This window comes from Camellia sinensis, chromosome 12, assembly GCF_055761805.1.
Source record: "Camellia sinensis isolate YWXY chromosome 12, ASM5576180v1, whole genome shotgun sequence".
Lineage (NCBI taxonomy): Eukaryota > Viridiplantae > Streptophyta > Magnoliopsida > Ericales > Theaceae > Camellia > Camellia sinensis.
Genome location: NC_138972.1, coordinates 68,942,670 through 69,086,848, shown reverse-complemented (window position 1 = coordinate 69,086,848; position 144,179 = coordinate 68,942,670). Strand labels below are relative to the sequence as shown.

Sequence of the window (144,179 nt, the reverse complement as noted above, 5' to 3'; positions counted from 1 at the left end):
TTCGGCCTTGATGATGAACACCTCGGCCTAGATAATGACATCTCGGCCAATATGTCAGGGCGAAGGTAGAGGTCAAACAAAGTGGTTCCAAGATAATTCTAGACTGAAGATGACCTCGGCTAAACTCACACCAAGCAAGGTACAAAACATGCAGGAAACACTTAAGCAAAACAAATCAAGGTTTGCAAAATGCAACATATCAAGACAAGATCATGTAATATATGCAAGCATGACTAGAGTAGAGTGAGGGTTGTTACATAAGTAGTGCTGATAGTCTGGTCTGGTCCTCTACAGCCACAGGTTCTAGTGATTTCTCAATGTTTCCTTTATACTCTCTTTGCAATTCTCTTCTTGGGCCTCATCTCAGACTTAGCAAGTTTGTGTGGAGCAATATCTTACCCCCCAAAGTCTATTTTTTGGGATGGTTAGCCTGAAAAAACAGAATTAAAACAACTGTTTTTTGCTCAAGATTGGCATTCTTGGCAACAATGTTTCACCCTTATGCATTTTCTGCAAAATGGCTCCTGAATCTGTTTCTCATGTTCTGCTTCATTGTCATTTCTCTTGGATCATTTGGTCTTTAGTGTTACATTATTGAGGACTTCAATGGTGTATTCCAAAATCTGTGGCAGGCCTGCTTAATTGGTGGATGGGTGATAAATTTAAGTGTCCACTCAGAAAATTTTGAAGAGTAATTCCACTAGTAGTTCTCTGGTCTCTTTGGAAGCATAGGAATGAGTGTGTTTTTAGTGATACCTATCCTAATTCTGCTGACTTGTGGGAACTAATCAAGATCGGATTAGCTCTTTGGCTCAAAGCTTCCCTTAAGGACTTCGTCTTCTTAGTTAATGATGTTGTTCTCACGTGGAGGCAAATTAGGCTTTGCTATTGAGGTTAGAAGGTGCCTGGGTTAGTTGGAGCATCAGTAGCAGCTTTCAGTGTTGTGGTTCATAATTTGTAGGGGCGAGCAGTAGCTGTTAATCTCTGTCATTGGGTCGGCCTGGTGTTTTGTTGTTTATATTTGTTGTGTTGTTTGGTTTGCTACTGCTATTTTGTTGTTTTTTTCTGTTCTGTTTGGTTGCTCTTGATTGGTTTCTCTCCAATCCTGCTTTGTTGATGTAAGTTTTCATGTTTCTTGCTCTTTCCATTAATAAAGCTTTATTTAGCCAATCAAAATAAATAAATAAATAAATAAAATTACACTGAGTTATAATTAAACACCACTAGAGGCATAATCAAATTTTTTTTTTTGGTCATAACCAAAATAATAACCACAATAGATAATAACCAATATCACAATAAGTCGTAACCAATACCAAAATGGGTCATAACTCAATAGCACTTGAGACATAACCAAAGACATATTCAATCGTAATCAAAGCAACAATCAAATTTCTTACTCCATGATGTGCATTTTCTTCAGATATTTAATAATGGGTTAATTATTTTTAGTCCCTAAAGTATGAATCTTATATCATTTTTGTCCAAAATTTTTAAATTATGTCAATATAGTATTTAATGTATAAAAAGTATTTCAATTTAATCCCACAATTCAGATTGACACATTGTCTCACAATCTAACTTTCTTAATAGAGACATTGGGAGGGACCAAATTGGAACACTTGACACAATTTAAATATTGGAGATGAAATTAAAATAATTTTATACATTAGAAAGTAATTGACACAATTTAAATATTGAAGATTAAAATGATACAAAACTCATATCTCAAAGACCAAACTTTCAAAAAAAAAAATTATAAATAGATCATATAAGTCGCACTAATTAGTCTCAATTATAGTAAGGAAGATCAGATGAATTTGGAGTGGCAATTGGGCGTAGTGCACAACAGTCATTGTTACACTGCCTATTCGACCCATTCTAGGACTCATTTCGATGATCCAAACAGTTTACTTTTTAGAGTATGTCAAATATAACATATTTACAAAAAATCAAATTAATTGAACATTGGTAGGTCTTTCATCAAATTACATTTGCATTTAAAATTTTGAATAATAAGTATAATTTGAAATAAGAAATTGAATACAAATGTGATTTGATTAAAAAGTTATCGATGCCCGATCAACTTGTCTTTTTCAGATATATTCTCCTAGCTCTATCTTAAAAAGTAAAAAGATTAAGCCTTGGCATAGACTTAAATGAGGGTGGGGGCTAAAATAGTTATAAAAAGACAAAAAAGCTAAAAAATCAATAAGAGAAAATATCACATCCAAATCATAATCATTTTATTTTTTCTCTCACAAAAGTCAAAAAATTTAATACGAACAAGATTTTTAATCCCAATTTAAAGATTAAATTATCAAAATTAATGGTAAAATAAACTCAATAGAGTGCACAACAATGACTATTGTGTAATATACGTAGTCACATTGTATCCCGGTATTTTTATTACGAAATTGAGTCGCAAATGCGGACTTGTGGGATTTGAAGCTTTCCTTATTCTAGTCCTTGTTTTTAACTTGCAAGCCTGTTTCCAGTGAAGCATCCCTCCCTTCCTGTACAATCTATCTATATATACTAGCGGTAACCCGTGCTATGCACGGGCAAGTAACAAAAAATGGTAAATAATGTTGAACATGCTAAAAATTAACAATTAAATACTATGATATTAATTTAGATGGGTATTGAAATAATATATTTAGTGATCTTACTATATTTAATTAAATAAATTTTAGAAGAAAAAAATGTTCAATTGAAAATTAAGAGTAAGAGTGGATTCTGTAAATATAAGATATAGATAAAAACAAATTAAGTTTAAATTTGAAGATGAACTATAAATATATATATATATATATATATAAGAAAATTAGACAAATCCTAGAAAAATGAGGTAGAGAGAAATTCAATAATTGAAAAAAAAAAAGTTGAAATTTAAAATTAAAAAATAAGATAAGACAAACTTGAAAAGAAAAATAAAATCTAATATAACTCTAATAACAGAAGAAATGGAGAGGGTAATAAGTAAAAAATTAGATAAGAGTGAAATGCCACTTATAATTTTTTAAAATTTGTAAAAAAAAAAACTAAAATAAAATCAAGGTAGTATGTTAAAAATCAGATAAGATTTAAGTGCCACTTATAATTTTTTAAAATTTAAATTTTGTGTAGTTAAAAAATAAGCAATTATGTTATCTTATTATACAAATTTTAGCTCTATTTTGTGTCTACTACCTATAATTTAATCAAATTTTGTCTTCTAAAGCTACTTAATTGAAATAAGAAAGAATAAAAAATTATAAGAATATAAAAAGTGAAAATCAGATAAAAATAGAATAAACTTAATTGAAAATCAAAAGCAAGAATCGATCCTGTAAATATAAGATAAAGATTAAAAAAAAAATCAAATGCAAATTTGAAGATAAATTATACGAATATAGAAAGAGAAACTTAGATAAATTGTAAAAGTAAAAGAGAGCAAAAAACATAATATGAGATTTAAAACATGTGCTTCTTTTCACATAAGATGCTAAAAATCTTGCATAATTGGTTAAATCACCCGTTTAATTTCTTTAGAACGTTATTTTTGTTCTCCAATCTTTTTGCCTAATTTCATATTGTCATAGAAGTTAGGTTTTGAGATTTATAAATTTATTTATTTATTTATTTCAAATATCCTTGGGTAAGACATAAATTGATGAAGAAATTTGAATTAGAGTCAAACTCATCTTTTATTTTTAAATATTTTGAAAATCTTTTATCTTTAAATATTTTGAAAATCTTTTATATCCATGCCATGAGTAATTAAAAAGTGAAATAAAAAATATAAAAAAAGATAAGAAAAAATAGGAAAATAGAATGAGAGAAGAATGGATGTGCCACGTAGGAAAGAGGTTCATGAGATGTTAGGATTGAGAGTTTTGATGAAGAAATTTGAATTAGAGTCAAACTCATCTTCTATTTTTAAATATTTTGAAAATCTTTTATATCCATGCCATAAGTAATTAAAAAGTGAAATAAAAAATATAAAAAAAAGATAAGAAAAAAGAGGAAATTAGAATGAGAGAAGAATGGATGTGCCACGTAAGAAAGATGTTCATAAGATGTTAGGATTGAGAGTTTTGAATTTTTTAAGAGATCACTACATGATGTTAGGATTGAGAGTTTTGATGAAGAAATTTGAATTAGAGTCAAACTCATCTTCTATTTTTAAATATTTTGAAAATCTTTTATATCCATGCCATAAGTAATTAAAAAGTGAAATAAAAAATATAAAAAAAGATAAGAAAAAAGAGGGAAATAGAATGAGAGAAGAATGGATGTGCCACGTAGGAAAGAGGTTCATAAGATGTTAGGATTGAGAGTTTTGAATTTTTTAAGAGATCACTACATTTGCTTATATATATAGTATAGATTATATAAAGAAAATGAGGTTTTTAACCCACAAACTTTGTGAGAGTTTCAATATTTTAATTCTAATTTTTTAATTTTTTGATTTAAAAAAATAACTAACCTCAGCATTTATTGACTTCTCCTAAATCACAAATCTTTTTAACTTCTCTCATAGTTACTGCAACACCCTTTTTAACTTCTCCCATACACTATGGTTTGTGATGGGATTGTTAAATTATTTTTATAAAAAAATCTAAAAAAATAATTTGTATATTAAAAAAATTATCTAAAACAAATGTAAATATTTATATCTATATATTATATAAGAAAAATGGGGTTTCTAATGAGAAGCCTCCTAAGACTTCCAAACTTTCATTCTAAAATTATTGAATTTTCAATTTATAAAATAGATTAAAAAAACCTATTGGTTGATTTATTTATTTAATTATTTTAAAAATTATAATGGGAAGATAACAAAAATATTTCATAATCTCTCCATCATAATCTCTGTCACCAATTTTCAAAATAAAAAAAATTAAAACTTGCATTCCTTTTCTCTCCTCAATTAGATAATAGTTTTCATGAAAGTTGTGGGTATCTGTCTATATCTTATATATTATAACATAAGAAAAAAAAATCAGATATATAAACAAATAAAATTAATAAATTAGATTTTTATTTACTCAGTTAAAATATTTCTTTTGTCTTTCAATATCTAATTTTAAATTTTAAAAATCTATAAAGTTTATCTAAACAAATTTGATTTGAAAATATCTCCAACTATTATATTTTAAATCAATAAAACTCACATATCTATCACATATTTAACTCACATCATAACTTACCTAAATAATAATAATTAAAAACAAATAGAAACCACAAATAAATTAAATTTTAAAAAAATAAATAAAAACCCACAACTCCATCTAAAATAAATTGAAAAAAATAAAAATAAAAACCACACAAAAATAAAGAAGATTAGAATTTAGATATGAATCTCAAAAAGATATAACGATATCTAAATTTGACTAATGATTTAATAATATAATTATTTATTTTTTTGATGTATGTCTATTAAAATTTTAAATCACTTAATATGACAAATTAATTAATTTTCTAAAATTATTGATTTTTCAATTTATAAAATAGATTTAAAAAAACTATTGACTGATTTATTTATTTCATTATTTTAGAAATAATAATTATCCTTTAATTTATGAATTTCAAATGGAAATATATCAAAAATATTTCATAATCTCTCCATCCTAATCTCTCTCACCGATTTCCAAAAAAATATATTAAAGCTTGCTTGCCTTCTCCCTTTCCCAAAAAATCAGATAATACTTTTCGTGAAAGTTGTGAATATCTATCTATATCTTATATATTATATTATATTATAACAAAAAAAAAAACAAAAAAAAAACAAAACAAAACAAAAATCAAATATACAAACAGATAAAATTAATAAATTTGATTTTTATTTATTTTGTTAAAATATTTTTTTTTGCATCTCAATATTCAATTTTAAATTTTAAAAATCTTTAAAGTTTATCTAAACAAATCAAATTTAAAAATATCTCCAACCACCATACTTTAAATTAATAAAACCCACATGTCTATCACATATCTAACTTACGTCATAACTTACCTAAATAATAATAATTAAAAACAAATAGAAACCATAGATAAATTAAATTGGAATATATATATATATATATATATATAGAAACCCACAACTCTATCTTAAATAAATTGGAAAAAAAAAAAACCAAATAGAAACCACACAAAAATAAAAAGGGTAAATTATGCAAATGGTCCCTGTAGTTTACTCATTTTCTCATTTTGATCCATGTTATTCAATTAGATCAATTTTGCCCCTTAATTTTATGGATTGTGTCATATTAGTCAAATAAATAACGGCGGTTAAGTTTGATGGATGGAAAATCAAATGATGTTTCAATTTGGTCCCTGTAGTTTACAGGATGTGTCAATTTAGTCACTGTAGTTTATAGGAAACTCAAAATAACAGGACAAAATTGACACATCCTGTAAACTACATGGACCAAGTTAAAACATAATTTGATTTTCTGTCCATCAAACTTAACCGTCGTTATTTATTGGACTAATATGACACAATCTATAAAATTAAGGGGCAAAATTGATTAAATTGAAACAACAGGGACCACAATGAAGAAAAGATAAATTACAGGGACTACCACTATAATTTTCCCAATAAAAAATAAAAAGATAAGAATTTAAACATTGATCTCAAAAAAAATATGACAATTTCTAAATTTGAATTATGATTTACTAATAGAATTATCTATTTTTGTTATGTATATCTATCAAAATTTTAAATCACTTAATAGGATAAATTAATCAATTTTTAAGTCTTATTTAAAGAATAATCTTATTAGTCATTCAAACTCCTAGATTTCGCGTGCATTGGCGGATGAGCTAATGGATTGGGTTGGGTGAGGTATAAGTTATTGGAGGTAACATTTTCTCATTCCATAAATTTATTTGTTTTTTAATTTTATTTTTTTCATGTGTGATTCTCTCTCTCTGCTATTGGTTTGGTTTTGGTTTTGGTTTTGCTTTGGTTTCGGTTTCGGCTTTAGTGAGGTTTATGTGTTTGTTTACAGGTTTGCATGGCAGAGAAGAATTATTAGTGGTTATGGTTCCAATTCAAGTATCTATGTTCGTTCTGTACCAAGGATTTTGATCGGATTTTATTTTCTTCAATGAAGACCATAAAATTGAAGTAAAAAGATGGGTATCAAAATTTTTTATTTTTTATTATCATTTTATTTTATAGAAAATGTGAAAATTTATTCAGGATTCAAAATTTCACTATAACATTAGGTAAATTTAAAACTTTTAAATATCATTATGTTTTTTTATTTTTATCCTCTTTCTATCCCATTATACAATTACAACTATTTGTTAGTTTGTTAATTATAATTCAATTAATTGAAAATTAAAGCTTAAAATAACTTTTCATATACATTGTAGTTAATTTGTTACAGCTATAGTTGTATCTAATAGCATAATATATAGGGATAATCTCTACATATAATTTCTATTTTTTATGTGATTAAATAGTCCGTCTTAAATAGTATATAGAAAAGTTAGATGACTTCTTTTATCTCTAAAAACTCAATCTAATTTTTTTTTAACTTTTTAATTTTTAAATTGAAACATCAATTGTTTATGTTCATAAAACAGAACTGATAAACACATATCCAAAAGTTACACATTTTTTCTAATTTTTTTTTTTAATATGTAGGATATTTACAAATGGAAAATATTTGGCACCTCAAAATTTTTTTCATAGTCTGACTTATAATGATGTAATCATAAGTGTCAATTTTTATACAAATATGGGAAGTAATTAAATTATACATTTCAACGAACCATATAGTCAAGCTTTGACTATATCAAGATGTTATTTCACTATAATTCCAATTAAGATAATCTTCAACCCTTAATATTTTTTTTATCAAATTATAATTTGATAAAAATTTAAAACGATGAAATGTTGAAAATTATTATTTTTTCCATCAAAATTGGTGAAAAGAAAAAAAAAATGGGATAAGAATGAAATTCTTTTAAAAATTGATAAAAATTTAATGAAAAAGTTAAAGTAATTCATATAAAATCAAAAATTTTATTCAAATTTAAAATTAAATTAGATAAAAAAAATTAAAAGAAAATAATGAAAGTTTGAAAATATTTTGAAACCTTCTTATTATTAAAGACTAGAAATCCATGTGTGTATTATATTCATATTGTATTTTTAATTATGAAATTGAAATCAAAATAAATGTAACTTAAATTATTGGATTAATAATAGAAATATCATATTAATTATTGTTAAATATCATTTTACTTCACATTTAATAATAAAATTGTATATTTGTCTTGATTATAACTTTTAAATTTGTATATTCTTATAACAAGAAAAAATATGTCATAACTCATTTAATGTCATTTAATTAGATAATAAAAATTATCAAAATTACACTTTAGACTTACATATATACTAGGGATAACCCGTGCCTAAAGGCACTGCCAACCATTAATTTGGTATCACGTGCTACGAAACTCAATGGTAATAAATCAATTTCAAATAGTAATATCACTCCGATTTAAAACTTAACATATAAGAAACTGAAATTATTTCTTCATATTGAATTAGCGAAAGTATTTATGAATTTCAAATAGCAAATTTCAAAATTGAAGTCCAAAAAATGAATTATATATTTGAATGTAGCATAAGCAAGGAATCTAGAAATATTTGCTAAACTTAAAGTCCTAATAGGAAATTTTAAATTTTTATCCACATCAAAATGACACATCTATACACTATAGCAAGCTAAAATGGGATAACCTTCAATAAAAAGAATGTTATTGAATTAGTGTCATAACTGGTAACCCTTTCGCTTTATCAGGTTTCAATGCCTTAAAATAAAGATAAGTTTTCAAAAATCAATATATGAAAATTGATTTTAGAAACCCATTCAGAAACCCATTTTAATAATTGTGCTAGTTCATTTATCATTTTAATCTTTTTGGAATCAAAACCATTTAGAAACACATTTAAATCTAACCCTTGGCTTGAAGTTACATGTAATACATCAAAAGTTAAGCAACAAAAGTATGCCCGCCTCCAGCCTCCCAGCTATGTCCTTGGAGGTGGCATGCTACCTGCACCTGAAAATGATATTCCCATATAGGGTGAGCCACAGCCCAGTAGAAATACACTAAACCAACTATGAACAATGACTAAAATATTAGCAATTGATAGATGGCCAACACTGATACAATCACATAAATCACATATTTATGTCATATGACTTATGAGTCCAAGTTTCCTTTCATTTTCCCTTTTTCAACGGATAGGCATATAAGCACTAACCACATTCTCAACAGATATGTATAACAACATTATCCACATTCTCAGATAAGCAAATAAGCTATATCCACATTCTACAACAGATATGTATAACCACAATATCCACAGATAAGCATATGAGCTATATCCACACATCACAAAGATAAGCATATAAGCTCTATCTTCACTTCTAGACAAGCATATGAGCTGTATCTACGGAGTCATCCCCTATCTTCTCCCAACACTAACCGGTTTAGAGGTACATCCCCTATCTTCCCCTAAACCGCGGAGTACATCCCCTATCTCCTCCTCTACACATAACGTATACAAACACATTGGTTCTATACACAATCACCCAATACATACAATTAATGTATTCTATCAACCGTCAAGTTCCATGACACATTTCATTGATTAGTTTCAGTTTGCCTAATCATCATGCATTGTCTACAACAATCACGACTATCCTCCACCGATAGCCCAAAGCAGTTATTTCTAAACAGAAAATAAATGCACAATGGATATTCAATCAACATTTCATTTCTTGATTCTTCCCAATTAATTATCCCAATTAATTAAACAATGTAATTAGGTCAATTCCCATAATTAACATTTCAACCCTTAGGTCCCATTTTCATCAATGATTCAACAATCATTCCATTTTTCTATGCCAAACATGCATCTAGGTTTATTATGAATAAAACCCCAACTTTTATAAAATTACACAAAAGCCCCAAACTTTCACAAAATTACCAAACCAAGCCCAACATCTCAAAATACCAAAATTTAAAGACAAAACCCATAGAGAGGAGTAGGATATCCCTACCTTGAAGTTTTAGCCAAAAAGGAGATGAAGACTCGAAGATCAACGTGCTCCAAATCCAAACTTTTTCAGATTAAATCGAAGCTCTCAACACCCTCTATCTTTTTAACAAAGGCCCTAGGCTAGATTCACACTCTAGGGAGATCAAATCTTAGAGAGAGTGCAAGTGTAGAGAGAGAGAGGCTCAGATTTAGGGTTTAATCAAAGAAAGGAAGTGAAAAAGTGATGTTTAAGACGCTGCTGTCCGCTGATATGAAACACGCTCGCTCGAGCGAAGCCTTTGTCGCTCGAGCGACCAGACACAGAAAACTCTCGCTCGAGCCAAGAAGTTCTCGATCGAGCGAAGAAAAACCCAGACCGCTCGAGCGAAGGAAGCTCACTCGAGCCAAGAAAGGCAACTCTCAGGTCCAGAACCAGGTGCAACCGCTCGCTCGAGCGAGCCACTCTGGCTCGACCCACCAGACACGAACCCCACTCTCGCTCGAGCGACCAACTCCTCGCTCGAGCGAAGGTCCAAAATTCTGGGCAGCAACACTAGGCTCCCGAACACAACCAACCTGTAACAAACCTGCCTAACACATCCTATAACTCAAATATGAAGAAAAAGGAATGTAAACACGATAATAACCAACTACCAACATCCACGGACACATGTCCGGATCACTGTACAACAAGGGAAAACTCGGGATCGCTATAACCTCCCCCCCTTAAAGAATTTCGCCCCCGAAATTAAGCACAAGTTTTCAAAAACAGGTTTTCCTCCATTTTAGACAATGTTACATTTTAACATTCAACAATTCGACCCATTACCGGTCAACCCATCCTTTTAACAAGAGACATTTCACAATATGTAAATAACATATGTACTTTTAACATGCATCAACATTATGCACTAACTTTCCAATGTCAACAATATACTTAACACATATAATGTTACATTCAACTTCCATATGAGGCAAGTTCCAAAACATACTTCCAATAATCAAAACATTTTCAATGTTTCACAACTTAAGACATATATAATAACTCTTAAGTTCAACAAAATGTAAAATTTAAATACAAGATCACACATCAACAAACAAGTCCGGATATTTTTCACGGACTTCCAACTCACGTTCCCAAGTGGCTTCCTTCACTCCGTGATGTTTCCATAAGACTTTCACCAAAGGAATGGTCTTGCCACGCAGGACCTGATCCCGCCTATCCAAGACCCGAACCGGTCTCTCCTCATACGAGGCATCCTCATCTACCTCTAAATCGGTCCAATCCAATACATGTGATGGATCTGGCTCATACTTCCGAAGCATACTCACATGAAACACGTCATGCACTCCGGACAACTGCGGTGGTAAGGCTAACCGATAAGCAACTTCGCCAATCCTCTCAAGGATCTCAAAAGGACCAATAAACCGAGGGGATAACTTCCCACTCTTCCCAAACCTCATCAGGCCTCGTCTAGGTGATATCTTCAGAAAGACATGATCACCTACCTCAAACGCCAAAGGCCTCCTCCTACGGTCGGCATAACTCTTTTGTCGACTCTGGGCTGTAACAAGCCTCCTACGGATAAGCTCAACTTTCTCTGTCGTCTCCCTAACCAACTCCGGACCCAACAAAGGTGCATCACCCACCCCGGCCCAACACACTAGAGACCTACACGGTCGGCCATACAAGGCCTCAAACGGTGCCATACCGATGCTAGACTGAAAACTATTGTTGTAGGCAAACTCTACCAATGGCAAGTGCCTCTCCCACATCCCACTGAAGTCCAGGACACAACCCCGAAGCATATCCTCGAGGATCTGAATAGTACGCTCGGACTGCCCGTCAGTCTGACGATGATAAACTGTACTAAAGGTCAACTTAGTGCCCAAGGCACTCTGCAAACTCTGCCACAACCTAGCAGTAAAACGAGGATCTCTATCTGAGACGATCGTCACTGGGACCCCGTGCAATCTCACTACATCCCGAATATACAAATCGGCAAGATGATCTACCGAATCTCTCACGCGCATAGGAATAAAGTGCGCCGACTTAGTCAACCGGTATACAACCACCCAAATAGCATCACTACCCCGCTGAGTCCTCGGAAGACCTACAACGAAGTCCATAGTGACATGCTCCCACTTCCACTCGGCAATAGGCAAGGGTTGCAACAAACCTGCTGGCCTCTGATGCTCGGCCTTCACTTGCTGGCAAGTAAGGCATTTCGATACGAAAACAGCCACATCTCTCTTCATACCCCACCACCAAAATTGGCGACCCAAATCCTGACACATCTTAGTACCTCCCGGATGCACCGCAAGGCGCGAATGGTGAAACTCTCGGAGTACTTCCTCTCGGCAAGACTCCGGTACAAACAAACGGTTTCGGTATCTCACACTCAGGTCGGGATACACCGTCAAACCCTTCTCAACATTCCCACTGGAGATCTTCCCTCGGAGGGATTCTACCTCAAGGTCACCTCTCTGTGCCTCTAACACTCTAATCACAAGTGTAGGCTGCGCAATAACAGAAAACAAGGCCGCAGCCTCAACAGATTCGCCCAGTAGCAAATCAAACTCGCCAAGTGCTCCCAACATCTCCCATTCCCGGATGGCTATACAAGCTACATCACTAATGGTTTTCCTACTAAGGGCATCGGCCACAACATTGGCCTTTCCCGGATGATAGTGCAATTCAAAATCATAATCCTCGATGAACTTCATCCACCTCCTCTGCCTCAAATTCAAGTCTCTCTGTGTAAACAGATACTTCAAACTCTTATAATCCGAGAATACCTCGAACCTCTCACCATAAAGGTAGTGCCTCCAGATTTTCAAGGCAAAGATCACTGCTGCTAACTCTAGGTCGTGCGTGGGGTAATTCTTCTCGTGTATTTTGAACTGACGTGAGCCATAAGCTACCACTTTCCCCTCTTGCATCAACACACAACCCAAACCCTCTCGTGAGGCATCACAATAAACCGCATAACCCAACCCTCTCTCCGGAATAATCAACACCGGAGCGGTGGTCAATCTAACTTTCAACTCTTGGAACGACTTTTCACAAGTCTCACTCCACACAAACTTGACTCCCTTCCGAGTCAGTCTAGTCAACGGTGACGCTAACCTGGAGAAATCTTTCACAAACCGACGGTAATACCCAGCTAATCCCAGAAAACTGCGGATCTCAAACACACTCTTAGGCTGTGCCCAATCTTGCACTACCTCAACCTTGGATGTATCAACAGACACCCCTTCCCCGGATACCACGTGGCCTAAGAATTTGACTTCTTTCAGCCAGAACTCACACTTCCCAAACTTGGCATACAGCCTATGGGCTCTAAGTAACTCAAGCACCACTCTCAAGTGTGCCTCGTGCTCCTCCTCAGAAGACGAATAGATAAGGATATCGTCCACGAAAACAACCACAAATCGGTCTAAGAACTCCCGGAAAATCCGGTTCATCAAGTCCATAAAGACTGCCGGTGCATTGGTAAGTCCGAATGGCATCACCAGAAACTCATAATGGCCATACCGCGTACGGAATGCCGTCTTAGGAATATCTTCCTCCCTGACCCTCAATTGATGGTAACCCGATCTCAAGTCTATCTTAGAGAAACAACGGGAACCCTTTAACTGGTCAAACAAATCATCTATACGGGGCATAGGGTACTTATTCTTAACCGTAGCCCGATTCAACTTTCGGTAATCTATACACAATCTCAAGGCACCATCTTTCTTTTTAACAAAGAGGGCCGGCGCTCCCCACGGTGAAACACTAGGGCGAACAAAGCCCTTATCGAGCAATTCCTGGAGCTGAACTTTCAACTCAACCAACTCTGCTGGAGCAAAACGGTAAGGTGCCATAGAAATCGGCGCCGTGCCGGGCACTAAATCAATAGAGAACTCTATCTCTCGGTGAGATGACAAACTAACAAGATCTTCGGGAAAGACATCCGAATACTCACAAACCACCCTCGGCAACACAAGCTGGGTCTCACCACTCTCACCACTCTCAAAGCTGGCAAGTAGACTACTAAGCTCACTTCGCCCTCGCGAATCATACCCCGGTGGCAAAACACTACCAACCCGGTCTTCCAAGAAATGGAACCACTCCCCGCTCAAGGTACATAACGTGACCCTCTGGCGGTAGCAATCAATAACAGTCCGGTATGACGATAGCCAGTCCATACCCAAAATAACATCAAAGCCCTTCATGGGCATGACAACAAACGGAAAAGGAAGCCTATAGTTGGTGACCACTATATCACATCCTCTAACACCCTGTTTCAGAATCAACTCACCACCCAAAGGCGATACCACACAAATAGGAGATGCTAACCGTGCTAACTCCAATTCCAAAACAGATGCAAATGCAGCAGATACAAAAGAATGAGATGCACCCGTGTCTATCAACACATTAGCAACTGAGTTGCAAAACAGAAAAGTACCTCTCACTACTGATGGAGCCGGTACTAAATCCTGCGCGGTAACAGCATACACGCGCCCCGTAGGCCCCTGGTCTACCTGCTCACCTCTCAGAGCAAAAGACTGCTGCACAGACTGGGATGACGAAGCTCCCGGATTGGCCCTCGAGGCCTGCACAGACTGAGCTGGCTGAAAACCCTGCGTCTGCCTAGAACCAGACGCTCCCGAAGTGGCACTCAACTGTGGGCAAAACCTCTTCAGGTGCCCAGGCTGTCCACACTGATAACAAGTCAAGGGCTGCCCCCTGCCCAAACTCTGACTCTGCGGTCTAGCTGATGAAGAAGCAGCTTTCTGACCCCACCCTTCTGCGGGCAAACTGAAACCTTGTGACCCAGCTGGCCACACTTGTAACAAGTGAATTCCCCCTGACTGCCTCTCCCCGAGCCTACACTCGGCACTGGAAAGGTCGATTTAGAGACTGCACCCTGAGACTGCTGAGGGTTATAACCCTTCTGTCTCCTGCCATCACTCTGACTATCCTGGCTCCTCTTGGAGGCCCTCTGTTCTTCCTCCTCCTCCTGCATCATAATCTCCATATGAGCAGCAGCATCAACTAGGTGTCTATACTCTCGGATGTAAGACCCACCAACTCTTAACTTGAGGCCCCGCCTCAATTTCCGCTCAAACTCATAGCAACGGCATTCCTCAGACGCCACCAGTTCCGGTGCAAACCTGGACAGACTGGTAAAAGTAGCCTCAAACTCGGCCACTGACAAGCCCTGCTGTTTAAGCCGGCTAAACTGATCCCTCAGCTTCTCCCTAGCTGCTGCAGACAAAAACCTCTCCTGAAAAGCATTTATAAACACCTCCCAAGTACCGCCCACACGAGCCTTCTCGTACTTCCACCATTGACCCGCATCTCCCTTCAGCTGGAAGGATGCCAAGGTCACTTTCAGTGCTCCGTCCTCAATGCCAAGCATCTCGAACGTCTTACTCATTTGTTCTAACCACTCATCAGCCTTCAGTGGCTCCTTCGGATCCCCGACAAACTCATCCGGATTAGACCGGAAAAACTCCCTCTTCAATAAAGAAGGCCCTGTCTCAGCTGCCTGATTAACAGGACAAAATTGACACATCCTGTAAACTACATGGACCAAGTTAAAACATAATTTGATTTTCTGTCCATCAAACTTAACTGTCGTTATTTATTGGACTAATATGACACAATCTATAAAATTAAGGGGCAAAATTGATTAAATTGAAACAACAGGGACCACAATGAAGAAAAGATAAATTACAGGGACTACCACTATAATTTTCCCAATAAAAAATAAAAAGATAAGAATTTAAACATTGATCTCAAAAAAAATATGACAATTTCTAAATTTGAATTATGATTTACTAATAGAATTATCTATTTTTGTTATGTATATCTATCAAAATTTTAAATCACTTAATAGGATAAATTAATCAATTTTTAAGTCTTATTTAAAGAATAATCTTATTAGTCATTCAAACTCCTAGATTTCGCGTGCATTGGCGGATGAGCTAATGGATTGGGTTGGGTGAGGTATAAGTTATTGGAGGTAACATTTTCTCATTCCATAAATTTATTTGTTTTTTAATTTTATTTTTTTCATGTGTGATTCTCTCTCTCTGCTATTGGTTTGATTTTGGTTTTGGTTTTGCTTTGGTTTCGGTTTCGGTTTTAGTGAGGTTTATGTGTTTGTTTACAGGTTTGCATGGCAGAGAAGAATTATTAGTGGTTATGGTTCCAATTCAAGTATCTATGTTCGTTCTGTACCAAGGATTTTGATCGGATTTTATTTTCTTCAATGAAGACCATAAAATTGAAGTAAAAAGATGGGTATCAAAATTTTTTATTTTTTATTATCATTTTATTTTATAGAAAATGTGAAAATTTATTCAGGATTCAAAATTTCACTATAACATTAGGTAAATTTAAAACTTTTAAATATCATTATGTTTTTTTATTTTTATCCTCTTTCTATCCCATTATACAATTACAACTATTTGTTAGTTTGTTAATTATAATTCAATTAATTGAAAATTAAAGCTTAAAATAACTTTTCATATACATTGTAGTTAATTTGTTACAGCTATAGTTGTATCTAATAGCATAATATATAGGGATAATCTCTACATATAATTTCTATTTTTTATGTGATTAAATAGTCCGTCTTAAATAGTATATAGAAAAGTTAGATGACTTCTTTTATCTCTAAAAACTCAATCTAATTTTTTTTTAACTTTTTAATTTTTAAATTGAAACATCAATTGTTTATGTTCATAAAACAGAACTGATAAACACATATCCAAAAGTTACACATTTTTTCTAATTTTTTTTTTAATATGTAGGATATTTACAAATGGAAAATATTTGGCACCTCAAAATTTTTTTCATAGTCTGACTTATAATGATGTAATCATAAGTGTCAATTTTTATACAAATATGGGAAGTAATTAAATTATACATTTCAACGAACCATATAGTCAAGCTTTGACTATATCAAGATGTTATTTCACTATAATTCCAATTAAGATAATCTTCAACCCTTAATATTTTTTTTATCAAATTATAATTTGATAAAAATTTAAAACGATGAAATGTTGAAAATTATTATTTTTTCCATCAAAATTGGTGAAAAGAAAAAAAAATGGGATAAGAATGAAATTCTTTTAAAAATTGATAAAAATTTAATGAAAAAGTTAAAGTAATTCATATAAAATCAAAAATTTTATTCAAATTTAAAATTAAATTAGATAAAAAAAATTAAAAGAAAATAATGAAAGTTTGAAAATATTTTGAAATCTTCTTATTATTAAAGACTAGAAATCCATGTGTGTATTATATTCATATTGTATTTTTAATTATGAAATTGAAATCAAAATAAATGTAACTTAAATTATTGGATTAATAATAGAAATATCATATTAATTATTGTTAAATATCATTTTACTTCACATTTAATAATAAAATTGTATATTTGTCTTGATTATAACTTTTAAATTTGTATATTCTTATAACAAGAAAAAATATGTCATAACTCATTTAATGTCATTTAATTAGATAATAAAAATTATCAAAATTACACTTTAGACTTACATATATACTAGGGATAACCCGTGCCTAAAGGCACTGCCAACCATTAATTTGGTATCACGTGCTACGAAACTCAATGGTAATAAATCAATTTCAAATAGTAATATCACTCCGATTTAAAACTTAACATATAAGAAACTGAAATTATTTCTTCATATTGAATTAGCGAAAGTATTTATGAATTTCAAATAGCAAATTTCAAAATTGAAGTCCAAAAAATGAATTATATATTTGAATGTAGCATAAGCAAGGAATCTAGAAATATTTGCTAAACTTAAAGTCCTAATAGCAAATTTTAAAATTTTATCCACATCAAAATGACACATCTATACACTATAGCAAGCTAAAATGGGATAACCTTCAATAAAAAGAATGTTATTGAATTAGTGTCATAACTGGTAACCCTTTCGCTTTATCAGGTTTCAATGCCTTAAAATAAAGATAAGTTTTCGAAAATCAATATATGAAAATTGATTTTAGAAACCCATTCAGAAACCCATTTTAATAATTGTGCTAGTTCATTTATCATTTTAATCTTTTTGGAATCAAAACCATTCAGAAACACATTTAAATCTAACCTTCCATACTGAGCGAGAATTTTGGAATAGGAAAACAAATAGAAGTCACCCATTCATAGAATCTCATTTCATTGAAAAGGACTTGTGTCATCTCATAGTAACCTATTTCATATTCATATAAATGAAATCAAAACCATAAAGAAACACAAACAATTATGCCCAACTTCTCTACACTCTTTCAATTTTCCATAAAGAAATTGAAGGAAAAAAAAATTCAATCAACACTACATAAACAAACCTGTTATAAGAAATGAGTATAGTAACTTAGAAATAACAATATTAAATTAGGATACCATTAATGGGTTAACATGGTGCACCGAAATGCTAAGAACAGCAGCTGCAAAAAAAAAAAAATTAAATAAATAAATAAATAAATCAAATAACTCAAACTATTCAAATCCACCCATAAGCAAAACATGAAACCAACCTTTTGAATCCATTTAATTTGCTCATGGGAAGCAGCCAACCTATTCATAGAAATGAAATCAAAATCATAAAGAAATACAAACAATTATGCCCAACTTCTTTGCACTCCTCTTTCAGTTATCCATAAAGAAATTGAAGGAAAAAATAAATCGATCAACACTACATAAACAAACCTGCTTAACTTTGAAATGTATCTATTAGATTGCAGCAAAGCCATTTCAACCCTTGTTCATACCTATAGTCTTAAGGCTAATGAATTACCAATAAAAATAAAAAGGCATTTTAGAAGTTCCTTTAGTTTTATCATAATTTTATACATGTATTGCTTCCCCTCCCAAATTCCAAGTCCCTTTCACACAATTCCATCCAAGCTTCCACCATTGGTAAAACAACATTAAGGTTTCTAGAACAGGCATTATTGTTAGGAAAAAAATCGTGGAATATTTCAACAACAACAAAGGTCAATGCAACAAAAAGGCTATCTGCTAAATTTAGATGCACAAAGACCCTTACCAGCAGAAGCATTTTTTTTTGAAAGAAACTGTTCTACCACATCTTCATTCTGGTCAACTGTTAAACTATTCCACCAGAAGGTAAAAGCAAGTCAAAACAAACATTAGTTGTTTTAACCAGGGGGGAAGAGGCAGAAGAAAAGAATAGAAAAGAAAAAGAAATTAGTTCAGAAAATAATTTTGATTTCCATTAAAAGAATAAAAATAGAAAAAATAAAAGGGAATAATAAGTATGATAAAAGCGGTCTCTTACAATTCCACCGAGTATTAGAGAGTTAACCCTCATCCATGGCTCCTGCATTTCAGTTTGGCAGTAAGCATAGCAAGAGTTAATTGCTTTTTTTTCTTGGCAGCAGTAGAATACAAAAATATTTCCAAAGACAGTATTTTGAAATACAACAGAGATTTATTATGGAAAATTGACTTGCTCAATACTCCCAAATTTACAGCAATAGAATTGAATGCTTTTTTTCTTGGCAGCAGTAGAATACAAAAATATTTCCAAAGATAGTATTTCAAAACCATTAAGAAATCATTCTGGGAACCCTTAACATAGAGAAAGCAGTTGAAGCAAGCAAATACAACAGAGATCTCTACTGTTTAACTATCCACGTTTTGTACCCTCACCTTTTATTGCTCCACACCTACAACTTCTCTCATTTAACGGCCCAATTATATATATATATTTTTTTAAAAAAATACTTCATCCCTACACCTACATACATATTCTATTCCCTTACTTTCATTTTATTGTTCCACAGTTCCACAAAGTTGTCAAAAATTTTCTTCCCATAGACAGGTTTGCACATTTCTGTTGTCTTTTTCTTACTAAAGTTGCTCACTATAATTTTCTTAATCAAACTATTGTTGTTTTTATGTTTAATCAAACTAATTTTGAAAGCGACTGTTGCTCAAGTAAAAATATAAAAATAAGCATTATTAGATATGTTTTTTCATACAATTTATTTTTATGTTATTGGTATGTAAAATACCGATTGAGTATTGTAAAGCTTTTTTCTTCTTCCAATTCTTTCTAAATTTCTTTTTTTTTTAAATGTTTTCAACCATATAAAAGTTCAATCTAAATTAAAAAAATAAAAAAATAAACATATATACATTATGACAAATTTATTTATAAAAACCACCATATGAAAGTTCAATCTAAATTACGAATTAAAAAAAAAAAAAAACATGCCCAACAGGTGAGGCCTTAACCTTGACACACCATGACAATTTTTGGTTTTCTCTAGGCTAATGAATCTAGTGAGGCAGAACCTTGATACAAATCTAGCAAGATAAAATTATGGAAAGAAAGCTTCTTATCTTAGCAAAATCAACAACCTGCCACCAAGCTAAGATATTATAGCGACCCTGGTCTTTTCTCTTTAAATTATTGTATCCGGACTTAGGTTCTGTGGATCCTGTCATTACTTATTGGTTGTTGTTGTCCTTTAATCTCTTCGTATTTGAAGTATAGGTTGTGTTGGGCGGGTCTGTTACAGGTTGGTTGATTTTAGATGCCAATAGGTGATGCCCAGATTTTGGCCTTTACGCTCGAGCGGAAGTTTTAACGCTCGAGCGGTCCCTTCGTTGTTGCTTCTACGCTCGTGCGTGATTTTCCATCTCCCAGTATTTTGCTCTGCAGTTCTTCCGCTCGAGCGGTAGTTTTTATGCTCGAGCGTGATCCCTTGTTTTTGCTCCTCCGCTCGAGCGGGGAGTTTGACGCTCGAGCGGGTGTCAGCACCTGCAAAACTTCTGGAAGGGTGCAATTGACGCTCGAGCGGCTTTCTTCACGCTCGAGCATGATTCTGTGTCTTACGCTCGAGCGGGGCTTTCTACGCTCGAGCGTAGAGTCGATTATATCAGTCCGTGATTTCACTTTTTGGATCACTTTTTGACCTACCTTTTCTTTCTTAACCTTTAAAAACCGCCATTTGAGAGTTTCTCTCTCTACTCTCACCTTCTCTCTAAGATTTGATCTATTCCTTGTGGTCTTCTACCCTAGTTCCTTTGGAAGAAAGGTAGAGCTTCACGAGATCTTTCTTTTAATCTGAAAAAGAGAGGATTTGGAGCACTTTGGATTTTGGGTCATCATCTCCATCTTCTCTATTTTAGTTGTGATCTTCAAGGTAGGGATTTCCTACTCTATTCTATAAGCTTTGTTCTAAGTTTTGGTATTTTAAGATGTTGGGGTTACTTAGATAATTTTGGGAAAAACCCTAGTTGTATTAATTAATTAATTTGTAAAATTAATTTAAGGGAATTGGGGAATTTGGTTAAATTCATGAAATTGATGAATTCATTGATTAAATGGTGTAGTTGGATGATTTAAATCACTCACCTATTAAATTGTTGATATATTTATTTCCAGTCTAGAAATAACTGTTTTGGGCTATCGGTGGAGGATAGTCGTGATTGTTGTAGACATTGCATGTGGATTAGGAATAACTGAAACTAATCACATTGGTTAAGTCATTAATTTTGACTATTGAATTAATACTGAAAATACGTGTATTGGTTGAGCATTGCATTTGCATATTGTGTGGGAGGAGATAGGGGATGTACTCCACGGTTTAGGGGAAGATAGGGGATGGACCTCTAAACTGGATTTTTGTTTGGGAGGAGATAGGGGATGGACTCCATTAGCACCATTTTTATGTGTGCTTATTATATTGAAGTGTTTTTACATGATTATTGATACAGCACTAAAATGTGTATCAAATGGGAAGTATGAAGTGTTTTGATATGAGCATGAGTCTCATTTGTTTTGTTGATATTGGAAGTAATGTGAATATGATATATAATTCACTGTTGTGAGTTTGGCCAGGTTCTGAGCCATGTTGATAATAATGGAAAGTGAAATGTGTCTTAGACATGTTTAATGATAAAATTGATTATCTTGGTTAACCATCTATTGAATGCTATGGCTTTATTCAATGCTTATATTTGGTTTAGTATTTTTCTACTGGGCTGTGGCTCACCCTTTATGGGAACATCATTTTTAGGTTCAGGTGATAAGCTACCTCCACGGACTTAGCCTGGAAGGATTTGATGTTTGGGATTTTGAAGACTTGTCTTTAGTTATATGTTTTATTTTGTTATTTTTGAGATTTCATGTAAACATTCAAGCCTAGGGCTTAACTTGTAAATGAGTTAGTACTCATCCTTTTTGTGTCCAAGTGTTAGCTTGGAAAGATGTAAGCCCTTAGGGCATTTATTTTGATGTTGCAGGATGTTACATGTGATGTCTTTCAATAAGAATACTCTGATGAATAACTCAAATGATTCGTTTTCTTTTATAAATGCATGTTAATGTTATGGTTATTATGGGTTTATTTTGAGGGCGTTACAACTTGGTATCAGAGCGTACCGGGTTCGAATACTTTGGGTACGTGGGAAGTGATTAGTATCACAATGGGTTCGTCTCGCTTGATAGAGACTTAGATGTACTGTTATGTGCTTATATGATGGCATGTTTATGTGATTATGTGGGTATGGAATGTAGTTTCTAGGATGTTGATTGGACCCTTGAGTTTCTAGTAGTCTTGTTGGAAAGGCACTTGATCACTGCTGCTTCCAACTGGAACTATAGTAACGCTTCGGGACTATTATTATCCAGGAATGAAATTCGTAGGTGCTTATGTGATTATGTGCTTACGTGGGATGAATTATTTTTGTCCAACGCATTAGGACGCGAGTGTTTAGTTTCGGCACATTTATTAATGTGCTAACGTCTTTGTTTGTTTCCTTTATTAGGATGTCAGGACGAGGACGAGGACGCGGTAGGCGTGGTAGGCCGGGTAGGCAGGAGGTACTGGTGCCAGAGGAGATTCCGGCAGTTCATGAGGGAATTGGCCAGGCCAATGTGGCCGAGCCAGTAGGCCAGCAGGCTATGGGCGCTTTAGCCCGAGAGATAGCAGGGGCATTCAGGGAGTCAGTAGGCATTCTTAGGGCTGAGAATCAAGCTCAGGTTGTTGTTGCGGATGCAGGACCTTCCTTTCTGAAGAGGGAGTTCTTCCGGTCTAATCCGGATGAATTTGTGGGTGATCCTAAAGAGCCGCTTAAGGCAGATGAATGGCTCGAACAGACAACGAAGACGTTTGAGATGCTTGGCATCGAAGACGAGGGGTTGAAGGTGACCTTGGCATCATTCCAGTTGAAGGGGGATGCGGGTCAGTGGTGGAAGTTCACTAAGGGACGTATAGGAAGTACATGGGAGGCTTTTGTGAATGCTTTCCAGGAGAAGTTCTTATCTCCAGCAGTTAGGGAGAAGCTGAGAGACCAGTTCTGCCAGCTTAAGCAGTCGAGTTCTTCAGTGGCCGAGTTTGAGGCTGCATTTACTAGTTTGTCTAGGTTTGCACCTGAATTGGTGGCGTCTGAGGAACGCCGTTGTATTGAGTTTGAGAGGAAGTTGAGGCGTGGCCTCAAGCTGAGAGTTGGGGGAACTATGATTCGGGATTATGGGCGTTTGGTTGATGCTGCAGCCCACATGGAAATCATGATGCAGGAGGAGGAGGAAGGACAGAAGGGCTCCAAGAGGAGTCAGGATAGTCAGAGTGATGGTAGGAGACAGAAGGGTTTTAATCCCCAACAGTCTCAGAGTAGCTTTTCTAGATCGACTTTTCCTGTGCCGAGTGCTAGTTCGGGGAAAGGCAGTCAAGGAGACATTACCTGCTTCAAGTGTGGCCAGCTGGGCCACAAGTCTCCAGTTTGTCCTCAGAGGGGAGGAGTGCAGAGAGCAGCATCATCTGCGGCTCGATCTCAGAGCCAGAGTCAGGGTAGAGGCCAGCCACTCTCGTGTTATCAGTGTGGTCAGCCAGGGCATATGAAGAGGTATTGCCCACAGTTGGGTGGCACACCCGGTGCATCTGGTTTGAGGCAGATTCAGGGTCAACAGCCAGCTCAGTCGGGTCAGGCCTCGAGGGCCAATCAGGGGGCTTCATCGTCTCAGTCGGTGCAGCAATCTTATGCTCCTAGGGGTGAGCAGGTTGATCAGAGGTCATCTGGGCGCGTGTATGCTGTTACCGCGCAGGATCTTGTACCGGCTCCATCTGTTGTGAGAGGTACTTTCTTGTTTTGCAACTCGGTTGCTAATGTTTTGATTGATACGGGTGCATCTCATTCCTTTGTGTCTGCTGCATTTGCATCTGTTTTGGAGTTGGAGTTAGCACAGTTGGCATCTCCTATTTGTGTAGTGTCGCCTCTTGGGGGTGAATTGATTTTGAAACACGGTGTTAGGGGTTGTGATATAGAGGTTGATTACCATAGAATCCCATTTTCTTTTGTAGTTATGCCTATGAGAGGTTTCGATGTTATTTTGGGTATGGACTGGTTATTGTCATACCGGGCAGTTATTGATTGCTACCGCCAGAGAGTCACTTGTTGTACCGTGAATGGTGAGTGTTTTCATTTTCTGGGGGACCGTGTTGGTAATGTTTTGCCACCGGGGTATGTTCCACGAGGACGGAGTGAGCTTAGTGGTCTACTTGCTAACCTCTCGATTAGTGAGGACGGTGAGACTCAGATTGTGTTGCCAAGGGTGGTGTGTGAGTACTCGGACGTTTTTCCCGAGGATCTTGTTGGTTTGCCACCGCATCGAGAGATTGAATTCTCTATTGACTTAGTGCCCGGCACGGCACCGATTTCTATGGCACCTTATCGTTTTGCCCCAGCTGAGTTAGTTGAGTTGAAGATCCAACTCCAGGAGTTGCTAGATAAAGGCTTTATACGTCCTAGTGTTTCGCCTTGGGGAGCACCGGCCCTCTTTGTTAAAAAGAAAGGTGGTGCTTTGAGACTTTGTATAGATTACCGGAAATTGAATCGGGCTACGGTTAAGAATAAGTACCCTATGCCCCGTATAGATGATCTGTTCGATCAGTTGAAAGGTTCCCGTTGTTTCTCGAAGATAGACTTGAGATCAGGTTATCATCAGTTGAGAGTCAGGGAGGAGGATATTCCAAAGACAGCATTCCGTACGCGGTATGGCCACTATGAGTTTTTGGTGATGCCATTTGGGCTCACCAATGCACCGGCAGTATTTATGGATATGATGAACCGGATATTCCGGGAATTTCTAGATCGTTTTGTAGTCGTATTCGTGGACGACATCCTTATCTATTCACCTTCAGAGGAAGAGCACGAGGAACACTTGAGGGTGGTGCTTGATTTACTTAGAGCCCATCAGCTTTATGCTAAGTTTGGGAAGTGTGAGTTCTGGCTAGAGGAGGTAAAGTTCTTAGGCCATGTAGTTTCTAGGGAAGGGGTGTCTGTTGATACATCCAAGACAGAGACAGTGCAAGATTGGGTACAGCCTAAGAGTGTGTTTGAGATCCGCAGTTTTCTGGGATTAGCTGGGTATTATCGCCGGTTTGTAAGAGATTTCTCCAGATTAGCTTCGCCTTTGACTAGTTTGACTCGGAAGGGAGTCAAATTTGTTTGGAGTGAGACTTGTGAAAAGTCGTTCCAGGAGTTGAAAGTTAGACTGACCACTGCTCCAGTCTTGATTATTCCGGAGAGAGGGTTGGGTTATGCAGTCTATTGTGACGCCTCACGAGAGGGTCTTGGTTGTGTGTTGATGTAAGAGGGGAAAGTGGTTGCCTATGGCTCACGTCAGTTAAAAGTTCACGAGAAGAATTACCCTAAGCATGATTTAGAGTTAGCAGCTGTGATATTTGCCTTGAAGATTTGGAGACATTATCTTTACGGTGAGAGGTTCGAGGTATTCTCGGATCATAAGAGTCTGAAATATCTGTTCACACAGAAAGACTTGAACTTGAGGCAGAGGAGGTGGATGGAATTTATTGAGGATTATGACTTTGAATTGCATTATCATCCGGGAAAGGCCAATGTGGTGGCCGACGCCCTTAGCAGGAAACCTGTTGGTGACATAGCTAGTATAGCCATCCGAGAGTGGGAGATGTTAGGTGCACTTGGAGAGTTTGATTTGCTTCTGGGCGAATCCGTCGAGGCTGCGGCCTTGTTTTCTGTTGTTGCGCAACCTACACTTGTGACTCGAGTGTTAGAGGCTCAGAGGGGCGACCTTGAGGTAGAATCCCTCCGTGAGAAGATTTCTGGTGGGAAGGTTGAGAAAGGTTTGACGGTGTATCCCGACCTGAGTGTGAGATACCGAGACCGTCTGTTTGTGCCGGAGTCTCATCGAGAGGAGGTACTCCGAGAGTTTCATCATTCACGCCTTGCGGTGCATCCGGGAGGTACTAAGATGTATCGGGATTTGGGTCGCCAGTTTTGGTGGCGGGGTATGAAGAGAGATGTGGCAGCTTTTGTGTCTAAGTGCCTTACTTGTCAGCAAGTGAAGGCCGAACATCAGAGGCCAGCGGGTTTGTTGCAACCCTTGCCTATTGCCGAGTGGAAGTGGGAGCATGTCACTATGGACGTCGTTGTAGGTCTTCCGAGGACTCAGCGGGGCAGTGATGCTATTTGGGTGGTTGTAGACCGGTTGACTAAGTCGGCGCACTTCATTCCTATGCGCGTTAGAGATTCAGTAGATCATCTTGCCGACTTGTATATTCGGGACATAGTGAGGTTGCACGGGGTTCCAGTGACGATCGTCTCCGATAGGGACCCTCGTTTTACTGCCAGATTATGGCAGAGCTTGCAGAGCGCCTTAGGTACTAAGTTGACCTTTAGCACAGCATATCATCCTCAGACTGATGGGCAGTCCGAGCGTACTATTCAGATCCTTGAAGATATGCTTCGGGGTTGTGTTCTTGACTTTAGCGGGTCATGGGAGAGGCACTTGCCATTAGTGGAGTTTGCCTACAACAACAGCTTCCAGTCTAGTATCGGTATGGCACCGTTTGAGGCCTTATACGGCCGACCGTGTAGGTCTCCTGTTTGTTGGGCCGAGGTGGGTGATGCACCTCTGTTGGGTCCAGAGTTAGTGAGGGAAACGACGGAGAAGGTTGAGCTTATCCGTAAGAGGCTTGTTACAGCCCAGAGTCGTCAGAAATCTTATGCCGACCGTAGGAGGAGACCTTTGGTGTTTGAGGTGAGTGATCATGTCTTTTTGAAGATATCACCAAGACGGGGATTGATGAGGTTTGGGAAGAGCGGGAAGTTGTCCCCTCGATTCATTGGTCCTTTTGAGATCCTTGAGAGGATTGGCGAGACTGCTTATCGTTTAGCTTTGCCGCCGCAGTTGTCCGGAGTACATGACGTGTTTCATGTGAGTATGCTTCGGAAGTATGAGCCGGATCCATCACATGTATTGGATTGGACCGATTTAGTAGTTGATGAGGATGTTTCGTATGAGGAGAGACCGGTTAGGGTCTTGGATAAGCGGGATCAAGTCTTGCGAGGCAAGACCATTCCTTTAGTGAAAGTTTTGTGGAAACATCACGGGGTGGAGGAAGCCACATGGGAACGTGAGTTGGAAGTCCGCGAGAAATATCCGGACATGTTTATTGATTTGTAATCTTGTAGTTAGATTTTGTAATATTGTCGAACTTTAAAGCTTTTTATATATGTCTTAAGCTGTAAAACATTTAGAATGTTTTGGTTAACGGAAATATTTTGGAACTTGCCTCGAAATGGAAGTTTAATGGAACATTGTATATATTGAATATATTGAAAATTGTTGAAATTGAAAGAAAATTGCATAGTGTTAATGCAGGTTGAAATATATGGTTGTTTTGCATATTGTGGCATGCCTCTTTGTTAAGAGATGGACTGGCCGGTGTTGGGTCAAGTTGTTTATTAGTGAGTTATCATCTGGTTGGAATTTGAGAAAAAAAACTTGTTTTCGAAACCTTGTGCTTAATTTCGGGGACGAAATTCTTTTAAGGAGGGGAGGTTATAGCGACCCTGGTCTTTTCTCTTTAAATTATTGTATCCGGACTTAGGTTCTGTGGATCCTGTCATTACTTATTGGTTGTTGTTGTCCTTTAATCTCTTCGTATTTGAAGTATAGGTTGTGTTGGGCGGGTCTGTTACAGGTTGGTTGATTTTAGATGCCAATAGGTGATGCCCAGATTTTGGCCTTTACGCTCGAGCGGAAGTTTTAACGCTCGAGCGGTCCCTTCGTTGTTGCTTCTACGCTCGTGCGTGATTTTCCATCTCCCAGTATTTTGCTCTGCAGTTCTTCCGCTCGAGCGGTAGTTTTTATGCTCGAGCGTGATCCCTTGTTTTTGCTCCTCCGCTCGAGCGGGGAGTTTGACGCTCGAGCGGGTGTCAGCACCTGCAAAACTTCTGGAAGGGTGCAATTGACGCTCGAGCGGCTTTCTTCACGCTCGAGCATGATTCTGTGTCTTACGCTCGAGCGGGGCTTTCTACGCTCGAGCGTAGAGTCGATTATATCAGTCCGTGATTTCACTTTTTGGATCACTTTTTGACCTACCTTTTCTTTCTTAACCTTTAAAAACCGCCATTTGAGAGTTTCTCTCTCTACTCTCACCTTCTCTCTAAGATTTGATCTATTCCTTGTGGTCTTCTACCCTAGTTCCTTTGGAAGAAAGGTAGAGCTTCACGAGATCTTTCTTTTAATCTGAAAAAGAGAGGATTTGGAGCACTTTGGATTTTGGGTCATCATCTCCATCTTCTCTATTTTAGTTGTGATCTTCAAGGTAGGGATTTCCTACTCTATTCTATAAGCTTTGTTCTAAGTTTTGGTATTTTAAGATGTTGGGGTTACTTAGATAATTTTGGGAAAAACCCTAGTTGTATTAATTAATTAATTTGTAAAATTAATTTAAGGGAATTGGGGAATTTGGTTAAATTCATGAAATTGATGAATTCATTGATTAAATGGTGTAGTTGGATGATTTAAATCACTCACCTATTAAATTGTTGATATATTTATTTCCAGTCTAGAAATAACTGTTTTGGGCTATCGGTGGAGGATAGTCGTGATTGTTGTAGACATTGCATGTGGATTAGGAATAACTGAAACTAATCACATTGGTTAAGTCATTAATTTTGACTATTGAATTAATACTGAAAATACGTGTATTGGTTGAGCATTGCATTTGCATATTGTGTGGGAGGAGATAGGGGATGTACTCCACGGTTTAGGGGAAGATAGGGGATGGACCTCTAAACCGGATTTTTGTTTGGGAGGAGATAGGGGATGGACTCCATTAGCACCATTTTTATGTGTGCTTATTATATTGAAGTGTTTTTACATGATTATTGATACAGCACTAAAATGTGTATCAAATGGGAAGTATGAAGTGTTTTGATATGAGCATGAGTCTCATTTGTTTTGTTGATATTGGAAGTAATGTGAATATGATATATAATTCACTGTTGTGAGTTTGGCCAGGTTCTGAGCCATGTTGATAATAATGGAAAGTGAAATGTGTCTTAGACATGTTTAATGATAAAATTGATTATCTTGGTTAACCATCTATTGAATGCTATGGCTTTATTCAATGCTTATATTTGGTTTAGTATTTTTCTACTGGGCTGTGGCTCACCCTTTATGGGAACATCATTTTTAGGTTCAGGTGATAAGCTACCTCCACGGACTTAGCCTGGAAGGATTTGATGTTTGGGATTTTGAAGACTTGTCTTTAGTTATATGTTTTATTTTGTTATTTTTGAGATTTCATGTAAACATTCAAGCCTAGGGCTTAACTTGTAAATGAGTTAGTACTCATCCTTTTTGTGTCCAAGTGTTAGCTTGGAAAGATGTAAGCCCTTAGGGCATTTATTTTGATGTTGCAGGATGTTACATGTGATGTCTTTCAATAAGAATACTCTGATGAATAACTCAAATGATTCGTTTTCTTTTATAAATGCATGTTAATGTTATGGTTATTATGGGTTTATTTTGAGGGCGTTACAGATATGCATATGCATATGCATATATACATATATACGATCAATTACATGCCCAAGATGACTACTAAAATGGAGCATTTCCAGTTGACAGAGGGCTTGATCACAGTGAGGATCTCAAACCTCAAAAATAGGTTCTAAAAAATTAACAATTGACAGTCAATTAGCAAGCCAAAAACTGTTTGATTAGTAGTTAAATTTTTTTTAAGTTAACAGTCGATTAAGTGTTTTTTCTGGAGTAAACCAGTGAAAAACACACAGGTTTATCAATGGAACACAAACCATAATGTATTGCAAATAGATAGCAAGAAAAGGGAACTTTTCCATTACAGAAAATAATGTATACATGTTTGTTCCATTACTGTCAAATGTATACATGTTTTGTAACTTTGAATACAACTTTAAAAAAAAATAATGTATACATGTTTTGTAATGCAAATGTATTGTTCCATTACTGTCAAATGTATTGCAATAGATTCTAAGTTTCATTAGAATCAAATACTTTTCCATTACTAAAAATCTAACTTTGAATACAAATTTAAAAAAAAAAAAAAACAGAGCATGAAAATGGTTAAAAAAAACAACCAAATGGAACAAACACTCAAAGATTAGGAGTTCAAAAAATTCTTAGAATCTTAGCCTAGATGGACAGATACAAACTCATTTATAATGCATATAATATAAGAAACTTAATTAGGGAAAAATGAATTGCATATCAATTTCTTTTCCCAAGCAAATCACCATAATGAACCAAAATTAAACTTTGAAAACATCACAACCCGATGGAGAGAATTGAGCAGCGAGAGAAGGGGAACATAAAGAGAAGGGGAGCGAGCATCTTACCTTGGCGAGTCGAGAGTGGAGAGCAAACTTTGCAAACATTCTTAGAATACAGCCCGGTGTTTTGAACCCAACAGATTCTAAGTTTCATTAGAATCAAATAATGTATACATGTTTTGTAATGCAAATGTATTGTTCAATTACTGTCAAATGTATTGCAGCAGATTCTAAGTTTCATTAGAATCAAATACTTTTCCATTAGACAAAAATCTAACACAACCCAATGGAACAAACACCCAACGATTAGGAGTTAAAAAAATTCTTAGAATACAGCCCGGTGTTTTGAACCCAACAGATTCTAAGTTTCATTAGAATCAAATAATGTATACATGTTTTGTAATGCAAATGTATTGTTCCATTACTGTCAAATGTACTACAACAGATTCTAAGTTTCATTAGAATCAAATACTTTTCCATTACAAAAAAATCTAACACAACCCAATGGAACAAACACCCAATGATTAGGAGTTAAAAAAATTCTTAGAATGTTAACCTAGATGGAGAGATTCAAACTCATTTTAAAAAAAAACGAATACAGCCCGACATAAAATTGCATATCAAGGAAAAACGAATCAGGGAAAAACAAATCAGGGAAAATTGCATATCAAGGAAAAAAACGAATCAGGGAAAAACAAATTGCATATTAGAAGTAAAGAGAAGGTGTGACGCCCTCAAAATAGTAACATTAAACCCATCAATATAGACATGCACTGATATATAAAAGTTCCACTTTCTTCTATTCATCAGAGTTCCATTACCAAAAGTATTACATGTTAACAACAAAAGCAAATGCCCTAAAGGCTTACAGCTTTCCAAGTTAACACTTGGTTACAACAAAAGAGTACTAACTCATTCACACATTAAGCCCTTGGCTTGAATATACATGTAATACATCAAAGAAATAAAACAACAAAAGTCAGCTCGCCTCTAGCCTCCCAAGCTACGTCCTTGGAGGTGGCATGCTACCTGCACCTGAAAATGATATTCCCATATAGGGTGAGCCACAGCCCAGTAGAAATATACTAAACCAAATATGAACAATGAATAAAAGATTAGCAGTTGATAGATGGCCAACACTGATACTTTCCCTTATCACACTTTACGGTTTCATGACATACAAGTCCATGTTACAACCCATTTTCCAATTTCTTTTAAATTCTCAATTTATAACCATGGCTCAGAACCTGGCCAAACAACTCATATAAGACAGTAACTCATATTCAGCACTTTCCCATTTCATAATAGATAAGCATACTAGCTATATCACACACCAACAGATAAGCGTACAAGCTATATCACACACCAACAGATAAGCATACAAGCTATATCATCACTTCCACAGATATGCATAAGAGCACTATCACACTTCCAATGACAAGCATATGAGCTCTGTCAACACATTAATAGATAAGCATATGAGCTCTATCTATGGAGTCCATCCCCTATCTCCTCCCAACAACATCCGGTTTAGAGGTCCATCCCCTATCTTCCCCTAAACCATGGAGTACATCCCCTATCTCCTCCAACACAACACAATGCATATAAACAATAATTATACACATCATCACACAACACATAAATTTAATGTATTCTTTCAACCGTCATACTCAATGACACATTCCAGTGATTAGTTCCAGTTTGCCTGATCATCATGCATTGTCTACAACAATCAAGACTATCCTCCACCGATAGCCCAAAGCAGTTATTTCTATACAGAAAATAAATGCAACAATGGATATATAATCAACATTTCAACTAGGTGAGTGATAAACAATCCAACTACATTAATGTAGACAATTAATTATACAATAATTAATTATACAAATTAATCAATCAATGTAATTAGGGCATTTTTCATAATTAATATCACAACCCTTAGGTTCCATTTTCATTAATGTTTCAACATTAATTTCACTTTTCCATGCCAAACATACATTTAGGTTTTATATAAATAAAAACCCCAACTTTTGTAAAATTGCACAAAGGCCCAAACTCTCTCGAAATTACCCAACAACCCCCAACATATCAAAATGCAAAAATTTAAAGACAAAGCTCATAGTAAGGAGTAGGTTATCCCTACCTCGAAGTTAGAGCTCGGATAGAGAAGAGACCAAAACCAAAATGCCCCAAAGCCCAAGATTTTCGGATCAAAACGACGCCCTCGACGATCAACACAACTTTTACAAAGGCTGAAGAGAAGGAGGACACTCTAACTAGATCAAACCCTAGAGAGAAGGGAGTTTCTAGAGAGAGAGGCTCTCAAAAGTGGTTTTTAGAAAAAGTAGGAGAGAGGAAGAAAAGTAAAAAGTGATTTAAAATCACCCAGTGGATAACTCATATACGTATGACCCGCTCGAGCGGAGAACACAACGCTCGAGCGCCAAGAACAAAAATCTGAACACGCTCGAGCGCAATAAGGCCCGTTCGAGCGCCAAGACACAAGAATAAAGCACTTCCACTCGAGCGCGAAAACCAGTCCGCTCGAGCGTAGATTTCCACCTCCTAGAACTTATACCCAGAAAGTACTACCCGCTCGAGCGCCATCGCTCGAGCGTAAACAAACCTACTCGAGCGTAAAAATCACATCTGCAGAAGTTTTGCAGGAACACGAAATGCTGGGGGTGTGCAACCCCAGCTCGAGCGCAAGAAGACCCGCTCGAGCGGATCGCCTAAAAACTGGACAACAAGGAATTGAAACCAAGGCCTAACCAACATGTAACAACCCTGCCCAAAACATCCTAAAACTCAATCAAGTGGAATTAAAGGACGATAACAAGATAGATACCACTACCAACTTCACGGAACCGAGTCCGGAATACAACAGAACAGTAAAGGGACAACCGGGATCGTTATAGAAGGGGAGCGAGCATCTTACCTTGGCAAGCCGAGAGTGGAGAGCAGACTTTGCAAAAATTCTTAGAATACGGCCCGACATAAAATTCTTAGAATCTGAAACCCAAAAAAAAAATCAATATAGCCCGACAGAAAATCAAACTTTGAATACAATTTTTTCTTTAAAAAAATGAAAAAAATGGCATAGGCAAACAACCCTATAACCTGTTCATAGCTCGAAAGAGAGAATTGAGCAGCAAGAGGAGGGGAACATTTTTTATTCAGAACAACCCAACAGAGACCAAAGGGGGGGTTTTTCGTTTTGTTGAAGAAGAAGAACCAAGAGTGAGAGAGATAGAGAGGGAAAGTGGGGGGATGTAGACGCTTCACAGCCCGATAGAGAGAATAGAGCAGCGAGATGAGGGGAACATATTTGATTGCTAATGAACAAAAAATCTGAGTGCGACGCAGAACACAAGAGGAGGGGTTTTTTCGTTCTGTTGAAGAAGAAGAATAATCGAGAGAGAGAGATAGAAAGGGAAGATGAGGGGATGCAGACGTGGGAAGGAGAATAGAGTGAGAGTGAGAGGGATACAGAGGGAATGTGAGGGGTTCAGATGTGGGAAGGAGGGGAGACGTGGATAGGTGGGACTCTTTCCAATGTCAAATAGTTGGGCAGGAACTATATATATTTAGGATTGATATATACTTAAGAGGTCATCTCAGCCGTTCATCTAAATATACAAATGAATCATGACCATTAAAATGTCCTAGTAAGACAATTGTCTCTAGGATAAATTCAAAAACCCTCTTCCCTTATTATATAGATATTTTAAAATTTTTTTAAACTAATAATTTAGAAAGTTAAAAATATAAAAATTAACTTATAAATATTAAATCATTTTAAAATAATTATAATATTTTTTCTTTTAATTTATAAAATCTCATATATAGCACAAGTTACTAGTAGCAAAGTATTATGAGACAGCAGGGAGAGACAAAAGACAAACATCCACTGTTCACACCAACGCTCTCACATCATGTCAGTTACATGTGCATAAATTAAGGTTTTAATACAAAATTAAGGTCCAACCTTAAGGTTTTAATCTCACATGTTCAATTCCCCTTTCCTTTGAGACAATCTCCTGAGCGAAACACAGTTGATTAGAAGGTTGGACTTCAAGTTATCTAATCAGCACTTGGTGTGCGTTCAATGCTCCCTCGCTGTGTGAGTCCTGACTTAAGCGAAACTTGTCTTGGGAGGTCGGGACAAGTTCCCAGGTTATGATCTCCTCGCTCGGAACAGCTAACAGGACACTATGGTGATCTCTGCAAATGGCGCTACCTTTGGATCTGCGGAAGAGTAGGGAAGATTTTCCGATAACAAAAAAAAAAAGAAAGAAGAAGAAACGGTCTAAGGTTGATCCATTTTTGACTTCCCACCTTGCAATCTTGGCGACTCAACTCTCTAAAATGTATAACCCTCTAAGTTGTACAAAATATGCTTCTCTTTTCCGGACTGTGTATGCAGACTTTTTATCCTCAAAAAAGGGAAGAACAAAAAATATTAATTTAATGTAGGTTTGAAAAATTAGTTTTTAATTAATAGTTAAAATTATAAATTTGTAATTATTTTGAAAATTATCATTAATTTATAATTTCTCCTAAAATAAATGAGTTAATCAAAAAGATTTACAAAATATGGAGAATCTAAAATAATTACAATAAACATGAAAAAATGTCAATTAGTTATAAAATGGTGAGAAAAATATAAAATAACTAAATTATCCTTCATTTTCTCTCTAATGTCTCCCTCTCAAAATGTAAATCCTTACCCACCGCAAACTAGAGGGGCAGAAGTACGGAGGGACCGCAAATGGACCCACCCCCTCTTAAATTTTGAAAAATTACATATTATCTCTTATATTTTATTAGAATTTATAAATAGCATACATATTTTATTATTCCTAATTTAAGAAAAAAAGAAAAGAAAAGAAAAACACACTTTAGTAACTACCTATTTCAATAGCTAATAAAAAATTTTAAAAAAAAACTACTTCAATAGTATTTCACAATGTATAATGAAATAATTTCCTATTATAAGCCATGTTAATTATTAATATTAATTTTATTAAATTAATTTTATTCATATAAGTGGTACATGCCACTTTTTTCTTTTCTTTATAAATTAAATAATATTTATATATTTAATTTAATAATCTAACAAAAGTAAATTTCAAAAGTTGTTATAAATGCATGTAACCAAAGAAGCCATGGGCTTCATTTCATTATCATTGTCCTTTTCATTATTTGGATTTATTATCTTTTGGTTTGACACTTCCTTACCTTTCCTAGTAAAAAATAATAGTATTATTTTCTATGAAATATTTATCTTTAACAAGAATTTCTTTCAACCGAATGCTATGATCATCAAATTTTTATATTCAAATTACTTATCTTTTATTTATTTGATGTTTTAGCTCATCTTTCATTTATTATATCGATATTGATGACCAGGGCCCAACTTGGCACAAAGGCCCAAGACCCTAATCTGGCCCACACCCTCCTTGGAGAGAGAAGCCCAAGCTCAACAGTACAAACTGGCTCGATCGATCATCTAACTTGAGGACCAAGGTGACCGAACCCAATAGTAAGGTCAATTCCCCATTAAACCTTACTAGCACCAAAAGTGGTGGTCAGACAACACTAGGACTCTGGACCCTCACCTACTACCTGACCCCTGTAGAAAGGTTAAAATACGGTTCCCAAAGCAAATACACCATGATGCACCCTCTAAGAGGGATGCCACAAATCCATTGAGGTAACAAGTAAGAAACCCTACCCATGTACGACACATTCAACACACTATTATCATATCATCTATATCCTCAAGCAAGATGTCTTAACTTCTCCATCAGAGGGTCGGAAAGGAAGATACCCATCGATGAATCCTTCTGGTCTTGTTTTGCAGATTAAAGACAGCATGGGGGTGGTTTAAGACATGTGGACTACTTCTCTCTTTAGTCATTGGGCCATCGGGAAGCTAATATCATCAATAAGTCTAGGAACTTCCCTAATTTACCCAAAAATTTACTAACTGCCCACATGGCAGCACACCTCAATATAGAGGTTGTTTTTATTTAAAAGGAAACATATATATATATACACAATAACTATAATGCCCCCCAAATTTTATTATTCGGATACATTATCAAATTCTTCATTAAAGTCCAATTATAAAACATAAGTGTAGAAGCGAGATTACAATGAATAAACGGAATATTCTCTCTCATATAATACAAATGATGAAATACACAATTACAACAGATTACAATCTGTGCCCTTAGGCTTCCGTTGAATCTTACAAAATAAATAATTACAATGAAGAAACAATGTCATTTTTACAACACATTAACCCTCAATAAAAATCAACCTCTTGATCCTTGACCGTTGTAACCAACTTCGTACCTGAAAAATTATTCAACGATTAGGATGAACATAATGGTCCAGTAGAGATCCACAGTGGTTCTAAACAATAACATTTCATCGATAAAAATGATCATGATTCTCCAGTTATAAGCACATACATAAGGTGTCATTTTATATTCAAAATACACATACATACATATATCTTTTAAAGAGGATTCATATTTAACAACACAGTAAAACTCATTTCTTTTCTTATTTTTAGGAGCCATTTCTCATGTCTCAAAGAAATAATCTTCTCAAATCCATTTAATTTCACAAAAACAATTTCTCGTATAGTTGATTACACTCTTGCTTCCACCCATCTACCATTCCACAAAATTAAATAATCGATTATGATGTCACTGACAATTCATGGCATAGAAATTACATCCATCGTCTACATCATCATATATCAATGTCCCACAAGTCATTCAACAATAAGACACCTTCATATACTCCCAGATTTACCAACCTCAGCATAGAAGGACAATTGGGTACCTTTCAATTCAATACCACAAAGTTGACTATAACGAGTCCCCAAACCACAACACAATTTACTGGGCGCTAACCAAAAGATATTGTGACTTATCTCAACACGCCCCACTTTACTGGTAGCTAGCTAGAACGAAAGCAAAACCTCTATATAACCCCAACAATTCACATGTTTCACCGAGCGCAAGCCAAAAGGTAAGCGAATCCTATCTCCATGCGCCACGCTTTACCGGTTGTTATTTGGAAGGAATGCGAAACCTCTAAACACACTTTACCGGGCGTAAACTAGAAGGAATGCATAACCTCTATTAATTCGCCACGCTTTTTCAATCACAAGTCGGAAGGAAACGAACCCTTCACATCGCTCATCACCTTCCATAACGTTCTAAATTAAATAATCAATCAACAACATGTAATATGTGTAGCCTATTCTACAACAATCAATACCATCCTCCATCGATGGCCAAAGACAAAATCTCTAATCATTAAATAATACAACTCTCAAAATTTTAATAAATGTAAACCTCACCAACAAGACATAACATAGTATGAATCCTATATTCAATTGAATTTTATTTCTGTTAGGTTTTATTATTGGCAATCCCGTTTGACAATAATTTCTTTAAGAAGTTGATTTTCTTCCAAAACTAGGATATCCAAAAGTAATTGGATTTCTTCCAAAACTAGGATTACTTTTGGATTTTCTATAAATAGTTGGTTTTCTCCCAAAACTATTTAATTCCTCCAGATCTTCTTTTTGGTTCTTAAGGTTTATATCTGGGGATATTTTGTTAGTTTTCTTTGATTTTTTGTTGAGTATTCAACTCATGGTTTAAAGAGAGTACATCAAAGGTTTTGTTTGTTATACACAAGAAAGAGAGAGAGTTGTTCTTCGGTGGATTCTGAAGAATTCTAGCCTGAAGTTTCGGTGGATTCTGGAGTGGCTCATCATAAAGACAATTCCGAGGTAAAGACGGGGTTGGAAGAGGCACATAGAGGTTGGTTCAATTAGGCGTGGATTCGCTAGGTAATTGAGAGTATACCTGTGTAATTCCTTTAAATCTTCTTAGTGGATTGTTTTGTGGCTATTGCCCGTGGTTTTTTAATCACAGTTGGAGGTGTCCAATTGTGGTTTTTCCACGTTAAAATCGTTGTGTTGATTTGTCTTGATTGTTTGATTGGGATTGTTATATACTGCTTAAAATTGTTACATAATCACAAATCAATATCTAGGGGATTTCTAGATTTTTCAATTGGTATCAGAGCAGGTCATTCTATTTTTTTAAAAAAAATTCTTTTAGAACGAGATCTTGTTTGATTTGTGATAATGGATTCAATTCGTAAGGGAAATTCTATGGTTCGACCACCCCTACTTGACGAATCATCCGAGAGTGATCATGAAGAGCTTGAGCAAGCTTATGAAAAGTTGTATAAGGAGTCTCTTAACTTATTCAAATTGAATGACAAACTCACAAAGAAACTCAAAGCATGTGAAAGTGAGAATTTCAAACTTAAGGAGGAGATTTTCGAGGCCAGGATTGATGCCATCAAGGTAGCTGATGATCGACAAGTTCTTTGTGCAAAACTGTTGACTTGTGAGACAGAGAGGAATGAGCTACTGCAAACCCATGCCATGTATGAAGAAAAGATTGAATCTCTCGAGATATCACAAGTTGCTTTGGAAGAACTAATGATCAAGAAAGAGGAAGAACTCAAGTGTGCTATGGCTACCATTGGTCCTTGGAACAGATGATCAAAGACTTTGGACAATATCATTGGGTCTCAACAAATTTGTTCTGACAAGAGTGGCATTGGGTTTGGTGGTAAGAAAGAGCAAAAACAGAGTGCTTCTACATCTCATGATACAAGAACTCAAGGAAAAACAGAACAAAAAATTCAACATAAGGATGGACTTCTCAAACTTGCTAGAGTTGGTAAGGTAAAAGAAAATAAGGTACATCCTGTACACCCTGTTTTTATTTGTCATCATTGTGGTATGCATGGTCATATTCGCCCTTATTGTTATAAGTTGCATGGGAGAGTGTCTCATAGAGATGGAAGAAATTCTAACATCTCATGGGGTAGGAGACACTTCATTGGTCATAAGGAGGTTAAGGGTCATAATAAACCTTGCTATTTTGATTTACTTGAGACCAAACATGAACAGAGCCTGTGTTTTCCTAGACCTAGGAATAAGAAGTTAGAAACTATGTCAAGACGGGTTCTCGTTGAAAGCAAAGGGAACCACAACGTCAAAACACCACTCAAGAACCGCAATGCTTACAACTTTGTTCATACTAGAGCGGTTTGGGTGAGAAAACTTGATTTGCGCTAATTTGTTTATTTGTTTTAGTTTTTGGGTTTCTGTGTGTTTTTTTTTAATGAAAAAAAAAATGTGTACATGTTCGGTTTTTGTCTTGCTTTGGTTAAGAAAAAAAATAAATAAATAAATAAAAAAAACCCAAAAAGATTTTCTTAGTATGGTTTTGCAAACTTGAAATTTTTGAGTGGTCCTTTGTGCATATTGGAATTGATGAGAATATCCATTACATGTTAATATATGTGTGCTTTCTGTGGTCATTACTCGTTTTGGAGTGTGTGTTTTTTGATTAGTATGTCTCATTCTGTACACACTCTTGGATTAGCAAATATCGGAGTCTTCCGCCTTAGTGATTATTTTTTCTCTATGGACTTCTGTCATTGATTTTTTGCGTTTCTAGAGGAATTGACCTATACTAGCATATCATGGGTGATGTTGAGTCTCTTAACCACCTTTCATCTTTTTGCACCTCCACGGCTTTCCCCTTAATTCTTTGCAGTCTAGCCATGAGGAAAAGGCTACCTCAAAGTCACCAACCAGGCCATCCTTATTATATCCATGCTTCTTTGGTTCGGTTTCCATACTCTTGAGTGTGTTAGCCGCCAATGATTGTGCAAAAGAAAAAGAAAAAGAAAAAGAAAAAATATGCAAAAGAAAGAAAAAATGTGCAAAAGTAAGAAAAAGTGTGTGAAAAAAAAAGAAAAAAGATTCATTGATTGAGGGGGAGCCTCCGCCTTTACTCACCAAATACCCCTTGATTCCTAGTGGTTTGACTTTCCTTTGTCGTGCTTAGATTCTCTTGTCGGAGGTCCAACTTTCAGATCACTACTAGGATTGAATCTAGTGTTTGTCGAACTCTAAGAGTCACACACACTTTTATCATGGGATCTATGCTTTTCACATAATGCATCACTTTCTTTTATGAGGAATCTTCTAGAGGCTGTGCACATTGTGTTTTCTTGTAATGGTGCTTCTTGGATAATCTTATGTGTTTTAAGATACTAATATGAAATTCCTTGCTTGCTCCACCATATTATTTTGTCTTTTTCTTGTTGTTCACTGTTTTCAGTGTTTGTGGTTACTTTTAGTAAGGGGGAGTTTGGTTCATCTTGATTTGGGTTGGTAAGGGAGTTTGGTTTATCATTGCAAGAGTTTGTTAGCATGAACACTTTGATATGTTTGGGAGATTAGCTATATGTTTTGCATGTTGCTATGCACTGTTTGCCCTTCTTGTATGTTCCTGATATTTACATCGTCATATCATTGCTTGTGTGGTTTATGATCTTGCTTTTATTGTTTGAGAGTTGTTTTTCATGAGTCTTTGTTTTCATCTATTCATGTTTTCCATCTCATCCCTTACTATCTTATTTCACTTTTTTATTATTTGAAAATATTAATTTATTTTCAAAAACTAAGCACTAAAACAACACTATTTTTTTTTTCTTTTAAATTTATTAATATATATACATAAAATGTACAATTATAATAATTGATATTTCTAGAAAAAATTGTATTATTTTAATTTTAAATCAAAGAGTAATTTTGAAAATTGAATATTTTTAAAATGTAATAATTGTGTTATAAAAAAAAATTAAATTCTGTAAAAAGAACTAACACTACAAAAATTTTGATTTTTTGCGATGGCATTTTCCGTCGCAAATACTCATAATGTCGTCTCAAAAACGTTTTAGCAATGACAAATGACTTTTAGTGACGACAAACGGGGGGTCACAATAGAGGGCGTTGCTAAAACGTTTTAGCAATGGCATAATGTCGTTGCCTTTTTTTTTGCAATGACAAATGTTGCCTTTTGCGACGCATTTTACTATCGCCATAATATATAAAAAAATTGAGACATTTTGCGACGACATTGCTTTATCGTCGCTAAAAGTGTTATTTGAGACAGCAAAAAAATGCCATCGCGAAAGTTTTTTATTGCGACGGTATATGTGCCGTCACTAAAAGTATTATTTGAGACGGCAAAAAATACCGTCTCAAAAAGTTTTTTTTATTGTGATGGAATGCATGCTGTCGCCAATTTCTTTTGCGACGACAACGCCTATATCGCAAAAAAAAAATACATTTTGGTTCTAATATTTTTTGAGACGGTGTGGGGTCATTGCAAAAAAAATGCAATAAAATTATTAAATATATTAAAATTACCTGTATTAAATAAAAAATAATTGAAAAAAACCAATAATTGCATAATAATATAAAAATTCCTTTATAAAAATAACAATTTTTTCATAGTAAAAAATATTCTCACATTCATAACTACACATCAGTAAAATTACACCATTACATAATGTTGCATAATACATATATAATGTTTAAATACATAATGTTGTTCACAATTCAAAATAAAATAAATCAAAAACAAAAGTTTTTCTCATCATTTTTCGTGGGTAACAAAAACAAAAGTTAGTTGCATCCTTCATAGGCATGCATTCCACTAGAAGTAAACTCCTCCTCGGGAAATATCTGAAAACAAAAGATAAAAATAATTAATGACAATATAATTATGTGTTAATATGTTAATTACAAGAAAAAACATAAAAATTAACTACTACTTAATAACAAAGATAATTAAGTAAATAATCTTGGCTAAACCGAAATTCAGCTCTAACTACTAAACCGGGAACCCGATTCGAGTCCCGTCTTCTCTCATAAGTCTCTCGTGCCTAGGCGATTGTGTGTGCCAAGTTTCGTGCTAATCTAATGCCGTTTGGTAATTTTGGGGCATCAGCACCTCAAATTCAAATTTCTTAAGGAATTAGTTTACCTAAAGTGAAATCCGACTCTAACTCCCAAACCAGGAACCTGATTCTAGTCTCGTCTTCTCCCACAAGTCTCTCATGCCTAGGCGATTGTGTGTGCCAATTTTCGTGCTAATCCGACACCGTTTGTGATTTTGGGGCGTCAACACCTCGAATTCAAGTTTCTTAAGGAACTAGTTTGCCCAGAATGAAATCCGGCTTCAACTCCCAAACCAGGAACCCGATTCAAGTCCCGCTATAGCGATTCCAGTTTTCTCTTCTTTATTTATTGTATTCCGGACTTGATTCCGTGGATGTGTTATCGTCATATTCTCATTTCCATTCTTTACTATTTGTATTTGAGTCTTGGGTTGTGTTGGGCAGGTTTGAAACAGGTTGGTTGTGTTTGGAAACCAAGAGTTGATGCCTAGTTTTTGGCCTTCACACTTGAGCGGTGCTTTTGACGCTCGAGCGGGCCTTTTGTTGTTGCTTCTCCGCTCGAGCGGGTGTTTTGACGCTCGAGCGTGATTATTCATCTCCAAGCATTTTGTTCTGCAGGACATCGGATGCTCGAGCGTCCACTTTCACGCTCGAGCGGGGACCATCGACTGCAAAACTTCTGGAAGTGTGCATCCGGCACTCGAATGACACTTTTGACGCTCGAGCGTAAGTCTGTGTCTGACGCTCGAGTGGGGCGTTCCACGCTCGAGCGTACCTGTTCGTATATCAGTTCGTGAAATTACTTTTTGGATCACTTTTTCGACTTCCTCTCTCTCTCTTACTTTTCAAAACCCAAACTTGAGAGCTTCTCACTCTAGACTTCAACTTCTCTCTAAGGTTTGATCTAATTTGGGTGATCTTCTTCCTTAGTCCCTTTGCAAAAAGTGTGGAGCTTGCCTTGATCTTCATTTCAATCCGAAAATCTTAAAGTTTGGAGCATTTTCGAATTTCTTCATCATCCCTTTGGGTCTCTCCATTGGAGGTAGGGATAACTACTCATTTTTATGATCTTTAACATAAATGTTGGGCATTTTGTATAAATGGTTTCATTTGGGAAGTTAGGGTTTGAGATTTGAAATATTGATAAGAGGGGTTTTGTTCCTTTTGAACCATATATGTGTATATGGGTCTTAACATGAGGTTGTGAATGTTTATTAATGATATTTGGACCATTGGGTCAATATTGAAAAAAAAATGGGAAAATGCCATATATGGGTTTTATTGGGTCATTAGTGTAATTAATGACTTTCATTATGAAATCTGAAATTGGGATGGGAATGATGAAATTGGCTTAAGATGAGATCAAATGGTGGAGTTGGATTTATTAATCGCTCACTTTTGAAAATGTTGATAATTTATCTGTTGATGCATTTATTATCTGTTTAGAAATAATTGTTTTGGACTATCGGTGGAGGATACTCTTGATTGTTGTAGACACTGCATGATGATTAGGTGAAATAAAACTAATTGATTGAATATGTCATTGAATATGACGGTTGGAATAATACATCAAATATGTGTATTGATTGATCATGTATATGATAATTGTTTATAGACATTGTATTGTGTGGGAGGAGATAGGGGATGGACTCCTAAACCGGATATTATATGGGAGGAGATAGGGGATGGACTCCATTGATACAGCAAATATGTGTATCTATTATGAAGTATGGAAGTGTTTTAATATGACATTGATACAGCAAATATGTGTATCTATTGTGAAGTATGGAAGTGTTTTGATATGAGTTGTTATTTCATTTAAAAAGGAAGTGCCTTAATATGAGTCGTAGTCTCATTAAATTGTTGGCCAGGTTCTGAGCTATGTTATGAATTGAAAATTTGATAAGTAAAGGAAAGTGGAATGAAATATGGACATATCTGTCATGGAATTGGATTGTGTTGTACGTTGGTTTGTGTGAGTTAAACATTTATCAAATGCTAATGTTTTAGTTATTGCTCATATTATGTTTAGCATATCTCTACTGGGCGTTGGCTCACCCTATATGGGACATTATTTTCAAGTGTAAGTGATATGCCGCCTCCAAGGTCTTAGCTTGGGAGGTTGTAGAAGTTGAAGGCTTCTCTTTTTGTGATTATCTTTTTGTATTACATATATATCAAGCCAAGGGTATATTTTTTATAGCGACCCCGGTCTTTTCCCATTTGACTGTTGTGTCCGGACATAGGTTCCGTAGATTCTGTCATTGTATAATGGTTGTTGTTGTCCCTTATTTTCTCATTTGGAATTATAGGATGTGTTGGGCAGGTTTGTTTCAGGTTGGTTGGGTTTAGAAATCAAGTGTTGCTGTCCAGTATTTTGGATCTTCGCTCGAGCGAGGAGTTTGTCGCTCGAGCGAACTGTTGTTTTTGGTTCTTCGCTCGAGCCGGGGTTTGGTAGCTCGAGCGAGAGTTTGCGTCTGGTTTGGACCTGTAGCTTTGCATTCTTGGCTCGAGCGAGCTTTTCTTCGCTCGAGCGAGTTAGTTCGTTCTTCGCTCGAGCAATAGTTCCTTCGCTCGAGCGTGTGTCTGGTTACAGACCTGAGGGCTTAAGTTCTTCGCTCGATCGAGCTTTCTTTCGCTCGAGCGAGCTTTTGGCTTGTTGGCTCGAGCAAGGCTTCCTTGGCTCGAGCGTAGTTTCTCTGTGTCTGGTCGCTCGAGCGACCAAGGCTTCGCTCGAGCGAGCCTGTCCAGTTTATATACGCAGCAGCGGGTTTTGATCAGTCTTTTCTTATTCTTTTTGGTTCTAAACCCTAGGTCCGACTTCTCTCCCTCAAAACTCATCTTCTCTTTAAGTGTTCATCTACTTTTAGTGTGAATCCATCTTAAGTTTTTTGTAAGAAAGATAGAGGACGGCTTGGGCTTCATTCTAATCTGAACATTTGGTGATTTGGAGCACATTGGAATTTGGGCATTTATCTCTATCTTCTCCATTCGGGTTATTTTCTTTGAGGTAGGGATTTCCTACTCCATTTTATAGGTTTTGTTCTAAGTTTTGGTATTTTGATATGTTGGGGATACTTTGGTAAATTTTGGGAAAAAACCCTAGTTGTATTATTGAATTAATTTGTATAAGTAATTCATGGAATTGGGAAAAGATGGTTAAATTCATGGAATTGGGGAATTTATTGATTAAATGGCGTAATTGGGTAATTGGTATCATTTGTCTATTGAATTGTTGACATAGTTATTTTCAGTTTAGAAATAACTGTTTTGGGCTATCGGTGGAGGATAGTCGTGATTGTTGTAGACATTGCATGTGGATTAGGAATAACTGAAACTAATCACATTGGTTAAATCATTAATTTTGACTATGGCATTGATACAGAAAATACGTGTATTGATTGAGCATTGCATTTGCATACATTGTTTTGTGTGTGGGAGGAGATAGGGGATGTACTCCACGGTTTAGGGGAAGATAGGGGATGGACCTCTAAACCGGATTTTGTTTGGGAGGAGATAGGGGATGGACTCCATTAGCATCACTTTTATGTGTGCTTATTTATATAGAAGTGTTTTATTGATACAGCACTAAAATGTGTATCAATTTGGAAGTATGAAGTGTTTGATTTGAGCTTGAGTCTCATTTGTTTGTTGATATTGGAAGGATGTGAATATGATATATGTGATTCACTGTTATAAGTTTGGCCAGGTTCTGAGCCATGTTGATAAAATTGGAAAGTAAAACGTATCTTTGGCAATAGTGTCATGAGACTGTAAAATGAAGTAATTGATTATATTGGTTAACCATCTGTTGAATGCTATTGCTTTATTCATTGCTTATATGTGGTTTAGTATATTTCTACTGGGCTGTGGCTCACCCTTTATGGGAACATCATTTTCAGGTTCAGGTGATAAACTACCTCCAAGGGCTTAGCTTGGGAGGGTTTGGCATCTGGATTGAAGAAGACTACCTTTAGTTAATAGTTGTTATTTATTAGTACATGTAAACATTCAAGCCTAGGGCTTTTCTTGTATTGAGATTAGAACTCATATTTTTTAATCCAAGTGTTGGCTTGGAAAGATGTAAGCCTGTAGGGCATTTTATTCGATGTTACAATTTATGCTTTATTTCGTAATACTCTGATGAATGAATTAATTAATTGTCTTCTTTAAATAATGCATGTCAATGATATATATATAATGGGTTATTTTTGAGGGCGTTACATTTTTTGTAAAGAGTTAGAACTCTATTTTTTGTTGAACCCAAGTGTTGACTTGGAAAGTTATAAGCCTATAGGCATTTACTTTTGTTGTCAACATGTAATATCTCTTGTAAGAATACTCTGATGTTAGGAATATGATAACTCTTTCTTGTATCATGATTGTATGATTATGGGTTTAGTTTGAGGGCGTTACACCCGCCTTCCCCCACGAGTCTGTAGTGCCTAGGCAGTCTTGTGTGCCAAGTTTCGTGCTAATCCTATGTCGTTTGGTGATTTTGGGGCATCCACACCTCGAATTCAAAGTTTCTTAGGAACTAGTTTGCCTAGAGTGAAATCCGGCTCTAACTCCAAAACCGGGAACCCAATTTGAGTCCCATCTTCTCCCACAAGTCTCTCATGCCTAGGCGGTTGTGTGTGCCAAGTTTCGTGTTAATCCGACTCCGTTTGGTGATTTTGGAGTATTAACACATCGAATTCAAGTTTATTAAGGAACTAGTTTGCCTAGAGTGAAATCCGGTTCTAACTCCCAAGCTGGGAACCTGATTCGAGTCCCGTCTTCTCCCACAAGTCTCTCGTGCCTAGGCGGTCGTGTGTGCCAAGTTTCGTGCTAATCCGATATAGTTTGGTGATTTTGGGACGTCAACACCTCAAATTTAAGTTTCTTAAGGAAGTAGTTTGCCTAGAGTGAAATCCGGCTCTAACTCCCAAACGGAGAACCTGATTCGAGTCCCGTCTTCTCCCACAAGTCTCTTGTGCCTAGGCGGTCGTGTGTGCCAAGTTTCGTGCTAATCTGACTTCGTTTGGTGATTTTGGGGCACCAATATCTCGAATTCAAGTTTCTTTAGGAACTAGTTTGCCTAGAGTGAAATCCAGCTCTAACTCCCAAACAGTGAACCTGATTTGAGTCCTGTCTTCTCTCACAAGTCCCTCGTGCCTAGGTGGTCATGTGTGCCAAGTTTCATGCTAATTGACACCATTTGGTGATTTTGGGGCATCAACACCTCGAATTCAAGTTTCTTAAGGAATTAGTTTGGCTAGAGTGAAATCCGACTTTAACTCCCAAGCCGAAAACCCGATTCGAGTCCTCTCTTCTCCCATAAGTCTCTCGTGCCTAGGCGGTCGTGTGTGCCAAGTTTCTTGCTAATTTGACACCGTTGGGTGATTTTAGGGCGTCGACACCTCAAATTCAAGTTTCTCAAGGAACTAGTGTGCCTAGAGTGAAATTCGGCTCTAACTCTCAAACCGAGAACCTGATTCGAGTCCCGTCTTCTTCCATAAGTCTCTCATGCCTAGGCGGTAATGTATGCCAAGTTTCGTGCTAATCCAACGTCATTTTGGTGATTTTGGGGAGTCAGCACCTCGAATTCAAGTTTCTTAAGGAACTAGTTTGGCTACTGTCTTTTCCCACAAGTCTCTCGTGCCTAGGCGGTTGTGTGTGCCAAGTTTCGTGCTAATCTAACGTCGTTTGGTGATTTGGGGCGTCAACACCTCAAATTATGCTGGTGTTTACCTGTGCTGAGAACTCTTTTGACTGCACAAGAAAGTCTGTATTTGATTCTTAAATATGGAAAGATCATTTCTTGACTCAAACAGTCCACTCATAAATTGGGTTACCAGCAAAGCTCACCAAATAAGTGATATCCTGAGAGAATATGGTTTTAGAATTATGTGTGCATTCCATACCTCAGTTGTTGGTATATTCACGTACAAACATTGCATTGTTTGGATATGGATAAGGAACAGTTGTTACATCCTACAAAGGTTCTGTCAACGAACCAGACCCCACCTAGAAACACACCCTAACTCCAATTAACTCTATTTGGGGTAAAAAAAAAACGTAATGAACTTGTTTCTAAGTAAAGAGTGAAAGGAGAAGGGAAAACAAGATTAATTACCAGGCAAAACAACTGCTGCAACACCAAGACATGCAACTTGAACCCAAGTTTATGAAATGTGTCTGTTAAGACAACAAAAATTTCTTTGCTCTATCGTCACGAAGTAAGTCCAGTAATATATCTGTTGAACAATCTTCACTGTATTTAAATAGTTTAAATTATGTTGTGTACTAAATAACAATCAGAATATATAGAAATAAAAGAAATGAGAGAATTTGTTTGATTACAAAAATCAAACTAGAAATAAAAATAAATAAATAAAAACAGATTTTATTTTGTTACAAAAACAAAATTAAAATCTGATTTAAATAAATAATAATAACACTGAAAATAAATTAAATAACTTACTTGATTAATTCTTGAATAATAATCTGATCAAGTCCAGTGTTTGACACTGTGTCTTTAAGACAGATTCATCCTCTCCACGGTGCTTTCAGAATGTGGACGTCTATCTCCCAGGATGAAATGATCAACTACAAACAATAGCACTACAAATTGTTTGCCTTACGAACACACTAAGTGTTTACACTCTTTCCTACAAGGAAAAATAATAGAATAAATGCACCAAAATGTAGAGACGAATTTGCAGCAAGGAATGATGAAAATTATTCATAAAAAACAAATGAGAGACTTGTCTATTTATAGGAGAAATTATGGCTGTTGGGTTTGAATTAAACAGGTGCAAAACCTGTTTGAACAGGTATGAAACCTATTCAATTTGAATAAACAGAAACAAACCTGTTGGATTTAAATTTGAATAGATAAAAACGGGAAGGGCCCTGTTTGGGTGTACAGTAAAACCGGACCAGTTTATTTCTGGAATTAAATTGAATTCTGGATTTTATTTTACCAAAAAATAAAATTAATTCAAATGTTTTTGGCCTAAAAAGATAGGTATTGGGCCGGAAAAGCCCAACCCAACCTCACACCACGCACCTGCGCCCAAGCCCAGGCCTAGCCCAGCCCAGCCCGCCTGACCGACCGGACGGAAGGCGGCGCGCGCGCGTGCGTGTGGTGATTTTTGGGTCCAATGGGTTTAGCCTATTTTTCCCATAACCTCCCTCTCTAAAACACTTGGGTACCCCTTGGGGCACACCCCAAGTACCAAACCCATGCCTTATAAACTCATTCAAACTTCCCACAAAATCAATGTGGGACAAGCCTTATTCAAACCTTTAAGGATTTTCCACCAAAACTCTATTTCCATGGAGCATACTTTGGCTTCAATTTTCCATTCACTCGGTAATGGTTTTAAGCAACCAAATATACCACATGAATCACAACGCGGCATAGAACGCGGTACCACTTTGACCCACGAAAATTGACGCTCGGGGCCCACCTAAAAAATAGACCAAACTTCAGAAAAAATTCTGGTTTTACCAAAAATTTTATACCATGCCATAATTTGACTCAAGAATATAAGCAAAAGATGTGTTATTCTTATTCATAGCAACTTTCGGTACAATTGTCATTACATTCAACTTAAAGTGAGACCATCACTCATGTATCCCTTTCCAACATACATACCACTCTTTGTTAATACAAATTTATCAGACTCAAAAACAAGTCTAAAACTATTTTTACTTAACAAAGAACCAGAAACTAAATTCTTCCGGATGTCAGGTACATGCAGTATGTTGTTGAGGGTCAGCTCCTTCCCTGATGTCATCTTCAAGATCACTTTCCCTTATCCAGCCACAGTAGAAGTAGAAGAATTTCCCATGAAAAGTTGTTCACCATTTGCAGCCTCATTGTAGGTAGTGAACATCTTCTTGTCCGCACATATGTGATGAGTTTCTTTTGTGTCAACCCACCACTCTTTGGGATTTTCAACCAAGTTAGCCTCAGACACCACAGCAGAGAGGTTGATGTCATTCACTCCGTCAGAGATGTAATTCAATTCTGTTACATTGGCGTGATTGGTGGTTTTCTTACTTGTATTTCCATGATCCTTCTTAGGGCGGCGGCAGTCAGAAGCTCGATGTCCAGTCTTGCCACAGTTATAGCATTTTCCTTTGAACTTCTTGTTGCTATCGCCTTATTTAGGACCATCTCCAGTAAACTTTCTCTTTTTGTTATGTGGTTTATGAACTTGTTCAACCACATTAGCCTTGGACTCAATAGGATTTTTCCCATTCCTCTTTTCAGCCTTATGGTTATCTTCCTCAATTCTCAGTCTTACTATAAGTTCATCCATAGTCATCTCTTTGCGTTTATGTTTTAAATAATTTTTGAAATCTTTCCAAGCCGATGGTAACTTTTCCACTAAAGCAGCGACTTGGAAAGACTCGCTAAGAGACATACCTTCTGAATGAATATTATACAAAATTATCTGAAAACTTTGAACTTGAGATATTACCGTTTGGGAGTCTACCATAACAAAATCTAGAAATTTACCGACGACAAATTTCTTCGTGCCGGCATCTTCTGCCTTGTATTTCTTCTCCAAAGAATCCCATAATTCTTTTGCTGACTTCAGAGGACTGTAAACATTGTACAGCATGTTGTCAAGGCCATTGAGGATGTAGTTTCTATAACGACCCCGGTCTTTTTCCTTTTGGTTGTTGTATCCGGGCTTAGGTTCCTTGGGTTCTCTCAATGTATAATTGTGGTTTTCATCCTTTATTTTCTCTTTTGAGTTATCGGATGTGTTGGGCAGGTTTGTTTTGTTTTGGTTGGGTTTTGAAACCAGGGGTTACTGTCCAGAATTTGGATTGGTCGCTCGAGCGAGGGTTGAGTTTTGTGTCTGGTGGCTCAAGCCAGGGTTCCTTCGCTCGAGCGAGCGTTTGCGTTTCGTTTAGACCTGAGAGCAGTGTTTCTTCGCTCGAGCGAGATGTTCTTCGATCGAGCGAGTCTTTCATGTGTCTGGTCGCTCGAGCGACCAAATCTTCGCTCGAGCGAGCCTGTCCAGTTTAATTAGGCAGCAACGGGATTTTGATCAGTTTTTCATCCTCTTCTAGTTTCCAAACCCTAGGTCCGACTTCTCTCTCTCTAAACTCATCTTCTCTCTAGGTTTTCATCTACTTCTAGTATGAATCCATCCTAGGTCCTTTGTTAATAAGATAGAGGGCGGCTTGGGCTTCATTCTAATCTGAAAAATAGTGGATTTGGAGCACTTGGAGTTGGGTCATCTTCTCCATTTGTGTTCTTCGTTCGAGGTAGGGATTCTCCTTGTTTCTTTTCAATACTTCGTCTATAGATAGACATGTGGTAGTTTTTGTATTGCATAAAAATTGTATCATGTTGGATTTGTGAAAATCATGGGACTGAACCTTGGGTTGGTTATTGAATTTGGGTTTATTATCATTAGTTATGATTTGGGCTAATTGGGGTGTTAATTAGCATGTGGTTGTTGAAAGGAGAGGAAACCCTAAATTTTCTTATTTGATTTAATAAATTAATTGAGGGGTTTTGATCTTTGGGCAAATACTTAGGTATTATGAGTCTTAATTGTGGTTATTGTTGTTTGTTGATGTTAATTAGACCTTTTTGGTCAATATTGAGAAAGAGGAAGGAAAGACCCTAATTTATTGTTTATGACTTAATGTGCATAATTAGTTTGAAATGGCTTTGAAAAGAATGTAGTGAATTTAAATGAAGTATGACTTTTGTCCATAGGAATGATTTTTGTGAAAACAAAGGAAGTGGAATTCATTTTGTGAAATGGGAAAGGTATTTTGAAACAAGTATAAGAAAATCGGAATGTTGTATCTTGAGTGTCGAACACACTTGTGTGGGGTATAGCTTTAACTACCATGTTCATGTTGTTGCTGAGTTTTGTAATCTCATGTTAGTTGGGTCTGTTAATTGATGTATAATATGCATGCATCTGGAGATTTTGGTCATCGGTGGAGGATGATAAGGTTGTGTTGAATTGTTGTGTATGTATTACACCATTGTTGATTGAACATCATATGTAATGAAATGCTGAATTACATTATATTTGTATTCTGGTTGAGGAGAAGAGAGGGGTTGTACTCCAGTGTGTGTGAGAAGATAGGGGATGGACTCCACACACCTATGTGTTCATATATATATACTCTGCGCTTATAATCAGAGGTATCATACCCTTCCAGCTAGCGCCTGGAGAACTGACGCGCTGATAATCTAAGGTACCATACCCTTCCAGCTAGCGCCTGGTAAACTGGTAGATTGTGGTGAGAAGTGTATCTTTGTTATTGTGGTGAGTAGTGCAGTGTTGTTTTGTTATTGTTTCAGTGTATCTGGAAACATTGTGGATTGTATTTGTTACAGTGTTGGAGGGACAAGTTGACTCATTGATTGATTTTATGTATGTAGTTGAGTTGTTATCTTTTCTATAGAGGTGTGCATGGATAATTATGATATAATTGGAATTGCATTGAAATGCCAAATATGTTTTGGAAAGGCACATCTGTTGTATGTGTGGCAAATGGAAAAGTAATGGGCTTAGTGAATCTATTTTTCTAAGTAGTTATTAATGTTATAAAAGATTGGGAACGGGGGTTAATGAAAGGAAAAAGGAAGGATAAATCGCTTATAGCGGTGAATTAAATGATTGTTTTCAAGAAATATTCATATATATATTCATATATATATTTTGTATAAACTGTCACATTATTATTCTAGTATGAGAATGGGTGTTCATGATCATAGCTATCTGTAATGTTGTTATTGTTAAGGAGCATGTCGAGTTCCCTACTGGACTATATGTTCATCCCACGTTGTTGAATCTTTTTCAGGTGTTTAGCAGGGTGTGCTACAAGATTTGGATCTTCTTATTTGTTGGCCACGGGGCCTCAGTTATGTTGGCGGAATGCCATTGTTGTAAAGGGTTACACCCTTCTTCTTGTACTTTTAATGATGTAAGCCCAAGGGCAATTTATTAAGTTAGTTCATGTAATATTTACTTTGCATACGAATGAGAGTATTGTTAATCACTTCTACGGAGTGAATGTATGAGTTTATTTCCGCATGTTATCTCTGAAATTGAATTAAGTTAAAGAATTTGGTAATGACTCCGAGTAATAAAAGGTGGGGCGTGACAACTTGGTATTAGAGCGAGCCGGGTTTGAATACTTGGGCTCGTGGGAAATGGTTTTTACCACAGTGGGTTTACTACGTATTGTGAGGACGTTGCATATAGATATCATGAAAGTTAGGACTTATGTGTTGCATTTATGTGAGCATGGGATTCAGTCTCCTGGATAGTATTCATAGCCGGTGAACTTGCTTTGAGGTCCTTTTGGAAACACGCCTGATCAACGTGGTTTCTGATAGGAATTCCTTGATAGTTTCGGGATGAGTGGCTATCTTTGTGGACTTGATTCGATTATGTATTTACATGTTTAGCTGATAATATGCAGTAGAGATGTAAATTTTGAGACTAAGTGTGTCTTGTGACTTAACAGTAGTGGAGTGTGCCTCGGAGAAGGCTATAGTGTTTTGCGCTAAGTGTAATTTACTTTGTGCTTTATAGGATGTCTACACGAGGGAGTAGAGGACGGTTGAATAGTAGGAGTGTCAGTAGGGGCACAGCAGTTCCTTTAGTACCTGCCGTTGCAGCATCGGCTGTCGGTGAGGATGTCGCACGTGAGATTGCAAGAGCAGTGCAAGACGCCCTAGCTCGTACTGAGGGCGGCAACGGGCATGCTCTCAAACTTACTAAGGAGTTTTTCCGTTCCAGCCCACCAGAGTTTGTGGGGGAGGCTAAACCGTTGGAGGCTAAACCATTGTTGTAAAGGGTTACACCCTTCTTCTTGTACTTTTAATGATGTAAGCCCAAGGGCAATTTATTAAGTTAGTTCATGTAATATTTACTTTGCATACGAATGAGAGTATTGTTAATCACTTCTACGGAGTGAATGTATGAGTTTATTTCCGCATGTTATCTCTGAAATTGAATTAAGTTAAAGAATTTGGTAATGACTCCGAGTAATAAAAGGTGGGGCGTGACAGTTTCTGCACAGAAAATCTGAATGTTTCCAAGCATCTACAGCGGTAACAACTTGCCGATCACTTTCACCCTCTTTAAGCGCTGGAGCCTCTTCATGGAGAAACCGGGCCAAATTAAGAGTTGGAAGATAGAACAGCATCTTCTAGTGTCATCTCTTAAACTCGGTACCGTTAAATTTTTCCAATTTTTCTCCATGATTGATTGGTACATGAACATTGTTCTGGATAGGGACCGGTGTTGGTGTAACAATCGAAGTACCACTACCAGATGCAGTTTCAGTTGTAGTAGCCATAATCTCTGATTACAAAAATCAGAAAAATTAAAACGCAAATTAATTTTCTAGTTACTAAAACCAGAAAATAAATTATAACACAAAATAATTTTATTTTCCTTATTACTAAAACTAGAAAAATAAAATACCACAATAATTTTCTGTAACACAAATTAATATTCTGCAATTGTTAATGATACCAGTATAGTACTACTAGTTGTCAAAGAAAAGAGATAGTATATTACTACTATCTGTCAAACAGCATAAACACTATTTACTATGCTTGGTTACCACTTTTTAAAAATACTTTTCAGAAAATTCTACTTTTTTATTTTTCATATTTTTTTGTTTTTACTAAATTTTTTAAATATTTTAAGCAATTTTTTTTAATTTTTAGACATACCTAACATAAATATACCTAAAAAGTAAAAAAAAAAATTGAAAAAAACTTTTTAAAAATTCACTAAATACCAAAAATATAAAAAAATATGAGAATTCAGTACATTTTTTTAATATTTTTATGTATTTATTAATTTTTAAAAATATTTTTTCACAATTTTTTTACTTTTTAGATACATCTACGTAAGGTGCATCTAAAAAAGTAAAAAAAAATGTTTAAAATTTTAAAAATATTCACTAAAAACAAAAAAATACGAAAACTAAAAAAGTCAGTTTTCAAAAAACTTAATTCAGAAAACTCAAACCAAACACACTGATTTGTTTTTCCAACCAGAATATGTCTTTATGAAATTACAGAAAATTAAATACAATGAAGATATCAAAAATGGTTTTGTCTTAAGATTGTTAAACAATCTTCACTGTATTCAAATAGTTTAAATTCTGTTGTGTACTAAACAACAATCAAAATATAAAGAAATAAAAGAAAGGAGAGAATTTGTTTGTTTATAAAAATCAAACTAGAAATAAAAATAAATAAATAAAAACAGATTTTATTTTGTTATAAAAACAAAATTAAAATCTGATTTAAATAAATAATAATAACACTGAAAATAAATTAAATAACTTACTTGATTAATTCTTGAATAATAATCTGATCAAGTCCAGTGTTTGACACTGTGTTTTTAAGACATATTCATCCTCTCCACGGTACTTTCAGAATGTGGACATCTATCTCCCAAGATGAAATGATCAACTACAAACAATAGCAACACTACAAATTGTTTGCCTTGCGAACACACTAAGTGTTTACACTCTTTCTTACAAGGAAAAATAATAGAATAAATGCACCAAAATGCAGAGACGAATTTGTAGCAAGGAAGGACGAAAATTATTGATGAAAAACAAATGAGAGACATGTCTATTTATAGGAGAAATTATGACTGTTGGGTTTGAATTAAACAGGTGCAAAACCTGTTTGAATAGGTATGAAACCTGTTCAATTTGAATAAACAGAAACAAACCTGTTGGATTTAAATTTGAACAGATAAAAACGGGAAGGGCCCTGTCTGGATGTACAGTAAAACCGGACCAGTTTATTTCCGGAATTAATTTGAATTCAAATGTTTTTGGCCCAAAAAGATAGGTATTGGGTCGGACAAGCCCAACCCAACCTCACACCACGCACCCGCGCCCAGTCTAGCCTACCCGACCGGACGGATGGCGGCGCGCGTGTAGTGATTTTTGGGTCCAATGGGTCTAGCCCATTTTGCCTATAACCTCCCTCTCTAAAACACTTGGGTACTCCTTGGGGCACACCCCAAGTATCAAACCCATGCCTTATAAACCCATTTAAAACTTCCCAACAAATCAATGTGGGACAAGCCTTATTCAAACCTTTAAGGATTTTCCACCAAAACTCCATTTCCATGAAGCATACTTTGGCTTCAATTTTCCATTCACTCAGTAAATGGTTTTAAGCAACCAAATATACCATGTGAATCACAACGCGGCATAGAACGCGTTACCACTTTGACCCGCGAAAATCGACGCTTGGGGCCCACCTAAAAAATAGACCAAACTTCGAAAAAAATTCTGGTTTTACCCAGAATTTTATAACCATTTCCAACAATATCTGCAGACCACTGAAACAAATCACCAAGTAATCAAAGCAATGTTGTCAATGGCCTAGACAACTCTAAATAATGGACCTAGTTGGTTTATGCACTTTTGCACAAGTAAAAGAGTTCAAAAAGATGATCATTGAATCATTTTTTACATGAATGATTGTTAGAATAAGGAATATCTTTGCTTTTTATGAGTTCTAGTTATTTTTTAATCTCACAATGTTTGATATCTGCAGAATCATGCATTTTGTCGAGTGATTTTTATATACCAATTTCCATGTTTCTATAGTGTTAATAACCAATTAAAAATGAATTGGGGTGGTTTGCAGGATTTTGAAATATGAAAATTAAAATACTAACAGTAAATTTCTCAAAGAAAAAATGTAAATAAAATGAAGTAGTTACTGCAGGAAAAAAGGACAAAGAAATTGAGAGAGAGAGTAGTCAAGAAGCTAAAATGATCAAAGAAAACATTGCAGTTCTTAGTACCTTGACATATCAATTGTTTGCCACCGTCCAAAATCTAAGCTAGAAAGCACAACAATGTGCTTTTTTCCACTAGCAACAGCAAAATCAGCCACATTCTTTGCAAATTCAACCATCATCTCCTGTTTAATCATCCACTTAGAACTTTAGAGTCAATTTGTGAAGAAATGAAATTGAAGACACTATCTCCTAACAAAGTGGAAACAAGCATACATCAAATGAAAAAAACCCTATGGAAAATCTACGCCACATGGTACACTTCAACTATGACTAGGAAACAGATTCATAAAGTAAACATATGTGTGTTTGTCCATGCATAACAGGTTGTTTTACTGGCTCCATTTGCTTCCACTTATTTGAAACTTATGTAATTTTACTTCACATTCACACAGGTTTGGTGCTTGGTTCAACTTATCAGATTTTCAACTTATTTGTCATTTCAACGTAAAAACCTCAATTGAATTGAAGATTATTTCTACTACTCGTTTAGATTCAGGTTTAGATTCAATTTCTATTATTTGTTTTGATGATTATTTCTGCTACTCGTTTGGATGATTATTTAACATTTTGGTTATTGTTAACATAAATGTAATTTCAGTATTTTTCTTTAATTGAATTGAAGATTTCAATAATTTAAAAATGGGAAAAAACGAGGCACTTGAAATAGATGGATGAGGAATACATGTCTCTTATCAAAATTACAAATGTTCTCTTATTAGAATTTCTCATTTAATAAAGTTAATAAAAAAGTAAATAAAATTCTTAATTACTTTTCAATACAACAATAATATTATCAAAATTATTAATTAAAGGGACACTTTTTCATAAATCTGTTTACTTGAATTTTTGAAGGGCCGAACCAAGCACATGATTAATCTAAGCAATAAAATGCTTCGAATAATATCAACAAAGTGCTTCGAATGATGTAATAGCACCAATGAAGTGCTTCGAATGAGTATGAAATTATGACTAGATGTCTCGAATGCTAGCTATTATGGACTAGTAACAAGCTTCGAAGGTGGTATAAAGGACCAAAATCATCTTTCAAAGGTTGAAAGTGCCGATAAAGGACAAATTACATCCTTGGAAATATTCGGCAAAGCTTCGAAGGTTCATAACCACCATTATTGTTTCTTTGAAGCTATTAATGCAAGATGGAGTGCTTCAAAGCTTACAAAATTATGGCAAAAGGGCCTTCGAAGCAACTTTTGGCCAACATTGTGGTTATTCAAATTTTGTATGTTCTGGTTCATACATAATAATGAAAATATTAATTTTGTGCTTTGAACCAATTATTAATTCTTCGAAGACACCAAAATGGTTGTTCTTCGAACCAACTTATCATGCCAAAAATAGGCTTTATTCGACAACTAATTAATTGTCATTTTACATATATTTGAAGAGATGTACACATTTCAAAAGTTTTCAAAGCTTTATACAGTTTCAAAGGTGAAGCAATCAACCTTCGAAACAACTTTTGATGTTTTGAATGTATCTTCAAAGCTTTATACAGCTTTGAAGGTGAAGTAATCAACCTTCGAAACAACTCTTGATGCTTCGAATGTATCTTCGATGCTTTGATTGTGTACATACAAACAAGTGGCCATCAATTTGAAAAGATAAGCCATTCTCAACCATTTATTTAAATGCGCAGGCTTTTCTAGCCAAGTTCATGCATTTTAAATGGTCATCCCTTATTCTTAGTGCTTCGAACTCATAAGAACAATTTGTTAATTTTATTAGCCACATCATCAAAAATTATATTTTGATGTGAACCACAAATCCAAAAAGGATTTTGAACACCAAAAGTCATGGTATAGTGTGACCATGAAAATTCATACTTTTTGACATTTTGAAAAATGTCAAAAATTTTGAATTCATGAACAGTGGCTTGCTCATTATTCTTGACCATGTTTGCTTTAAAAATATGACTTTTGCCGAATTGATTTTCATAATTATTTAGCAAAGTGGGTTGTTTTTCCATGTTAGCCATTAATGGCTTATGAAAATCACCCATAGATATGTTATTTTCATTACTTGACTTTCTAAAAATTGGTTTTGAGACCCCCCGAGCCATGCATGAAACATCATTCTTAGCCAAATTTGGCTCAAAAACATGCTCTTTCGTTATGTTAATTTCATAATTTGGCTCTTTAAAAACGGATTCTTGAACCCCCCGAGCCATTGATGAAATCAACTCTTTGCTTTTACTATTTTTAACCATGGAAAAATTCTGAAAAAATTCACCAATTCCGGCCATTAAGGCCTCAATTAAAGACTTGGTAGTGAGAGTTGATAACTCATCATTCCATTGGCGAATTTCCATATCAAGTTGATGAATTTCTCCAATTAAATGGTGTCTTTTTTCTTCCACCAAATAATATTGTAAGGGATGAAAATTTATTTCATCAAGAAAATGGATCTCTTCTTGAAGATCCAAAATTTCTTGTTTACGCCAATAAATTTCATCTAGACTATTTGAAATGGACAAATCCAATTCATTTTCCATTTATTACACTTGACGTCCCACTGGGCGTGCCAAAAAATGTTGGCTTATTTTTCCTACGAAGGAAAATATCATAAATGCGAGCGTGCCAGCAAGGATTGAAAAATCCTTACAGATTAAATTCAAGCCAATTATCAAGCGATTGTGTTGACGGTTCTTTTGCCTCAACGAAGAGGACTTCAAAATTGTCAAGTGTAGAGAAAAGAAAAAATAAAAGAAGAAAAAGGGACGGAGAAAGACGATTGAGTGAACAATCAAAGTAATAATTACTTACCTCTACTCCTATGCTTCGAAAAGAAAGTGCATGAAATGCTTCGAAATGGAAATGCTGAAAATAAATGCTTCGAAATATAAATCTATGTTAAACTACTCCTAAGATAAGGAAAATGACAAGAAATATTGAAATCAATTGTCTTTGATTTGAATTTTGGATCCTTTACAATGTGGCCATTAATGGCTATTTATAGAGAAAAAAATATAGCAATAACTACTTAGTAACTACCCATTTCTTCCATCTTCATTCTTGTCTTGCCATGTGTCCTTCCACTCATCCACTTTGTCCTCCCACTCATCCACTTTGTCCTTCATATTCTCCATTATCTTTATAACTTCTTTTAACTTCCAAATGAATAAGAGGATGCCACGTGTCTTGCAATTATATAATAATAAAATTGCAGATTTATGGTGCTAACAAAATCCCTTTTCACTTACTTATGTTCCATTTAGTCCACATTATTTTTTTATATTTCAATAAGTCCTATAGGTGACATAGTTACCAAAAGACCCCTAATAATATTCATATTTACAGTGCAAATGTTCCGTAATGTGAATGTTAACATGTCAATGTGAATATTCATATTGTCAATGTGAACATTCACACGTCAATGCAAATATTCACATTGTAAAATATAAATGTTTACATCATCAAATTGCTAACCGTTCAAAAAATATTTTTAAGGGTAGAAATGTCTATAAAATACCTTACATATGAGAATTAAGATTTGGTAGATCAAATGTCCAAATAATATGGACTAATTGAAATATAAACACTTAAAAAAAAATTATAATAAATTTTCCTTAATTAAAGGGTGAATTACACTAATGGTTCCTATAGTTTAGGGCTTGTGTCATTTTGGTCCATGAATTTTCAATTGTGACACATTTGACCCTGAATTTTGAATCTTGTTCCAAATAAGGACAATTGTAAATGCTATTGGATTTTTCAAGGGCAAAATCGTCAATTTGATAAAATATAAATTAATTTGACATTTATTAATAAATGTGAAAAAATTATTTTTAAATTTTTAAAAAGTATTTCTAGCTACTAAAGATAAAATTATATAAAATTGATAAATCTTTTAGACATTTATTTATTTTTTTACCAAATTAATTTTTATTATGTATTTAGATGATGATCATGTAAAATTAATTTTTAAAAATTAATCATGTAATTTTTATTATTTTTTATCAATTTTACATAATTTTATTTTTGGTGGGTAGAAATAATTTTTAAAAAAAATTAAAATATTTTTTTGATATTTATTTTTGTCAAATTAATTTATATTTTATTAAATTGATGATTTTGTCCTTGAAATTAAGCAATGGTATGTTCAATTGTCCTTATTTGAAACAAGATTCAAAATTTAAGGTCAAATGTGTCACAATTGAAAAGTCAGGGACTAAAGTGACACAAATCACAAACTATAGGGACTAATAGTGTAATTTCTCTTAATTAAAATATATTTTTCATAACATTACAAAAAAAAGTCATTGACTTGTTAATTAAGACCTCAAGAAAGTTAAATTTTGTACAATCATAATCAAACAGTCTCCATGATAAGGAAATGAATTTGTCATACATTTCAAACTGTACTAACAAAAGACACCACTTAATTAATCAAAAATAATTTGTGTGAACAAAATCAGAATTCTCATAATAAAATAATAATAAACATAACAATCAATTTAAGAAAGAGATTCATTATAGGCTAGGGTGGACATATGTCGGGTTGGGGCCGGGTTTGGGCAGGCAGCACTATAGGATAAGGAATTTTGTGTTTGTTTAAGTCTAGCTTGGCCTAACTTAGCTTAATATTGGGTCTCTACATTTGTCCAAGTCCAATTCAAAAAATAATTATAAATTTTAAATCCACCTATCGGATTATATATTAAAAAAAAGATTTCGAAATTAAATACAATCACATGTTATATTTCTTAAATAAATATACTAACATCATTTTAAATTGAAAGATTTTTTAAATTAATTCAATCACACATCACCACAAGTAAAAATTTCAATAAAATTAACAAGATGAAATATAGATCCCAACAAGAAATATATATTTTAAAATATTATAATTAATTAATTAATTTAATATGTGGCTGAGTCAGACTGAATTAAAAGTATAAATTTCAAACCTAATCCATTAATATATCGAGTTGAAAATATTAGTCCAGCACGACCCTAAAAACAAAAACAATAACAATCTTCTCGAATATTAAAAAAAAAAAAAAAAAGACTAAACCGAACAAACAAAACGGGTCAATGGACTAATCGCCACTCCTATTCTAAAACCATGAAGAAGGTTGCTTTTATTTTAGAGAAATTTATTTATAAGTTTTATGAGGGAGACTTATGCTATATATGGTCTTACTAAAAAATTTATGTTCCCATAAGTCCTGTGTGAAGTTTGTTAACACATTTACCTTCAATATTAGTTGTTAATATCATAAATAATGGCAAAACCATATACAGGAAATTGAATGTTACCATAGATTAAGTTTGCGAAACGTAACGTGACACCTACATAAACGTAACGTAATGTGACCATATAAGATGGGACATTACATAAATGTAACGTAACGTGACGTGACACATGCATAAACATAACGTAACGTAACGTGACACCTACATAAACGTAACGCGACGTGATAGCTACATAAACGTAACGTAACGTGACACCTACATATACATAAACGTAACGTAACGTGTCACGTTACGTTTTGCAAACTTACGAGGATTTTGATTTTTTTAATTGAATGTGAAAATGTTACTTTCTATTATAACATTCAATTTCTTATATATGGTTTTGCCATTATAGTGTATAATAGTATATTACTACCATTTATTTACAACTCATAGAATCTTGTGGAATACATTCCTATCTAAATAGGACTTGAAACTCTATAAGAAATTTCATAGGACTTAACATAGCATAAGTGTCCAAAATAGGACTTATAAATAAGTCTCCCTTTGTTTTATTTATTTATTTATTTATTTTTATGTGAAACGACGTGGTATGAACCAGTGGGGCTGCATTGTTTTAGTTGGGTTGCAGTAGCACGTGTTTCCATTTTTTTTTTTTAAAAGTAATCATCTAGCATCAAGACGGTGGGGGTTTCGTTGGCTGTTCCCTTCAAATTTAATTAGGTCCATCTTTGTGGGATCCAATCCTTGTGGAGTGTGCATACTGGATTCCGCATTAGATGAAAGTGGATCAGGACTCCGCACTTGGTTGGACTATCCAAGAACTGAGGTTCCTCCAACAAGAAGCACCGTTAGAGCTGCCCGGCCGGGGTTTGCTGGATAACCCCTCCGGTGTGGGAATTAGTGATCGGAGAAGAAGTGTATAGAGAGTTGAATCTCTCTCTATGCGTGATTTTTCTTAGAATAGTTTAGTTCAGTCTTCTTCGTTACCTTCAATGTAAAGTTTGTGTTGTATATATAGTGTTCCTTGCTTGCTTCTCAAGGTAGGTTCATGGAGCTTGGATGCTGCCAGGTGTCCTTTTAGCATTGCTCAAGAGAGGGGACCACCTGGTAGTTGTCATTGAATGCATATACTCATTGTAGTCATATTGATAACAAACCACATTCCTTTGGTTCAACAACTTCCGTGATTCTAGGTGTAGGGGACCAGCTGAGGCGGCAACCTGCACATGCACACGTTCACAGTTTCCACGTTTCCTTGAGAGGTTTCCTCAGTTCAGTACTGATATACCTCAGCTCGGCATCAGTACGCCCTGTCTTGGCCTTTTACAGGATCACTCATGGAGATTGGCTTATCCATTCAGGTAACTTTGCATGGGCTCGGCCTATTTTCTGTTCGGCCCGTAGATTCAGTCTCGCAGCTCGGCTTAGCCCAGCACCACGGCTGGACTAGCCTTTCCACTGTGGGTTGGACCCAAGTGCTTGAGGACTTGGGTGGACTGTTGATCATGAAGCTGGGCTTAATTGGTTTGCCTATATACTCATTCAGCCCACTTGGATTCGGGCTTCAGTGGATTGGACTGGCCCAAGGTTTGGACCTGACCCATTTCATTTTTAGCCCCTTCATTTGTCCCCTAGCTCGCGCTAAGGTTCCCCTTGAGCGGAGCTATTGTTCTGCTTCCCAAGTGTCGCGTCGTTTCGATTTTCCCCAGCTCGGCCTTGGTGACGGTTTAATCCTGACACACAATTCCTGTATGCGTCCTTTCATAGTGACATGTGGCGATGTGAGATTGGTGTGTAGAGATAGTGTGTCGATTCCATACTGAAGGTTGTGCTCCATGTACCTGCGCGACGGCTTGTGCAATTAATGCTTTGGCTATCAATACAAATCCCGTCATCTGGTTTTTCATTCCTCTAGAGAGTTTCAAAGAGAGAGAAAAGACTCTTCCTGTTCCTTAGAACCAGTCTCGTTGGTGCCTTGCTCAGACTTTTTCACCGCTGATCTTGCTCTGCTACGACTGTTCTAATCTCTGTAAGTCCTTTTGCGACTGTTCTTCTCTTGCCTCTTTTTTCCTTAATCATCTTGTTTGGCCTACTCCTTGTTTGTGTTCCATACTCTGTTATCTGAGTCCTACTTCTGTCCGTTTAGGCTCATTAAATGGGGAAGTTCCGTTCATTGGTTGATACCCTCGAGGCCATGGCTATGTTCCACCTATACTATAATATTCCCAATGACGTTACCCTTCGTTGGCGAAAGTAGATGCCAAGCGTATGGGCATGAGGAATACCGTTGATTTTCCCATCGCGGCCATAGTCGAGGGAGGGGTTCGGTTCCCTCTTGACCTGTTGGTACGCCGGTTTCTGCATCAAGTCCAGTTGACCCCAATGCAAGTATCTGTGAACCTTTTTCGTTTTATTTGCGGTGTCTCTGCCCTTAATAGATGATTGGGTTTGAACCTTGACATATGGGATATCTTAGGTTGTTATACTCTTTCTCATAACAAAGACCACATCACATATTACTTGCGTGTTCGATTGCCATTTGGTTACTGGGCTGCCTGATTTGGATAAACACAACGACGATTTCTTACAAGTTGGTGGAAACTGGGAGTTCCCTGCCGGAACTGAGTTTCAGTCTGAGAGGATGCCCCAGAAAGACGGCTACCCAAGTTCGGGCCTTTCCACCTGATGACTTTTGTATTTCTTACTCTATTTCGGATATTGCTCTAACGGGTCACTTCTTTTTTTTTGTAGAGGCCTCTCATTTCCAACGAAGGCCGAACCGAGAGAATGTTGAGGCCATAAAAGCTGCCCTGAGGTATAAAAAGAAATCTGCACCCGAGTTGTTGGATTACCAGTCTACCTACCGCTCCGTTATTCCAAAGAAAGCAAGGCTTGCTGCTGCCCTTCTGGACTTTGATGCCGAGACCGACACGTCTCTCACTCCTCTGGTCACGAGCCGTCGCAGGAGTCAGGGTGCACTTTCTGAGAGAGCGCCCTCCCCTGCCCCCAGTTTTGTAGGGAGCAGGTCTGTGGCGAAGAGAAGGGTGTTGGTGGATTTAGAGGCCGAGGCCTTCGGAGCCTCCGATGCTTTGCAAACCCCTCTGGAAAAGACCGAGGTGAAGAGCCTTATGGAGGTAAAGATGGAGGTTGGAGCTTCTAGGACCCTTGCGACTGCTGCCGAGCCCTCAGCTTCAGTAGCTGCTCGAGCAAAAAAGAGAAGGAGGGAGGCTGGCAAAGCAGTGGTGGGGGAAGCTTTTGAGGATCCTGTCGAGGATGATGCTTTTGAGAAATGAGAGCCGCCAATATCACATAAGGGCAGGCCCATTTCCACTTCTGATTCATTTGTTGCTTCACAAGATTTTGCCTTTGATTTGACTAAGTTTTTATTGATGCCGGTTGATATGGCCGACCATAATGGGCCCCGTAATATTCCTATCCTGAAAGGGACCCTTCAGATGATGACCGCTGTAAGTGTTTCCTGTATTACTTGTCTTTACTGTTGCATTGCTGTCTCATTTTCTCTTAATTCTTCATTGTCCTTTGTAGTGTATCCAGAGAATGCATCTGTCCATTACTCGTGCTGAAGAGCTAGAAAGGGCTGTGCTGGAGGCCACAATGAATGCGGAGAGACTGACGATAAACTTGAAGTTAGAGAAGGAAGGACGCCGAATCGCTGAGAGGGAAGCATTTCGTTTGAACAAGATTGTCACTTCGGCTGAAAAATCGAAGTAGGCTGCTATTGGGACGCAAGCTCAACTTGAGGGGAAGGTGGCCGAATTGGAGGCTGTTATTGCTGTGATGGCTACTGAGCGTTCTGTACTGGAAGCCAAACACTGGCAACAAGGTTGGGATGAAGCCAGGGCTGCCTATAAGGAAGAGGTGTTAGTGTTGCGAGATAAGCTTTTCGTGAAGGGTTGGACGAGTGCCTTGACTGTTGCGCTGGTTCCTGAAGGCTCTTCCCTGTTTCAGGATGTCCCCGTTCCTTCAAGATCCTTGGGTTCGAAGACTGTTTCCACCCCTGTTGTTCTTCCAGCCGAAGTTTCTCCAGAAGATGATTCTGTAAGCAAGACCCAGGACTGGAATGTTGCCACTGAAACAGTGAGTATTGAAGGGATTGAAACCCCAGAGACTGAAGCCACGAGAGATGTGGTTAAGGAGGCTTCTACTTCTCAGGAAGTTGGAGCTTCCTCTACTTTTCCTCCCGCAGACGGCCTGGGAAAATTGTTGATGCTGCTCCTGAGTTGCCCACTGTTGATGAAAATTGATGTTGAAAGGATTTGAACTTTTTTGCTTTGATGTACTATGGCTCGGTCTCCATGACGAGCTTTCTTTCTGCACTTGTCAAGACAATTTTTCTTTTCTCTTTTCTTTTTTTTACTGCTGGTTATGAGGCCATCTGTGCCTTTTGTTGGATGATAGAATTTTCTTTTTGAACTTACAATCTGATGCTGTTTGGCTTCTATGTTTGAATGTTTTCTGTACTGCCTGCCCCCGACCAAGCACTGTTGGGACCTCGGGGCCGAATAGATGCTCGGTCTGGTTCTGTATTGCCTTTAAATGGATGTTCTGTCTGATTCTATACTGCTTGCCCCCGGTCGAGCGTTATTGGGGCCTCGGGGCCGAACTGATTCTCGGTGTGAAACTGTACTGTTTGCCCTCGACCGAGCATTGTTGGGACCTCGGGGATGAACTTGTGCTCGGTGTGGCTAACGGATATGTGGTATGGAAGTGCTTGGGTTCGTAAGTGGGTCTTACTTAGGTCTAGGTTGGTTTTAAAAGAAAACAATTGTTTGCCCCCACCTGGAGCTAAGTAAGATCGGTACTGAAGATTGTGCCCTTGTGTAGAACTGCTTGAGTCTGCTTCAACTTAGTTAGCATAGGTGTATTTGAATGCGATGAAGGCATGAAAAGGTGTCTTACTCAGGTCCAGGTTGGTTTGAAAAAAACAATTGTTTGCCCCCAGCTGGAGTTGAGTAAGACTAATGCTGGAAGCTTACTCCTGATAGTACCTGGGCATGCTTGTTCCAACTCTATTTGTTTTAGTCAATAGTGAAGTGTTGATGTGTTGATACTTAAGAGGTTCTGTAGATGCAAAGATGTTTACTTAAGATATGTTAGTGTGGTTTCCACCAAGCAATTCCACTTGGCTAAAGTCCAATTCAGTTGCCAAACATTATTCCACCAAGCAATACCACTTAGCATGTTTGAGTGCTAACCAAATTTATATTCCGTCCATTCGTTCTAAACTAAGTCCATTTAGGCAAAGACCAAAGTTAATTCTGTTTGATAAACATCAAAGCTAATTCCGTTTGGTGAGGACCAAAGCTAATTCCTAACATCAAAGCTAATTCTGTTTTGTAAGAACCAAAGCTAATTCCGTTTGATAAACATCAAAGCTAATTCCGTTCGGTAAGGACCAAAGCTAATTCCGTTTGGTAAGAACCAAAGCTAATTCCGTTTGATAAACATCAAAGCTAATTCCGTTTGGTATGAACCAAAGCTAATTCCGTTTGATAAACATCAAAGCTAATTACAAGAATTTGATAAATTTGAAAAAAGTGGGGAAGTATTTGCATTGGTCAACAGATAAATGCCTTTATATTCTGATAGAGAAGCTGGGGGATAATTCTACTGATAGTATTTCTTGAGATTTGGTACGTTCCAGGGCCTAGGTATAGCTCTACCATTCAGATCCTCTAGGTAGTAAGCTCCGTTTCCAACAACGATTGTGACTTTGTAGGGACCTTCCCAGTTAGGCCCAAGTTTGCCCTCGCCAGGCACCCATTTGTGATCCATAACCTTCCTCAAAACCAGTTCTCCAGGCGCAAATTGCCTTGGGAAAACTTTTTGATTGAAACTTCTGATGAGCTGCTGCTGATACGCCTCAAGTCTGATCAGTGCTGCTTCTCTTCGGCCCTCTACCATATCCAGTGCTTGTGCAATAGCTTCCTCGTTATTGGAGCTTTCAAATAATTCAGACCGAAGGGTTGGGAGTCCTACTTCAAGTGGGATGATGGCCTCCATTCCATAAGTTAGGGAGTAAGGTGTTTCCCCCGTTGAACGCCGTGTTGTGGTTCGGTAGGCCCATAATACGTGAGGTAACTCTTCAACCCATTTGCCTTTTGCATGTTCAAGCCGCTTCTTTACTCCGTTGATGATGGTTTTGTTTGACACTTCTGCCTGTCCATTACTCTACGGGTACCCTGGAGAAGAGTTCCTATACTCGATTCTGAGGTTGGCACAAAACTTTCTGAAGACCTTACCATCGAACTGTGTTCCATTGTTCGCAATCAGTACCCGTAGAATGCCAAAACGCACCACCACTCTTTAAAACAAACCGCTTCGTGTCTGCCTCTTTGATACTTGCCAGCGCCTCAACTTCAACCCACTTAGTGAAATAGTCGGTTGCGGCAATGAAGAATCGCTTGTTCCCAGTGCCTCGCGCCAATGGTCCGACAATATCCAGTCCCCATTGCGCAAAGGGCCATGGGCTGGTGAGTGGAGTGAGAGTTTTGGCCGGTTGATGAATGAGTGGAGCAAACCTCTGACATTTATCGGACTTCTGTATGTACCGCTGCGCATCTTGTTGCATCTGTGGCCACTAGTACCCGTGAGTGAGGGCTCGGTGTGCCAGTGACCTTCCGCCAACGTGGCATCCACAAATCCCATCGTGAATTTCGTAGAGAACATTCTCGACAAGATTTGGATGTACACATAGGAGGTAGGGGCCAAGATAGGAGTGTCTGTAAAGCTTCCCATATGGTGAGATCCAGAACCGAGCTGACTTGTGTCTGACCAAAGTCAGACCTTGTTGGCTTCCTTTTTGTCTTCGGGGAATGTACCAGATTTCAGAAAAGCAAATATCGGATCCATCCAGCTTGGCTCTAAGTTGTTGCAGAGGACTAGAGATGCAATGCTTGGTTCTGGTACAAACTCGACCCAAACGTTTCTGGCATCCTTTGTATTTACTGACGAGCCGAGGCATGCCAAGGCATCAGCGTGGCTGTTTTTGTCCCGACTGATTCGTTCCACCCATATGGACTGAAATTTTCTGAGTAGGTCCTTGGCCTTGCCTGCATACATAGCCATTCTTTCATCTCGTGTTTCATAGACCCCAGAAAGCTAGTTTACCACTAGTTGTGAATCGCTGAAAACAAGAAGTTATTCTGCACTGAAGTGTTCGGCGCTAGGCAAGCCAGCCAATAACGTTTCGTACTCGGCCTCGTTGTTTGAAGCCTTCCAACCGAGCCTGAGAGCTTATTCCCAGATGAACCCTTCTGGTGAAATAAGTACTACTCCTGCCACTGAGCCTCGGTTATTGGACGATCCATCAACATAGAGCTGCCAGATATTTCCAGTAAAGAGTTTCCAAGCTTCCAAAGCGTAGGGTTTTCTTTGTTCGGTAGTGCATGGCACTTGTGTCGAACTCGGATCCCCCATTTCGGTACTCTGGGTTGGAGCAAATTCTGCGAAAAAATCCACTAAAACTTGGGCTTTGATCGCTGTCCTAAGTTGATACCGAATGTCAAACTCACCAAGTTCTACTGCCCACTTTGCTGTTCGGCCAGAGAAATCGGCTTGGCTGAATACAGATTTGAGGGGGAATTCAGTGAAGACGTTAATGGTATGCCCCTGGAAGTAATGCTGCAGCTTTCTTGAGGCGATAAGCAGTGCATATGCTAACTTTTCCAATGGTAGATACTGTGTCTCGGCATCTAGTAAAGTCTTGCTGACATAATAGACAGGCCTTTGTTCCTTGTTAACTTCTCGAATTAATGCTGCGCTCACGGCATGATTTCAGAATGCTAGATAGAGGTACAACTCCTCTCCTTGTTCTGGAGTGGACAGCAGAGGAGGTGTACTGAGGTATCTTTTGAGGCTTTGCAGTGCTTCGGTACATTCATTATTCCATTCAAATGCTGCCTTTTTCCTTAAAAGCTGGAAGAAGGGCTTCATCCGATCTGAGGATTTGCTAATAAACCGATTCAGTGCGGCTTCCATTCCGGCCAGCTTCTGTAGCTCTTTAGCCTTTGTTGGTACTTCAAGATCTCGAATCGTTTGATCTGATCCGGATTCACTTCAATTCCTCTGTGAGTGACCATGTATCCCAAGAACTTCCCTGTTCCTACCCCGGAAGCGCATTTCGAGGCATTGAGGTGAAGCTGGTGGTTTTTCAGGATGGCAAAAACTTCTCTCAAGGCCGTGAGATGGTTTGCAGCGAGCTTGCTTTTTACTACCATATCGTTTATATATGCTTCCATGGTTTTTCCCAGTTGGTCCTTGTAATCATTTGCTGGTAGGTTGCCTCGGCGTTCTTGAGGCTGAATGGCATTACTTTGTAGCAGTAAGTTCCCCTTGGAGTGATAAATGCTGTCTTTTCTTGATCCGGACCGAACAGTGGTATCTGATGATAGCCGCTATAAGCGTCCAAAATGCTCATACGCTCATGATCTGCTGTTGAGTCTACTAGTTGATCAATGCGAGGCAGCGGAAAGCTATCTTTGGGCAGGCTTTGTTCAAGCAAGTGAAGTCAACACATACTCTCCATTTTCCGTTCTTTTTCTTGACTACAACTGTGTTAGACAGCCATTGCGGGTACTGAACTTCCCTGATTGCTCCTGAAGCCAAGAGTTTTTCAACTTCGGCAATTACTGCTTCGGTGTGCTCGACTGATGATCTCCGACTTTTCTGCACAATGGGCCGAGTTCAAGGGTTGATGTTGAGCTTGTGGCAAGCAAATTCTGGATCCAACCCTGGAATATCATATGCTGACCACGCGAATACCTCCATATTCTCCCTCAGTAGTTCCAGCAGCTAAAGTTTCTCATTAGCGCCTAGCGAGGTACCGATAAAGAAGTACTTTTCTTGGTCATCCCCTTTTACCAAGACTTTGTCCAAATCCTCTACCATCTTTTCCCCTGGGGTTCCCCCTACATCTTCCAAGACTGGCTGTTCGACTACTTCTACCGTCTGTACCCGATTGTAGAGCTACTTTGCCTTTAATGCTGCCATGAAGCAATGTTTGGACGCAACTTGATCCCTTGAGATCTGCTCTACTCCATGTTCCATTGGGAAACGGATGAGCTGGTGGTAGGTTGAAGGGACTGCCTCCATTTGATGAATCCACGGACGGCTAAGTATGGCGTTGTAAGGGGATGGTGTATTAATAACCAAAAACTCTATCTGGAGGGTTTTTGTTCCCGCTACGACTAGCAACACTATTCTACCAAGCGGCCATTCTGGCTATGAATTGAAACTGACCAATGGGGCTGCCGCTGGGGTGAGGTGCTGCTCAGAGAGACCAAGCTTTCTGAACAAATCATAATACAATATATCTGCTGCACTACCTTGATCTACCAAGACTCGTTTTACATCAAATTGTTTCCTAATTTTCACAGTTATAATTAATGCATAAGTATGTGGGTGCTGTATGCCTTCTAAATCTTTGCTAGTAAATGAAACAGTGCACAAGGGGAATTTAGGTACTGTACGTACCTTTTTCGATGCAGGCTCCACTGACATGACCCGCTGAATTTGCGCAGCCTTAGTGATCTCTTTCTTCAGTGCCTCATCAGACTGCTGAGTCGCTGTCCCGTGGATCACATTTATTATCAGCCGAGGTGGATGCACAATGTTTGGTTCTGGCGGTGGGTTTCCCAGTTCGGTCACTTCCTTATCCTGATCAATGTAAACCCTTAGGTGTCCAGCTGCCACCAGGTCTTCCAAGTGTTGCTTTAGTGCCCTGCAGTTCTGAGTCATGTGCCCCCTGTCTTGGTGGTAGGTGCATTTGAGCTTCTGATTGCACTGAGCTAGATCTCCCAACATTTTCGGCGGCCAAACGAAGAAGGGCTCTCTCTTGATCTTTTCCAGGATTCGATAGATTGGCTCTTTGAATACAGTTACAACGGCTTCGTGGGATTTGGACTTATCCACTTCATTCACTGCAATCCCTCGGTGTTCTCCTCAGTCTGATCTCTTCTTGTGCCGAGCTGTTTGTTCTGCTGATGCTACCTTGATGGGGATCTGATCGTCTTTGAGGCGTGCGTATTGCTCAATCTTGGCACGCAAATCTTTCAAAGCTGTGGCCGGGCACTTGATAAGTGATTGTCTCAGCTTATGTTCAGGGCGCAGACCATGTTTGAAGGACATGAAGGCCATCTGCTCGTTGCACACATTTTCTTCCAGGTCATTGTATTCTTCCCAGTACCTCCTAGCATAATTGCGCAGCGTTTCCTCCTGCTCCTTTCGGAGGCCGAACAGTGTATCCGGCTCCTTCGGGATCTTAGTATTGGAGACGAACCTGGCTAGGAACTCTTCTGAGAGCTACTTCCAGCCATGGTTCGATCCAGTGGGGAGACGAGCGAACCATCGAAGTCCGATTTCTCCCAAGCTGGATGGGAAGACTTTACATATCAGTGCCTCGTCTCGGTTCCATAGGGACATCATCTGTCTATAGTGGCTAATATGTGTCAGCGGGTCCGACTTCCCATCGTATGAAGTGAACTTTGGCGGGGTGAATTTCTTTGGAGGTCTCATGGTCTCGATCTCCGGGGAGAATGGCAAAGAGATGAGCCTGTCCAGCATTCGGTGTTCCCTCTGGTGGATAGTACGGTCCAGATGATCCCGATGTTGTTCATTCTGCCTATTGCCAATCAACCAAGTACGAAAGGTCCTAAGGAGGATATTCGGTCTGTTGACTAACGGTCTTCTGCCTCTTGGCCCTTTTCCGGCGTGACCCACGGGTGTGACTGCTTGCCGCCTCACTCTGTACTGGGATAGGCTAGCTTTGTTGTCCAGATTCATTCCTGGGGAACTTCTTCACTGGTGGCTCTCTGGATGAGCTCCTCCGTCGCAAACGAGAGGGCTCCACTTCCGTTTTCTTTTCTGTTGATCGCCCAGCACCCTCTTAAGTTGGGCTTTCAACTCCTGTATCTCCATCTCCATGGAGTCTATGATGCGATCTCTATAATCCTTTTCCAGAAGAAAGTGATGAGAAGAACCTCTAGCGAAGGGTAATCGGTGCTCGACGAATTCAGGGGTTCGATTATTGTTTCTAGTTTGTTCGTCTGAGACTATTGGGAGTGCCAAACCTTTGTCCTTTGTTTTCTCCGTCTGTGGAGTATGTGTTGACGGCGAAATGTCCTCAATCCCCATCGCCGGAACTGAGTGCAGAGCTCAGAGATGAAGCGTCCACGCTCACCGCACCAATTGTGCGTACTGAATTTCGCACTAGATGAAAGTGAATCGGGGCTCCACACTCAGTTGGACTATCCAGGAACTGAGGTTCCTGCAACAAGAAGCATTGTTAGAGCTGCCCGACCGGGGTTGGCCGAATAACCCCTCCGGTGTGGGAATTAGTGATCGGAGAAGAAGTGTATAGAGAGTTGAATCTCTCTCTATGCGTAATTTTGCTTAGAATAGTTCAGTTTAGTCTTCTTCGTTACCTTCAATGTGAAGTTCATGTTGTATATATAGTGTTCCTTGCTTGCTTCTCAAGGTGGGTTCATGGAGCTTGGATGCTGCCAGGTGTCCTTTTAGCATTGCTCAAGAGGGGGGACCACCTGGTAGTTGTCATTGAATGCATATACTCATTGTAGTCATGCTGATAACAAACCACATTCCTTTGGTTCAACAACTTCCGTGATTCTAGGTGTAGAGGACCAGCTGAGGTGGCAACCTGCACATGCACACGTTCACAGTTTCCACGTTTCCTTGCGAGGTTTCCTCAGTTCGGTACTGATATACCTCAGCTCGGCATCAGTATGCCTTGTCTCGACCTTTTACAGGATCACTCATGGAGATGGGCTTATCCATTCATGTAACTTTGCATGGGCTCGGCCTATTTTCTGATCGGCCCGTAGATTTAGTCTCGCAGCTTGGCCTAGCCCAGCATCACGGCTGGACTAGCCTTTCCACTGTGGGTTGGACCCAACTGCTTGAGGACTTGGGTGGACTGTTGATCATGAAGTTGGGCTTAATTGGTTTGCCCATATACTCATCCAGCCCACTTGGATTCGGGCTTCAGTGGATTGGGTCGGCCCAAGGTTTGGACCTAACCCATTTCATTTTTAGCCCCTTCATGGAGTGTAAATGCATAGAAAGTAACAAATATGTATAGGACGATTAGTTAAAATGTTGCCTTTTAAAACCAAACCTTGCTTACTCAAATCAAATTTGAGGGGAAGGTTTTTGGTACATATTTTTGTTCAAAGGGTCAATCAAATTTGTAGACCATGTGTTCCACGTTAAACTCATTCGGGCATTTGTTCTAATGATTTTGTAACACTTTTTAGTGCTGTGAGATTTCGAGTTTAACTCTTATGGAGAAGAGTTTGATATCTTGTGCTAGTATTTATTTCTCTCCCATGATGGAGGTTGTATGTAGGTGGTAGTTGAGTAGTTGTTAGGCTTGAACTTTGGTAGATTTTAATGACTTTCTAACTATAATGAACTAGTAGTTTGTTTGATAGTGTAATATTTTTCATATTTGTAATTACTCTCTTATTGATTTTTTTTTTTAATTTTAAAAAACCTATACTTTTAAAATAAAATTTGTTTGTAGATAATTGATTTAATCATTGCTTCTTTACCCAATTCGTTTTGCTTATGGTTTTCATACTAAAGATTTAAAAAATTAAGCATTTTCATCTTTAAAAAGAATATTACAAAAATTATTAGGAGATCAATTTCTTATGTCACATGTGTCACTTCTAAAAGATCATTCCAAATAAATAAATAAATAAATAAAAATTTAGTGACAAAATTTTTAAAAAATCACTAATAAATTCACTTTTAAAAACAAAATAACTTGATATCAACAGGCCTTATTTTTTTTTTTAGACGAAAATTTTGATTCTAAAATAATAACAATATCCTTGTGGTCTTCCAAATCGTTTGGTATTGCTAATGTTTATGTCTATGCTACAAAAAATCATGATAGATACTTCGCTGATTATGACGGGGATCGAGCTGCCCGGTCAGCTCGCGGGGGTCCAGGGGGCAGCGCCCCTTGGCGGGTCCGAGCATATCAGTTTGTGTTGATAATGCTTTCAAGATTGCCACTTCGCTGATTATGACGGGGATCGAGCTGGGTTGAGGGGCAGCGCCCCCGAAGCAAAATGCAAAAATGCATTCAAAGTTGCCTGTCCGAGCATGTTATATTTTTTCCAGTTTTTCCATTTTTGGCCTTCCCGCTCGAGCGGGGAAAGTGACGCTCGAGCGGAGATTGGAAGCTCTCAGCATCTCTGCAGTCGCCTGTAAAAATACTGGAAGGTGTGATTTTACGCTCGAGCGGATGCTCCTACGCTCGAGCGCATCTCAGTTTGTTTGCACGCAGTTTTTGGTCAGTCCGCTCGAGCGGGCTGTATTTAGCTCAAGCGGAGATCGCGGGACAGATTCTATAAATTCGCGTATTGGGTCAGATTTTTGGGACAACTTCTCCAGATCTTCTTTTTGGTTTCTAGGGTTTATATCTGGAGATACTTTGGGAGTTTTCTTTGATGTTTTTATTGAGTATTCAACTCATGATCTAAAGAGAGTACATCAAAGGTTTGTTTGTTATACACAAAAGAGAGAGTTATTCTTCAGTTGTGGATTCTGAAGAATTCGAGCCTGAAGCTTTGGTGGAATCCGGAGTGGCTCATCAGAAAGACAATTCCGTGGTGAAGATGGGGTTGGAAGAGGCACATAGAGGTTGGTTCAATTAGGCGTTGTGGATTCGCTAGGTAATTGAGAGTATACCTGTGTAATTCCTTTAATTCTTCTTAGTGGATTGTTCTTGTGGCTGTTGCCCGTGGTTTTTTGATCACAGTTGGAGGTGTCCAATTGTGGTTTTTTCCACGTTAAAATCGTTGTGTCTCTTTGTCTTGTTTGTTTGATTGTTTGATTGGGATTGTTATATTCTGCTTTAAATTGATACATAATCACAAATCAATATCTAGGGGATTTCTAGATTTTTCAATTGGTATCAGAGCGGGTCGTTCTATTTTTTTAAAAAAAAATTCTTTTAGAACGAGATCTTGTTTGATTTGTGATAATGGATACAATTCGTGAAGGAAATTCTATGGTTCGACCACCCCTACTTGACGGATCCAATTATTCTTTTTGGAAAGCTCGGATGAGATCTTTTTTAAAATCTATTGATGAAAAAGTTTGGCAATCCGTCATGAATGGGTGGACTGAACCAACAATTACCATTGATGGAGTTACAATCCCCAAACCAATTGATAAGTAGGACACAACTGATTACCAAAATAGTAGCTGGAATAGTAAAGCTATCAATTCTCTCTTTTGCGCTGTCACACCTGAAGAATTTAGTCGTATTTGTAATTGTGAAGTCGCAAAAGAGGCTTGGGATATCTTACAAACTATTCATGAGGGCACTCCTTCTGTTAAACGCTCAAAACTTCAAAGGCTCACATCTAGTTTCGAAAACCTTTCAATGAAAGATAGTGAGACCTTTGATGAATTTTATGCGAAGTTGAGTGACATTGTAAATTCCAGCTTCAATTTAGGTGAAAAAATTCCAGAATCCAAAATTGTGGGAAAAATTTTGAGATCCTTGCCCGATCGGTTCCAACCAAAAGTTACGGCTATCGAGGAGGCTCAAGATGTTGACAACCTCAAGCTGGATCAGTTGGTTGGAAATCTCCAAACTTATGAGGCACATAGGAATTTCAAAAAGAAACAAAAAGATATTGCTTTTAGTAGTACTCATAAAGTGGAAGAGGATTCTGATGAGGATTGCGAGATAGATTCCAAGATTATGGCTGCTTTTGTTAAACAATTTAAAAAATCTTTTTTGAAAAAGAATCCTAATCTTTTGGAATCTACTCATTCTCATAAACCTAAAGGCAAAGATAAAATCAAAATTAATCCTATAGCCAAGAAGGAGAAAGGAAAGATACAAGGAAACTCTGAAAGACTCCAATGCTATGAATGCCAAGGATTTGGCCACTTTGCTCAAGAATGCCCCACTCGGTTGAGGAAGAAGAAAGCCCTTGCTATCACTTGGGATGATGAGTCAGAATCTGAAAAAGATGAAAGTGACAACGAAGATCAAGGCGAAGAGGGACATAAGCAATTTCTTGCCTTCATGGCGGCTTCTGAAACTGAAGGACAAACAGAGTCTCCAAAGATGTCAGTTGAGAACACCACTGATAATGAATCCTCGGAGAGTGATCATGAAGAGCTTGAGGAAGCTTATGAAAAGTTGTACAAGGAGTCTCTTAACTTATTCAAGTTGAATGACAAACTCACAAAGAAACTCAAAGCATGTGAAAGTGAGAATGTCAAACTTAAGGAAGAGATTTCCGAGGCCAGGATTAATGCCATCAAGGCAGCTGATGATCGACAAGTTCTTTGTGGAAAATTGTTGACTTGTGAGACAGAGAGGAATGAGTTGCTGCAAACCCATGCCATGTATGAAGAAAAGATTGAATCTCTTGAGATGTCACAAGTTGCTTTGGAAGAACTAATGATCAAGAAAGAGGAAGAGCTCAAGTGTGCCATGGTTACCATTGGTCTTTGGAACAAAGGATCAAAGACTTTGGACAATATCATTGGGTCTCAACAAATCTGTTCTGACAAGAGTGGCATTGGCTTTGGTGGTAAGAAAGAGCAAAAACAGAATGCTTCAACATCTCATGATACAAGGACTCAAGGAAAGGTAGAACAAAAAATTCAACATAAGGATCGACTTCTCAAACTTCCTAGAGTTGGTAAGGTAAAGGAAAAGAAGGTACACCCTGTTTTTATTTGTCATCATTGTGGTATGCATGGTCATATTCGCCCTTATTGTTATAAGTTGCATGGGAAAGTGTCTCAAAAGGGTAGAAATTCGAATACTTTTTGGGTTAGGAGACAGCCTTACATGTCTAAGCGGAATACCAAGATTCATGAGGGTGTTCACAACACCGTGACATTTACCAAGACCGCTAGACCTAATTTTGTTAAGATCAAAAAGATTTGGGTGAGAATAGTTGACTTGTGTTAATTTGTTTGGTCGTTTAAGTTTATAGGTTTTTGTGTGTTTTTTTTGGGTCTTTTAATGTGTGCTTGTTTGTTTTTTGTCTTGCTTTGGTTAAGGAAAAAAAAAAAAAAATCCAAACAGATTTTCTTAGTATGGTTTTGCAAGCTTGAAATTTTTGAGTGGTCCTTGGTGCATATTGGAATTGATGAGAATATCCATTACTTGTTAATATATGTGTGCTTTCTGTGGTCATTACTCATTTTAGAGTGCGTGTTTTGTGATTAGTATGTCTCATTCTGTACACACTCTTGGATTAGCAAATTTTGGAGTCTTCCGCCTTAGTGATTATTTTTTTATGGACTTCTGGCATTGTATCTTTTGTGTTTCTAGAGGAATTGACCTATACTAGCATATCATGGGTGATGTTGAGTCTCTTAACCACCTACCATCCTTTTGCACCTCCATGGCTTTCCCCTCTATTCTTTGCAGTCCAGCCATGAGGAAAAGGCTACCTCAGAGTCACCAACCAGGCCATCATTATTATATCCATGCTTCTCTGGTTCGGTTTCCATACTCTTGAGCGTGTCAGCCACCAATGATTGTGCAAAAAAAAAAAAAAAAAGGAAAAAGAAAAAAAAAATATGCACAAGAAAGAAAAGAAAAAATGTGCAACAGAAAGAAAAGAAAAAATGTGTGAAAAAGAAAAAAAAAAAAAGATTCATTGATTGAGGGGGAGCCTCCGCCTTTACTCACCAAATACCCCTTGATTCCTAGTGGTTTGACTTTCCTTTGTCGTGCTTAAGATTCTCTTGTCGGAGGTCCGGCTTTCATATCACTACCAGGATTGAATCTAGTGTTTGTCGAACTCCAAGAGTCACACACACACCTTTTATCATGGGATCTATGCTTTTCACATAATACATCACTTTCTTTCATGAGAAATCTTCTACAGACTGTGCACATTGTGTTTTCTTGTAATGGTGCTTCTTGGATAATCTTATGTGTTTTAAGGTACTAATCTGAAATTCCTTGCTTGCTCCACCATATTATTTTTTGTCGTTTTCTTCTTGTTCACTGTTTTCAGTGTTTGTGGTTGCTTTTAGTGAGGGGGAGTTTGGTTCATTTTGATATGTTTTGGTAAGGGAGATTGGCTATATGTTTTGCTGTTGCTATGCACTATTTGCCCGTCTTGTATGTTCATGGTATTTACATCGTCATATCATTTCTTGTGTGGTTTATGATCTTGCTTTTGTTGTTTGAGAGTTGTTGTTCATGAGTCTTAGTTTTCATCTATTCATGTTTTCCATCTCATGTTTCAAGATAATCGTGTCATATGTCTATTGCTTTTTCATATACTATTGTGGGACTAATAGTTGTTTTGGAGATTATGGCACTAATAACTATTTTGCAGATCAAGACCTTGAAAAAAGAAGTTGGCTTTTGTTGGCTGTAATGGGTTGGGGTGTTTAGGATTTTCTTTGTTAGGTGTGTTTTGTCACGGCATTGCCAAAGGGGGAGATTGTTAGGTTTTATTTCTTGGCAAACCCGTTTGACAAAACTCCTTTGAGTTGTAATTTTATTCGCATTTTTATTTCAGTGAGACTTTGAGTGTTTAGATGCGAATCCAACCCGAATCAAGCCTTTCAGAGAAGTTTGTGTTGATAATGCTTTCAAGATTGCCACTTCGCTGATTATGACGGGGATCGAGCTGGGTTGAGGGGCAGCGCCCCCGAAGCAAAATGCAAAAATGCATTCAAAGTTGCCTGTCCGAGCATGTTATATTTTTTCCAGTTTTTCCATTTTTGGCCTTCCCGCTCGAGCGGGGAAAGTGACGCTCGAGCGGAGATTGGAAGCTCTCAGCATCTCTGCAGTCGCCTGCAAAAATACTGGAAGGTGTGATTTTACACTCGAGCGGATGCTCCTACGCTCGAGCGCATCTCAGTTTGTTCGCACGCAGTTTTTGGTCAGTCCGCTCGAGCGGGCTGTGTTTAGCTCGAGCGGAGATCGCGGGACAGATTCTATAAATTCGCGTATTGGGTCAGATTTTTGGGACAACTTCTCCAGATCTTCTTTTTGGTTTCTAGGGTTTATATCTGGGGATACTTTGGGAGTTTTCTTTGATGTTTTTATTGAGTATTCAACTCATGATCTAAAGAGAGTACATCAAAGGTTTGTTTGTTATACACAAAAGAGAGAGTTATTCTTCAGTTGTGGATTCTGAAGAATTCGAGCCTGAAGCTTTGGTGGAATCCGGAGTGGCTCATCAGAAAGACAATTCCGTGGTGAAGATGGGGTTGGAAGAGGCACATAGAGGTTGGTTCAATTAGGCGTTGTGGATTCGCTAGGTAATTGAGAGTATACCTGTGTAATTCCTTTAATTCTTCTTAGTGGATTGTTCTTGTGGTTGTTGCCCGTGGTTTTTTGATCACAGTTGGAGGTGTCCAATTGTGGTTTTTTCCACGTTAAAATCGTTGTGTCTCTTTGTCTTGTTTGTTTGATTGTTTGATTGGGATTGTTATATTCTGCTTTAAATTGATACATAATCACAAATCAACATCTAGGGGATTTCTAGATTTTTCAGGGTGTTTAGACCAGGATTTGAGATAAATTTGTTGGGACTATTTTGGTATATAATTGGATCATGTTGGACTTATGGGTGAGACCCATGATTTAGATTTAATTTAATTTGAGTTTAGTTAATGACTCGTATTTAACTGTTTGGTTTTTTTTTTTTAATTAGGTGATTGGTAGTAATCACCTTAAGAGTTGTTATTATTTATTATATAGGATTATAATAAATATTTGATAGTTGATTTTATGGTGTGTACCATGTGGCGAAAAATTATATATTTTATAAAGAATGAAATTGTGTATATTTCGTAGTGATCAAAATATTATATGTTGTACTGTACAAAAATATTATATTTTGTAGTGAGAAAAATTATATCATTTTATAACTTATATTATAAAATTTTGAGGTATTATTACAAAAATTATGTTTTTTTTGGAAAAAATCAAGTTTTGGGAAAACACACCCATGTGGGTGCCCCCCTTTTTGTCTCCTTGCCATCATCTCTTCTTCTTTTCAATTCTATTGCATTGAGCTAAGAGTTTAACTCTCGTTCCCCTCTCTATCGTTCTCTCTCTTTTTCCCTATTCCTCCATTGTTGCTCAACCTTTAAGCTTCGAGTGGGAGTCTTTAGAGTGAGATTTTGCAAAAGTTTTGTAAATGAAAGTCATAGAGCTCGTCGTAATCTTCGCAATGGTAGTCTCGGAATCATGATCGGGCAAGGTGTGCCTTCTAAATCTGCTCTTCTTCATTATTTGAGGTAGGGACTTTCTTCATATTTTTACATTAATGCTATGTTAGGGTTATTTTGAGAAAATATATCATTATAAGAGGTATTGCATATAGATATATTTTTAGGTTTTTGTTTGGTAATTTTTGGAAGAAAAATTATGTTGAAATGTTAAGAATGTTGGTATTTTGAGATTGATTTTGGAAAAATCATTTTGTGTTGTTAGTTTTGTAAAAATAAATTTGAAAATAGAATTTAATAGTTGTATGAATTGTATCTACATCATATTATGGTTAGATAATTTATTTTGAGAAATTAATGTTTAAATATTTATCTCATCCTTGAGTTTTGAAATTTATTTTTGAGAAAAATAAATTGATATTGGGGAATATTGTGTAAATTGTTAAATAGGGATTTTTTCTACAGTTCTTTATGTACTTTTACTTGATTATATGGAGCTTAGAGTTGTATATAATGTAATTAGAATTTTTGAAAAATTTGTGATTTATTTGCTTAAAAGAGAATTTTTGAGAAAAAATAAAGAGTTGATGCCAAAATTGCGAAAGTGTAAACTTGGAATATGTTTGTAAGGTTATGAAAGAGCTATGTTTTAAATTTGAACAAAAACGGACTTCAATTGGATCGTTTTTGAAATTTTTACCGGTTTGCGACCAAAAGAGCATTTTTAAAGAAAACAAAGGAATTATGTTTAACTTATGGGGCTTTTGATCAAGATAGGATGTCATAGTTGAATAATGCTTGGAGAATAAGTTTGGAAAGAAAATGATGTTTTCTTGGGTATTAACGGTATTATTTTGCTTAATGTATCTATTGGAATAAAACCGACACGGTTAGAAATGGACATTGAGAGGTTACCAGATGTGATTGTAATATGAAAACTAGTGTAGTTGTTCATATTTGATAAAATGTGGAATATGATTTGTTTCTAAATGTTGGGAATCATGGGAGATTCCAGGTTATGATTATATGTTGGATTGTATGTCCATGTTGTTATCTTTTAATTAATATATTAGAGATAACTATTTTGGCTATCGGTGAAAATTTACCATGTTGCATTTAAATGATGAATTTCTTGGAAGGATGAGAAATGATGGAACTTTGGAAGTTTGATATATAATATGTTATAAATTTGTCTTGAAATGACTAAATTGAGATTAACATTGAAAACGTGAAATTGGAAGGTTGTGATTATAAATGGTGATATTGGATATGTATTATCTCACTTGTTTAAGTTTTGAATAAACAATTTATTTTGATATTGAACATCTCTTTAGAAATAATTGCATTGGGCTATTGGTGGGGGATAGCCATGATTGTTGTAGAAATTACATGAAGATTAGGTGATTTAATGCTAATCCATTGTTAGTGTCATTGAATATGACCATGTTATAGATACATTGTATATGTATGTTTATTGGGAGGAGAAAGGGGATGTACTCCATATGTGATTATATTTATAAATACATTGCATATGTATATTTGTTTGGGAGGGAAAAGGGGATGGACTCCATTTAAAGCAAGTTGGCCGGAGTGTCCTGGGTGAAAGACCCGAAATTTTATATACAAATGGGTGCCGATTCCTTCGGATGAAATATCCGTAAAATGGAAAGTTTGAAGTGTTCATGTAAGTTTTGCATAATTGAAAAATCATTGAGTTGTAGTCTCATTTTGAAAGATAATGAATTTAACTCATGAATTGAGTAGCATATATGAACTGGAAATGAATTGGTAGTACTTGTACAGTGTACTTCCAGACACCAGCCTATGGATTACCTAAGTCGTATTTACCACCTTGGAATTTTATTAAAATTGTTGGATTAATGTGTTTTCAAATTGGCATTGTGCATAAGATTTTCAAAAGATGAGAAAATATTTTAGGATGACATGGCATATGCATTCATCTCATAAGACTATATAAAATGTATTTAATGCTTTGTTAGATGTCATTGTGAATTGTTTAATTATTTGATTCAATTGACAAATGGGTAATTGAAAGAATTGAAAAGGATGTCATGTTGCATTTGAGGCATGCTTATTTATTTAAGTTAGCTAGTTGTGGTTAATTAAATACATTGGATTTAAGAGTTTATGTAATAGAATCATATGGTTTTGACATGATATGATTTCACGTATATGTAAGAGTATCTTTGTACCCACATATCTTTTAATGTTTTAATATGAGATTGTTCGGTGAGCTTGCTCACCCCCTACCTGTACATGTGTACAGGGAATGCTTTTCGGATTTGAAGATCAAATAATGGGTGTTAGGTTTTATTTCTTGGCAATCCCGTTTGACAAAACTCCTTTGAGTTGTAATTTTATTCGCATTTTTATTTTAGTGAGGCTATGAGTTGTTAGATGCGAATCCAACCCGAATCAAGCCTTTCAGAGAAGTTTGTGATGCTAATGCTTTCAAGATTGCCACTTCGCTGATTATGACGGGGATCGAGCTGCCCGGTCAGCTAGCGGGGGTCGAGGGGGCAGCGCCCTTTGGCAGGTCCGGGGCAGCGCCACGGCGGGGTCAAGGGGCAGCGCCCCCGAAGCAAAATGCAAAAATGCATTCCAAGTTGCCTGTCCGCTCGAGCGGACATTCCCCCGCTCGAGCGGAGAATCCCTGGTTCCAACAGTTTTGGTCGCCTGTAAAAGTACTGAGCTGTGTGATTTCACGCTCGAGCGGGTTCTCTAGCGCTCGAGCGGACCTCTGTTTTGTCACACGCATATTTTGTTGAAGACGCTCGAGCGGGATGTTGGGCGCTCGAGCGGACCGCGTGAACACAGTTTTTTGGATTTCAATAAGGATTGGGTTTTCTTCCAAATCTAGGATTACTTTTTGGTTTTCTATAAGTAGTTGGTTTTCTCCCAAAACTAGACTACTCCTGAAATCCTCCAGATCTTCTTTTTGGTTCTTAAGTTTTATATCTGGGGATATTTTGTTAGTTTTTCTTTGATGTTTTGATTGAGTATTCAACTCATGTTTTAAAGAGTATACATCAAAGCTTTTTGTTTGTTCTACAAAAGAGAGAGTTGTTCTTCGGTGGATTCTGAAGAATTTCAGCCTGAAGCTTTGGTGGATTCCGGGGTGGCTCGTCGTAAAGACAATTCCGAGGTGAAGACGGGTTGGAAGAGGCACATAGAGGTTGGTTCAATTAGGCGTGGATTCGCTTGGTAATTGAGAGTATACTTGTGTAATTCCTTTAAATCTTCTTAGTGGATTGTTTTGTGGCTGTTGCCTGTGATTTTTTTTTATCACAGTTGGAGGTGTCCAATTGTGGTTTTTTCCACGTAAAATCGTTGTGTCTCTTTGTCTTGATTGTTTGATTGGGATTGTTATATTCTGCTTAAAATTGATACATAATCACAAATCAATATCTAGGGGATTTCTAGATTTTTTCAATGGGTCTTACCATTTCATAAGTATAATGTAGTGATGGATTGTATTACTTTATTTGTTGTTTGACTGAGTGCTATTTTTTTTTTTTTTTTGTAAAGAGTAGTATCCTCTCTTTTATTGTAAACCTTAGGGCATTTCTTTTATTTGTATGTAAATGTCATTGTTGTATAACGTGAGGGAATATGTATATTTAATTATTCATCATTTCATCCAAGGATGAAATATTATTTGTAAATGGACTTAATTAATAAATATTGGTAATGTTATCTGCGTGATAAAATACGGGGCATTACATTAAGTTCCCTTCTTATTGTAAAATAGTTCCTTGTATGAACCTATTTTTTTTTTTTTTTTACTTCAATGTAACTTCCTTTTTAACTCAACAAAAAAAAAAAAAAAGAAGAAAAAAGAAAAGGAAAGAAAAGAAGCATCTATCATCATGATGATAACCCATCAATTAAAAAAGATTTTTTTATCAGAGCATACCAAGCTGATTAGGCAACATCTGATAGTCTTTCCTAATGGAAACTTCATATATTGACATAGACTCCATTAGTAGAATTCAAATCTGACCTTCAAGAATTGAAATTTTCAGAATAACCACGTACTATAAGCAAAAATAGGCAAATAGAGATCAATGAAACTCGTCAAACAGCATACAATGTTGAATTCAAGCTTCTCTTAAGTACAAAAAGAGAATAGAAACCAACTTTTTTCAAGAAGGTAAAAATTAAAAAGAAAAGTAATATCCAAAAGAACCAGAGATGTAGAAATTCAAAGTTTACATAAAGTCCTTGAAGATAGGTAATTGAAGAGAATAATGCACTTATAGGAGTAAAAAGAGCCTCAGGAACCTGGAATCGTTCAGTGCCAACTTTGATGACCCTTCCATCTGGCACCTGATTAAATCAACTTTTCTTAATAAATTAACAAAAAATATGTACAAATTTTAATACGAAAAAGTATAACCTATGTCACAATCACAGTCACACCATGCCCAAAAGGAAAGTAAGTTGAACAATTCCTAGAAGATTCTATATAATTACACAGATAGATAAGAGAATAAACTTACAGTATAATTCTTGACAAGGATGGTAATCCCAAGTCCCAGTTGATATTCCCTTTTGTAATCATAACTACAGGAAAACAAATCTAATAAATTGTAAAAACAAATCCCAAAAAAGCATACCAAACTATAATGTTATATCTTCACCTTAAGTAGCAAAGGTTCTCTTTGATATCCCTAACAGTCTCAAAGTCAGCGGTGCTATTCAAAAGCTTCAAGGCAAAAGCCATTAACCCAATCTCCCTCCTTTGGGTAGTCACAGAGCTATTCTTAAAGTGCATCATACCAATTGGGGCCATGGTTAAAATAATTCTCAGGAAAGCAAGAGTTTAATATCATCATGTCCATATTCAATACAACTTTACATGGAACAACATAAAAAACTTGAAAATATTCACAAAAGCTTGTTTTTCTTCTTACTTTGAAGCCACAAGCTGCCATAAAAAGTGAACTTCCCCAAATGTGAAGGGTTGAAACCCATTCAACATGTGAATGAAAAATGAAAATATCTTGAAAGGTGAGCAGAATAGAGAATGAATTGAGAATCACCCACCATCTAGCAGCTTACCTTGTAGAATATACATTAGTTTGAAATGGGTATAAGATACTCCTCCACCAAAAACCTTCAAGGGCCGCTGAACACAAAAATGTCAACTTGGAGGGAACAACCAGACTCTGCACCTGAGATCTTTCCTCCCTTAAGACGTTATTTCCAAATTTTTAGCTCAGATTGGACAAAATATACCAACCAAAAGTACTAAAACTCAATATAGCCTTCAACGATCGAATTAAGTTTTGCACTGTTAGAAGACGAAAAAGAAGTAATCCGAAACATACAAAATAATTTTAGCTTCTAAACTCTACATTAGATGACTACATGATGTCCCAATATATGATCACTAATCTTCACCAAGAAATATAAAATACTATCTAAAACATAAGAATAGAAATTACCCAATGTTCCCAATATCACTTGCAATCACTTCCAAAAATAGCCCTAAAGCAGTTTGTCCTTTCTAAGTGCTCAATAACCAGGAGATAAATTGAGATGCAGAATATCATGTAAAAGCACTAATGTTTAGAAGATAATTAAGGAAACATTAGAAACTAGAAATTTTATTTAATTTGATGGAAAATAAGATAATTCTACAGTGTCTTTCGAAAATCTAGTTCTTGTCTACTACTAGAGTATAATTGCTAAAATAAATGCAAGAATAGTCTTTCAATATTTTCTTATTTCTTATAGAAGAAGAAAATATCGAGATAAAAATTATATGCTACTTTTTCAGATTTTATCAGATTAACGTATCTACTGGAAAATAAATAAATAAATAAAATAAATAAATAAATAAAGGAAACTAAGTAGGAAGCACAAATGTGATATTCCAAAATACAACATATTTGAGAAGCAATTTATAAGCAAAGGAACTTACTTTACCATTGCTCTGCGCACTTTCCAAAATTCTAGTGTTGTGTTTCGGGTTTGTAGACCCACTCAAAAATCATTGCATGATAACAATCCCGTTGAATATATGTTAGCTCCTCTTAATGCCTTTTTCATATCATAGGCCTTTTTTGGCAAAGTGGTCGAAAGTAATATTTTTTAAAAGTCAAAAATTTAGTTTTTAATCTACTTCCCAAAACAAATATATATATATATATATATATATATATATTCATTTTCATTTTCAGTGGTAAAGGAAATTGCAATTCTATTATTAGAAAATAATAAGAACAAACGGATTACAAGGAATGGAACACCAATAACCAAGCTAAGGGGGAGAAGCTCCATCATAGCTTAGCAAACACATCTCAACCAGATTGATATATTTTTATTAAGAAACCTACACAATTTCATGTGAGAATCCTTACATGTGGTTACTGGTATTCTTGAAACAAGCCTATGCTATGGAAAGTATTTAGGAGAGCTTTTAACCTTTGTTTTGATCCTCAAACATCAAACAATCGACAAGGGGGCAAGGGGGAATGATGAGTGTGGGTGTATATGAGCTTAAACTTGTGTCTTCCATTGATAAAAATAAAACCACAGATCCAAAAGCATAAACACTCTACAAAATTAATTCCATAACAAAATTATTTTGCCTAATGTAGTATGGCTCTCACTTATACAATGTGTACCTAATTACACAATCACTCTTAATTGTGTGATATGAAGTAGCAAGCAATAGCAAAGTGAATCAAGCATTTTAAGAGGGTACTCCAATACATATTCCACATTATTAGAGTACTCCATACGTAATGACGAACAATAATGGCATAAATTTTTTAGTGGTTATACCACTCCTAGACACATTGCTGGGTGTTGGAGAAGCATTTGGGGTTTCAAACGCACAGATTTCTCATCCAAATTTTTGTTTCGCAGCTTCGTGCTTCACCTAAAATCAATACCTAAGAAAGGTTACTAGAATCTGAACCAGCATATATCAGTAACCAAATACCATTAAGCCTACATCCAGTCAAACTCAAACTGAGATATAAGTTACAGAAATGCGAATACATATTGAAATAAGCAAAATGATCGAGATATAGATGAGTTCTCTGAGCCCAACAATGTTGATTCTAGAGAGAAAAAGACAGGGTGAGGAGGTTTAAGAGGCAAAACAATTTGATTATTGTTTCTAAAACAGAGGAGAGAACCAAAGTCTGTTTTTAATAAATAATTTCAAACAAAAGCAGAGAGAGTGAGAAAAAAATGAGAGATTCAAACAAAAAATAGGAAGAGATTGAAACAAAAAACAGAGAGGTAAAGATCAACAAAATGTAGATAAATAAACATGTAAACAAACACTTTGAACACTTAGCATTTTTAACATATGAAACACTTCAAAATAAACAGAATGAAATCAAAAATGACTTTTGTGATATAGAACAAAGCAAGAAACAAGAAGTTGATCAAACAGATACAATCAAAATCAAAGACTAAAATCACATTACCAGAGTTTCCTGACGAGAGTCACAGTTTCAGCATGAATAGCAAGGAAAAACACTTTGACATCATTCTTGAACTCTTCATACTCAACGTGAATCTCATTCGCCAATTCATTACGACATGATAGCTCAGCCTTTCAAACCTTCAAGCACATAGTGCTAACAAAGTTAACATCGACGAACCGATCGGAGATGTAATCAAGCATAGATTTCAGATCGTTACCGTGAGAAGCTTCGAGGAGGCGCTGCAAGACCTCCACTTTGCACCAGAAATCTCAAGAATTTGAAAATAAATACTCTATTAAACCCTAGAATTGAAAAATTGGAGGTCTCCATTGTCGGCTCTAGAGAGAAAGAGAAAGAGAAAGAGAAGCGTTCGTGATGAAAAAAAGACGCAGCGGAGGGGAGAGAGAGAGAGAGTTAGATTCATTCATATAAATTAGGCTTATCGATTATGAATCGATCGAAATCTTCAAATCTTCATCAACCAACCATCAAAATCTTCAAATCTTCATCAACAATTGATCAAAATTTTCAAATGAACAATAAAATTGAGAGTGGAGAATCGAAAGAAAGAGTCGAGCGACATAGAGTGGAGAGTGAGATTTTAAGAGAGAGAGAGAGTGTGAGACTTTGAGAGAGAGAGAGAGAGAGAGAGAGAGAGAGAGAGAGAGAGACCATTGGAGGTCTCTTCTTTAGCCGAAGAGAGCACGAAATGGAGACAGGATTGGGAAATAACGCGTTTGGAGTTTTAAGTACAATTAGAGTACAATTAGATTGTGGTGTAAAAAGTAATTTTTTGCGATGGTTAAACAATCAGTCGCAAAAAAATAGTTGCAAAAGGTCATATTTCTTGTAGTGTAGGTTGGGTTGCCATTGTGGTAACTCTTATTTAATAGGCTTAAGTTCCATTCCTCTCAATGAATTCTCAACTAGCTCTTTTGCTAACCCTTTGGTTAGTAAATCCTCTATGTTGTCTTTAGACTTCATATATTCAATGGGAATAATTCCATTAGAGAGTAGTTGTCTCACGGTGTTATTGCAATAACCCCAACCTCCGAATAATGCTAATTCATGATTAATTATGTCTGATGGTAATTTAGAAGGAATCCAGAATTAATTAGCATATAAATTGCATTATCTTTGTGTTTCTATCTGTTTGCCATAAAATGATCTGTTCATGTTTCGACTTTGAACTGCGAATTGAAAGCCTTATTGGCGCCCGATTCCGAAATTGATTTGTGTTAAGTGTTAGTTAGGATTTATAGAACTTTATGGTAGGTTTAATTAAAATTTGATTTGGAACGATTAAATTAGAGTAAATAACGTTAAATTACATTAGATGGCTTAATTACCAAAATGCCATTAGGTGGTTTTTGCTAGACCAATTGTTTAGTCTTGATTTACAATTGTTGCCATCATTTTTCATCCATCCTCCTAGACCAAACGTGAGAGAGAGAGCTAGAGAGTTGGAGACATTGAATTCATCTAGAATTCTTGCTTGAAATTAGAAGACTTGAAGAGAGATTGCATATTCGAGCTTCCATACTTGAAATTGAAGGCCTAAGGTAGGATATTCATCCTTTGGTTTATGAATTTAAGTTGTGTCTTGCATGGTCCATGATAATTTTGAAGCCTAGAGCCAAGATATGGCTTACAATGTTGAATTAAGGAATAATTCATGCATGCATGCATAAATCTCCATGCTTTGAGTTTGAATTCTAAGATTTCTTTCATGCATGTGTTAATTTCACTCACATTGTGGTCATTCATCTTGTTGTCCATCAAATTATCAAGTTTGATCATGTTTGGGAGGGTTTGGTTTCAATGAGATTCTTGCATGTTACATTTAAGTTATGTTCTTGAAGTTTTATTTAAAATTGTGTTCAATTGACTCACCTTTGGGTCTTGATTTTGCAAATTGATCTTTGAAACATCTTATACTATGAGTTTACAAGTGTTTTCCAGAAAATGGGCCCAAGAGGTCGAGTTTTGAGGTGTTGAATGCTTGGTTTGAGCTTTGAAGGCAAATTTGAAAATTTCAGAATTTGGCTTCCTCGCTCGAGCGAAGGATTCCACGCTCGAGCGACCACCGTTTGTTCAGAGCTACTGTGATAACCCTTTCCGTATTATGCTAATTGATCCTCCTTATGTATATGATTGTGTGTTTGATATGATTTTGAGTGCCATTTATATGAATATATGTGGTTTTGAATTTCTATCTGTTCACCGTAGGAATATCTATTTGATTATCTGCTTTGGAATTTAAATTGAAGGGCTTGTCGGCCACAGAACCTGAAATTGATTGCGCCATTATGATTAGCGTAATTTTTAAAGCCTACGGTGAAATTTGATTGAAAATTGATTTGGACCAGATTAAATGGATTAAATTAATGTTATGGTGCCCAATTATTTTATATTAAAAGAATGTATTTGAGGGAGCTTTTAAAAAAGGGCCATTATACACACTCAATTCCTCTTTTTGTCCATTTTGGCTGATTTAACTCTCTAGAGAGAGAGAGACCCGAAATTAAAGAGAGAAAAGGGAGATCATCTAAGTTTTGCTCTTGAATCTTGGAAGTCTTGAAGATTATTCAAGAATTTGCTATAGATTGTGAGAATTAAAGCTCCTAGGTGAGTATTTCATGGATTCTAGTTTGTAATTTTGTAAAATTAAAGTTGATTAATGATCAAGAGCAAGAATTGTGCCATAAGTGAAGGAATTGTGTAGTATTTGATGAATTTGAAGTCAATTGGTGCATGCATGTAGGAAATTGCTATGAATTTCCATAATTGAGCACAATGTGTGTAATCCATGTAGGATTTTGGTTAAAGCTCATGTTTGTAATCACCATTTGCACCATGTAAGTTGAAATGGGAGTTATATTCCACATGCATGTACAATTTATGGAAATATGAGTTGAAATACATGGAATCGTTATGTTGAAAATGAGTTTGGTGTGGATTGGGACATGCATGTGATTATATTGTGAAATTGAGCTTCAAAATACTGTAATTGGGTGTTTATACCATGTTAGTATATGTATATGTGAAGATTGAGTCAAAAACATGCATTTTGAACCTTTGAATATCAAGTTGAAGCTCAAGAACACATTCTGAAAAACCCAGAAAATTTGGTGCCTGCTCGAGCGGGGAAACCGCCGCTCGAGCGTGAAAAATGGGCTCCCAGCATTTTCTGCAGACATGGTGCCCGCTCGAGCGGGGGAAGTTGACGCTCGAGCGGGGAGCCATGTAGAGAGGCCTTCCGCTCGAGCGCCAGAGTGGACGATCGAGCATAAATTTGACCTAACCAGTACTTTTGCAGGCCTCTTGGGTCCGCTCAAGCGGGGAAGTCCATGCTCGAGCGAGGACCTTGTTTTCTGAAATTTTGTTTATGCATTCTGTGTTTCGTTTTCCGTTCTCCTTCACTTCTAAGTACTCTTAGGCATGCATTAAGCATTGTAATTGAGTTAAAGAGATAAGAATGAAGCCTAAAGAGGAATATGTAAATTAAAGAACGGATTGAATCGTTTGTGACCCATATGTGCTATATGATGTGTAGGGTCAAGCTCCAGGGCAAATCGACAAGCCGATCACTGTGAGTAATATCTTAACAAGATATTTGAAATATGTTGTTGTCCAATTGTTTACTTCTATGTAAGTTTTGTAAGTTCACTACTTTGAATTATGGACAAACGTTTTGACATGAATGAATGGGCCAGAGGCCGTTTTGACAAGAATGAATGGGCCAGAGGCCGTTTTGACAAGAATGAATGGGCTAGAGGCCGTTTTGACATGAATGAATGGGTCAGAGGCCGTTTTGACAAGAATGAATGGGTCGGAGGACGTTTGATACGAATACATGAAAGGCCTAAAGGCCAGTTTGACATGAAAGTTTGAAAGGCCTAAAGGCTAGTTTGACATGAAAGTTTGAAAGGCCTAAAGACCAATTTGACATGAAAGTTTGAAAGGCCTAAAGGCCAGTTTGATACGAAAGTATAAATGGACTAAAGGCCAGTTTGATACGAAAGTACAAATGGGCCAAAGGCCAGCTCGATACGAAAGTTTGAATGGGCCGAAGGCCAGTTGGACATGAAAGTTTGAATGGGTCGATGGCCAGCTTGACATGATAGAATGAATGGGCCAGAGGCCAGTATGATCTATATCTATTTATATGCTAGATAGAAATGTGAATTGGGCCTAAGGCCGTCTGATGTATATTGTTCCAATGCATTTTCTTTATTTGATATTATTCACTGGGCTTTCGCTCACGCTTATTCATGTGTTTGTAGGTGAGCCAAGAGAGGTCCAAACCCAGCTCCAGTGAAGTCTGTATGGAACAACTAAGGTTTTGAACGGTCAGCCCTTGCGTCTCACGCACGAGACACGTCCTCGCCCTTTTGCCTTTCTGTGTATTTTGTCATGTTGGCGAGGACTTCAGTATATATCAGTGTATAGTTTTGTTTGGCTGACTTAGAGTTAAATGATCCTGTCTGTACAGAACCTTATGCTACTATACTTTCTGTTGTGAGTTATTAACATATGTATGTATGGAATGTTACGATGTGCATATAAGCACGACTCTATGGACAAAGTTTTAAAATTGCTTCCGTTTGGCCCCCGTTAACTCTGTTAAAATACGTCTGGTTTGGTTTGAGGCCGTAGGTAATCTCATGATTACTGGCCGGTTATGTCCTTAACCCACGGGGGCGGGTTCGGGTCATGACAGAGTGGTATCAAAGCACGAGTTAATAACTCACACACTTGTCCAAAAGAGCAATAAGCGTCTAGAAAAGAACTAGGACGCATTCATGTGATAAGTATGAAATTGGAAGCATCGAGAACATGCTTAAATGTTTTGATATGAATAGTTATGTGTTATAAGTTGTGATCTGCTTGCATTGTAAATTACTTGAATATGTATGCTCTTTAGTATATGCGTATGCTCTTTAGTATATGCGTACCTGTGAATCTTCTGTATAAAACATAATGCAAGTTTAATCAAATGTTGAAAACATGTGATTATATGAGATATGAATTGTTGCACTAGTGTGTACAACAATTTTGTTTTGTTATAATGCACATACATAAACATATGAATCATGAAAAATTGCCTATGTGCATTTGATTCTGCCAATGGGTGTCTATGTGAAATATGAATGTGATTTGAGTACATAATTACTTAGTGAATGTTCAGCATGCGGTATCTGATAAGTGTGCAATCATCTGTTACGTATGTGATTAATGGTGTCTTGACGATACATAAAATGAGGATATAACAATGTGCCTATGTGCGAATGTACGCATGTGTATCTATGTTTATTTTTGTATTGGGCATCCCGGTATTTGGCAAGGCTTAATACAAATTGTGTAGAACATGGATAAAGTGAGGGCATACGAGTTGGCAGACTTTTCCATAGCCCGACTTGATAGGCTGCAAAGAATAGTACGAGAAATGGCAGAGATTCTAAGACAACAACGTCAGTTGCCACTACGGCAAAAACCTCTACCACCACCAGTGTAGGAAACGCCGAGGAGTTTGTTATCAGATTCCTGGGGCTTGTTATGGAAGCGGTAAACTGGACCATATGGTAAGGAACTGTCCCTGAACTAAACAAAATGTGAATAAATCTTCTGCCTCAGTTAGATTCGTACCAGTGGTAGGAGTTGCAACTCAAGATAGAGTAATTGCACTCGTTCCAAAAAGCGCTCAAAATACTGCGAACGTTATCCCAAGTATCTATACTGTCTATAAACGAATGCTTATGTGTTGATTTATTCTGAATTAGTACATGTGTACATCCTTACTTGGGATATTATTTGATTCAGGCCGGCACATTCTTTCATATCTGCTGCATGTGCATCTAGATTGGTTAGACCCATCAGATCAAGACCGTATTCATTGAATGTATATGTTTCATTTGGGGAAATTGTGAAATGCGGATTGGGATATTGATTAACTCTGCACATGCACATGTACATCTAAACCTATGCTCGGGGTGATTTGTTATATTGCTGTCTTCAATGACTAAACCACTGGAATAATGACTCTGTGATTGTATAACTGAGTTGAGCACCCCAAATAATAAACTCTGCAAATTGTGAGACCATGTATTCTGATTGGTAGAAAATTGACTGGACTATGTGACTATATTAAGCTTGACTCGTCAACCTATGTTTTGTGATTGATTTGGAACCTCTGCGTGACAAATCCTATACTATGTGTAACCGAAGAACCTTGTTTAATGTGTTACTGTGTACCATGTGCTTGCATCTAAGACTTATTTAGGAACTGCTATATTGACTATGATACATACCTCCTGATATGAACAACTGCATTCATATGCAACTACACCTGAACTTATGTGAACAATGCCGTATTGTACGTGACTCGAAACACTTTGAGATGAACGGTTGTGATGAACGACTCCGATATGACTTAGGAATTGATGAACTTAGGACAGTGTTGCAACTATTGACTATGTACCTAAGCAAACGAATTATGCCTTACAGAACCAAATGAACCCTATTTGAGAAAACGTTTATCTGATTCGATCCGATAGAACCTTTGTATGATTTGGCCTAGTAGAACCCTCATTGGATATGATTTGATGGGACCTTTGCTCGATTTGGTTTGGCAAGACCTTTGACAGGATTAATTTGGCAAGACCCTCTATCTGATTTGACCTTGTTAAGGGGGGATCACGGGTTGCTTATAAATAAATAGTCAAATTATTCTTGGCAGAGAAACCGATAGACCCAAAACTTGAATCTGTTTAGAACACTTGGCTTATTTGAAATACCTTATGTGGGCTACCAACAGACCGATCTAACCTTGAACACCATTAAAAACTAACCTTTAATTGTTGGGGACACACGTGTTATAGATGAACGAAATTGAGCAAATCCAGTGATTTGGTGTTTTAAGGAACAATGCTTGTATATTAGCATATTCTTGCTTATGTGACGCTATGGGAACCAATGAGGACGGATTGATTTGATTGTACATAGTACTGAATACTTATCCTCGACTAGTCAGAATATGTTGCATATGTCCGCTTCAGTGTTATCGGATTTTGGGAAATCAGGTTTTGTGAGTGGTATGGTGTTTGTTTTGATGGCATTCTTGAGACGTCCTTTTGTGCTAGGGGACGTTAAGCCTATGTAGCACCTTTGTTGAGACACCTCTTTTGCCACCGACGGTTTTGTACTGGTGGGTTTGTTTAATCGATCTTGAGTTGGCCATCGACGGTCGTGAACGGGTGTGCTTTGATTCCGAGATGATTATTCCTTTGTTTTTCCCGGAATGTCATCCTTTGGTACTATGTGGATGTTATTAGCATCAAAGGAGCTTTGAAAAACCCTGATTATCTGAAAGTGTGTAAATTCAGTACACTCTGTGTAAATAACTGCTCAGTGCCATTATATTTTGTAATTGGGGCTCTGGGGATGTGTAAATTGTGTTCAACATGTGATTGACTATTTTGATGTCATCTTTGACATCATGGGGATTAATATACGAATTGCCTTCTGCTTTTGGCGACTATGAGATAGTGTGAAAGGACTTGAAGGAACAGGGAATTGAATGTTGAACCGAACTGTAAACTGTGAATGAATTGAGAACACGTGTATTCTGTTAGAAGTCGACTGCCTCGATGTTCTTGTACCTTACAATTGGTACTATGGGGATATATGAGTTATGTGTTGTGTGGTTGGTTGCTTCGTTGTTATCTTTGTTGACTCGGGAATCAGTGTCTGGATCCGCTCTAATTTTTCGAAGACTTTTGATTGACCTTGAATAACTGTGATGAGTCACTGAACTAAATACCGAATCGGATTGTGAATTGCGGAGTTATTGAAGAATGAATTGAACTTATGTGACAAGGGAATAGACCGAACTTCTATGGTAAAGTTAGCTGACATCTGAAATAAGTATGTGGTGACCTATTGTGAAAAAAGGAAATTGTTGATTTGTGTCTAAATATTTTTCGATGCCAACAGGTCGAAGTCGAATATCAGATAGTGGCAGAACTACTTCAGCCTCTCTCTATTTTGGAATGGAAATAGGAATATGTGGCTATGATTTCATTGTGGGGCTACCTTGAGCACCCAAGGTATAAGTCCCGTTTGGGTTATTGTATGTAGAATTACTATGTTTGCTCATTTCCTCCCTGTAAAATTTTCGTGTGATGTTTGTAGAGTAGCCACTGTTTATATCAATAAGATTGCTCGTTTGCATGGGGTCCCAGTATCTATTGTTTTAGACAGGAACCCTAAAATGCATTCGAATTTTGACAAGCCTTCAAGAGGCGATGGGAACTGAATTGTGAGTCAGCGCTACTTCCCATCCGCTAATTGATGTATAATCAGAATGAACTTTGTAGATTTTGGGAGGAATGCTTCAGATATATGCATTAGGTATTCCAGGGAATTTGGAAAGATCTATCCATCATTGGCAGACCTTGCTTACGACAATGGCTTACACTCTAATTCGGTGTGACACCATACAAGCCTTGTATGGGGGAAAAAGGTAAGTCTCTGGTTGATTGAAACAGAGTGTTGCTTAATTTTGAGACTAAGTAAATGGCTATTAAAAAGATTGGAACCGTTGAATGGAAAGTATTCCGAAATGTGTTCGACTAATGGTGAGATAAGTTTGGAAGACCAAACTTCCTAAAGGGGGGAAGACTGTGATAACCCTGTTCCGTATTATGCTAATTGATCCTCCTTATGTATATGATTATGTGTTTGATATGATTTTGAGTGCCATTTATATGAGTATATGTGGTTTTGAATTTCTATCTGTTTACCATAGGAATATCTGTTTGATTATCTGCTTTGGAATTTAAATTGAAGGCCTTGTCGGCCACAAAACCTGAAATTGATTGCGCCATTATGATTAGCGTAATTTTTAAAGCCTACGGTGAAATTTGATTGAAAATTGATTTGGACCAGATTAAATGGATTAAATTAATGTTATGATGCCAAATTATTTTATATTAAAAGAATGTATTTGAGGGAGCTTTTAAAAAAGGGCCATTATACACACTCAATTCCTCTTTTTCTCCATGTTGGCTGATTTAACTCTCTAGAGAGAGAGAGACCCGAAATTAGAGAGAGAAAAGGGAGATCATCTAAGTTTTGCTCTTGAATCTTGGAAGTCTTGAAGATTATTCAAGAATTTGCTATAGATTGTGAGAATTAAAGCTCCTAGGTGAGTATTTCATGGATTCTAGTTTGTAATTTTGTAAAATTAAAGTTGATTAATGATCAAGAGCAAGAATTGTGCCATAAGTGAAGGAATTGTGTAGTATTTGATGAATTTGAAGTCAATTGGTGCATGCATGTAGGAAATTGCTATGAATTTCCATAATTGAGCACAATGTGTGTAATCCATGTAGGATTTTGGTTAAAGCTCATGTTTGTAATCACCATTTGCACTATGTAAGTTGAAATAGGAGTTATATTCCACATGCATGTACAATTTATGGAAATATGAGTTGAAATACATGGAATTCTTATGTTGAAAATGAGTTTGGTGTTGATTGGGACATGCATGTGATTATATTGTGAAATTGAGCTTCAAAATATTGTAATTGGGTGTTTATACCATGTTAGTATATGTATATGTGAAGATTGAGTCAAAAACATGCATTTTGAACCTTTGAATATCAAGTTGAAGCTCAAGAACACATTCTGAAAAACCCAGAAAATTTGGTGCCCGCTCGAGTGGGGAAACCGCCACTCGAGCGTGAAAAACGGGCTCCCAGCATTTTCTGCAGACATGGTGCCCGCTCGAGCGGGGGAAGTTGACGCTCGAGTGGGGAGCCATGTAGAGAGGCCTTCCACACGAGCGCTAGAGTGGACGATCGATCGTAAATTTGACCAAACCAGTACTTTTGCAGGCCTCTTGGGTCCGCTCGAGCAGGGAAGTCCACGCTCGAGCGAGGACCCTATTTTCTGAAATTTTGTTTATGCATTCTGTGTTTCGTTTTCCGTTCTCCTTCACTTGTAAGTACTCTTAGGCATGCATTAAGTATTGTAATTGAGTGAAAAAGATAAGAATTAAGCCTAAAGAGGAATATGTGAATTAAAGAATGGATTGAATCATTTGTGAGCCATATGTGCTATATGATGTGTAGGGTCAAGCTCCAGGCAAATCCACAAGCCGATCACTGTGAGTAATATCTTAACAAGATATTTGAAATATGTTGTTGTCCAATTGTTTACTTCTATGTAAGTTTTGTAAGTTCACTAGTTTGAATTATGGACAAACGTTTTGACAAGAATAAATGGGTCAGAGGCCGTTTTGACAAGAATGAATGGGCCAGAGGCCGCTTTGACAAGAATGAATGGGCCAGAGGCTGTTTTGACATGAATGAATGGGCCAGAGGCCGTTTTGACATGAATGAATGGGCCAGAGGCCGTTTTGACAAGAATGAATGGGCCAAAGGCCGTTTTGACATGAATGAATGGGCCAGAGGCCATTTTGACAAGAACCAATGGGCCAGAGGCCGTTTTGACATGAACGAATGGGCCGGAGGCCGTTTGATACGACTAAATGAAAGGCCTAAAGGCCAGTTTGACATGAAAGTTTGAAAGGCCTAAAGGCCAGTTTGACATGAAAGTTTGAAAGGCCTAAAGGCCAGTTTGATACGAAAGTATAAATGGGCTAAAGGCCAATTTGATACGAAAGTACAAATGGGCCAAAGGCCGGCTTGATACGAAAGTTTGAATGGGCCGAAGGCCAGTTGGACATGAAAGTTTGAATGGGCCGATGGCCAGTTTGACATGATAGAATGAATGGGCTAGAGGCCAGTATGATCGATATCTATTTACATGCTAGATAGAAATGTGAATTGGGCCTAAGGCCGTCTGATTTATATTGTTTCAATGTATTTTCTTTATTTGATATTATTCACTGGGCTTTTGCTCACGCTCATTCATGTGTTTGTAGGTGAGCCAAGAGAGGTCCAAACCCAGCCCCAGTGAAGTCTGTAGGAACAACTAAGGTTTTGAAGGGTCAGCCCTTACGTCTCATGCATGAGACACGTCTTCGCCCTTTTGCCTTTCTGTGTATTTTTTCATGTTGGCGAGGACTTTGGTACACGTCGGTGTATAGTTTTGTTTGGCTGACTTAGAGTTGAATGATCCTGTCTGTACAGAACCTTATGCTACTATACTTTTTGTTGTGAGTTATTATCATATGTATGTATGGAATGTTACGATGTGCATATAAGTACGGCTCTATGGACAAAGTTTTAAAATTGCTTCCGTTTGGCCCCCGTTAACTTTGTTAAAATACGTCTGGTTTGGTTTGAGGCCGTAGGTAATCTCATGATTACTGGCCGGTTACGTCCTTAACCCACGGGGTCAGGTTCGGGTCATGACAGCTAAGCTCGAGGGAAAGAATGGTGGCTCGAGCGTAAATTACAAGCTCTCAGGTTTTTGGTGAACGCAGACGCACACTCGAGTGACAAGGCCTACGCTCGAGCGAAGAGCTGTGTCTCACGCTCGAGCAAGCATCGAGCGTAAAATTTCAACAACCAGTACTTTTGCATTTTTACAGGCTGCTCGAGCGAAGGAGTTTACGCTCGAGTGACCCCTCTGTTTTGACAAGCTCGCTCAAGCGAAGAAAGCCACACTCGAGCGAGACCCCTGTTTTCAGCAAGTTTTGAAAAATATTTTCCAAGGAATTTTTGCATCCTCATTCTATCTTAGGCATTCCTAGGCCTTGATTAAGACTCCATAGTAAGGATTAAGGGTTAGAAACACATTAAGAGCCAACGAAGTAAGTTTTGTACAAATAGAACGTGTGTTTCAAGTGTGTGTCTGTTATGTGTTTGTAGGTCACGTGCTGCGTTCTGTCTGACTAATCTACTTCGTCTGTTTGTTTCAAGGCCAACTATGAGTAATAACTTAGTAAATTTATGTACAAACTGTATCTACTTTCTGTGTGATAAAACAATATCTGTTTTCCGAAATGATATGTTCTGTACAATGAATGATTGTTCAATTTCTAATATGTACTCGTGACATCCTCAGCATCATGTGATATCTGTTAGCTGTTACCTAGTATTGGGGGTTCCTTTATGAAACTTATTGCTATCTGCACTCTATTACCCGTACCGAAGGCCCTGTCACGGGGGCTCAACTTCTGTTCTGTTACCCGGATCCGGAGGTTCCTTAATGGAACTGGTTATTCGTAACCTCACGTGTATACGTTCTGTTCTGTTATGTTCTGTTCTGTTTTGTTAATGCTAATGGATGTATCACGTAAACTTAATCATGACTTATGATTTCTGTTTGTATATGATCTAGACAAATTATGATTTGATATGAAACTGAATTATGATTTCTGAATCTGTACGAACTCATTCATTAAAACCCTTTACTCTATTATTATTCACTGGGCTTTCGCTCACAGTTTATATTATGTATGTAGGTGAGCCGACACATGACCAGGGCCAGAGTTGACGGCCTTCTATTCTGTTTTTGTCAGCCAACTGTTGTGCCTCTCGAGGAGGTTCTGAACGAAGCCTAATGCCATGGCTGTTTTTTTTTTTTTTTTGTATTCATGCTAGTCTCTATAACTGTTTGTACAGTCAGGTCTTGGGATGTACATTTTGTAAATATTGTGTATCTGGACTGGCATGCTTATGTATATATATAAATAAGTTTGAAATGTTATGTCCCATATATGTTATCACAGCTAATTGAACCTTGTCTATTTTGTATTATTGCTTCCGCAGCCCCTTATTATTTGCTAATCTGTTCAGAGGCCTTTGGTAATCCACGGATTATTGGCCGGTTACGATGCTAAACCTACAGGGACGGGTTTGGGTCATGACAGAGTGGTATCAGAGCACGTGTTCTACCACACACACAGGTCCGTATGAGCATAGGATGTCCTAGTAAGAATTAGGGGCATTCCATCTGCATGTGTGAGTGTGTGTTAATCTAATGAACATGAAAACTAAATATGAAAACTGAATGTACTTTTGAATCAAATGAATTGAAGGAAACAAATAAGATTATGCCTGTTTTTATTATCATTTGATGTCTGTATAGTAAGATGGAGAATGCAAGGGGAAGTGGTGAAAGTGAATCTTCAGAGGCTCGCATGGGCCGAATGGAACAGATGTTAGCAGCATTGACTGAAACCTTGACACAACAACAGAGACAACAACCTTTGCCCCCTCCGCCTCCACCGGCACAAGCTGAGGCCGATAATAATGACATCATCAATCTGACACAGAAATTCATGAAAATGAAACCGCTAACGTTCTATGGTGGAATTGAACCTTTGAAAGCTAAGACGTGGTTGCTTGAGATGGAAAAATTATATGAAGTATTTCCTTGTTCTAAAACTCAGAAAGTCCTCCTAGCCACCTATACTCTGAAAGATGAAGCCCGCAGGTGGTGGTTACTGATCCGAAGTAGCAATGGAAATATGACATGGGCACAGTTTAATGCTATCTTCTACGACAAGTATTTTCCCCAATGTTTCAGAGATCAGAAAGTGTCTGAATTCTAAGAACTGAAATAGGGAAGGATGTCTGTGGAAAAATATGAAGCTAAATTCACCAAACTGGCACAGTTTGCTCCACATATGGTGGATACTGATTACAAGAAAGCCTGAAAGTTTGAAGGTGGATTGGATTTAGAGGTGTTTGATCGAGTAGGCGTCCTGAAATTGCCTACTTATGTGGAAGTTCTAGACAAAGCCTTAATGGCAGAGGCCACCTTAGCCGCCATAAGACAAAGTAAAGCCCCAGCAACTACAAGAGGAAAAAGATCCAGGTTTAGTTTTAAAAAGAACCGGTCCTTTGTCAGTAAGAAGCAAAATACAGGGACTTTGAACAGCTCGAGTCAGAGTAGTGGGTCTATTTCGGTCTGTTCTGATTGTGGTAAAAGGCACAGGGGTGTATGCTACCAAGTGTCCGGTGCTTGTTTCCGGTGTGGCCAACTAGGTCATGTGGTGAAAGATTGCCCGCTCAGGTCTGAGATTACTAGCTGTCCTGCAGCAAGTTCAGCAAGATCCGCTTCTGTGGCCAAAACCAATGCCAAAACCAATACTGGGAAAGAAACTCTGAGACAAGGCCGAGTGTTTGCCGTAGTGCCTGGTGACGTACCGAACACCTATACTGTGGTGTCAGGTACACTTTCTGTATGTTCTCAAAATGCATGTGTACTAATAGATTCTGGTTCTACACATTCCTTTGTATCGCATGCTTTTTCTCGAAAATTGACTAGACCATTAGAACTTATGACATATGTGTTATCTGTATCTACGCCATCTGGGGATTCTATGATATGTGCTCATGTTTATCCAACATGTGATGTTATGATTGGCGATATGATGTTATATGTGGACTTATTACCCTTGGACATTAATCATTTTGATTGTATTTTGGGGATGGACTGGTTGACCAAATGCTGTGCTACCATTGACTGTGCAAATAAAACTGTTGTGTTTAGACCACCGGGTATGCTTGAATTTACTTTCATTGGGAATGGGGTAGTTCCTTCCCCATATTTGATTTCGGCTATGAAAGCTGTAAAACTCCTTAGGAAGGGATATAGGGGTTATCTGTGCTGTATATTGACTGCGCATCTGACAGTACTACTGTAGAAACAATCCCTGTTGCTTGTGAATTTTCCGATGTGTTTCTGACTGACTTACTTGGGGACTTAGTTGATAGAGAAATTGAATTCACGGTTGAGGTGTTTCCGGGGACACAACCTATTTCCAAGACTCCCTATAGAATGTCCACCTCTGAATTGAAAGAATTGAAAACCCAACTTCCGGAACTATTAGATAAGAAATTTATCCGTCCGAGTACTTCACCTTGGGGTGCTCTAGTTTTGTTTGTCAAAAAGAAGGATGGATCTTTGAGATTGTGTATAGACTACCGAGAACTGAACAAAGTGACTATCGAGAATAAATACCCTTTGCCCCGAATAGATGACTTGTTTGATCAACTTCAGGGTGCCCAAGTGTTTTTCAAAATTGACCTCAGCTCCGGGTATCATCAATTAAAGATTAGAGCTGAGGACATAGAGAAAACTGCATTCCAAACTAGATATGGACATTATGAATTTTTAGTAATGCCGTTTGGGATGACCAATGCACCTGCAGCTTTCATGGATCTTATGAATAGGGTGTTTAAATCATATTTGGATGACTTCATTGTTGTATTTATTGATGACATTTTGATTTATTCTAAAGACAGGGAAGAACATGAGAACCATCTGAGAACTACCTTGCAGATTTTGAGAGAAAAGAAATTGTATGCTAAATTGTCCAAGTGTGAATTCTGGCTTGACAGTGTGGCATTTTTGGGACATGTAATCAACAAGGATGGTGTTTCTATTGATCCTCAGAAAATTGAAGCTGTCGTGGATTGGCCTAGACTGACAAATGTGACAGAAGTTCGAAGTTTTCTGGGACTTGTAGGTTACTACCGAAGGTTTGTGAAAGACTTTTCCAAGCTGGCCTTGCCATTGACTCAGTTAACTCAGAAAAATGTGCCATTTGACTGGAATGAACAAAGAGAGGCAGTTTTCCAAGAGTTGAAAACCAGGTTAGTGATTGCACCAATCTTAACTTTGCCTAATGGTGCTGATGGGTTTCAAGTGTACAATGATGCTTCCTACAAAGGTTTGGGGTATGTATTAATGCAAAACGGAAAGGTGATTGCCTATGCTTCTAGACAATTCCAACCTCATGAAAAGAATTATCCAACGCATGATCTTGAGTTAGTAGCTGTGGTGTTTGCTTTGAAAATCTGGCGTCACTACTTGTATGGGATAACTTGTGAGGTGTACATCGACCATAAGAGCTTGAAATACTTCTTCACCCAAAAGGAATTGAACATGAGACAGAGGCGATGGTTAGAGTTAATCAAAGATTATGATTTGCAGATCTTGTACCACCTAGGGAAAGCTAATACCGTAGCAGATGCTTTGAGCCGGAAATCAATGGGAAGTTTGTCATGCCTGTTATCCAATCGGAAAGAATTGTTGAATGACCTAGAACAAGTTAGGGTGTCAACTGCTATTTCTGCTCAACTTGCTATTCTTGATGAGATCAAACAAAAACAATGTGAAGATGAATACTTGAAAAAGATTATAGAGGAATTTGATTCAAAGCCGAGGCCAGGATTTATGTTTGAGAATGATGTGCTGAAATTTCAGAACCGTCTTTGTGTGCCCGATTGTTATGATTTGAGGAAACATGTTATGACTGAAGCTCACAGTAGTAAATTTGCTATGCATCCGGGGAATACGAAGATGTATCATAATTTGAAATATAATTTTTGGTGGCCTGGAATGAAAAAGAGTATTGCAGACTTTATGGCTAGATGTCTACATTGCCAACAGGTTAAAGCAGAGCATCAACGACCCTCTGGTTTGCTACAACCACTCCCAATACTGGAATGGAAATGGGAGCACATTACCATGGACTTCATTGTGGGATTGCCTTCTTCTTGAGGTATGGACTCTATCTGGGTTATAGTTGACCATTTAACTAAGTCTGTCCATTTTCTGCCTGTCAAAACTATTTATAACGTTGATAAATTGGCCAATATCTATATGACTGAAATTGTGAGATTACATGGAGTGCCAGTATCTATTATGTCTGACAGGGACTCAAAGTTTGTATTGAGATTTTGGCAGTGTTTACAACAGGCTTTGGGGACTGAATTGAGACTGAGCAGTGCCTATCACCCACAGACAGATGGCCAAACTGAACGAACGAACCAAACTCTGGAGGATATGCTCAGAATGTGTGTGTTAGACTTCCAAGGGAATTGGGAGACCTACTTGCCATTAGCCGAATTTGTGTACAACAACAGTTACCATTCAAGCATTGGAATGGCTCCTTACGAAGCTTTGTATAGAAGAAAGTATCGTTCTCCGATATGTTGGGCTGAAGTAGGTGATAGACCTTTGTTGGGACCAGAACTTGTGCAAGAAACAATCAAGAAAGTGGGACTGATACAGCAGCGTCTGAAAACTGCACAGAGTCGGCAGAAGAGCTATGTCAATGTTCGAAGAAGAGAGAGGGAATATGAAGTTAGGGACCACGTGTTCATAAAGGTGACCCCGATGAAGGGTCAAACTCGATTTGGTGTTAAGGGAAAATTGGCGCCGAGGTATGTTGGACCTTATGAAGTCCTCGAAAAGATTAATCCGGTATCATATCGGGTAGCCTTACCTCCAGTAATGGAACATATGCATAACGTCTTTCATGTATCGATGCTTCAGGAATATTTGAGAGATCCACTCCACGTCATCGACGACACATGTGCTTTTGAAAGATGATTACACTTATGAGGAAAGACCTATCCAGATTGTGAACCGCCGGATCAAAAAGTTGAGAAATAAAGAAATACCGTTGGTAAAAGTTGATTGGCAAAACCACGGAGGAACCTGTAGACACCCCATTTTTGACCGTCCTCAAGACTTGGACGTCATCGTTTGAACACTCGGTGATCATCCATGATTGTGTTCGTTTGGAGTTCCCGGAGGTCTCGGCTCGCGCGCCTTGCCTCAGGATCCCCGAACTCGACTGTTTAGTGTCTAGTTTGGCACCGAACACTTTTGTTTTGCCTTAGAAGGGCAGGGAATGCCTTGTGAGACACCCCCATACACCACCGGCAGTGGCTGGAGGCCACCGGCTGGTCTTTTTCTTCCATCGGCAATTTTGTTTGCCGGTCGGCACACTTTATTGCCGGTCGGCATAATATGTTGCCGGTCGGCACCTTTTTTTGCCAAAATAGCTTTTTTGGGCAGCCGACCACTGTTCCTCCACTTTATGGAGATATTTTGTGCCAGCTGTGATAGCTGGCACCAACTCCTTTCCCCTCCATACACGTGTATGGAGGGATTTCCCTCTAGCCAAGCTTGTTGGATAAGCTTTGCAAGAGGGATCCTTATAAGAGGGAGGCTTTCCTCTTGGTTCTAGGTTAGAAAAAACAGAAGCAAAATCAGCCTTTAGAGATATAGATACATATTATCTCTATACCTCTCTCCCTCTCCCTTCTTGTGTGTGTTTCTTGGCCCAAAAGGTGTGTTTTACCTTACTTTTGCACCATTACACACACTATTACACCTTAGTCCGAGATTGAGGGACTTGGGGGAGTTTTTTCTTGAGTTTTGGACTGGTTTTGATCCAAAGAAGGAGGTTAGGCCATTTGTTCTTCAAGGGTTCTTCAAGGGTGAGCATCTTCCCTTTTATTCCCCAAACTTGCTTTGATTTTCTACCTATTTTGTTTATTGTTTTGGCTCTTGTGTATAACATAAAAAAGGCTCATATTTTCCTGCTCTAACACTTTCATTAAGGTCACTTTGTGGTTAGATTGCAAACTCACCCTCTTAGGCCTTGTTTAGCCTATTTTGGTGCCATTTTGATAAGGTTTTGTGCACTTCAGCCTCTTGATCTTTTGATCACTAAAAATCAGTGTATTTTAGTGTCAAAAAAGTTGGTTTGAAGTCTTGCATAGGGGAGGGACACCCCTCTCCCTTTATGGTTTTGTTTCCTTGCTTTTTGGGCTCAAAAGGATAGCATGTGTGCTTGTTGTTTCTTGGCTTCATTTCAGTACTTTTTTAGGCATCTTAGGTCTTACATAACCTCTGTTTTTGGTCGGATTTGGGCCCTCTTGTATTCTTGTGATACTTGCTTTGTATTGCTCCATCTTGCTTAGAAATACATCCCATGATTAGGCCATGATTTTTGTGTGTGTTGGCTTGGTTCCATGAGGCATTTAGCATTGTTTTTCCATGCTTAAAATCTGTTGGTTATCAACTTGGTCATGTTTGGCATATTTGTTATGGTTGCTATGTATTTTGGCTTGTGAGCCCTCAAGTATATGAGTCATAAGTGCTTTGGTTGGTCTACTTTGATGAGTGGAGGTTGTTTGCCATGCCATTTTAGTCTAAAAATCATGCCTACATGTGTGCATGCATGGTCTTTTCCATATCTTGAGGTTGTGTCTTCCTATGCCTAAGATTGAGCCTTGGTGTATTTGTTTCATGGGAGATATTTTAGCTGCCATATTAGGAGTTTTTTGGGGTCCTATGTTGCATGCCAAAACTCTGTTTTTACTTGTTTTGATCATGCCATGAATGGCCATGTTGGTGGGGGTAAGTTGTCTCCTTTAGTGTCTTAGCTTTGGGACCATAAGTTTGCTTGTTAACATGAGTTGATTGTCTATCATTTTAAGCACTTTTGGCCACTGTTTTGAGAAGGGTAAGGGCCTGCCCCTTTGCCACTTCAAGCCCTCTTGCATGCTTGCCCCATGTTTGTTGCATATTTGTTCCATTAAGCTTTGTAGCACATCAATTCCATGGTCAATTTGCTCCATGTTTGCATCATGTTTGTATCTTGTGCGCTTGGTATCATACATTTTGTCATGATAATTGCATAATGCTTGTTGTGTTTTATATCTTGGTGGCATGTTACATTTGAGGCTTGTGAGCATTACATGCATTGCATTTACTTGGTTTGGGGTGTCAAACCAAGTGTGGGAATCAAGGACCATTCATACTTCAAGTGATGCAACGCGCCTTGATTCCCGATCATCGGGACCTTTGACTTTAACTTGATAAGGCCTCGGTTTTCATGTTGTTTGTTGCATGCATTTTCATATCAAATGGCAAATTCGATCCTTTGACTCACCATGTACCATTGATGATTCAAGGATCGAAAGTCATGCTTCTTTGAGTCCAAAATATGATAAGAAGTAGGACCATGCTTACATGTGTCCAAAAACTCCATACTATGCACTGCATGTCCTCTGTTTGCTGTCAAATTGTCTATTGCAGGAAGTTTCTGCCGACCGGCAGAATTTAGTGCCGACCGGCACTATCTGGAGTGCCGATGAATCTGATAAAGTGCCGACGGGAATTTTGGAGTGCCGGTGGCAATTCTGTCTGGCCGGTGGTGCTCTGCAGGATGCAGAGAGCTTGTTCCAGCACTTTGGAAATTTTCAGAAAGACAAGGCAGTACAAACAGAGGCGACAAGAGTATAGTACGGGTTTTCCGGGCAGGACGGATTCGAGCATGCATCATCTGCGCGCCCCGAGGCAGAGGCTGTGGCCACCCTCTTCATTCTTTTGCTTCCTTTTTTTTAAGTAATTAGGAAATTTTGTAATAATTTTATTTGTTCATTATTTTGGGACTGTAATATTAATTCGAACCCTCTGAGTGAGGGTAAACATGTAATAAGTGTGGGTGAGTGTGTGTATGTCTTCCAATCCCCATTTCTTTCTTCCCTTTTATTTACCAGCTTATGATGGTAGATTAGGGCACATTTATTTTAGCATACCTTATGCTATGCATGCGTGCATTCATACATTTGCCTTGCATGCACCGGGCTCGGCGCATCATTCTAACTTCATTTGTATTTCAATTCCAAATTGAATACGTGTTAGTTGAAGCATTTCACATGTCATTGTAGATTAGCCGAGCCTATCTTAGTTGCATCTTGCATGTGTTGCATTAGCCATCTTAACATGAACTAGGATCATGCATATGATTATTAACTAGTTTCTGTTTTGGCTCGGAGTACTAGGTAAGCTTTTATGCTTTAGCATATCGCATGCGTGTGAGTGTTGCCATGACAGTATGATTACCATGAGGCTAGCTGCTTATGTGATATAACTGCTTGAATGCCTGTGGATGGAGGTTGAATTACCTAAATTGGAATAATGCATTAAAACTGTGAGTTTTAAGCCCACTAGATAGTGGCAAAATCATCTTCTCTAAAAGCCCACTTGAGGGTGGCAAAATCTGCATTTTAGCCTACTTGCGAGTAGCAAACCATTTTCAAAAACGAACATAAAGTGTTTTATTTCCAATTTGGGCGATTCGGTCTATACTTGTTTGCCGCGCGCATAACATAGTAATTCTAGGCTAACAATTGGTTTAAGAACACATAAAGTTTTCAAAAACGGATATCACGGTTAGTAGAGGCCGGTCTTCGGACCGGGCGAAAGGGGGTGCTCATAGCTGACCTTCCCCGATCGTACCCAAGCTCCCGAGCCGAGACAACTCCGGTGATGATGGATATGTGGCCTTCGGCACCGAGTCAGGGTTTCCTAAATTCTCCCATAAAAAATATTTAGGTGGCGACTCTGTATCTGGCAAAGCAGTCCATGTTTGGCACTACTTTTTCAAAAATCTGTTTCTCAAAACGATTTGCCAGATTTGGACTCTTTGGTTCAGATTAAGAACCGTGACACAAATTGAGTCCGAACTGTAGCCTGAGGCCCACGCGGGCGCTGTTACAATTTCTGGCGACTCCACTGGGGAAATTTAGAGAGCTTGACTCGAACTCGTGATATCCTGTTTTGATTACACTTATGTGTTTCTTTGCATTGCATGTGCATTGGTGCGCCTAGGAACACAGTGTTTGCCATCTGCCATTCCTGAACGGTTTGCCGGAGGCTTGTCTTGTCAAGGCATGTCCATAAGGCTGACCGGCTATGGGCTCTGCCAGTATGGGAACGCAAACCCCGGTTTTATCGGGGCACCCTTTTGACCATTCGACCTAGTGCATATTCGGAATCCATAGTGACCATTCCAAAGTAGGACAGGTTGCTTACCCGATGCTAAGTTGTTTGAAACTGCTGTGTGCATAGTGAAACCCTAGCTCCTGACAAAATAGGACAGGGAAACCCTACCCCAACATAGGGATGTTTTGGCTCTCTCTTACTTGCAATGTGCTTTTAGAGTGTATCTCTATAGGAATGCATATTTCAGTTTGCAAGTTTGGGCATCAGGCCTGTGGGCATCAGTATTTGGGGAATCAGTTTTACCTGAGGGTATCAATTTTGGGATAGATATTTGGGGAGCAGTGATCAGTGTTGAGCACAGTCATTCCACTATGATCATATCCGAGCTGAAATGCTGTCTGTTTTCTCTTTTGCAAGGTAGTCCTGGAACCATAGCTTCAGAAGGCTCCGATATCCCCCGGGTACATTGGACTAGTGCTGATAGACTTTGTTAGGTCAGAAATTCAATTCAAGGGCAACCAATGTTCTTTTGCCGAGGCAAGGTAAAGAAGGGCCAAACAGGGCTCATTGGTTCATCTGATCCGACAGTCATCAGCCACATCACCTTTGTTCGGACTCAGCAGACCATGATGGCACAGGGTTCAGAAGAATTTGTGGCCGTGATAGCAGCGTTAAATCAGGGAACTGCCATGCAGGCTGAGACCAGTATTGAAACGCAGCGCCCACCTGGGGTATCTGCCTCACATCCAGCTTTGGAACCCCAGCCAAACTTTGACCCACTTCCGCCGGTTGAAGATTTGCAGTGTCTGAATTCTCAGGAAAGGTTGACTCAAGCTCAGGTGCTCAGACCCCTGGTGCAGCCTACTGAGAGGCTTCGACCCTTTCATGTTAATGAGCTCAACCCGACTACAGTGAAGATTGCGAACCTTGAGAAGCAATTCAAAAAGGCCCAGGGCCTTAACTCCATTCCCGACATTGAGGATGGGCACACCGAGGCTGCCGTTCGGCTCCCAGACAGATTCAAAATGCCATGTATTGACCGTTTCGACGGGTCTGGAGATCCAATGGTACATATCCGACTTTTCTTGGATGTCCTAAAGCCGATGGGACTGACTAAGCCACAGAAACTCTCTCTATATGGAAGAACCCTGTCGGGTGTAGCAGCTACTTGGTACACTAAGTTGGAGGACAAAGTGAAGCAAGACTGGGAAGAATTGGCTGAGGCCTTTGTTGATCAGTATTCCTACAATACCCAAGTTGAAATGACCATGCAAGAGCTTGAAACAACCCGCCAGAACCCAACAGAGCCTTTTGTGGAATTTGTTGCAAGGTGGAGGGCAAAGGCAGCACAGATGACAGATCGCCCTTCTGAGAGGGATCAAGTGCAAATGATGGTGCGAAACCTCGAGCATGATATGTTGCAAAAGTTGATAGTCGCTCCATTATTCACTTTCAAAAGTTTGCATGAACTGGGGGTTCAGGTCGAGAATGCGTTCAACAGTGGAATCATTCCCAGAACAAGTGAACCGACAAGGAGGGCGATTGCAGGGAGTACCAATGTTGGTAGTAGCGTCATTCCCAAACCCACCGAGATCAATGCAGTCGCCATAGCCAGCCCTTTTGCCAAACCAAGCCTACAAACAGCCGGTCCAGCCCAAGCTCAGGGCAGAACTTTCACTCCCCTCTATATGAGCCTGACTAGAGCACTAAAAGCCTTGATGGAAAGAGGGCATCTCAAACCCCTCGATCCTCAACCTCTGCCTAACCCACTTCCAGCCAGACATAATCCCTCCAAGTACTGTATGTACCATCAGCAGCGCGGTCATGGCACCGACCGTTGCTACTGCCTTCGTCATGAGGTCCAAAATCTCATCGACAACCGGACGATAGCTCCACCTTTAGCCCCCGATGACCAAGTACCTCATCCACATCTCAATTTGATCCACACACTGGCCGTCCCTTACGACCCCAGCGTATACATCACCCCGGCCCATCTACCCAAGCCTGAGGTGTTTATCCCGGAAAGCATGAACTTATGCATGATGGGTGCATCTGAACCCCAATTATCTCAAACCCATGAACTCACTACTTCTGAGCTGATGAAGATGATCGAAGATCTTCAGAGAACTGTGGCAGATCTAGCCTTTGGGGTTTTGGCCCCATCATCAACCACATCACGTACCAGGGAGTTCATGTCTAAAGGCCCCCCAACTTTGGGACGGGTTGCATTGGAAGAAGGCCAACCTCTTGACAAAGTGGAAGCGACGGGTAAGAGCAAGGTAGGGGCAGGCATTGGCCCCCATGAACACCTTCGGTGGGATATTGAGGCTTTGAAAGCTGAGGGACTGAACAAAGAGCAAGTCCTCGTAGTTGTTACAAAAGCTGTGGATGACACTTTCGCCACTCAGAATGAGAGCAGTCTGAATCAAGGGGCAAGCCAGGAGAAGGGCCTTTGTGCGAGGAATGTTCCTTTCAGCCCTAATCCCGTGCTCGGAAATGATCAGCAAACCCAGTCAACGCCTGCCAATCCCTTTGCTGGTGTATCCAGCAAAACTCCACAAACCTCAAAATATCCACCTCGAGGCCAGAGGGTGTTCGCACCACTGTACATGTCTCTATCAGCGGCCTTTAGGATCTTGATTAGAGAGGGGAATTTGAAACCCTTGGAGCCGCGACCACTGCCAGATAGACTTCCTTCCTCCCATGATCCGACCAAGTACTGTGCCTTTCATCAGCAAGTCGGCCATGTCACTGATGGTTGTTTCCGTCTTCGCCACGAAATACAAGATCTGATTGACAATAAGGTCATCGCCGCACCAACTCAGCGAAGTCTATCGTCATTGGATCAGTGAACCTGGGGGATAATGTGATGTGATCGGGGGATGAACCACCTGCGGATGGCGCTCGATTTACTCCAGATATGGTGTATGGCACACACTATTTTGAGCATTTGTGAATGCTAGTTTTGTACATGCTGACTTGGGTATTGGGTCAGTCTTCTCAATTTGTATTGAGTCAGTCTTTTCATACTGAGTCAGTCGGGTCTGTCTTGGTGTATCGAGTCAGTCCTGTTTTGTTAAAAGTCAGGTGATTCCGGGGGTGTTACCTCGGACATCACTATCTTGTTTTGCGTTTGTCTTTTTGCCTTCTTTTGAGTCTGTTTCTGCCTTGGAGCCAGTTATGCCAACAGATTTGAATGGAACAGCAGCAATTTTCATACTCTTGTGTTTGCTTCTGCCGTGTGCCAGTTATGCCTAAAGTTTGAATGACGACAGTGCATTTCACCTGCTTCTCTGTGCTTTTAAGTCATTGCGTTGACCTAAGTTTTTCGAAGCTGTTTTTGAACATTGTGATGAAAACGAAGAGGAAGGAATTCCTCAGGTTTTTGCAAAAATTTGATCATTTGAGAGAAAGAGAGGCATGCTAAGCCTTTAATGAATGAGATCATGTTTGTTAATGTGAGTACTGAGAAGGATCCTGGCTTGATCCAGATTGGTCCCACACTGTCTTCAGCGTGAGCGATTTGTCGCTTTCTTAAAAACTTTCGAAAAATGTTTTGCGCAGTCCTGTGAAGACTTGTGTGGAATCGCTCTTGAGATTGTGCAGCCTAGGATCGCTCTCAGCCTCAAGATTCTGTCCATTTGTTTTCAAACCTCGGACTTAAATTCAGAATGTTCAATGGTCAACCGCCATATGAGGCCTGTGTGGCCAGATTCGAAGCAGCCCTTGAACAAGAGGCCAGGGAAGTCAGACCAAGAAGATCAGATGTCATCAAAAGAAGCTTGCAAAGCTAGAACAGAAGTACCCTTCAAACTAGGGGCAAAAATGTCAGATGTGCTCGAAGAGCCGAAGATGAGTCCTCTTGCAAATCAGCAGCCACTCTCCTGGATACGGATGGCTTCAAAATCCTACAACCATTTGGCGTGGACCAAATTACACTTTTACCCTTTGAGAGGCTCGCTGGGCCGAAAACCCGGAAGGGCGACCCAGGCAAAAGTTAGAGCAAGAGAAAAATACAAAAAAGAAAAAAATGCAAAGAAAAAATGCAAAAAAAAAAAAGAAAATGAAAACAAAAAGAAAATGAAATGAAAAGAAATGAAATGAAAAGACACGAAAAGAAAAGAAATGAAAAGAATTGAAAAGAAAAGAAAAACAAAGCTCGCAAGGTTGAAAACCCGCATTGGGCGCCTTGGCAAAAGTTAGAGCCTAAAAAGGAGAGGTTAAATACCCGAGTGTACCTTAACCCCGAACTACGTAAGGCTTGATTCCCATCTTTGGGATACGTAGGCAACTTCATTCTGAAGTCCAGCCCTAAAACACTTCAAATTCAACTGTGTCCATGTAATGGTTCTAGTCATCTTTGTCTTTTCTGTATCCGGGAGTTCGGTTGCAATCGTCGCTCTGAGGACTGATTACAATACACTACGGTGCCATTCAGACAAGGGGCAACTTTCCGTTGCCATTCAATGCGCTGCGGTGCCGTCCAAACAAGGGGCAACTTTCCGTTGCCATACAGCTCTCTTCGAGCAAGAGGGCAATTTTTGTCCAAATCCGAGGTTGTGCGTCTCAAGAGTGGGTTCCGTGCTTGTTAAGCATTGGCCATTTGCAAAAATAGTTTTTGAGAATTTTTACTGAGGTTGACTAATTTTCTCGAAAATTGTTCCATCTTTTCCAAAAACTGGACCATTTCTTGGACCCAAAAAAGGAAAATTTTCAGTGCTCATAGCCTGACTTGCATGATTTTCAAATCAAAAATCGAACAAGTGTGTTAATCTGACTCTCATGTTGGTCAAAATTGTTTTAGTAGAAAACAAAAACAAAAAATTGTCAAAATAATGAACTAGGGGCACAGTTGAGTCAGGCTTCCTGTCTTTCCCCCGTTGTCAGTGCATCTGCCAGAAAGGGCACAACTGAAGTCAACAGCAAAGGGCTAAAAGCTCTCTCATCCTCCAAGCAACGAGGAATCAAGTCAAGTACGAAGCACGAACTGGAATGGGGCGAGATGTTCCACTCCCTCATCTGGACAGATCTAACCACGTCCGAACTCCCCAGCAGGGCATCATCAACCGATGTTAGCTGCAGATTTGCTACACACCCAGTTGTAGCACAACCCCTCTATGGGAGAAACTTACTGTTGTGAACAAGAGTCTGGTAAAATACCAGGGGCAAGAGCCCACAATTTCCAGCTTATCCATCAACCACCCAGGGGAGGGATGAAAAATGAGAGATTAAAGAATAGAGAGATGTGCGCTGAGAGAAAAAGCGAGAAAAGGGTTTTGAGAGAAAAACCGAGCTTGAGAGCCGAGTGATGTGAGAATCACAAATGAGAAAGGGTGGGAATAATACCCGGTGAAACAGGCTCCCTGTGCACGTCTGTGTGTCGTGTCTTTTGTTTTGTTTGTCTCGATTCTTGCTTTGAGTCGTTCCGAGCGTGTCTCGACGTGTTTAGGTTGTTTACCTTTGTTTTTCCCTTGTCGAGTCGTTTTGGTTGTGGCCAGTCATCGGCTCAATACCCGGTTAAGAACTCATTTCTCAATTTCCAAAAAAAAATCATCTTGTGCTCAGAGTGCTGTGCCATTCTCCACATTTGTGCAAAACAGTATTTGTTCTTTCATAAAACTGCAGGGTCCACCCCCGATAAGTGTGAACAGTAGAACAAGGACCTATCTGAAGCTATGTAGGTTCCAGACTGCAAAGCAAAAGAAAAAGGAAAATTCGGAGCATCTTAGGGTGTTCCAGCTTTGGCAAGATCCGAGACTGCATTCCAGGTGCACCTTCTCAGGCCTCACCATCTCTCTGGAGTATGAGTGTATCTCGACCCCAAGTGTAAGCCTGCTTCAAGTCAGAATGACAATTAAAGCAACAGCAGATGTTATCTCTTGCCAACATAAACAGGGTGTCCCCTTTTGAGCTGAGCGTATTACAAAGTCCTCCGAAAGGTAAATCGGAGGCACCAGAGTACATGTTTGATGCCCTTCCATTGCATAGAATATGTTTTCTTTCGATTCTGCATAGAATTTTCTTTCAATATTGCATAGAATATGCTCCTGTTTCTTGCATAGAAAATGCTCGTATCTTTTGCATAGAAAATGCACTCTTCCATACTTGCATAGAAAATGCACCTCATTTGCATAGAACATGCATTCACTCGCGCTATCATGCGCACCTTACTTGCACTTGTTAGTGCATTGTATTTTGTTCGTGCTATTTTGCGCATCGCACTTGTTAGTGCATTACATTTTGTTCGCGCTATTTTGCGCATCGCACTATTTTGTGCATTACATTTCCTTCGCGCTATTTTGCGCATCGCACTATTTTGTGCATTGCATTTGCTCGCGCTATCATGCGCACCTTACTTGCACTTGTTAGTGCATTGTATTTTGTTCGCGCTATTTTGCGCATCGCACTTGTTAGTGCATTACATTTCCTTCGCGCTGTTTTGCGCATCGCACTGTTTTGTGCATTGTATTGTTCGCGCTGTTTTGCGCATCGCACTGTTTTGTGCATTGTATTGTTCGCGCTATTTTGCGCATCGCACTGTTTTGTGCATTGTATTGTTCGCGCTGTTTTGCGCATCGCACTGTTTTGTGCATTGTATTGTTCGTGCTGTTTTGCGCATCGCACTGTTTTGTGCATTGAATTGTTCGCGCTGTTCTGCGCATTGCACTGTTTTGTGCATTTCAAAATTGTTTGCGCTGTTTTGCGCATCTCATTGCATTTTGCATGCATTCCATCGCACTGTCCTGTGCACTCGCGCATAGCGCTATCTTGCACATCATACCATCGTGCAACGCACGGTCTGGCGAGACCTTAAACACGCACGGTCTGGCGAGACCTTAAACACGAACGGTCTAGGAGACCTTAAATCCTTTGGAGGTGCGAAACCTTCAGCGCATTGTCACGCGTCTTGTAAATACCCCCGTGGTCTGGCGAGACCTTAAACACGCATGGTCTGGCGAGACCTTAAACACGTACGGTCTAGGAGACCTTAAATCCTTGGAAGGTGCAAGACCTTTATTGCATTGGTGTGCACACTATTGCTTTGTACATATCTTAAGCCGCGTGTTGTCGCGCATTCCATGCAACATGCATTTCACTTGCATCATTTGCATTTCAAAAAAAAAAACAAACAAAAACATGCATTGTCATGCATACATTTTGCATTCTGGTCTGGCGAGACCTTAAACACGTCCGGTCTAGGAGACCTTAAATCCTCTGAAGGTGCAATTCCTTCGGTGTTTGTCGTGCCCGAATGACTTTTCGGTGGTCTGGTAAAGCCACCAGTCTGTGCTTGCGATGAGTTCCTAGAAGACCAACTGGGACGGTGGAAACTAGAGTTCGAACGGCTTATGCCTAGAACGCAAAGGTTCGGGAGTTCCGAGACTAAAGTCTGGTTTAAATACCCAGGGGTTTACCCTCGGCTTGAAATCTGTATGGAAGCCCCATAGGTTGAGACGGCATGTCTACGCCTCAGTTCTGGATACTGAACCAACCTAGTATATCACCCTGTTGGTAAGATAGGGAAAGTTGCAATCATAGTCATTGCATCATAGTGCATTGTCATGCACTTGCATTGTAGTTTGTATGCATTCATTGCATCACCTTCCGCCTATGGCTTGCGCCTTTCCAGGTTGAGCTTGGTCTGGTATGTGTCCTTACATTTCATGTTAAAACACAGTTCTGTATGTGTATCGCGCCGATTCCACGTTGATATGTTGGTTGAGGGTTGCGGCACCTTTTCTGTGTTACACATGGCTCGTATGTATACATGCCTTTCCTAGGCAAGATTTGGTTTGGCTTGTATGCCATATCCATTGTATCCATTCCATTGCATATTTGTAAATATTGCATTGTAGATTGCATGCATTCATTGCATCACCTTCCGCCTTTGGCTTGCGCCTTTCCAGGTTGAGCTTGGTCCGGTATGTGCCCTTACTTTTCATGTTAAAACACAGTTCTGTATGTGTATCGCGCCGATTCCACGTTGATATGTTGGTTGAGGGTTGCGGCACCTTTTCTGTGTTACACATGGCTTGTATGTATGCATGCCTTTCCTAGGCAAGATTTGGTTTGGCCTGCGTGCCATATCTATCCATTACATTGTAGTGTAATTTTTGCATCCGGCATTAGGATCGTAGTCCTTCCTCCAGCGGGTTGTTTCCCCACTTATGTCAATTCCACCCAATGCTTGTTCTTGCGTCTGTCTACAATACTCATAGTTCAGTTGACCGTTCTATGGTAGACAGACTTATTATCTCCATCAATCTATTTGACATAGGTGTGGTTTCGAACCGCTCGTGATTGGATCACGATCCAAATGCTTTGCATGTAGCTTGCATTGTTTCAAATACATTGCATCTTCATTTGCATTGTTTATACATTGTTTTGTATATATTGCATTTCGTTTTGCATCCATTTTGCATTGTCATGCATGTTGCTAACCATATTGTACCTGTTAAGTTTGTTTTCTTTTCAGGCACGATATTGTATGTACGGTTCACTTGAGGCTGGTGCGACCAGACGAACCGGACAGGTATTGTATCTCCCGAGTGAGACATTTTGAGAATTCCATAATTCTCTTACGTCCTTTCTGCATTGTAGTGTAGTTTGGTATGCTAGCTTAAAACTGTTGCATGTTTGCTTCGTTACAGCTTTCTTTGCATGATCATAAGTTATGCTCGGCTCCGTGCATTGTCTTGCATTTTGCCCCTGCCTTCGGGCGCATATCTTATTTGTATTGCATGTTTGTCTAAGTCTTCGGCCTTGTCAAAAATGGGTCGTCTCTGGGCTTTGACATTCACTCCCGTCATTGTTATGACTTTCGAGTTCTGTCAAAGAGGGGCAACTGTAGACACCCCATTTTTGACCGTCCTCAAGACTTGGACGTCATCGTTTGAACACTCGGTGATCATCCATGATTGTGTTCGTTTGGAGTTCCCGGAGGTCTCGGCTCGCGCGCCTTGCCTCAGGATCCCCGAACTCGACTGTTTAGTGTCTAGTTTGGCACCGAACACTTTTGTTTTGCCTTAGAAGGGCAGGGAATGCTTTGTGAGACACCCCCATACACCACCGGCAGTGGCTGGAGGCCACCGGCTGGTCTTTTTCTTCCATCGGCAATTTTGTTTGCCGGTCGGCACACTTTATTGCCGGTCGGCATAATATGTTGCCGGTCGGCACCTTTTTTTGCCAAAATAGCTTTTTTGGGCAGCCGACCACTGTTCCTCCACTTTATGGAGATATTTTGTGCCAGCTGTGATAGCTGGCACCAACTCCTTTCCCCTCCATACACGTGTATGGAGGGATTTCCCTCTAGCCAAGCTTGTTGAATAAGCTTTGCAAGAGGGATCCTTATAAGAGGGAGGCTTTCCTCTTGGTTCTAGGTTAGAAAAAACAGAAGCAAAATCAGCCTTTAGAGATATAGATACATATTATCTCTATACCTCTCTCCCTCTCCCTTCTTGTGTGTGTTTCTCGGCCCAAAAGGTGTGTTTTACCTTACTTTTGCACCATTACACACACTATTACACCTTAGTCCGAGATTGAGGGACTTGGGGGAGTTGTTTCTTGAGTTTTGGACTGGTTTTGATCCAAAGAAGGAGGTTAGGCCATTTGTTCTTCAAGGGTTCTTCAAGGGTGAGCATCTTCCCTTTTATTCCCCAAACTTGCTTTGATTTTCTACCTATTTTGTTTATTGTTTTGGCTCTTGTGTATAACATAAAAAAGGCTCATATTTTCCTGCTCTAACACTTTCATTAAGGTCACTTTGTGGTTAGATTGCAAACTCACCCTCTTAGGCCTTGTTTAGCCTATTTTGGTGCCATTTTGATAAGGTTTTGTGCACTTCAGCCTCTTGATCTTTTGATCACTAAAAATTAGTGTATTTTAGTGTCAAAAAAGTTGGTTTGAAGTCTTGCATAGGGGAGGGACACCCCTCTCCCTTTATGGTTTTGTTTCCTTGCTTTTTGGGCTCAAAAGGATAGCATGTGTGCTTGTTGTTTCTTGGCTTCATTTCAGTACTTTTTTAGGCATCTTAGGTCTTACATAACCTCTGTTTTTGGTCGGATTTGGGCCCTCTTGTATGCTTGTGATACTTGCTTTGTATTGCTCCATCTTGCTTAGAAATACATCCCATGATTAGGCCATGATTTTTGTGTGTGTTGGCTTGGTTCCATGAGGCATTTAGCATTGTTTTTCCATGCTTAAAATCTGTTGGTTATCAACTTGGTCATGTTTGGCGTATTTGTTATGGTTGCTATGTATTTTGGCTTGTGAGCCCTCAAGTATATGAGTCATAAGTGCTTTGGTTGGTCTACTTTGATGAGTGGAGGTTGTTTGCCATGCCATTTTAGTCTAAAAATCATGCCTACATGTGTGCATGCATGGTCTTTTCCATATCTTGAGGTTGTGTCTTCCTATGCCTAAGATTGAGCCTTGGTGTATTTGTTTCATGGGAGATATTTTAGCTGCCATATTAGGAGTTTTTTGGGGTCCTATGTTGCATGCCAAAACTCTGTTTTACTTGTTTTGATCATGCCATGAATGGCCATGTTGGTGGGGGTAAGTTGTCTCCTTTAGTGTCTTAGCTTTGGGACCATAAGTTTGCTTGTTAACATGAGTTGATTGTCTATCATTTTAAGCACTTTTGGCCACTGTTTTGAGAAGGGTAAGGGCCTTCCCCTTTGCCACTTCAAGCCCTCTTGCATGCTTGCCCCATGTTTGTTGCATATTTGTTCCATTAAGCTTTGTAGCACATCAATTCCATGGTCAATTTGCTCCATGTTTGCATCATGTTTGTATCTTGTGCGCTTGGTATCATACATTTTGTCATGATAATTGCATAATGCTTGTTGTGTTTTATATCTTGGTGGCATGTTACATTTGAGGCTTGTGAGCATTACATGCATTGCATTTACTTGGTTTGGGGTGTCAAACCAAGTGTGGGAATCAAGGACCATTCATACTTCAAGTGATGCAACGCGCCTTGATTCCCGGTCATCGGGACCTTTGACTTTAACTTGATAAGGCCTCGGTTTTCATGTTGTTTGTTGCATGCATTTTCATATCAAATGGAAAATTCGATCCTTTGACTCACCATGTACCATTGATGATTCAAGGATCGAAAGTCATGCTTCTTTGAGTCCAAAATATGATAAGAAGTAGGACCATGCTTACATGTGTCCAAAAACTCCATACTATGCACTGCATGTCCTCTGTTTGCTGTCAAATTGTCTATTGCAGGAAGTTTCTGCCGACCGGCAGAATTTAGTGCCGACCGGCACTATCTGGAGTGCCGATGAATCTGATAAAGTGCCGACGGGAATTTTGGAGTGCCGGTGGCAATTCTATCTGGCCGGTGGTGCTCTGCAGGATGCAGAGAGCTTGTTCCAGCACTTTGGAAATTTTCAGAAAGACAAGGCAGTACAAACAGAGGCGACAAGAGTATAGTACGGGTTTTCCGGGCAGGACGGATTCGAGCATGCATCATCTGCGCGCCCCGAGGCAGAGGCTGTGGCCACCCTCTTCATTCTTTTGCTTCCTTTTTTTTAAGTAATTAGGAAATTTTGTAATAATTTTATTTGTTCATTATTTTGGGACTGTAATATTAATTCGAACCCTCTGAGTGAGGGTAAACATGTAATAAGTGTGGGTGAGTGTGTGTATGTCTTCCAATCCCCATTTCTTTCTTCCCTTTTATTTACCAGCTTATGATGGTAGATTAGGGCACATTTATTTTAGCATACCTTATGCTATGCATGCGTGCATTCATACATTTGCCTTGCATGCACCGGGCTCGGCGCATCATTCTAACTTCATTTGTATTTCAATTCCAAATTGAATACGTGTTAGTTGAAGCATTTCACATGTCATTGTAGATTAGCCGAGCCTATCTTAGTTGCATCTTGCATGTGTTGCATTAGCCATCTTAACATGAACTAGGATCATGCATATGATTATTAACTAGTTTCTGTTTTGGCTCGGAGTACTAGGTAAGCTTTTATGCTTTAGTATATCGCATGCGTGTGAGTGTTGCCATGACAGTATGATTACCATGAGGCTAGCTGCTTATGTGATATAACTGCTTGAATGCCTGTGGATGGAGGTTGAATTACCTAAATTGGAATAATGCATTAAAACTGTGAGTTTTAAGCCCACTAGATAGTGGCAAAATCATCTTCTCTAAAAGCCCACTTGAGGGTGGCAAAATCTGCATTTTAGCCTACTTGCGAGTAGCAAACCATTTTCAAAAACGAACATAAAGTGTTTTATTTCCAATTTGGGCGATTCGGTCTATACTTGTTTGCCGCACGCATAACATAGTAATTCTAGGCTAACAATTGGTTTAAGAACACATAAAGTTTTCAAAAACGGATATCACGGTTAGTAGAGGCCGGTCTTCGGACCGGGCGAAAGGGGGTGCTCATAGCTGACCTTCCCCGATCGTACCCAAGCTCCCGAGCCGAGACAACTCCGGTGATGACGGACATGTGGCCTTCGGCACCGAGTCAGGGTTTCCTAAATTCTCCCATAAAAAATATTTAGGTGGCGACTCTGTATCTGGCAAAGCAGTCCATGTTTGGCACTACTTTTTCAAAAATCTGTTTCTCAAAACGATTTGCCAGATTTGGACTCTTTGGTTCAGATTAAGAACCGTGACACAAATTGAGTCCGAACTGTAGCATGAGGCCCACGCGGGCGCTGTTACACTATGCAACTTGGGAAACCAAGGAAGACATGATGAAGAGATATCCGGATTTGTTCCCATTGGATCCAATGTTGATTCCGAATGAAGGTAATTCGAGTTTGGAGGACCAAACTCTTTTAAGGGGGGAAGACTGTAATAACCCCGACCTCCGAATAATGCTAATTCATGATTAATTATGTCTGATGGTAATTTAGAAGGAATCCAAAATTAATTAGCATATAAATTGCATTATCTTTGTGTTTCTATCTGTGTTGCCATAAAATGATCTGTTCATGTTTTGACTTTGAACTGCGAATTGAAAGCCTTATTGGCGCCCGATTCCGAAATTGATTTGTGTTAAGTGTTAGTTAGGATTTATAGAACTTTATGGTAGGTTTAATTAAAATTTGATTTGGAACGATTAAATTAGAGTAAATAACGTTAAATTACATTAGATGGCTTAATTACCAAAATGCCATTAGGTGGTTTTTGCTAGACCAATTGTTTAGTCTTGATTTACAATTGTTGCCATCATTTTTCATCCATCCTCCTAGACCAAACGTGAGAGAGAGCTAGAGAGTTGGAGACATTGAATTCATCTAGAATTCTTGCTTGAAATTAGAAGACTTGAAGAGAGATTGCATATTTGAGCTTCCATACTTGAAATTGAAGGCCTAAGGTAGGATATTCATCCTTTGGTTTATGAATTTAAGTTGTGTCTTGCATGGTCCATGATAATTTTGAAGTCTAGAGCCAAGATATGGCTTAAAATGTTGAATTAAGGAATAATTCATGCATGCATGCATAAATCTCCATGCTTTGAGTTTGAATTCTAAGATTTCTTCCATGCATGTGTTAATTTCACTCACATTGTGGTCATTCATCTTGTTTTCCATCAAATTATCAAGTTTGATCATGTTTGGGAGGGTTTGGTTTCAATGAGATTCTTGCATGTTACATTTAAGTTATGTTCTTGAAGTTTTATTTGAAATTGTGTTCAATTGACTCACCTTTGGGCCTTGATTTTGAAAATTGATCTTTGAAACATCTTATACTATGAGTTTACAAGTGTTTTCCAGAAAATGGGCCCAAGAGGTCGAGTTTTGAGGTGTTGACTGCTTGGTTTGAGCTTGGGAGGTAAATCTGGAAATTCCAGAATTTGGCTTCCTCGCTCGAGCAAAGGAATCCACGCTCGAGCTACCGCTGTTTGTTCAGAGCTATGCTCGAGCGAAGGAATGGTGGCTCAAGCGTAAATTGAAAGCTCTTAGATTTTTGGTGCACGCAGACGCACGCTCAAGCGACAAGACCTACGCTCGACCGAAGAGCTGTGTCTCACGCTCGAGCAAGCATCGAGCATAAAATTTCAACAACCAGTACTTTTGCATTTTTACAGATCGCTCGAGTGAAGGAGTTTACGCGCGAGCGACCCCTCTGTTTTGATAAGCTCGCTCGAGCGAAGAAAGCCACGCTCGAGTGAGACCCCCGTTTTCAGCAAGTTTTGAAAAATGTTTTCCAAGGCATCTTTGCATCCTCATTCCATCCTAGGCATTCCTAGGCCTTGATTAAGACTCCATAGTAAGGATGAAGGGTTAGAAACACATTAAGAGCCAATGAAGTAAGTTTTGTACAAATAGAACGTGTGTTTCAAGTGTGTGTCTATTATATGTTTGTAGGTCACGTGCCGCGTTCTGTCTGACTAATCTGCTCCGTCTATTTGTTTCAAGGCCAACTGTGAGTAATAACTTAGTAAAGTTATGTTCAAACTGTGTCTACTTTCTGTGTGATAAAACAAGATCTGTTTTCTGAAATGATATGTTCTGTACAATGAATGATTGTTCAATTTCTGATATGTACTCGTGACATCCTTAGCATCATGTGATATTTGTTTGCTGTTACCCAGTATCAGGGGTTCCTTGATGGAACTTATTTCTGTCTGCACTCTGTTACCCGTACCGGAGACCCTGTCACGGGGGCTCAGCTTCTGTTCTGTTACCCGGATTTGAAGGTTCCATAATGGAACTGGTTATTCGTAACCTCACGTGTATATGTTCTATTCTGTTTTGTTCTATTAATGCTAATGGATGTATCATGTAAACTTAATCATGACTTATGATTTCTGTCTGTATATGATCTGGACAAATTATGATTTGAGATGAAACTGAATTATGATTTCTGAATCTGTACGAATTCATTCATTGAAACCCTTTACTCTGTTATTATTCACTGGGCTTTCGCTCACTATTTATATTATGTATGTAGGTGAGCTGGCACATGACCAGGGCCAGAGTTGACGGCCTTCTGTTATGTTTTTGTCCGCCAACTGTTGTGCCTCTCGCGAAGGTTCCGAACGAAGCCTAATGCCATGGCTGTTTTTTTTTTTTTTTTTTGTATTCATGCTAGTCTCTGTAACTGTTTGTACAGTCAGGTCTTGGGATGCACATTTTGTAAATATTGTGTATCTGGACTGGCATGTTTATGTATATATATAAATAAGTTTGAAATGTTACGTCCCATGTACGTTATCACAGCTCATTGGACCTTGTCTATTTTGTATTATTGCTTCCGCAACCCCTTATTATTTGCTAATATGTTCAGAGGCCTTTGGTAATCCACGGATTACTGGCCGGTTACGGTGCTAAACTTACAAGGACGGGTTTGGGTCGTGACAGTTATGTCGACGACGAATGTGTCGTGACTTACCGTTATACATATGACTTTTTGCTGTACCAATTTTTGATTGATTATCACAATATATGCATATAGCAGGCACTAGTTTTGGCCATATTGGAATATCTTTAAGGAAGTGGCGAAGTCATTCTGCTTCTTCCCCAGCTTTATCTAAAGCTATGAATTCTGATTCCATAGTAGACCTAGCAATGCAAGTCTATTTGGAAGATTTCCAAGATACAACTGCCCCACTAAGACTAAAAATATACCCACTGGTGGATTTTGAGTCTCTAGTATCCGATGTCCAGTTTGCATCACAGTAACCTTCAAGTACTGCTGGATATCTAGTATAATTCAGCCCAATATTACGAGTAAATCGGAGATATCTTAGAACCCTTATAATTTCTTTCCAGTGTTCTACTCCTGGGTTACTCGTATATTTACTTAATTTACTTACTGCATAAACTATATCCGGGCGAGTGCAGTTCATCAAGTACATTAAGTTTCCAATAATTTGGGCATACTCTAAAAAAGAAATACTTTCCTGTATATTCTTAGAAAGAAACAAATTAACATCCAGAGGTGTTCTAACAAGATGATCATCATCTTTGCTGAATTTGTCAAGTGTTTTCTCAATGCAATGAGATTGTAACAAAGCATAACCTTATGATATTTTGGTAATTTTCATACCAAGAATTACATCAATAATCCCCATGCCTTTCATGTCAAAATGTTTATTCAACATTTTCTTGGTAGTTTTAATCATGTCATTATTACTGCCTATGATGAGCATATCATCCACGTAAAGACATACAATAGCATAACGTTTATCTGTGTTTTTAATATAAACACATTTATTAATTTTGAATCCATTTGACATCATTGCTTTGTCAAATTTCTCATGTCATTGCTTTGGCGCTTGTTTTAAACCATATAATAATTTAACTAATTTGCACACTTTCTTTTCTTTTCCAGGAACAGAAAATCCTTCTGGTTGTTCCATGTAAATTTCTTCATCTAACTCACCATTTAAGAAAGCGGTTTTCACATCCATTTGATGAATTTCTAGATTGTACAATGATGCAATAGCAATTAGCATTTTAATGGATGTTATTATAGTAACCAGTGAGTATGTGTCAAAGTAATTACGACATTCTTTTTGTCTAAAACCTTTGACCAGAAGTCTTGCCTTGTATTTGTCAATTGATCCATCCGCTTTCATTTTTCTTTTAAAAATCCACTTGTACTCAAGAGGTTTACAACCTGGTGGCAAATCCACCAATTCCCATGTGTGATTTTGCAGGATGGATTCAACTTCACTGTTTACAGCTTCTTTTCATAAAGGAGCCTCAGGACTAGACATAGCCACTTTAAAAGTTAAAGGCTTATTTTCTAACAAAAATGTTAGAAAATCTGGACAAAAAGATTTTGAGGTTCTAGCACGTTTACTACGCCTAGGTTCATCTTCCTCATTTTGATCTATCTCTTGCTCTTGTTCTTGATCTTGTTCTTGATCATGACTAATAATAGTATCATAGGATCATTTTTTAATACTAGTCTCTTGTCTAGTCTTGTTTGGAAACATATGTTCAAAGAAAGACGCATTTTGAAATTTAATAATAGTATTTACATGTATTTCAGAATGTTCTGACTTATGAATCAAAAATCCATATGCAGTTACTATTCATGGCATAACCAATGAAAGTGCAATAAACTATTTTAGGACCTATCTTAGTCTTTTTAGGACTAGGAATAGCCACTTTAGCCAAACACCCCCACACTTTTAAGTGTTTGTAGGATGGTACTCTTCCATGCCACAATTTATAAGGTGTTTGATTCACTTTCTTTCGGGGTACTTTATTAAGTATATAATTAGCAGAAAGTATTGCTTCCCTCCACAAGTTCTGAGGTAATCCAGAATTTATTAACATGACATTAATCATTTATTTTAAAGTCCTATTTTTCCTTTCAGTATTCCCATTTTGCTGAGGTGAGTAAGGAGTGGTGGTTTGATGAATTATTCCATGTTCTTTACAAAGTTCACCAAAAGGTGATTCATATTCACCACCTCTATCACTTCTAAGTTTCTTAATTTTCTTCCCAAGTTGATTTTCAACTTTATTCTTGTATTGAATGAAAGTTTCCAAAGCTTCATCCTTTGTTCGAATTAAATAAACATAACTATATCTAGTAGAGTCATCTATAAAAGTGATAAAATACTTTTTCCCACCTCTAGTTTGAATTAATTTAAAATCACAAATGTCACTGTGAATTAATTCAAGTGGTTCTGTACTTCTTTCAATTGAATGAAAAGGAATTTTGGATAATTTTGCCTCAACGCAAATTTCACATTTATGATTTGAATCAATGTCAAATTTAGGTAAACATTCCATATTAATTAATCTACGCAAAGATCCATAATTAACATGCCCAAGTCTACCATGCCATAAATTTGAAGACTCAAGCAAGTAAGAAGAAGATATATTTTTATTAATAACAAATGGTACATCAGTCATTACATTCATTTTGAAAACGCTATCAGACATGTAACCTTTTCCTACATACATTCCGTTTTTGGTAAGTACAAACTTGTCACTTTCAAAAACTAGCATAAACCCATTTTTACTCAACAAAGATCCAGAAACAAGATTCTTGCAAATGTCCAGTACATGCAGCACATTGTTTAGAGTGAGTTCCTTTCCAGATGTCATCTTCAAAATAATCTTTCCTTGTCCTTCAACTTTAGAAGTCGAAGAGTTGCCCATAAAAAGTTGTTCACTATTGTCCACCACTGAATAAGATGTGAACATCTTTTTGTCGGCACAGATGTGGCGAGTAGTACCAGTGTCCACCCACCATTCTTTAGGATTTCTAACAAGGTTTGTCTCAAAAATGACTGCAGAAAGATTTATGTCATCTACACCATTGGAAATATTGTCCACTTCGGTCATATGGGCTTGAGTAGGCTTCTTGCTTATTCTTCTTTTGCTTTTGCCTTTGCTATGGCAATCTTTGGCCCGATGTCCCTTTTTGTCATAGATGTAACACTTGCCATTATACTTGTACTTTTTAGTTCCCCCCCCCCCTTTAGAGCCTTGTGATGAACTTTCTCTAGAAAACTTTCGTTTCTTTGCTTTTGGAGCACGTTCCACTACATTTGTCTTAGACTCCATTGGATGCTTACCTGCCTGCTTTTCAGAATCGCGGTTATCCTCTTTAATCCTCAAACACACAATCAATTCTTCTAAAGACATTTCTTTACGCTTGTGTTTCAGATAGTTCTTGAATTCCTTTCAGCCTTATGGTAATTTCTCAATTAAGGCAGCAACTTGGAAGGATTCACTGAGAGACATGCCTTCTGTGTGAATGTCATGTAGAATGAGTTAGAGATCTTGAACTTGGCTAATCACAGTCTTAGCATCAACCATCACAAAGTCCAGGAATTTGCCAACCACAAATTTCTTTGAGCCGACATCTTCTATTTTGTACTTTTTCTCGAAGGACTCCCAAAGTTCCTTTGCTGTTTTGATAGGACTGTAGACATTGTATAGTGTGTTGTCAAGTCCATTCAAGATGTAGTTCCAGCAAAGGAAATCAAAATGTTTCCAGGCATCGACCGCAGCAACCACTTGCCGGTCAGTTTCATCCTCGTTTAGGGTACGAGCATTCTCACGAAGAAAACGAGCCAGGTTCAGAGTTGTAAGATAGAACAACATTTTCTGTTGCCATCTTTTAAAATCAGTTCCTGAGAACTTCTCTGGCTTCTCACTGTGATTGAGTGGCACAGTCACAACAGGAGGGGTTGGAGCAATTGCAGCCACCACACTAGTACTTGTTTGAGCATTAGTTTGACCAGTTTTGGTAGCCATGAATTCTAAATTATAAGACAAAATTATAATTAGAATTTTATACTACACACAAAATTAAACCATAAACACAAAATTTTAAATTCTGTAAAATAAAAGAAACAAGAATTGTAACTTTTATTTCTAATTATTTTGAAAATAAAATAAAATTTTATTTAAACAAATTAATTCCATACAAAAAATTAAATTTTTGTAACATTTCAATAATTAAAATATTGAAACGGAATTTTAATTAATGAACACTCAGAAATAATTTCTGAAAACTAAAATTAATTTTTGACAAAATTCCACAAATAAATATTCTAAATTGTTAATGACACTAGTATGTTACTACTAGTTGTCAAAGAAAATAGATAGTATATTACTACTATCTGTCAAACAGTATATTACTACTATTTGTTTTCCAACTAGAAGATTATTTTGTAAAATCACAGAAAATAATTTCTGTAAGAAGAAGAAAGAGAAACGGAAACAAACGAAAAATTTTGTAAACAGAATAATTCGAATCTGTCTTAAGATTGTTGGAATAATCTTATGTGTAGAATAAATAATTCGAAACCAAATCAAACAATATAAAATAAATAACTTACATAATTTATTGAATGAAAATTTACAAGATCAAGTCGAGTGTGTGGCACTCTGTCCTTAAGATAGATTCGCCCTGCTACGGTGCTTACGGACAAATGGCGTCTATCTCCCAAGATACAATGATCTTCACAAATTGTAGTAGCACTCCAAACAATTTGTTCGGTGAACAAAAACCTTGTGTTCTGAACTCTCTTTAATTTTCCTAAAAACTAATAGGAAGAGAATTTATGCAGAAGAACAAAGCAAGACAGTAAAATCATATTTTTCAGATTATTTTTTGGATGCCAAAAATTGCTAGAACAGCCTTTTATTTATAGGCAAAACAAACAGACCTGAACATGTACATATAAGAAGTGAACAGGTGTAATTTTGAAGTGAACAGATACTGTTTGAATTTCAACAGATCTGTTGGACAGTTTGATTTGTTCGAATTATACAGATTCAAATATGTGTAACTGTAGCAGTTTTTGGCTGTTTTAAAACAGCAAAACTTTTTGAATCTATTTAGGAATTTCGGACTGAAGGTGGTAAAATTTGGACAGAAAATTAATTTCAATTTTGGCACAAAATTGGAATTTAATTTCATTAAGAATTTCTGGAAAAAATTCAAATAAATTTTGTCCAAAAAATTAATATTAAAACTGGCCCGACCCATACCTGGGCTCAGCCGGCCTGTCAGACGGCAGCTGTGTGGTGGTTTGAGCCAAGGTTCTATTTTTCCATAACTCCTCCCTTCTACAAACTTGGGATGCCCCTTGGGGCCTAACCTAAGTGTTGCCACCTAGAACTTATATACACACATAAGTTCTTTTAAGTTTCCAATGTGGGATAACCATTTCAGGGAAACCCACATTTTACTTCTTTAAATGTCCATTCCACGAACTCGAAAACGATGTCAAGTTTCCATTCACTCGTAAATGGTTTTGATGAACCGTCTTCATCGTGTGACTTGCCACGCGGCAAGAAATACGTCATCTCTTCGGACCCACCCCAAAAGACGTTAGGGGCCCACTCAAAATTGGGCTCAAAGTTGGCCCAAAATAAGTCTAAAAAACCAATATTCCAACAAATAAGGCTGACAAAACTTGTCATGCGAGTTAAATGTGACATTTTTTTTTCCATCTCGTTAATGCCTCTACGTTTTCATCAAAAATTTTACTTTAATCTTTACACTTTCATTAAAATCTCACTTTTATCCCTTCACTTTTCACTTTTAATTTTTGCTGAGTAAAAATTTGACCTATATAAATGGCAAGCCATGTGTACTTTCTTTTAAGGCCCATTTGAGGAGTATAGTTTTTAGCCAATTCCCAAACGGGGCTTAATTATATATCCAACAACTTTACAAGCTTTTATAGAGACAATTAATTAATTAAGTAGCTATATACAGATGTAATTGAAGAAAGAAGAAGCTTAAAAGACCAAAAATGCTAGAAGTCCCAAAAATTCTATTAAAAATTTTACCAAATGTCTCACATGAATGTGGGACCCACATGAGAACTGGACAAGCCATGATTCTGGGAATTGGCACTGCAAATCCATCAAATTGCTTCTATCAAACAGACTATCCAGATTACTATTTCCAAGTCACCAAAAGCGACCACATGTCTGACTTGAAAGCTAAGTTCAAGACCCTCTTTAAGTGTACATATATATGTCAACAAGACTTGACATAATGAAATTTATTAGATGTAGTTTTTCCTTATCTTGTCAACACAAAAATTATAGTGTTTACATGTGAAAAACCTAAGTGATTCATGATTAGATCAAGAATTAATTGTACCAATTCCCAAACAACTAAAACTAACAATCTAAATCATCAAGCACATACGAACGTGATTTAGATTGTTGTTTCTGAAACAATAAATTGACACAAACAATTTTTACGTGGAAAAACCACAATTGGAGCACCACCAATTGTGATAAAAAAACCACGGGTGAACCGCCACAAATCAATCCACTACTGATGAAAGAAAGATTACAAAGATACCAAACAAGTTACCCAAACGCTTCCAATTTGTCTTCAAATCTTCTGTATATCTTTCACCGTAACCTTCATCTCGGAATTGATTAGATTGATGTTGAATCCATAACATCCATTGTCGAATCAACGACTGCACACAACATCAAACTCCTTTGATTACTCTGTGCTTGAATCTTCTAATTCCACCAAAGAAGAATACTCTTAAAGAAGATCAACCAAACTCCTTGATGTGTGCTTATCAGAACATGAGTTCAATACTCAGTCAAACATCAAGGAAAACCAGAAAACAGCCCCAAAAGAAAACCCTAAAACCCTTAAAGAAGATCTAGAAAACATAACCCTAGATTTGGAGCAACCTACAGCTTTATAGCTGCTGAAATTGCGAGGTCCGCTTGAGCGTAGGAATGGATACTCGAGTGGGGACTTTACAACGCTTGTTCCATACCAGGCTTCATGCTCAAGCGTAGCAACTTATGCTCGAGCGTAAAATCACACACTTAGTATATTTTGCAGACAAGCCAAAATACTACAATGATGGAAACTTCGCTCGAGCGCCGAGTTCCCCGCTCGAGCGGGAAGACCAAAAACAAAGGAAAATTACAACTCAATACAACCCAAGTTTGTTCACGGAATTTGACAATAAGTAAGGTCCTAACAATCTCCCCATTTGTCAATTCCTGGACAAAACTTTTCTATCAATTTTCCTAACAACGACACGCACTAAGCATACTAACTAACATAAACAACAACCTTGACTTAAATGAAAACAAAAACAACAAAACCACAAGAGCTGAATGCGCATATGAAACACTTAGGAATATTTTGAACAATCCATGAACAATCTGCCTATGGAAACAGCTATACAAACCAAAACTGTGGAACCAGATAAGACAAATAGATCAAAATAAGCACAATAGCCAATAGCCAAATATATATCTAAACAAATTTAAAAAATATCCCAATGTCCATGCATCAAAACTTGTCTATGCATCAAAACCCAACAAAGGCATCAAATGCCAAATAACTAATAACTACTAACTACAAAGCCAAAAATATATCTCCAAATCTATATCTCCAACTCTACTCTCTCTTTTTGTTCGAGAGCAAAACATAATTTAAAAAGAAACAGAAAATAAGAAAAAGAACTGTGCAAAGAATATACTAGCCAAGAAAACAGGTATCACGGAGCTAGTGGCTGTGGAGGTGGCCGTATCTGAATGAGGGACAAGATATGGAAAAAATGAGCAGAGGACTGAGTAACTGACTCCTCAATGCGCCTGGAAGAGGCCTATTGTGAGCCGGACATTGGTGGTAGTCTCAAGATCAGCAAGCCGAGCCTCAAAGATATCCATCCGGCCTTCCAAGCGATCAAAATGTGAAACCATGGACTGCTCGAACTGAAACAGCTAGCCTCTGATAGTACGAACTAAAGGAAGCGGCTCTCCCTCACCGGCAACCTCACCTGCAGCAGCAACATCATACTCGGCCTCATCGGCCACAGCAACATCCTCTGTACCTGAACTACCCACTCCAGAAGGGACCCCCTTGACATGAGACTGACTATGAGAGACAGTCTTTTTGGTGAATGGACGGGTAGGAAAAGCAAAGTCATCCTCATCAAAACACGAAACCTCAAACTTGGTGAGAAGCAGGTTAATGAGGCAACCATAAAGAAGACCAAGGTTATTTTGCTCAAAGACAGCGACCATTTTTTGAATGATCAAGGTGGCAAGGTCGATAGAACGGTGGTGAGCAATGCAATAAAGGACAAACCTTGTTCTTGATTTATTTCGGAGCTATGAGTGGTCACTATGATGTTAGCACAAACAATAAGATTGAGTAAACGGAACTGGGGAAGAAGCTCATTTTGTTTCATCAAAGAACCCTAGATCCACGAATGAGATGTACCACATAAAGCAGTAGCCACCTCATTGCAATCACAGATGGGTCGAACAAGGAAAGGATAATAACAATGAAATACTTGACCAATACCCAAAAGCTCACAAATAAGATCAGGAGTAATAGTGATAGACTTAGACCTGATCCAGGTCTTAAAAGAAGGGCCAACATCGTCACCCGTTAATATTACAGTAAAATTCCCTTACCCAATCAAGATTTTGACGCTCGGAGAAGGAAAGAACCAAATCTCTCCCCAAAGGATCAAACAAAGGTCGAATGTAGATGGACTCAAAGGTGTTTGGCTGGACATTGCATTCAAGATGGACAGTCCTAAAGGGGTAAGACTCTCTAAACAACTTGACTTTTTCAGTGGATGGAAATCGGTCCGTGTTATAAGTGGGGCAAGTAGAAGTAGACTTCTTATGTTTAAAGGTGGACATGACTAAGACAACGATGGAGTACTAGATACAAAGAATAGAGAAGAGCACACCAATGAACAACCCAAGGAGGGATGGAAACAGAGTCGCCAAAGGAACCCAGGAGAGAGAGAGAGATGGAATTTGGGAAAAATGTACTGAAGAGTCGAGGGTTGGGTTTTTAAAATGAACCAGCCCGCTCGATCAAGGATTTGAACACTCGAGTGTGAGCCTTAACACGTGTGGCTATGCTTAAGTAAGGAAACATACGCTCGAGCACCAAAAAACACCCGCTCAGAAGTTTGCTAGCTTCGTAAAAATGCTGGAAGAAGGAAATCTATGCTCGAACGTGAGAGTTTCTACTCGAGCGGGGGTGAGCATAATAGCAAGAATGTGACACTAAGATGGGATGATCCACAAACCATGAAACCCACAACTTGGCAAAGCTAACATTATGAAGCATAAAAACATGAGCAAATAAAAGAAAATTAATCAATGATCAGAAGCTACATGGGAGTGCACAACTCAAAAACAAACATGAGAGATTACATGATGAATGTGTGTGCGTGCAATCCTTGAGAGGCCATAGAGCTAGAGGTAATCCTTATAGTGATCGGATGCTGGACCTCCGGCAAGAGTAACGAAACATCACAGAGAAAAGTTAAACCACTAGGAATCAAGGGGCATTTGTTGAGTAAACGCGGAGGCTCCTCCTCAATCAATGAGTCACTTTTTTTATATATTTTTTTCTTTTATGACTTTTCTTTTTGTGGGCACTCATTGGTGGCTTGCACACTCAAGAGTATGGAGACCAAACTAGAGAAGCATGAAATCAAAAAGGATGGCCTGGTTGGTGTCTCTGAGGTAGCCTTTTCCTAATGCCCGGACTTCAATAACTGAGGGAGGAACCGTGAAAGTGAAAAACGATGGTAGATGGTTAAGAGACTTAACATCACCCATGATATGTCAATATAGGTCAATTCCTCCAATAATGTAAAAGAGACACTGTTAGTGGTCCATAAAGAACTTTGATCACTTGTGCGGAAACCCCTGCAATAGTTTATCTCAAGAATGTGTACAGAATGAGATCATGAAGTCAATGATCATGGGCATTCAAAATGAGCTATGAACAAAAAAAAATGAAATCTTACAAGCAGCATGAGAGGTGTTCATATGACTCTAAATGCAGGGATGACATGAATCAATGAAAATGAGATTATAGCATCCAAGTACACATAAAAGCAATCACTTACACCCACTCAAGTAACAGGTAACACCCTAGTAACTGAGCACTACATCGAAGGTCTTTCTAAGGAACTCAAACCTAAGAAGATCAAGGGGTTTTGTAAAAATTTCAACTTTTTGATACTCAATGGGTACATGTTCAAGAACAACAAGGCCTTCTTCCACTAACTTTTGAATAAAATGATGACGAATGTCAATGTGTTTGGTGCGAGAGTGTTGGACAATATTTTTAGAAATGTTAATGGCACTTGTGTTATCATAGAAAAGAGTGAGAGTGTTCTGGTCTATTCCATAATCATGAAGCATTTCCTTCATCCATAACATTTGTGCACAACAACTCCCTACAGCAATGTACTCAGCCTCAGCGGTCGAAAGAGAAATGGCATTTTGCTTTTTCCTATGCCAGGAAACCAAATTGTTCCCAAGGTAAAAACACTCCCCAGATGTGCTCTTACGATCATCAGCACACCCTGCCGAGTCGGCATCAGAAAAACTAGTGATTGCAGCTATAGTGTCGGTCGAGAACCAAATCCCATAACCCAATGTCCCATTCACATACTTACTAATGCGTTTGACTGCAATCAGATGAGACTCTTTAGGACAAGCTTGGTAATGGGCACAAACACCTACACTAAATGCAATGTCAGGACGATTAGTTGTGGGGTACAAGAGACTCCCTATCATACTCCTATAAAGGGTAGGATCAAAATCAGTACTAGAGGAATCTTTGGAAAGGTAAAGACTAGTGCTCATGGGAGTGCGTGCATGTTTGGCCGACTCAAGACCGAACTTTGACACAAAGTTTTTGGCATACTTAGTCTGAGAAACAAACATACCCGAAGGAGACTGTTTAATTTGAAGACCTAAGAAATATGACAACTCTCCCATCATGCTCATCTCAAACTCATTTGTCATGCAATCCGAAAAGTATTTAACAAGATGATCAATAGTGGATCCAAACACAATATTATCAACATAAATCTAAGCAACAAGTATTTGAGACTTAGTATGCTTCAGGAATAAAGTCTTGTCCACACTACCCCTTTGAAAATCATTATTAAGAAGAAAGGTAGTAAGTCTATCATACCAAGCCCGAGGGGCTTGTTTCAACCCATACAAAGCCTTGTCTAACTTGTACACATGGTTTGGACATTTAGGGTCCTCAAACCGTTTTGGTTGCTCAACATAAGCCTCTTCCTTCAAGTACCCATTCAGAAAGGCACTTTTTGCATCCATTTGAAACAACTTGAAATCAAGAAAGCATATAACACTAAATAAAATACAAATAGACTCGAGACGTGCAACTGGGGCAGACGTCTCATCATAGTCAACACCCTCTACTTGTGTATAGCCTTGAGCAACCAACCTAGCCTTATTTCTAACTACAGTACCATTCTCATCAGATTTATTCTTAAAGATCCACTTAGTACCTATCACATTCATGTCTCTAGGTCCGGGAACAAGAGTCTAAACATTGTTATGCTCAAATTGACCAAATTCTTCATGCATTGCATTGACTCAACTAACATCTAGTAAGGCTGTAATGACCCCGCCATGTATAATATTTTATATTTAAGTAATTAAGTAGATTTGGATTTTAATTAGTCATTATGAGAAGTATTGAGGATTATGAGATTTGGGATCTATAAGAATTATTGGGCCTAATTCGTATATGGTTTTGTCAAGTATTTATTTTGAAAGCCTAATGGCTGAAGGAGGTAAAATTAATGAGTTGAATCAATTCGATTTCAAGTATTGGACCACATGAGAGTTTAATTAAGGGTAAATATGTAAATAGTCTCTGTACTTTACTAATGTGTCAATTTTGGTCCCTGTAGTTTCAATTTGCTCGATTTTTCCCCTTAATTTAACTGATTGTGTCATTTTAATCTAATAAATAATGGTTGTTAAGTTAATTCAACGAAAGGTCAAATAATGTACCAATTTGGTCCATGTACTTTACACGATGTGTCAATTTGGTCCCTTTAGTTTCAATTTTCTTGATTTTAACAAAGACTAAATTGACACATTGTAGAAAATACAAGGACCAAATTGACACATTGTTTAATTTTCCGTTAAATTAACTTAACAGCCGTTATTTATTGGAGTAAAATGACACAATTCGTTAAATAAAGGGGCAAAATCGAGCAAATTAAAACTACAGGGACGAATTGACACATCATATAAAGTACAAGGACTATTTTCATAATTTACCCTTTAATTAAATATTCAATTCAGTTTAGTAAAATTGGAATTTGATTAATTGGGTCCGAGTTAGAGTTAATTAAATTAATTAAGTTATGAGAATTGAGAATTGTGATTAGTTTGAATTAAATTTACTTATGAGGTGCCCAATATGCAATTTATTGGCAGAGATTTTGAATTTAATATGAAATTGAAGATCTTAATGATTTGAGAAACCAAAATTGATGATGACAATAAATTTAATTTGATATTTAGAGACTTTTGGGAGTTTGATTGAAAATTTGATTCAGATTCGTAAAATTTAAATATAATTAGTTGGGCCTTAATTGAAGTCAATTAGACTAATTAAATTATGTGGGATTTGTGATTAGTTGCGATTAATTAAATTATGTGCTAATCAAGATTTATTAAGACTAATTATTAATTATAATTAGTTAAGACTAAGTGGGTTTAATTAAATTAATATATAATTAGTCATTAAGCTAATACTATTCATTTACTTAATCAAGAGAAAAGTGTAGACAAATCTAGAGAGAGTGTGTGTGAGTTATATGTGTTGGAGCCTAAAAAAAAATAAAAATTAAATAAAATAAAGGTTGTGCACGTGTCTATGGTGCGGGTGAGCAAGAGGTAGGTGTAATCCATTTGGTTCAAAAACACATTTTGCTGAGAATGAAATTCTAGAGAGAGAAAGAGTAAGCTCATGGATGTCAAGAAAGAAAGAAAGAATGAGAGAAATTGAAGGGGGAAACTCAAGAATTAACCAAGTAACTCATGAATTCGAGTTTTAGGTAAGCATTTCACCCTTAATTTTTGTACATAACTCACTCATCACATGAATTCAAGAAAGAACTTGAACCAAATGCATGTAATCTAGAGAAATTGAAGAGTTAATTCATGAACATAGTTAAGGTTGATAAACTTGGAAATAATTGTAAGAATTCTTCCAATTGAGCTTGGATTTGGAAACCTTGATGTATATGAGATATATGTTTCCATGCACCATGAGTTTTGAAAGGATTTGAGGCATTCAAGTTCATATTTTGAAAAAAAAGGGGGGAGGGAGGGGGGGGGGGGAGAGTTTTATAAAGATCAAGTTGATGAAAATTTGGAGTTACTCCTAAAATTAGATAAGGTTTTGATTTTATAATGGAAATTAGACATTGGCTTGATTTTGATATCTAACCCATGCATGTAATGTAAGAGTTTTATTCAAAATTATGATTTAAAATTTGACAATCTAGAATTGGCTTGATTTTGAATTGAAATTTCATGCGTGCATTGTGGATTTTCAAGATTTTAGAACTTTAATTCATATTTTAAAGTTATGAGTTTGGGATTGAGTTTTGATATAAATTAAGAAGTCAAATTATGGTTTGAGCTTGATAGTGGAGAATTGTTTGGGTTTTGATAAATGTTTCATGCATGCAAATGATTTTCTAAGAGATTTATAACTTTAATTTCATGTTTTGTCGGAAAATAGAAAGAGCTTGAAGTCAATTTTATGTAATTAAAAAGAAAATGAGGAATTGGAGCTATGTTCAAATTTATGGAAATTAATTTAAAAATTAATCACATTGAGTTTCAATTGTACATGCATTATGAATTTTTCAAGAGTTTTGAAAGTTTAATTCATGTTTTAAAATTTGTGGGTTTAAAATTGGATTTGATATAGAGAAAATAAGTTAAATCTAAATTTGGACAAATTTGGAAATAAATTATAATTTATATTTGAGAATCAAAAATTAGTTTGATTTTGATTTAAATTGCTTACATGTAAATATTTTGAAAGGGCTTTATAGCTTTAATTTATGTTTTATATAATTTATATTTGAGAATAAAAAATTAGTTTGATTTTAATTTAAATTGCTTACATGTAAATATTTTGAAAGGGCTTTATAGCTTTAATTTATGTTTTATAAAACAAAGAAGAAGAATGTTGGAATTATTATATTCATGAAATTATTGGTTTTAATCATAATGATCAAAGAGATTTTTGTATTAGAAATTGGAAAATTAGTCATGGGTTCATCCTTATTAATAAAATTACATGTTTAAATTGGTTCATGCAATAGTTTAAGTTTTGAAGATGTGTTTGGAAATTATTTTATTGATTTTGAAAGCACAGGAAATTTGCTGGCCTCTTGAGTGGTAAAGTCACCACTCGAGCGAACAGTAAGGCCAACCAATATTTTTATAAAGCTTTGTAGACCACTTGAGCGACCAAGTGTACGCTCGAGCGAAGACCCTATTTTCAGCATATTTTGAAAAATTACATTTAGTTTACATTTTTATTCTCATCTCTTTCCAAAGCATTCTAGACATGATTTATGGCTCAATAAAGATTAATAAGCTAACAATCAACAGTAGTTAGTTGATTAAAGAATAAGTCATTAACTTAGTAGTACTTGATTAAGAAGCCAAGTAAGAAACTGGCTTATTCAGAAAAGAATGATTTAGTAATGAAGGGATATGTGAAATGAGAACCCAATTCATTTAAATAAGAAAGAATAAGCATAGTAGAACTTCAGACCACTTAGACAGAAAATACAAGAAAATTCAAGTTTGATCAAAGAATTAATATTGTGTTTCAATGTGCATGTAACGCCCCAATTTTCATGCCCAAATGGTAATACAATTGTAATGCCCTCAAAAAAATACATAAAACTCATCTCTTTAGACATGCATTGATACAAGGTAACCAACCATGTTTCCATTAATCTGAGTAGTTCTTACAAAATATTACATGTTAACAATAAAAGCAAATGCCCTACAGGCTTACAGCTTTCCAAGTTAACACTTGGATACAAAAAGAAGAGTACTAACTCAATACATATTAAGCCCTTGGCTTGAATTTACATGTAATACATCAAAAGAAAGCAAATAACAAAGCAGTCTGTCTGCCTCTAGCCTCCCAAGCTATGTCCTTGGAGGTGGCATGCTACCTGTACCTGAAAATGATGTCCCATAAAGGGTGAGACACAGCCCAGTAGAAATACACTAAACCAGCCATGAACAATGACTAAAAGATTAGCAGTTGATAGATGGTCAACACTTGTACACTCGTTTACCTCACATTACTGTTCCATGACACTTGTGTCCGTGTTACAATTCACTTTCCATTTCTTATTCAACTTAGAGTTTGAAAACAAGGCTCAGTGCCCTGGCCAAATCATTTGTTGAGATCATAATTCCCCACTAGAACACTTTCAAAATTCATGATGGATATACATGTTGGTGTCATATCTAAGTCAAACAAAACATTTCCATATTTCTCAACGATATACATTTTGGTGCTATATCAAATCAAACAAACAATTCCATATTTCACGAATGATAATGATATACATTTTAGTGCTATATCAAATCAAAAACAAACACTTCCATAACTCTCAAATAATACACATTGTAGTGCTGTATTAATGAAACAAAAACACTTCTAGTTCGCAGCCTGATACACATTGTAGTGCTGTATCACTGTCACAAGATTCGGTTTAGAGGTTCAGCCCCTTTCTTCCAATAAACCGTGGAGTACAGCCCCTTTCTCCTCCCACACAATACAATGTATATAAACAATTATCATATACAAATTCAATCTATCAATACACATTTTAGTGCTGTATTAATACTGACCACCATATTCAATGGCTTACCTAATTGATTAGTTTTAGTTTGCCTAATCATCATGCATTGTCTACAACAATCAAGACTATCCTCCACCAATAGCCCAAAGCAGTTGTTTCTAAACCGAAAATAAATGCACCAAATGGATATATAATCAACATTTCAACTAGGTGAGCGATGAACGAATCAAACTACACCCTTTAATCCCATACACATCCAATTCCAACATTCTCAATTTAATTCTTCTTTTCTTCAAATTAATTATACCAATTAATTTATCAATGTAATTAGAGCTTCCCGTATTAACATCACAACCCTAAGGTTCCATTTTTATCCATAGTTCAACATCTATATCATTTCTCTATGCCAAACATGCATATAGGTTTAATTATAAATGAAACCCCATCTTTTGTAAAATTACACAAAGACCCAAACTTTCTCAAAATTACCCAACAACCCCTAACATATCAAAATGCTAAAATTCAAAGACAAAGCTCATAAAGAGGAGTAGGGTATCCCTACCTCGAAGTTAGAGCTCTAACGGAGAAGGAGAAGAAAGTGAAAATGCTCCAAACACCACGATTCTCGGATCAAAACGAAGCCCTTGACGATCAACACAGTTTTTACAAAGGCCGGAGGATAGGGAGACACTCTAACTAGATCAAACCCTAGAGAGAAGGGAGTTTCTAGAGAGAGGAGCTCTCAAAATATCTTTTCAGAAAGTAAGAGAGAGAAAGAGAATGTAAAAAGTGATTTTAAAATGCCCAGCTGCCAACTGATATACGACATTCCCGCTCGAGCGGAGAACACAACGCTTGAGCGTCAAGAACAAAAAACTAGGTACGCTCGAGCACAAGAAGGCCCGCTCGAGTGCCAAGACACAAGAATAAAGTACATCCGCTCAAGCGCGAAAACCAGTCCGCTCGAGCGTAAATATCCCCCTCCCAGAACTTACACCAAAAAGTACTACCCGCTCGAGCGCTAGAGTACCCGCTTGAGCGCAACCGCTCGAGCGTAAAGAAACCCGCTTGAGCGTAAAAATCACACTTGCAGAAGTTCTACAGGGACACGAAATACTGGGAGTGTGCAATCTCCGCTCGAGTGCAAGAAAACCCGCTCGAGCAGAACGACCAAAAACCTGGCAACAAGATTTTAGACCAAGGTTCAACCCACCTGTTCGAAACATGCCCAACACATCCTAAAACTCAAACAAATGGAATTAAAGGACGACAACAAGATAGATACAACTGCCAACTCCACGGAACCGAGTTCGGAATACAACAGAACAGTAAAGGGACAACTGGGATCGCTATAACCTCCCTCATTTAAAGAATTTCATCCCTGAAATTAAATACAAGTTTTTCAAAAACAAGATTTTCTCAATTCCCAACATTATCACAATGCGAATTTTAACAACTCGACCCATTACCGGTCATCTCATCTCTTTTCAAGAGGCAGTTTACAACATTTTCCACAACATGCATTATAGTTATGCATTCCCTGAAATTCCACAAATTTCAATACTACATTCCACAATTCTATATCATATTCAGTATTCATGATATATTTCCATTTCTACAATACATCCAACATATGCAATGTTACATTAAGCTTCCATTTTGAGGCAAGTTTCAAAATACTTCCATTAAATCAAAACATAAACCATGTTTTACAACCTAAGATATATTCAATACTCTTAAGGTTCAACGATACAACAAAATATACAAGACAAGCTCAAACATCCATAAATAGATTCGGATATTTCTCTCAGACCTCCAACTCACGTTCCCAAGTGGTTTCCTCTACTCCGTGATGTTTCCACAAGACTTTTACCAAGGGAATGGTCTTGTCTCGCAAGACTTGATCCCTCCTATCCAAGACCCGAACCAGTCTCTCTTCATACGAGGCATCCTCATCAACCTCTAAGTCAGTCCAATCTAACACATGGGATGGATCCGGCTCATATTTCCAAAGCATACTCACGTGAAACACGTCATGAACTCTGGACAACTGCGGCGGCAAAGCTAAACGATAGGCAACCTCGCCAATCCTCTCAAGGATCTCAAAAGGGCCAATAAACCGAGGGGACAACTTCCACTCTTTCCAAACCTCATCAATCCCCACCTAGGTGATATCTTCAGAAAGACCTGATCACCCACCTCGAA

The 144,179-nt window shown here is 37.8% G+C and overlaps 2 protein-coding genes across 2 annotated transcripts; both read right to left on the bottom strand.

Annotated features, from left to right (window-relative positions):
* Window positions 1-68,245: 68,245 nt before the first annotated feature.
* On the bottom strand, window positions 68,246-69,706 carry LOC145803639 (uncharacterized). The gene is made up of 2 exons (XM_082896960.1): window positions 69,425-69,706; window positions 68,246-68,797 (listed from the first exon to the last, which is right to left on the bottom strand). Exons 1-2 carry the CDS (start codon window positions 69,704-69,706, stop codon window positions 68,246-68,248), a joined length of 834 nt encoding a protein of 277 aa, XP_082753086.1.
* Window positions 69,707-69,874: 168 nt separating this feature from the next.
* Window positions 69,875-70,573, bottom strand: LOC145803638 (uncharacterized). The gene is made up of 2 exons (XM_082896959.1): window positions 70,516-70,573; window positions 69,875-70,395 (listed from the first exon to the last, which is right to left on the bottom strand). Exons 1-2 carry the CDS (start codon window positions 70,571-70,573, stop codon window positions 69,875-69,877), a joined length of 579 nt encoding a protein of 192 aa, XP_082753085.1.
* Between the last annotated feature and the right edge of the window lie 73,606 nt (window positions 70,574-144,179).

Bases quoted from the DNA above. Each gene is read 5' to 3' on its own strand.
- LOC145803639 (XM_082896960.1), bottom strand. From the start codon at position 69,706: ATGGCTATGTATGCAGGCAAGGCCAAGGACCTACTCAGAAAATTTCAG. The intron at 68,798-69,424 runs GTCTGACTTTGG...AGTAATGGACAG, and splicing joins ACAAAAAGGAAGCCAACAAG to GCAGAAGTGTCAAACAAAAC.
- LOC145803638 (XM_082896959.1), bottom strand. From the start codon at position 70,573: ATGAAGCCCTTCTTCCAGCTTTTAAGGAAAAAGGCAGCATTTGAATGG. The intron at 70,396-70,515 runs GTACCGAAGCAC...CCGTGAGCGCAG, and splicing joins ATTTGAATGGAATAATGAAT to CATTAATTCGAGAAGTTAAC.